General features: G+C 45.8%; 1 long non-coding RNA gene across 1 annotated transcript; it reads right to left on the bottom strand.

Annotated features, from left to right (window-relative positions):
• Window positions 1–50,680: 50,680 nt before the first annotated feature.
• LOC149365699 (uncharacterized) lies at window positions 50,681–124,429 on the bottom strand. Its single transcript, XR_016282727.1, has 4 exons — window positions 124,139–124,429; window positions 82,859–82,921; window positions 61,640–61,702; window positions 50,681–51,065 (listed from the first exon to the last, which is right to left on the bottom strand). It is a non-coding gene; the product is annotated as an uncharacterized LOC149365699 (long non-coding RNA).
• Between the last annotated feature and the right edge of the window lie 19,750 nt (window positions 124,430–144,179).

Here is a 144,179-nt window from a genome sequence, read left to right as displayed (position 1 = left end):
AACAGGTGTTCAGTTAGCTTTAGGAATTGCACCGAAAATTGTATGAAGTGGGCCCATCTAGGAGGTTCCCACATCGTGAAGTGACGCCTTACTAATCACTTTTCTACAGTGCACGTTATACACTGTGGCCTGCGGTCATGTCCGGACCTGTTCTGCGTGAAAGTTTACTCGAATGGCAGCACAGAACACATTCGTAAGGAAGAAAATACCGTAGCAACCACAAAATTTCAGAGGCGCACCTACTCCAGCGAATGAATACAGCTAAATTAGCCGGCATTGTTCGGCGGATTACATGGATTAGGAGGTTGAATGAGTATAACCCCATATGATTGCCTACTCGAAGGTACTCAAACATTCTAGTCCTACATTTCTCAAATTTGGTTGTGCTGATGGCATCACGAACCTCCGGACCAAGCACAGAATTCCGTAATGGAGAAGGTGTAATTTTTTTGTGACACGACAATCTAAATGATATCGCATTAAAAGGCAATGATGTAGTAATGCGCAAACACAAGAAGGGTATGTCGCTACCATAACGCCAACTTGTCTACAGCGCAAACCTTCCTCCCTCACAAAAATTTCTCAATAGAACTCTGGGCTTACTGAACGGTTCTTTATTGAAGGCAAGATATCACATGGTAAGACAAGTAAGCAAGGTACACACCCAACACGGCAAGACAGGACATAACCTTAATTTGACCGGCAAACGGACAATCTATAGATTGCCAGTTTCGTAATGAAAGGCACAAGATATTTTAATACCAAAATTAGGATCCAGTAACATGTATACTGGACGATGCATACGAAGTGCTGATATTCGTGCCGTGCCGGGTTTCCGGAAAAGGCACATTTGCACACTGTTTCCTTGTTGCCGAAGTACTTTGCAAAACTGACTCACCATCCTCAGCTTGACTATGCCCACTGCAGGGAAAAGTCCTCTCCGATGTCTACAATTAATCCTGTCCTTTTCCAGCGGCGAACAACTTATCTCAGCAAACTTCTTAATCTTACTGCCCCCTGCTATGCTTGCCTTCTCTTCGAACCACCAGTTTTTTGTCTTCGCATTACATGCCCTGCCCAAGTGCATTTTTCCGTCGTGGTTTCGACTAGGATATCATTACCTCGCGTTTGTTCGGGTGTCTTACACCTATTTTTCTTTCCATAGCTCGCTGCGTCGTCCTTAAGCTGAACCCTTTTCGTTAGCCTCCACGTTTCTGCCCCATAGGTGAGTACCAGTAAGATACAGCTGTTTTATACTTTTCTCTTGAAGGATATTGGCAAATTCCCAATCATGATCTTAGGGAAGCAAGCAAGGGAAAACTTTATTTTAACTAGCGCGTGACGACCTATCCTACCATTCATGTAATTTCGGCAGGCTGTTTGAGAGTCCGTGAGTATTGTTAGTGACCGCCCGGTTCTATATCCCTCCGCCACCGCTAGAGCAACGGCTACTTCCTCGGATTCTGCAGCTGTGCAGCCTTGGAGAGACGCGCTGGTCATTTCGCGTAAAGACGAAGGGAACCTGCCGTATGCGCTCCACCCCATTCTTATTTTGACAACTTCCGCATAATTCGCACCCACTGGCATTTCTACAAATGATCTGTCTGCTTCGTATGTTGTGCTCCTTGCCTCACCTCAAAGTAACCTCAGCCGTGTAGCACGTACGCTCCATGCCTTCGATCAGCGACTACTCAGGTGGTGGTAAAAACTTTTCTAGTGCAATGATTTTTTACAGAGAAGTGATTGGGGTAGGCCCTATTGGCCCTTTCCCCTAACAATACTAGGTGGAGCCCCTATTCCGGGACCCCATTGGCAAGCAACGCCGCCCGCGTCCGGTGAACCAAGGCCTTTTGGGTCTATAGGTCCTGACAGCAGAGCAGGGCCGCCTCCCAGTCCTCTCTGGTGGGGTTGGGGTTGGGGGGGGGGGGGGATAGATGGGTTTGATTGACACGCCCAAACCATGTGGAAGGTGTCAGCCACCTCCCTACAAAACTGGCACGCGCCATCAACGGATGTATTGAAATGTTTCAGCACCGCCGAGCACAGTACAGTGTTAGTAAGAATTTTGATGAGGAGGCGCTCGTCAGCGCGATCCAGTCCCTTACAAGGGGCCGGGTTGTGCCGGTGCTCCTCTTTGTAGTAATCGGTGATGTGTTTGAATGTAAGGGCCAGATTGTCTGATTGGGAGTAGGCTTCCAAGGACAGGGGATAGCCCGGGGAGAGAGTGCGCGGGCGGCCTGATCGTTTCCTTGGAGTCCCTGGTGACCGGGGGCCCAAATCAGGTTACGTGAAGTTGGATCTTCGCATCGGCAGCTATATTCTAGTATGCGCAAGGCAAGCGGGGGAGCCCAGCCCAACTCATAGTTCCGACAGGCCCCTCGCGAGTCGGTGATGATGTGTTTCGACTTGGGAGTAGTGAGCGCCAGAGTAATGGCAATCTCCTCCGCGTGTGTTGCGCTGTAGGCTTTGAAAGTGAGCCCGTTAACTGTGTTTGTGTTGCGTACGACTGCGGCCGTGTACCCCCCCCCCCCCGTGGTGTGGGCCGGCAACGTCCACGTAATGCACATGTTGTTGGTTACCATAGTATCGCGCAAACACTTCCGCGCGCGCCTGGCGACGACCGCTATGGTCTTCTCTGGACATGTTGGGGGGAGGGGTCGGACCAGGAGGGCGCGTCTCCAGGGTTCTGGCACTCTATCCCTTTCCTCAGTATGGTAGTCATGTTTGATGTGTAGCCGGTGCAAGACGCGTGTATTGGTTGACTAAGTGGGCTTCTCGAAGCTCCCGGAATGTGTTTACGACGCCCAAGGCCAGAAGTCGCTGGTTGGACGTGGTGACCGGGAGGTCGAGAGCCCGCTTGATGACTTTCCGGTGGATGACCTCGAGTTGGTCATCATCATGTTTGCGCAGGTGCAAGCAGGGGTTGAGTAGAGGATTCTACTCGTTACGAAAGCATGGGCAAGCCGCAGTGCATCCTTGCTTCGTAATCCGCCCCGCTTGTTGGAGACCCAGGGGACCATGCGGCCCACCTGGGCTCCCACTGTGCGAAGTTTGGCTAGGGTAGTGTCGACCCTGCGTTGATGGTGTATGAAGAGACCAAGGACGCGGATCTCCTTGGACTCCCGGATCGGTCCCGAGGGTAGGCGTGACACCTGCTGCTGCTGGTCAGTAGTTTTAATCTTCATTTTCTGTACGTGGTGCAGCCGTTTGCCGCTCGACCCACTCCAAACTTACAGTGCGCATTGGTGGGTAGGTCGGCAGGATTATGAATGTGTCTGCTTTACCCTCACTCGCTTCTGATTGGCTATTCATGGGGTAGTGAGGACTTTTCTGTGCTTTGCACGGCCTCGGTTCCAGCGGCACAGTTTATTTCAACAGCTGCCGGATGTACTACCCTGACCCGGCTCTCACCTGTGATCGGCTGCAGCATGGGCGTAGTCCCTGTATTATTTCTTGCGAGCGCAGTGAATGGCGCTGGTCCAGTCTTGGCGCTGGTCCTGTCGTGTTTGTCTCTTTTGTCCACGTCTTTTGCGCCATTTTCCTGTTGAATCATGAACCAACTAGCCCAAACTAGAGTTCTTCTTGAGCAGTGAATAGTTTGCGCCTAGTGTGACTCAGTTACACCGGGACATACAGCCCTGCCACTTTAATATGTACCTCGTTGGACAGTTCCAGGTAGCAATTTTTCTGAGGACTACACTTTTTCATGTATTTTCAGACCCGTTAATATGGAAACTCGCTGTTCGGAAAATGGACAGGGCAAAAATGTGCAAAGCCAATTGAAGTTCCGTATAATCCTGTCGCTTTAACATGGACAGCCTTGAGCAATAAATCTCACCTTCCCAACCAGGCATTTCCGCTCTTGTATTTGGTTTGCTGGATGCCAGTGAAAAGGAGTGAAGATTTGGAATTGCTTTGTTTTGTCGCCTATTGATTTCGAATGTCATGGTGCTCCGCCGACGGGCCTTACTCTTTTTATCATTTTGTTTTTATTTAATTTCGACTTCACTGCTCACCGCTTTCCACAAATGCAGGCGTTACATCACAAACCTTTTTTCCTCTGGGTATAATCTCTCCCTTCAAGATTCGTTCAAGATTCTATGCTTAAGGAACAGAGCAGCTGGCTTTTTTGAAGATGTTCATTCATACTGTTGTTTTGTCTACAAAGAAATGCGAAGTGAAAGCTCCATGCATAAGGATAGAAGATAACTTTCAGCACGCTCTTCACGTCTAGCATGCACTGCCATCTGCTCCAAAGCCCAGGCGAAAAATAAGACACAGCTGGTCTCAAAATACGACAAAAATAGAACAAAAATTTGTGCCATCCTGTCGTTTCGATAGATCTTTCTGTATTATTGAGAAGTCGTCTTCTATACCGTTGGAACTGGCTCGGTCGATGGGACTATGGACTGGACAATGCTGGTTTATCGGGAGAAGTCGTCTTCTATACCGTTGGAACTGGCTCGGTCGATGGGACTATGGACTGGACAATGCTGGTTTATCGGGTTTAACGTCCTGAACCAACTCTGGCTATGGAGACGCCGTGATGAAGGGCTCCGGAAATTTCGGCTACCTGGTGTTCTTTAGCGTGCACTGACATCGCACAGTACACGGGCATCTAGAATTAGACAGTCTTGTTGTGAGTACACGATTTTGTTATGATGTCCCAAAATACAACAGATAATTCAGTTGCGAAAAACGAAATTCTAATTTGTGTTTTTTGATTGAAAGCAAAGGCTTTCAAACTCGCTCTGCAGGTTGGGTGGAACAAGTGAGCGAACTGAGGGGAATGAAAAGATTTTGAGGTTACCACCAATGTGTGCACTCTAAGTGGTCTAGTGTGGAGTGGGGATGGTTTGGTTTTGTGTATGGGGTTTAATGTCCCAAAGCGACTTAGGCTATGAGAGCCGCCGTAGTGAATTCCGGAAATTTCGACCATCTGGGGTTCTTTCACGTGCACGGGCCTCTAGAAATTCGACCACCACAGCCGGGAGGACAGTATATCAAGTGGCTGTGACTGTAGTGTTGTACGCCAGTGTGGTAAAGAGGCTCGCTTTGGGTGTGAGTATGTTTGTGGTTAGTTATATGGGGTTTTATGGCGCATAAGCAACTATGGCTATCATGCGCCAAACACAATGAGGCCATCTACCGGTGCCCGGACGTTAAGCTCGCGGGCAAACCCAAAAACGCTCACATCCGGAGATGCCTGGGGCCCCATGTAATGGTGATTTGTTGCTCCAGTGCTGGTCGCATAGATAGTACGTGGGCTTTTGCTGAGGAGTCTGCATGCTACTTAGAAGTCTGTACAGATAGATGGCTGTGTGGCCTGTGAGCAGGGTGCAGATTGTGCTACATGTGTACATATGGCCAGACATTCTGCCTCTGTGGAGTTCATGGTTCTGAGGGTTGCTGCTCCTCAGGTAGTGCCTGTACCCTGGAAAGAGGCTGTGTGATTGCCTGAGAATTGTGGGTGTGATGTTGCTTCTGTGTAAGGGAAGCCTTCCCTTGCGTTGTATAGAGAGAGAGAGAAAGGAATTTTAATGAGGGAAAGGTGGAGAGGTCGGCCGGTGGTAACATGGCCCTGGCCTGCTACTCCACACAGGGGAAAGGGAAGAAGAGGAGGAAAAGGAAAGTGCGAATGAAGGCTGATGATGGCATAATACAATGAGTTTCACGGGTGATGTCTACACACACTCACATCGCGGTTAGTAGACGCACATAAAACTCATAAAACTGGTGCCTGCAACACAAACACCGACACATGTCATTAACCATGTAGGCTGTGCACAGGCGGTCACAGACGAGTATCCAGGCCTGTTTCACACAAAAAGGTGAGCAGGGCCTTTATCACACGCCACCAATCAGAACGTCTCGTCCTGGCACCCAGAAGAGTTTCCTCAGAGAGAGGGCGAGAGTCCAGTTGTTTCACGGTCGCCTCCAATGTTCTTCTTTCAGCAGTATAGTTCGGGCACTCGCAAAGAAGGTGTCCAATAGTCTCTGGAGTGTGGCACTGTGCGCAATTTGGGTTACTTTCAATGCCGATCTTGTGAAGATAGTGTTTGGTGTAGGCAACGCCAAGCCGCCGCCGGTGGAGTAAAGTCCCATGACGTCGCACCACCATAGATGGCAAATGTAATCGTGAGCCAGCGTCAAGCTTACAGACGCGGTCCTGTTGATGACTCGAATCATGCCAGTGCGACTGCATTGCCGCTTGCATTAAATGCGCCAACAAGGCTCCAATGTCTGATCTAGAAAAGGCTATCTCAATGAAAGCACCATCACTATGTGCCATCCGAGCCTCGGCGTCAGCACGCTCGTTTCCCGCTATGCCGCAATGGCTCGGTATCCATTGAAACTTTATGATATGGCCGCGGTGGAAAGCTTCGGCTAACAAAAGCACAATCTGTTGAACCAGCTGCTCGCATGCCCTTGGTTTTAGATAAGTTTGTACGACCTGCAATGCCGATCTCGAGTCGCAGAATTAAGTCCATTGCTGCGCTGGCTGGTGACCAATATAAAGGACGGCTTCTCGTATGGCTGCCAATTCGGTTGCCGTAGAGGACGTTTTGTGCATGAGCCTCAAACGGTGACATGAGGCATTTCCTGGCACTATCACCGCTGCAGCTGAAGAAGTGGTCGTCACGGATCCGTTCACGAAAACATGCTGGGTGTTAGTATACATAGATGTAATGTATGACAGCGCCAGCTGTTTCAGTCCGACTGTTGGAATGTGCGCCTTCTTTGTTATCCCTGGGATTGTTGTCCGTATAGATGGTTTTGGTACTGCCCAAAGTGGCACCTCCGCAATCTGGTGTGGCGCGTAGTTCGAAGGCACCGCATTGCGCTGCATCCAAAGGGCTCTGGAAAAGGCTGCATCTGGACGCACCCCACTAATGTTGGTCAGGGGGTGATGACGATGCCTGGTCAGATACCGCAAATGCACACGAAGTGGCTCCTGTTGAAAATAAATTCGTGCTGGGCAGGCGCGGGCCTCATAAAATGTGCCCCATGTAGAAGTTTTACATGGCAAACCCAAGCATACTCTTAAAGCACGAGCCTGCGCGCTTTCAAGCACACGCAAGCCTGATAGTCTGACCCACGAGAGAACGGGTGCACTGTATCTGAGAAGACCGACTACCAGCGCCTGGTACACGTGTAGTAAAGATCGCTCAGAGGGACCCCAACATTTTCCTGCCATACACCGCACAATGCTTGCAAAGCTGTCGAGCTTTTTCTTGGGCACAGAAATGTGCTTCGTCCAGGACAGGTCACGGTCTATCGTAACACCTAAGAATTTGTGATGTGTTACGTATGGAACAATTTGCCCGTCGATTGTGACCGGATACCACGCCATTAACTTGCGTGTGAAAGCCAATGTTACGCTTTTAGTTGGTGAAAGTTCTAGCCCCTGACGGCGCAAGTACGCAGACGTAATGGAAGCCGAACGCTCCAATCTTGCTTGCACTTGGGGACGCGTGACACTTGATGTCCATAAGCAGATATCGTCTGCGTAGGCGGATATCGAAAGAGTCTTCGGTAGTTGTTTGAAAAGGCCAATGAGCACGAGATTGAACAACGTTGCACTGAGCACTCCTCCCTGAGGAACACCACAAGCAACATGATGATCTGCTGTGTCTCCTTCAAGAGTCTCCATGTAGACTGTCCGGTTTGTCAAATAGCTTCCAATCCAATTGTGTAGACGTCCGCCTATACTACATTCATCGAGTGCATTTAGTACTGCATCATGCTGACTTGCGTTGTATAGTTCTGTGAAGTGGTATGTGTGTGCTTTCGTGCAATCTTTGCGGCGATGGGGGTGCATGTTATGAGGGAGTATTTTCGGATGCAGCTGTCTTTGGAGGTGAGGAGTGAGGGTCGTTAGCTTAGGGGCGCGCCGGTACTTCACCCAGTGAGCATCATTTGAGTCTCCGTTGCTGACTGGAATTGTGGGCTTCAAATATTACCTCTACGTTTGTATGTAACCCCTGCTGTAGGAGTTCAATGGTGTTAGCGTGTAGCGCTACCTTGACAGCTGTTCAATGTATTGTGTTAAGTCAGTTGGACATTAGTGTGGTTGTGATATCGTAGGTCAATAATGATTAGAGCGTCAATAACGCACGAGGTGTAATTTATCTTGAGTCCTTTATTGTGTTCGGATACGCATCTGAAGCGATATGTTATTTGGCTCATTTGAGTCTGTCGGAGATGTATGGTGTGCATCTGCTTGGTGTCATGCTCTATTTCATCATCATCAGCCTGACTGCGCCCACTGCAGGGCAAAGGCCTCTCCCATGTCGTTCCAATTAAGCCTGTCCTTTGCCAGTTGCGGCCACCGTATCCCCGCAAGCTTCTTAATCTCATCCACCCACCTGGCTTTCTGCCGCCCCCTGCTACGCTTGCCTTCTCTTAGAATCCACTCCGTTACCCTTAAGAACCAGCGGTTACCTCGCCTTCGCATTACATGCCCTGCCCAAGCCCATTTCTTCCTCTTGTTTTCGACTAGGATGTCATTAACCTGCGTTTGTTCCCTCAACCACTCCGCCACTTCTGATCTCTTAATGTTAAACCTATCATTTTTCTTTTCACAGCTTTCTCCGCGTTGTCCTTAACTTCAGCTGAACCCTCATCGTTAGCCTCCATGTTTCCGCCCCATAGGTGGGTATCGGTAAGGTACAGCTGTTTTATACTTTTCTATTGAGGGATATTGGTAAGCTGCCATTTATGATCTGAGAGAGCCTGCCTTATGTGGTCCACCCCATTCTTATTCTTCTAGTTATTTCCCTCTCAAGAACTGGATCAGCAGAAACTACCTTCTACCTGCCGTAAGCTGTATGTATAGGCCAAGTAATGGGAGTTTTTTTACTCTAGGTGTGTGTTGTCAAGGCTTATTATATTGTCAGGGCGTGAATGGACGGTTTAATGATAAGTAGTTCGGGTTTAGTTGGCACGCATCTAAGAACAAGAGTGTGCATTTTGTATGGGTGTTGTGTTGTGTTGGGTTTATTGGCGCATAAGCAGCTAAGGCTATCATGCGCCAAGAACAAGGTATGGAAAAAATATGCTTGAGCAGAGTTTGAAAACAAAGTGGGTAAAAACGTTGGTGTAAAGGGCCTAAAAGTTATTTTTAGTAACTAGCTGATAAAAGACAAGAATTTTTAAAATGTCTGATAGCCGAAACTTTTAAAGGTTGGGTTACCTCCGCAGACATCCTTGGCTCGGCAAGGATTTCGAGGCTCCCAACAACTCAGATAAAGACCTCAGCCTCCTTCTCATGATTGAGAAAGTGGCTGAGGTGTATAACTGTATGCAGCGAAGCATAGGGTGAGTAGATTAAAGTTGATGAAGAATACTGGCTTCCCTTAAAAAGCTAAAAACACAGGGTATACTGACAAGTGCATCTTCGCCTAAAATCAATGCTGGATGAAAAGGAATGTGTTCTTTGTAAAAGGTAGTAAAATGTTTTTTCTTTAGTGATTCAAGTTCTGTACATGAGAATATGTGGTTTACTGTTAGTTCATCTCCGCACTTTTCACAAACAGGTTTGTCTTCTTTTGTAAGTAGGAAGTTGTGTGTGAGATGTGTGTGTCTAATACGGAGACGGCATAAAATAACTTCGATGAATCGTTTTTGGTGTGAGCATGATTACCATTCGCCTAGGATGGGTTTTACTAAATGTAGCTTATTGTTTCTTTCAATATTCCATTGCGACTGCCATTTATTTCTTAGCTTGCACTGTACCAACTTCATACAATCATTGTAGGGGATGTTCACTTTCTTTATTTCTTTGTTCCGAGCTTTTCCAGCACATTCATCTGCTTTCTCATTGCCAGCGATTCCATTGTGGCTGGGAACCCAGCAAAATTTTATGTCTTGTCCCTGTATTGTGGCGCTTGTTATGTTGTATTGTGGCGCTTGTTATGTTGTGTATGATATCACCAATTAGTGGTGTCACTGCATGGCTATGGTGAAGTGAGGTTAGTATGCTCAGAGAATCAGTGTAAATGATGCTGTTCTGAATGTTCTCATTTATTATTTTTTTCTACAGCCACCGAGACTGCGTAACACTCGGCAGTGAAAATGGATGCACACTCAGGTAGCCGTACTATTTTTTCCCAATTATTTTGAACTACAGCACTTCCGACGTAGTGTGCTGATTTTGATCCATCAGTATAAAATGCTTCATATTTTCCGTATTTTTCATTTAGTGCTAAATATTCTTGTAATATCTGCTCATGCGGTGTGTGTTTTTTCTGAAATTGTGTTAATGTGAAGTCGCACACAGATGGTAGGCAGTACCAAGGCGGGAGTGGATCAGGTTTGCGGGCAATATTAGGTACTATGTTCATTATGTCTAGTTCTTGGCATTTCTCTTCAAAGCGGAGAAGAAGTGGTCTGATTGATAGAGGTTTGTTGGTAAATAGTGTTCGAGATGGACACTTTGTAACGAGTGGGTAACAGATGTGTTTAGGCTGGGAACAGATCTTTAAAATGTATGAGCATGTGAGCATTGTTCGTCTGTCTGCAAGTGGTGGTTCATTGGTTTCTACGTAAAGGCTTTTTATGGGTGATGTCCTGTAAGCACCAGTTGAAAGACTCAAACCCATATTGTGCACAGGGTCCAGTCGCTTCAAGTACGACGACCTTGCTGATCCATACACTATGCAGCCTTAATCTAAAACGGAACGTACTGCAGAGCGATAAATCTGTAGAAGGCATACCCGATCAGAACCCCAGTGTTTGCGTGAAAGGACTTTAAGTATGTTCAGTGATAGCGACGCTTTCTTCTTTAGTGCGTTTATGTGAGGCAGGAAAGTAAGCTTTTTATCGAAGGTGATGCCTAGAAATTTGTGTTCCTTTTTTAAAGGCACTTTGGTTTGGTTTAGGTGTAATGTGGGATCTGTGTGCAAGCCTCGTTTGAGTGAAAAAAGTAAGGCCACTGTTTTCTGTGGTGAGAACTGGAAACCATTCTTCTCTGCCCATGTTGCCAGTTTGTTGATTGTAAGTTGTACTTGTCTTTCACTTGTAGATATATTGGAAGATGTGCACGCTATCTGAAGATCGTCAACATAGACTGAATATGTTATGGACCTTGGTATTATTTTGTTAAGAGAATTCATTTTTACAATAAAAAGGGTTGTGCTTAAAATACACCCTTGAGGCACTCCATTCTCCTGAATAAAATCCCTCGAAAGGGTTGAGCCTAGACGGACATTAAATGAACGGTTAGTCAAAAAGTCTTTAATTGAGTTCAGTATTCTGCCACGGATGCCAAGCTCAGCTAAGTCGTGGAGAATCCCGAACCTCCAGGTAGTATCATATGCTTTTTCTAAATCAAAAAAGACGCTAAGACAGTTTGCTTGTGTATAAAAGCTTCTCTGACAGTATTTTCAAGGCGGACTAGGTGGTCTGTAGTGCAGCACCCCTCTTTAAATCCACACTGATGGATATCAAGAAGTTCGCAAGATTGAAGAACAAAGGTTAGTCTTATATTTAGGACACTTTCGAAGGATTTTGCAAGGCAACTGCTCAGGGCTATGGGTCTATAACTGCTAGGAGAAGTTGGGGGTTTACTAGGCTTAAGAAGCGGTACAATAATAGCTTTCTTCCAGGCTTCCGGTATTTTCCCAGATATCCAAACTGTGTTAAAGAATCTTAAAAGTGCGTCCACGGCTGGCTCGGAAAGATGTGCAAGCATTTCATAATGTATTTCGTCGGGTCCTGGAGCAGTTTTTTTGCCGGCAGATAGTACTTTATTGATTTCTTGGAGGGTAATTAGACTATTGTATTCTTCATTTGCGCCTCCACTTGTTGGGAGCCTCTGTTTTTCAGTTGTGTTTTTGTATTTTAAAAAAAAGACTGTGTATAGTGAGATGAACTTGAAACTGCAGCGAAATATTCCCCCAATATGTCTGCCTATTCCTCTATGCTTGTTTGTGTGCCGGGTGTTGTTAAAAAAGGAATTGTGAATGGTGAAAAGGTGCCATTTAATTTTCGAACCTGCTCCCACATTTTTTTAGATGGGATCTGACTGTTGATAGATGAAACATAATTTTGCCATGAAGCTTTCTCGGCACTGCGACGGACGTACCGAGCGTTAACTTTTGCCTTTTTAAAATTTAAGAAATTTTCATGTGTCCGATACGTGCGGAATTTACCCCACGCTCTATTTTGCTGTTTTTTTTTGCTTCTTTACAGTCCTTTGTCCACCATACTTTATGATTTTGTCGCGCTACTCCTGACGACGGAGGAATAGCTGTGAGTGCGGCAGTTATGATACAATTAGTGAACTTTTCGTTTATCTGGTCGACGGTGAGATTATCTAAAAGTATATTTTCTAAATTTGCATTTGCTCTAAAAAGTGACCAGTCGGCGAGGTGAAGCTTCCAGCGCCGTGGCCTTGTGGGGATTATTTCCGGTGTGGATGTTAAAGTGATTAGTACAGGGAGGTGATCGCTGCCATATGGGTTGTCAATGACGTCCCAGTTAAAATCGTTAAAAACAGAAGGTGAACTAAAAGACAAATCTAAACAGGTCATTTTCCCTGAGGCAGGGGAGCAGTATGTGGCTTTTTCTGTGTTTAAAAGGCATACACTATTTGTGAGGACAAAATCTTCAATTATTTGACCCCTAGAGTCACAGCGCTCACTTCCCCAAAAAGGGGAGTGAGCGTTAAAATCTCCGACTACTAGATATGGTTCTGGCAGTTCATTGATGAGTTCCTGTAGGTCACGAACTGTTAATGTTATATGTGGAGAAAGATATACAGAACAGATAGTTATAGTTTTGTAGCTGACAATGCTGACCGCAACTGCCTCCAGTTTTGTTTTGAGTCTGATCTCTTGAGCACGGACGCCGCTTTGTACGACAATCGCGACGCCTCCCGAGAGTCTATCTGCCTGCTCACGATCTCGTCTAAAAGTTTTATAATGCTTCAGAATGTTCATATGTTGTGGACCTAGTTTGGTTTCCTGGAGACATAAGGCTACGGGTGACATTGACCCTAAAATGTTTTTTATGTCATCGTAATTTCTCAACAATCCTCTACAGTTCCACTGAACTAGAAAAGCCATGTTTATGTTTGGGGTAGGGACAATAAAGTGTTTACTTATTTTCTGGGCCCGTTATGAGGGCCCTATCCTTCTTTCGCTCAAGAGAGCTGTTCCGTCGCTGTAAAGCAGGCGGGCTGGGGGTTAGATCCATCACCTCATCAGAGGTGCTGGACGACCGCGAAGAAGCCGCGGGTGTGTGGGTTTCAGGCCTCCCCCGACGGGGGGAAGTCCTGCGGGATGCTGGCCCATGGGCCGGCATTCCCTGTTTTGGAGTTCGCAGAGCAGCCTTCGCTGTCCCTGCCTGGGGCGTGGATGGCCCTGCCACAGGCGCGGTGGAAGTGGCCGCGGCAGGTGCCGGAGTGCTGCGTGGTGCTACGCCCCTGCGCACCACATCAGCGAAGTTTGGTTTCGCTGTGAAAGAGAAAGTGTTCGTGACTGCGAATCGCTTTCTTGCTTCTCGAAATGATATATTTTCCTTTGTTTTTATGGTGATTATTTCTTTCTCCTTCTTCCAGGACGGACATGCCCTGGAGTACGCAGCATGGTCTCCTTCACAGTTAGCGCAGCGTAGAGCTGCGTCACATTCCTCAGAATGGTGGTCTTTTGATGCACATTTCGCGCAAGTTTTGCGGCCGCGGCAACTCTGTGAGCCGTGGCCAAACCTCTGACAGTTAAAGCATCTTCGGGGGTTAGGGATATAGTGTCTAACATTTACTTTGAGGTATCCAACGTCGATGGTTTCTGGCAATGTGCATGTGTTGAAAGTCAGGACCAGGTGTTTGATATCTATATCTTTTTTGTCCTTGCCTATTTTGATTCGGTACACATGAATGACGTTTTGATCGGAAAGGCCTTCCAGCATTTCTTTATCTGTGAGATGTAGAAAATCATTTTCTGAGATGACGCCACGGACGGTGTTAAGGGATCGGTGTGCTGTGATGGAGACAGGTGTCTCCCCCATACACACTATGTTTGCGAGTTTGGAAGTTTGAACATTATCTCGGAGTTCCAGCAATAGATCGCCGCTGGCCATTTTTGATACTTTGTAGCCGGGGCCCAAAGCCTCTGTCAAGCATTTCGATACGATGAAGGGGGATAGAATTCTGGCCTCTTTATCTTGCACTTCACTGTGGACGACATGGAATTTGGCGAATGTTGATTTCTTTTTGGAAAAAAAGTACTCTGCTTCGTTCCGCCCTCTCTTGAGAGAGCGATCAGGTTTCGAAAGGGGGGGGGGCGGGAGCCATAAAAATTTAAGGTTTTTCGGTCATGGTGCCAGCCACCCACCATGGAGCCCAACAAGGGGACGCGACAGGAACTTGAAAGAAAGTCCTGACCACGCCAGCTGTACACCTTAACTATAACCTAATATGACTCAACTCAGGGTAGTTGGTCACACACGGTTAACTCTCGCCGCCAGGAAGAAGTGGAAAAAACGAAGAAGAGAGGAGGATACAGGAAAGTTGTAAGAAAGGAAATAGGAAAGTGAAAGATAGAGGGGAGGACAGGAAAAGGCGACTGCCGATTTCCCCCGGTCGGGTCAGGCCGGAGGTGCCGTCTACAGGAAGCTGGGGCCAAAGTGGTGTGTTGCCTCCGCCGAGGGGCCTTAAGGGTCCAAACGCTCGGCATCGGCTCAACCACCAGGATCCCCTTTTCCCCGGACACGGCGATGCCACGCACGGCTAGGCGCGGATGCTCGGGTCCGTGGTGACGCATTGCTCACCATCATCCCCCTGCGGGGATGTCCCTGCGGATGCTCGGAATACCCCGTGGTGTCCTGACGCTCCAGTAATAGTTCAGCCAGCGGACTGAGTGAGAAGTTAAATAGCAGCGATGATAAAAGTGATCCACGTGGAGCGCCACGGTTGGTTACAAGGATGGTTGCTGATGTAAGGGGTCGAAGCGTTATAGTTCCCGTGCGCTCTGAGAGGAATGCTTGATATATTTCTATGTACGCGTGCCGAAGTTTTTTTGCTAATGTGGACAAAATGTGGTCGTGGCTGACACTGTCGAAGGCTTTGTCTATGTCTAGCGCTGGTATTGGTCGGATGGAACGTTTGTGAGTGCGAGTTTTTAGCACAGTTACTTTAAATTGGAGTAGTATGTCGTGTGTGCAAAAAAGTTGCTGGTTTCCAGACGTGGTTGGAGCCTTCGTAGCAAGATATTCTCGAACAATTTGCCTACGCAGCTAGTTAGGGATATAAGCGGAGGTTGTCTAGTGATATCACTTTTCCAGGTTGATGTATAAATCTGATGTTGGCGTGTTTCCGCTGTTGTGGCATGGTGCCTGCCTCCCAGTGTTGGTTGCAGTACCGCATGAGTGCATCCGTAGATGTTTCATCTATGTTGTGCAGAAGCTGATAGGTGATTTGTTCAGGTTGAGTGGTCGTGTATACTTCCAGTGTTTTCAAAGGGCATAAAAAATCATCGACAGAGTGACTATTTTTGTCACAAACATAATATACACACAAGTTCTCAATTTGTATTCTGTAAAGGTCGCTCGGCAGAGTTTGCACTTTTAACCCAAAAATAACCAATCCTGAACAGTGTAGCAAAAAGTTTAGCCCTAGGTATTTTCGTTGATGTTCTAAACCACTCAAAAGCGTTGATAATGAAACATTAATAAAGAAACTTGAACTGTATGGCTATAGAGGAATATTTCTTGATTTACTTGAAACGTGTCTACAATATCGCCTCCAGAGGGTTCTCATCAATGCTCTTACCTCTAACATCATGGAAGTTAATTTTGGGATTCAACGAGGAATTATACTTGCAACCAGGCCCTTACTGTTTAATCATTATGTCGATGACATCACTAGCATTAACAGTACCGTTTAGTTCCTTACTTATGCTGATGATGCTAGCCTGTTTATTACATCATACTAATGAGCTGGTAGCACGCTGCGATCATGTCCTAAGTAAATTACACAGACGGAGCACATTAAACTCATTTACCAGTAATAGCACTGACACTAAAGCTGAGTTAAGCAAAAAATGAGAACGCCAAAATTAATGGTGACCTCATCATTGGTACTTCAAATATCGAACTTGCTCCCTGCACAAAGAGCCTTGGAGTTCTAATTCATGAACTAGTAGCATGGAATAATCATGTCGAATTCATTGCCAAAAACGTTGCGAGCGGTGTTAGCATACTAAAGAGATTATGGTGTTTGTGGCAACTCACTAAGGTGCTAATGTACGATTCACTATTTTTATCGCATATGAACTATTTCCACCTGGTTTGGGGCAGTGCCACCACAACATCACTAAGCTGTTGCTACTGCAAAAGAAGACTGTTCATGCAATTGTTAACGTGCCGCGCCTAGCTCACACAGAACCACTTTTTAGCAGCCTTCACATAACCACCATGAATTCTATTTACAAATATTTACTACTTAAGCGATACCTAGGAATGCAAAAAGAGGGCAGCAGTTTGATTCAAGAAATATCTAACCTCACGAGAAACTCTGATGTCCAATAATGAAACATCGTTGTTTGTGAAAACATTAAATAACTACGGAAGCCAGTCACTCAGCTACAGACTACCATCATTACTGAACTCACTTGACGATGGTATTGTGATTTTTTAGTTTAGGATTTATATCTTAATGTGGAAAAACTTGGACGTTGTTTGCTCTGTACTCTCGTTACTTTTTATACCATTTTTGGTGAACTCTTATGTTTCGTATTCCTATTTCATATTACTCTGTTAATTTGAATCGTGACCTATGCTTATGTGTGTTATCGTGATGATGTGTGTTGATCGTTGTAATGCGAAATCGGCAATGTTCAATCTAAGTACAGGCTACTGAATTGGTACTGGTCTGTTAAGACCAGTACAAATTCAGTAGCCTGTACTTAGATTGAACATTGCCTTCGTGAAGTCCCGCTTCTTCGACTTTTTGCCCAAGTTCCTGTCATTGTGTACATATGATATCAAATCAATCTGTCGGTCTTTCTGTTGGGGGTAATATGGGCCAGGACAGCCTTTACCTCGGCTACAGTGATATCATCGTCAAAGTGTGGGTGGGCTAATGGTGTGGATGGTGGTGGTGCAGTAGCTTGCCATGTATTTCTGTTGTAGTCGTAATAAAACCGTTCCTTGCTCGGTGGCAGTGTGTATTAGTTCCTGCTTGGGGTCAACAGTTGTCGTTTGGTGGCAGTGGGGTCAACAAGGGTGCGTTTGCTTCTTTGTTTTGTTGGTGCTTAATGTGTTTTGTAGTGGGCCGCAAGGCCCTCTCCATGTGATATTCGTTAACGTTCATGCATAATCAGCTGCTTGTGTCGTGACCTGTTCTGTGCAATTCCACCGCTTTTTATTGGGTTGTTGACGCTTCCACCATTTCAACAAGCTCCTTCTGGCTTCCAATAGGTGTAGGAGGCAAGGGTCTATTTGAAGGGCTTGAGCTGTAGTTTGCATATGTCTGACGTTGTGTTTTAGCGTGTTTTGGATTTGGTTAATCCACACATCCAGAGGGCAGTCTTCTGTGCTCCATTCGTCCTGGGCTAGCTGTTCTCAAAATGCGTCCCATTTGAGTGTTGTGTTCTGGGTTTGCAGTACTTTGTGTAACGTTGTATTTGCGTCTGCATGATGTGCTGATCCCTGGCCAGGGTGCTGGTAGAACCTCGTGAGATGAAATAGTGAGCGCTGCTAAGTGTGAGATCTGGTGTGGTGCGTCTTGCTACGCTATTCCCCATCCTCGTAAGCGTATGGGGTTCAGTCATGAGTGTGAGGGAGTGTTGCATGCATGCATTGCATAAGCGAGTGCTACGGCATGTTCTGGGGATACCCCCATGCAGTGCGTCCTGGACTGAACTCTCCTCCGGGTACGAGGTAAGCCCCAGCTGTGCGTTTGAAACCTGCAAGTACCTGTTGGAACTCGTAATCTATGTCTCTGGGGGAAGAGTATATATTAGCATGAACAGGTTAGATGTGTGTGGTGTTGTAGTGAGGATCTCTATGAATTTGCATTATATTACTTGATTACTGAGCGTACGTTTGATAGTTGTAAGTGCATTTTTCACCAGGTATGCCGTACGTGTCGAGTGTGTGGCTTTGGCGTAACCTTTTAATACAGTCGTAGTACCTGTTTCCCGTAGGGCAATAATGCATGGTGGTGTTGTGTGGTTCTGCTTGAATGCGTGCAGGGATGCTCGTTGTCGCATATAACTACGGCAGTTCCACTGTGATATTGTGATAGTTGGCACGTTTTCTCTGGGCGTGTTATTAGGGGGTATGGCCGGGCCCTACCGGTCTTTCGGGGTGTATCCGGGATTACGACGACTGGTTGGGCGATGAAAGCTCTACTGAGGCTATTTATGGTTGGAGTTCAATTTTTATTGCATTCAGCTGCATTTATTGCTCGAGCTGAGCGGTTGGATTCCCTGCCTGTGCTGGTGAGGTTCGTGCTATACCTCTTCGTTGATCATTAGGAGTCCTGTGTCTACGTGTGGTTTAAATGAATGTATAACCTCATTGAAGATTGATGCTTTCAATTATTCCGATTGGTTGTTAAATTTTCTCTCGAATTCCTCAAAGGTAAGAAATTCCTTTCCTTGTGGGGGGTTGTGTTGCTGCTCGTTTGCTTCGCGGTTCGTCTGTTTTTGTGGTGTGCTGCCAAATTGGTTTCCCACTAGTTGGTGAAGAGGGGAGTTGTACTGGGAGATCGCTCGTCTGGCTCATCTGAATGATAGGTGGAAGGTGCGGGGAAGCCAGGGTGGATATATCAAACAATTGTTATGGTGCCATGGAAAGCAAATTGGCTTTGGTTGAGCCGAAGTACAGAAGCAATAACCTGCACCACTTTATACAAGAATCAAGGTGTATGGAACTATTAAAAAACAAATGTTGAAGCCATCGCCGGAAACTTCCTGAGAGATTGCCACTGGATGAATAAGTGAAAAGGCAGGGGAAAGTTCTGCTGTCAGAGGAGATGTCGAACTGTTATTCGAAATTAATGTTCATTTTCCTGGATTGGCATCCATCGCGAAAGGTATGAAACAGCTCCTGAAGGCGGCAGGATTCATATAGGTAGTTAACCATCTACAGATGCATGTTAGCCATGTCACGAGCGACTTCATATGTTATGAGAACGCTCCGACCCGACGACACAGCCTTGCAGGACGACTGAAGTTTTATCATAAGCAGCAAGGTCAATCGAGTTCTAAGAGACGCATTAAGGACGATCAGAGAAAAAGCAAGCAGTCCTCATAACTAGGTGAAGGTGCAGTGTGGTGTCAGAAGCGTCCCAAAAATCTATAATAATGCATCAATCCTGTACTTACCTAATATAGCTAGCGTGCAAAATCCATGTCTAAAGCCGCGTCACATATAAGAAAATAGAGTATTCAGTATTATGTGATTGACATTCTTTAACATCGTGCAAGGTGGGGTGATAATAAAATCGGCAGTTTGAGAAATGTCTCCAACCACCACATTTGTTTAGTGAAAGAATAGTGGATAATGATGATAGAGGAAGGACACTATCACGAGATATGGTCTGTGACTGGCACACATTTCGTAGACGACATGGAAAAACGAGCCATTAACGGATTGTTACTAGCTTTCGGTATGGTGCATTTGTTAGTAATGTAAGTTCAATAAAAGGTTTAGAAATCCACTTTTACTACAACAGCATCAGGATATGATTTGGAAGAAACAATTTCGTGAAGAGGTGGAAGAAGGTTGTCATCAGAAAAAATCTGAAACTACTTTTGAAAGCACCTGAGACTATCACCAGGCGTCTAATGACGACATTGCGTATGCTGAAGAGGATGAAGAAATGCAGGGTAAAATAGGGGACCGAGATATAAGGATCTTAGCAAGTTCTACAAATAACTGCAAAATTTTTGCCGGACTGCAAATAGATAAATCTATATGTCATTTGACTTTATTCTATATCAAAACTATATAAGGGAAAGACAAAGACGGAATAATGTAAGCTTTACACAGCGCAAAGTTTGCATAAAGTACATAAGGTTTAATGGCAAAAAAAGGATAAAGCGAGTTAATATTGCGTAGGCTTTACATTTTTTTCAGTAAAACTAACGCCACAGGTAAGCTGAAAACCGCAGATCGAATCACATAAGCCATGCCACGCCATTTCAGTGACCAGACTTCGTGCTCAGCATTGAGACAGAAGGAGTGAACCCAGAAGTCAACTTTCATTGATGGGATTTCGTGGCCCTTCTATAAAGCTGTTCATTATCTTTTTAGAGAATAAAACTAAATTTGTCTTCATAGTTAAGTACCGGTGTATTATAACTAAGATAAAAGCTGGAGTACCCAAGGGAAAAATTTTAAGTCAACTTATTTTTAATTACTACGTCAATGATCTCGCTGCTGCTATAATTACCTATACGTTTCAATACGCAGATGATCATCCTCATCATCATCAGCCTGCCGATGCCCACTGCAGGGCAAAGGCCTCTCAAATTAACCCTGTTTTTCGCCAGTTGCGGCCACCGTATTCCCCAAAACTTCTTAATCTCATCCACCCACCTAACTTTCTGCCGCCCCCTGCTACGCTTGCCTTCTCTTGGAATCCACACCATTACCCTTAAGGACCAGCGGTTATCTTGGCTTCGCATTACATGCCCTGCCCAAGCCCACATCTTCCTCTTGATTTCGACTAGGATGTCATTAACCAGCGTTTGTTCTCGCACCCACTCCGCCCGCTTCCGATCTCCTTACGTTACACCTATCATTTCTATTTCCATAGCTCGCTGCGTTGTCCTTAACTTAAGTTTAACCCTCTTTTTTAGCCTCCACGTTTCTGCCCCATAGGTGAGTACCAGTAAGATAAAGCTGTTGTGTACTTTTCTCTTCAGGGATATTGGTACACTGCCTCTCATGATCTGAGAGAACCTGCCATTAGCGTTCCACCCCATTCTTATTGTTCTAGTTATTTCCCCCTCATGATCCAGATCAGCTGTCACTACCTGCCCTAAAGAGACATATTTTCTTACTACATCCAGCACCTCGCCAACAATTCCGAACTGCTGTTCTCTTGTTAGACTGTTGAATATTATTCAGGTTTTCTGCATGTCAGTTTTTAGCCCCACCGTTCTGCTCTGCCTGTCTAATTCATTGATAATGCTTTGCAGTTCATGTCCTGAGTGACTTAGAAAGGCAATGTCATCAGCAAATCGCAGATTACTTAGGTATTCTTCGTTAACTCTTATCCCCAACTCTTCCCATTTCAGGCCCCGGAATACCTCCTGCAAACAGAGAGTGAATAGCATAGCCGAGATCGTGTCTCTCCGCCCGACACCTTTCCTCATTGCAATTTTATTGCTGACTTTATGGAGAACAATGGTAGCTGTGCAATCGTTATAAATATCTTCCAATATTTTCACATAGCCCTCTTCTACACCCTGATTCCGCAATGCCTGCATGACTGCATGCTAAGGTTAGTACTGAGTCGAATGCTTTCTCGTAAACAATGAACGCTATATATAGGAGCTGGTATAGTCTGCGCACTTCTCTATCACCTGATTGAAGTCTAAGGTTGTCCTGACTATTAGCGATTACCTTAGTAGATACCTTGCAGGCAACGCACAGTAAGCTGATCGGTGTGTAATTTTTCAATTCCTTGACATCTCCTTTCTTACGAATTAAGATAATGTTAGCGTTCTTCCAAGCTTTTGGTACTCTCGAGGTCTCAAGGCATTGCATATACAGGGTGGCTAGTTTTTCTAGCATAATCTCTCCTCCGTCCTTGTCACAAATCTGCTGTTACTTGATCCTCACCAGCTGCTTTCCCCCTTTGCATTGTTCCCAAGGCTTTCTTTACTTCATCCTTCGTTACTGGCGGGATGTCCCATTGCTGTGCTCGACTGCCTCTCTCAGTAACTTGATGATTACATTCGCTACTGTATAGATTTGCGTAAAACTCTTTGGCTACTTTAACTATCTTACCCATATTGCTAATGACATTGCCCTCTCTATCTCTTATCGCATACATCTGGTTTTTACCTATGCCTAGTTTCCTCTTCACTGCTTTTAGGCTACCTCTGCTCTTTACAGCATGCTCGCTTTTCTCCATGTTAAACTTCCTGATGTTGGCTATTTTAACTTCGACAGCTCTACTAGTTCTATTCTCTCTATGGAGTTAGACGTCCTCATGCTTTGCCGTTTCTTAATCAGATCTTTAGCCTCCTGCGACAGCTTCCCGATATCCTGGCGAACCATCCTACCGCCTACTTCTACGGCGCACTCCATAATGATATTTGTGAGATGATCATTAATTGTTTCAACATTATGATCGTCATCTTCAGTTAAAGCGGAAAATCTCTTCTGCAGCAAAATCCTGAGTTCCTCTACTTTCCGTCTTTATGCTAACTCGTTAATAGACTTCCGCTTCACTAATTCCCTCCGATCTCTTTTCATATCTAAGCTAATACGAGACCTTACCATTCTGTGGTCGCTACAACGGACCTGTAGGAGGACCTCCACATCCTCTACGATGCCAGGGAGAGCGCACAGTATGAAGTCTATTTCATTTTCAGTCTCAGCAATGGGGCTCTTCCATGCCCACTTCGTGTTGGCTCATTTGCGGAAGAAGGTATTCATGATCCGTAAATAATTTGTATCTGCGAACTCTACTAATATCTCTCCCCTGCTATTCCTAGAACCTATGCCATAGTCAACTACTGCCTGGTTTCCAGCTTGCTTCTTGCCTACCTTCGCATTGAAATTGCCCATCAGTACAGTGTACTGCGATTTTAATTTGGCCATCATCGATTTCACGTCTTCATAGAAGGTTTCAACGATCTGGTCATCATGGCTCGATGTGGGCGCGTAGGGCTGAACCACCTTCAGGTTTGGTTTATGGGGTTTTAACGTCCCAAAGCGACTAAGGTTATGAGAGACGCCGTAGTGGAGGGCTCCGGAAATTTCGACCACTGGGGTTCTTTAACGTGCACTCACATCGCACAGTACACGGGCCTCGAATTTCTCCTCCAAAGAAATTCAACCGCCGCGGCCGGGATCGAACCCGCGTCTTTCGGGTCAGCAGCCGAGCACCATAACCACTGAGCCACCGCGGCGCCGCTGAACCACCTTCAGCTTATACCTCTTATTAAGCCTAATTACGATAGCTGCCACTCTCTAGTTAATACTAAGAAACTCCTTTATTGGTCGAATGTTTAGGGGTGAGTAATTACTCCCTTATTATAAAACTCCGTTATGTTTCCAGCTACATCCTGATTGATGAGGAATCCCACACAACTGTTCTGGTCTGTCTACTAATCCACGATAGCACAGTATGTGCCCGCCCTTTAGTACTGTATACGCCTCACCTGTCCCCCTAACCTCACTAAGCCCTACGACATCCCAAGTAATACCCGCTAATTCCTCCAGCAGCACTGCAAAACTAGCCTGACTTAATAAGGTTCTTGCGTTAAACGCTGCTAGGTTCAGTTTCCAATGGCGGCCTGTCCGGAGCCAATGATTCTTAGCACACTCCGCTGCGTCACTGGTCTGACCGCCACCTTGGTCAGTTGCTCCGCAGCCACTAGGGACCGAGGGTTAATTGGGTTGTTCATAGAAGGTTGCGGCCAAGTACTACACCAGGGTGGCCAAATCCTGCTATGGTGAGGAAGTGCGTTGTCGGTTCTAGTGACCGAGATCAGGCCGCACCCCAGGCCTGTTCGTACAGTTCCATCGACACAAGGAGAGTCCTCTTTCTAAAAAGTCCGGTGGAGAATTCCGAACACCGGGGACCCGGGGAGAGCTAAGCCTCAGCGTGTGGCCTAGAGACCCAGCGTCGCGAAACATGCGGCCAAAAAAGCCAGTGCCCCAGAAAACGGAGCCGGCGAGGACCACGACTGAGTGCGGGAGGGTGATGAAACGGCCCACCTGAGTCTCCCAGCGCCACAGATGGTACAGTTATCCAATTTCAAGGTTCCCGTATCTCAGATGCTATTACTCTCCTCCAAATGCAGCGCTTACTGTTATGAATTGGTTAATATCTAATTATTGTAAGCATCTCCAAAATACCCATTGTTTGTTTCCCCAAAACCTTGCAGAAAGTTAAACTCTTCCACTACTGGTGCGCCCTTCATCGTCTTCTCATGTCACTAATGGGGAGGTGTCAGAACCGGGCACACAAGCGTGGCTGCAGAGTGCGCTGATGCGCAGCTGGAGTGAGCGCATTGCTGCACCCGAATATCTCTTCCCGGTAGCAGAATAATCTATTTTTGAATTCGTAGCATTTTTCTCTTGCTAATATGCACCAATGAACGCGTCATGAGTCCATATCATTACTCTAGTTAAAATTTTTGAAAGCCCACTCAGCATCGCATACCGGACGCGCTTTGGAAATTAATTCACACTATATTTCCCAGACAATCATTGATTAAAGGGACCCTGAAATTACTACACCGTATATTTTTCCTGCACTTTTAGCAAGGTCGAATTATGCGTTCTAAAGGGCCGGTAAACTGCAAGATGGTCGCATAAACTAGATTAACGAATGTCAACGTATTTCGGAGCAAAAGTTTACGGTGCACGGGTGACCACAAAAAAGAAAAAAAGGATAACAGGCACAGTCATGAAAGTCAATCACATGCAATGTCTGGTGGTGTGAGGGCCGTTAAAACTCAAACCGCTGGTGTCAAAGCCAAGTCATTCGTTCATGATGAACCGCTACAATTTTTTGTTTCTAAGAACAGTGGTTTCCATATCTTGGCAATGCTTGCATAGTTGAAACATGTGCATGGTTCGAATTTCGAAGCTTGTGTAAGCTATGTTCTGTAATGCTGAAAACAACACTAATGTAAACCATCTCATCTTAAATTACTGGGACTAAATAAAGAGGTGAAATGCTGAGAACTCTTAAAACACAAGTGTGAACCTGTGACCATAGGCATGCATGTTCCTATTATTCCAGCTGAAATGGTACAAACGTTTGAATCATGTTAAAGAGATGTATAGCATATTACTACCCACAGATTTTACAGGTATAAAAAAATTTATCTTATTCAGTAACTCCGGGAGTTGGTTATATTGTGTGTAAAATACAATGGCCAATTTGTCTGCCAATGGTTGAGCAGCACATAATGCGATGCTGATGTAATTAAGATCACAGTGGTGATGTATAACGTCAACCAACTGGGAATACGCCGGGTGCTCATGATGTCGACTTATGGGAAGAGGTCAAGGGAAAGTGGTGTAAAAAAATTCTTCAATCGCTTTTGCATGTTTTCTTTAAAATCATCATCACCAGCCTGACAACGTCCACTCCAGGGCAAAAGGGTCTTCTGTGTTTCTTCATTTAACCCTGTAATTTGCCAGCTGCGGCCACCGTATCTCCGCAAACTTCAGAATCTCATCCGGCCATCTAACTTTCTGCCGGCCGCCCCTGCTAGGCTTGCCTTCGATTGGAATCCATTCGGGTACCCTTAAGGACCAATGGTTATATTGCCTTCGTATTAAGGCCATTTTGTTCTCTTGATTTCAACTAGGATGTCATTGACCCTAGGATGTCATTAACCTGTCATAGCGCATATAATTGCGCTGCAGTATGTATAAATAAATGAACCCTAATCTATTCTCTCACCCACTTCGCCCGCTTCCGATCTCTTAATGTTACACCTATGATTTTTCTTTCCATAGCTCGCTGCGTTGTCCTTAACTTAGGCTGAACCCTTTGTTAGCCTCCACGTTTCTGCCCCATAGGTGAGTACCGGTAAGATACAGCTCTTGTACACTTTTCTCTTGAGGGATATTGGTAAACTGCCATTCATAATCTGAGAGAACTTGCCATATGCTCTCCAGCACATTCATGTCATTCTAGTTATTTTCTTTTCATGATCCGGATCAGCAGTCACTACCTGCCCGTTGCGAACGCACGCAATGCGAATGAGCCAATGCACTGCTCGCTAATTCTAAATCTATTAGGTCATATTCAATCCACATTGATAAGCTTGAAACCATCTGGGTATGTGTCAAAATCCATTACTGTATAATAGTCCTTGCTCTATGTTATCGCTGCCCGGATTTCACATCAGCCTTCTGCGAAGAGTTGCCAAATGATATTAACAGAGCCTACTTCCGACATCCTACTGCTGATACATTTTCTTACTCAATGATATTTTCTTACTTCACGAGCATTCCTTGGTCTCCCAATCTGCCCATTTTATTCTGTTCTCTTCAGTTGGCAATGTTTTATTTATCTTGGTGCAGATTTTCGTTCTCTCAGTTAGTCACGCCACCTCCTATGTTAACCGAGGCTACCGCTAACGCCTCGGACTTAATACTAACATCACGCTCCGATATTGTTCCGCATGTAATGTACACATCTGGGATAAATGGCCATTTAGCTATACATTTCTATATTGGTGCCCCATCCCTTGAAACTAACAAGTTAAATAAAGCAGTCAGGGGCTAAAACAAATATAATTTCGAGTCTATTAACAATGAGCTGTCTCTATTACTGGATGGGTTCGAAAAGCGGTGAGCAGAAAATAATTGGAACGTCTTCAATACCAAATTCCAAGAACTAGTCGATAAGCATATTTTCCTACGAACGATTTCTTCCAACTCGAGCGCACCGGCTATAACCTTCACCTGAAAGGGTTATCTAAAAAAAAAAACGACTGTTTAATAACGGTTCACGTTCCGCTTCAGAAACTAAGTGTGGAGCCTATAAGGCAGCCAATAACTCATATGAGACTGCATTCAAAAACACCAAAGTGGTTTTACACCTTACCCTCCATGCTTACTAATGATCCGCGAAAATTCTCGCACATAATTAGCGTAAGGAAAGTCCTCTCAATTCACCTAACAGATCCGGACGGACTACCTCTGCCGGATATAGAATGCCCTGAGGTCTTAAACAAAACTTTCAATAAAAATTTTGTTCTTTGTTCTATACGAGCATTACCACGTTCTCAATTTTATGTGCACCCGTTGACGGACCCCATCTGCGGTGACACTAGTGGTATTGCGAAATTATTTGACAACTTTAAAACATCATCTAGCCCCTGCATTGACCTAATAATCAGCAAATTTTGAAAAGTGCCTGAACCTACTCATCACTCATTCTTCCTAAGAATTTTCAGCAGTCCATCGACTCCTGCACTATTCTTGCTGACTGGAAAATCGGGACGGTGGTTCCGGTCCACAATTCAGTTAGTGAAAATTCATCCCTTAACTACCACCAAATTTCATTAACCAGTATCCTCTGCAAATTACGAGAATACATTCTGTACTCTCAAGTCACTAACTTTCTGGAAACTAACCCGTTCGTCAACAACGCCCAGCATGGTTTCCGAAAATTTCTTTCATCTGAAACACAACTAGCAAGCTTTTAAAAAGTTTGTAATCGACCACTCCTCCTCAAACTAGCCAAACTAAACTTTGAACCTAACCTTCTACTTTGGCTTGAAAAAATTCTTTTAAACCATTCCCAGTCTGTATCAGCCAACATTCACGACTCCTCATTATTTTCCATTGGCTCTCGGGTGCTTCAGAGGTTTGTGTTAGTTCCCTTGTTGTTCTTAATTTACATGAATGACCTACCTGACTGTGCATCTTCTAACATCCGTTTATTCGCTGATCATAGTGTTGTGTTTCGTTAAATTAACAGTTCGGATGATACTAATGCCTTGCAACATGATATGGATGATATTGCTAATTTCTATGATTTGTGAAGAATGGATCTTAAAACATCTAATTGTAAAGCCTCACGTGTCCCTAGAAATTATTACAACCCTGGCCACCCTAGCCTCTATTAACTAAATAATAGTGCTCTCAAATCTGTCACTTCCTATCGTTACAATGGCATTAAAATCTCTTCGGACCTTACTTGGTCCCTTCACATTAACGCCTTAATCAACAATGCTAATCGCATGCGTGCTTATCTTCATCGTAATTCTTCTTCTAGCCTCATCCCACTTAAAGTCCTCCTGTACAAGACACTCATCCATAGCAAAATAGAATATGCTGCACCCATTTGGGACCGTAATTGTGCTAACCTAACTTACACCCTTGAGCTTGTTCAGAATAACTCCGTTTCATTCTGCTGAACTATCATCATACTGCTATCATATCATCAATGAGACTCATGTTAAACCTACCATCATTAGCTTAACGTGGGAAATTTTCTTGCATTTGCTTATTCCATAAAATGTTTTTTATTTGTCCGAAGACTCTTATCACACTCATCCCTTCGTCTTCCGACATCTTATCTCAACTGGACTACGCACACAAGGTTGGAATTGCACAATTCAGGACAAAAACGTGCAGTGACTCCTTAACTCCCCGAACTTCCGAAGACTTGAACCACCTTCCCGGATCGAATCCCAGCATTGAAGACATTCCTCATTTTCGAACCACAATGGCCAACATCGCATGTGTAGGTTGGCCATAAGGTCACTGGCTTGTCTGCTTCGTGTTCTCTTTTTTATTGTATTTGTTCTAGTCATCCACTCCCTTCTGTAATGCCCCAGGCCTTGAGGGTAAAATAAATAAACAATGTTATATTCTGCGTATTTTTCTATCACCTGGTTGATGGTGTGAATATGGACTATTGTCGAGCATCCTTTATGAAAGCCCGCCTGATCATTTGGCTTGACTGAAGTCAAGGGTTGTCTTTTGTCCTGATCCTATTTGTGATTGCCTAAATAAATAGCTTTTAGGCAACAGACAGTAAGCTCATAGGTATGAAATTTTTCAAGTGCTTGACGCCTACTTTGTTACAAATTAAGATAAAGTTAGCATTCTTCTGAGGTTCTGGTACGCTCGAGGTCATAAGGTCATTGTTGTTTTTGTCACCCTCCAACAGCCCCCATCGTCCCACCGTGCCCCCCCCCCCCCCCAAGCTTGAACAAAAAAAAGCTCATTCCCCTATACTCAGTATACCCACAGTTCAGTCGGTTCAGTCGTTCAGTGCGAGCAAGTACTACGTGACTCAGTTTATGTCGTCACGAACCGCGAGCGTTCAAGTGCTGCCTGACTTTCATAAAGTTCAGAACATTTAAAAATTAAAATACAAATTACTCGCTGCACCAAACGAGCGCGTATTTTGTCCAGTGGTTCCGAGATGGATAACAAACAACATGCAATGAACAGCTTTAATGTGAAAAATGGTTTCATGATCCCCTTTAAGGATATTTCGTAGGATAAATTTTGCATAGCACGGCGCCTCAATATTCCTCTACCAGCACCGACAGCAGCAGAAAGGCACTGTATAAGGCAGATTTGTCCTGAGCTTCTTTTAATTGTGGTGTCAAGGAACAAAACAATGGCTGATTGAAATTTCCAGAGCTATTTAGAGCAGCTGATGCATACCCCAACCACAGCTACAGGGCACAAACTACCATTTACTTCGTATAGTCACCTCGCTGAATGCAGAGTCTGACTCGCACAGCTGCGAAAATCTCTAACGTCGGTAACAGCATGCCAGCAATGCTGCTCCTTCAATGCGTGTCTAACAGCTCAATGCACTGAACAGCACAGCCGTGAGATCCGAAAAGACGTTGATAGAAACGTCTTCGCATTCTCATCGGGACCGGCAACGCGGAGTTGGCATTGCGTTACTTCCAACAGCAGCCAGGAACAACATGCAAATATCGGACTTTTATTTTAAGGCGTAAGCCTTTCTTCGCTCATGAGTGGTGTGGACGGAACAGAAAATTTATCTGCATGAACTGTCAACCATAAGTTATGTGGTAATTAGAACAGAATGCAAAAGTTGATTAGGCAACAGTGATAAGCAATACATATCTAATGAAGTAATGTAAACAAGAATACAAATAAAAACAAAAGGGTGAACTAAAATAAAAAGAAAGTAAAACTAAAAGTTCAAACTAAAAATCTGGGGGAGAAATAAAGGAATGCGAAAGACTTTTACATTTCCGCTCTTAAGCTGACCTAAGTGCGATCCTGTAAGTTTTCTTCTTTCAATCGCACCTTCCTCATTTCTCTCTCCGGGAAATGGCAGGTGCCTATCCAGAAGTGAGACAGTTACAGCGTCTTTCCTTTCCTAAAAAAAAAAACAATTACATCGGACTGGTGGTGTTTCTCTCTCCCAGGTTCTAGCCTCAGCAGCATTGAAGGGGCGTGTGTACTTGTATGTGCCTCAACACTTCATGATAGACAGGTCTGTCTCCGTAAGCGGGATCTGTGGATGCATAGTCGCACAGGAGCGACGCTGTGGCCATTCTACTCACAGTGCCAGTCAGTCTACAGCGGTCTGCAGAGTATCATACGATAACGCATCTGTCGCAGTTTCCATCACAAGTCAACAATGATCCACGAACAGAAGAACGTGCACACTCTCTCAACAAGGGTCAAAGACCGAAGAGCCTGAACAGAGGAAATTAAATGCAATGGACGACTAACCTCGGTCTTACATATTACCCTCTTGTGCAGTGCTTGTGCACTGGTTTTAAGCAGTCGTAGATAGCTTTAGTGGTTTGGTTTGGTTTATTGGAGTTTAATATCCCGTCCCAAAGCAACTCAGGCTATGAGGGGCTCCGGAAATTTCGACCACCTGGGGTTCTTTAACGTGCGCTGACATCGCACAGTACACGGGCCTCTAGAATTTCGCCTCCATAGAAATTCGGCTGCCGCGGCCTGGATCGAACCCGCGTCTTTCGGGCCAGCAGCCGAGCGCTGTAACCACTGAGCCACCGCGGCGGGGCTATAGCTTTAGTGCAATCAGTAGTAAATGACTTTTGCTCAACATGTGGATGTGAGTTAGGCTTCGGATAAAATTCTTCGCGAAGAGGGCTACGGTTTCGTGCGATTGTTCATTATTCCACTCGTGCCGATAAATCCACGATACCAAAGTGCATCGTTATACTCCCCAGTACACTCGCTGTTCAATTTTCAAAGATGGGCGTTGGGGAGTCCTACCTGATTGTTGCTTGCTCCATGATTTCGGAATCTGCGGCTGCTTTTAGCATGACCCCCACACCACGTAGACTCCCGTCGGATCGTACCACGTCTGGAAAGCGTACCAGATCATGAGTTCCAATTTCAATTGTAGCATGGGTCAGTATAAAGAAACACCAACACGTATTACCAAAGCTAAAGACGCTTCTTTTTTACTCTGCCGCAGCCAGAATGATGTGTGAAGCCATAAATAGTTGCACTTCGTTGCGAAAAAAATCATCGCAAGACCTCGCACAATAAAGCACTGCGGTCCTGTTTGGACCGAACGAAACTTTTCAAGGCACTTCCTTTTCTAAGAAAACACAACACAGTAGAGCAATTGATTGTTTCACCTCAGTCAATAGGCAAGTGCCCTCATCATCATCATAATGATGCTGATGATGCTGATGATGAGTGCCCTAAAGTCTGCATTTCAAAAGCCAGAGGTGACGCTTTTTATGCTACACCACATCCTGGAGTCCTCATCATAATGAACGAATTTGGCTTTACCGCAGGATCTTCAATTATTCTTGATTTGCACTAGGTGCAGACACCTTATTTGAGGCTATTAAAAAATTTGCTCATACAGTACTGCACTGCAGTTGGTTCATAAATAAACGAATAAGCAATTAAGCTCTGCACACAAGAAACCTTCGTTGATTTCCAAGTCGGATCAGAGTATGCATATATCTGAGCTGCACTTACGAAACGTCACACACGCTTGGCTGGCTGGTATATTAGGAGAGTGACCATTCAAAGCGCACTTTAAAGCCAAAAGCAAAAGCATGGGTGATCCTCGAACAGCATTTAATGTAAGAGTAGTTCTCCCAGGATTGCGTCTACATCTGTGTTCGAAACAGTGACCTACTGCATTATTTGCCCTATAGTGTCCTCTGTGATGACTTGAAAGTTATTTTTTATAGAGGCCATTATTATCACGGTGTGCATTTTATATTTGAAAAACCTTGAAACGTGTCCTACGCATCTGCAAACAAGTATTGTTCGCAGGCAGTACAATATAACGATGTCATGCACGTGAGCAGCAAGTCGCATAGCGCCAAGGCGTTGAAGCGAAGACATGGTTAGTGCATAACTTCTCATGTTACAGCACCAGGTATTTTTTTCCAAACGGTCAACACTTTTGCCATACCAATCGTAGGGTCAATTTTTTGCGAGCTAATCACTTGAGATTCGGACAAAATGGGGGCAATTTAATTCTTTTGCACCTACACTTAATTGCATGTTTGATTAGTGCGCACTGCTCAGACCCTCCTGACACAAAAGGCACAACAGAAACTGCACACGCAAAATGCTTTGTTTGCGCGAGTGCCTTTTTGTTGTAGAACCAAGCACACGCAGTAATCAGAGATGCAGAACCAACTGCTCCCTGCGTTAACACAACTTAAATGCGCACGCCAAAGTGCGCAAACACATCATTCTGTATTGTATTCCTATTAACACGCTACCGTGATCAAATTCGCGATCGCGCTGAGCAAATTGCTGCAACGCACTGTTACTTAGCTAGAAACAGACTAACACCGTGTTTTATTTATAGGCCTTAAAGCACACTAAAGTCGTTCGCAATGTGTTAGTCCTCTTAAAATCCATGTTAAACTGCTCCAGCGGAAAGAGCTCTATCCGCTCTGGGCAGAAAATAGCAGCCGTGCCGGCGCTCACCGATGGTCACGGTACTTTTCTCGTTCGAGTGTCCTTAGTCACTCCTACGCTTCGCTAATAAGGCTTCTGAAGTGAACATGCGCCTTCGCGATGGAAAGCTGAAAGCATGGGCGTTCCTATTGCAAGAGCATAATTCACTACCACGCCTTTCAGGATTCTGCGCATACCGTTCACCCTCTATCCCACTCGACCTTCCACGGTGGTGCAATAACCCACGTCAAGAGGGCGTCGCTCTCTTGGTTAAGTCTGCACACACACCCCTGATTATAGTTTCTTTTTATGGCCGCCCTGATTACGCATCTCGAAATGTTGGATGGGTTGGTTTTCTGAGTTGTACCAACTCTGGTATCCTTATTCTAGGAGGTGAAGACTTAACAGCGCACATAATTCGTAGGGTTACCGATTGGCTTCCTCAAATGGTGCACACATTTAAGCAAGCTTTTCAGATCATTCCTTACGTCTTTGAACCAACGCGCATACGTCTACTACCCACGTGGCCCATATTCCCCTGACTTGACTTGGTGGTTAGGCCCCGGTAAACCTCGTTGGGTTGTTGAATCAGACAATTGGGGTAGTGATCACAGCCCTATTTTTATCTGCCTCACTTCTCCACGTCTACGGAAAATACGCATAACATCATGGGACTCCGTACGCACAGACAATCGTTTATCTACATTGAACCCGTCTTCAGCACTGTCTACTCTCTCTGCTGTTCTCGCAACTCTCACTATTGCCACTACTGTAAATGAAGATTAGCCAAACCGAGACATACACCTATTGAATCTCTGGACTATTCATCGCCAGACGAATCATTGTGCTTCTAGTCATTCGGATGACCCCTAAGCTCTTCCCGCTTTTCACCGGCTACCGCACATGAGCGGCGCTGTAAAAAGCAACTAGGCAAGCAACTCTGGGCTACATGGTGTGCCCGCCTGTCCTCTACGCAGAGCAATCGACATCTTTGGAAAGTATTTCAGAGCAATGGAACGCTCTTCTAGGGTTGCAGATTACACAGAGCATTTGCCTCGCGCTTAATGTGGATAAGCTAGGACACATTAGCGCAACAAGCGGCCCGTCAGTTTTCATCACACCATGACTGAACCTCTACATGTTCTCCTGGCTTATCGGTTACAGAACCCTCCGATAAGATTAATGACACAATGACACAGCTTCTGGCCTCCTCCATCGAACGCCTCAAAATTACCACTACTCTCGGGCACGATGACATATTCCGTAACTTGGAAGGGAGTGCTTTGCAAACCCAACTTGATACTTTCAACCAAGTGTGGCATTCGGGAGTCATGCCGGGAGAGTGTAAGAAATCTACTGTGGTTCCAATACCCAAGTCAAGTCACACTCCAGTATCTTTCTTGGCCCTTCGTCTAATTTCTCACACGCCTACAATCTGCAAGCTTTACAAAAATATTCTCGTCACATGCTCGTCATGGTGGCTGGCATCCCTTCATTGTTACCCAGATTTACAAGTCGGTTTCCGCCCACAAACTGGAATGGAGGACGGTCTTGCTACTTTGGCTGCTGACGTGCTTCACCACTCTCTGCAGAGCCACCTTTCTCGAACCGTGATCGCTACAGACATAAAAAAAGGCATATGATAACATCCTTCACTCTGCCATTCTTCCCTTCCTTCAAACTCTTGGTCTCCACCACCGGTTTCTCCTCTACATTCACGCCTTTTTAATAAATCAAACCTTCAGTGTACGTGTCCACGGAAAGCCCTTTTTAACTCCACTTCTAACAAAGGAGTGTCCTAGGACTCCGTTTTCCCCCCAGGTTATTTAACTAGGCTTTTATTTCTCTGGTTCCAGCCCTAGAGACCATCCTTTTATCTGTGTGCTTGCGTACGCCAATGATATAACCTAGTGGTGCTGTCACCCAGATGCGCGTCTATCCATCAGTCGGTCCTCCAGCATACCCTGGATGTCTCGAAATTTTGCCTCCCACCTCTGGATCTAACTCTCTTGCCTGATAAATCATGTTTCATTCGCTTTGGAAACAAAGCCGGCTTACGGAAAGCTCCCCCTTTAAATTTTACGATAGTTCTCCGATTCCTCAGGCAGAAACTGTTCGTATTCTTAGCCATCTCCTTCATACATCTGGGACTGGCACACCGTGGCTGAGAGCCACCCGTAAATAGCCTCACGCTACTCTAGGTCTGGTTCGTCGCTAGCTATGCTCTATATCAGGCACAATTTCAACGTCTCACCCGCATACAGTGAAACGCCCTTGAAGCTATACAAATCGTGAGACTATGCGGGCCATAACATACCCCGTGACATATCTTCCGCTTGTACTGAGGAGAGCGACACATGCCAGAGTCACTATAAAGCTTCGGCAGGGGCACCGTGAGCATGTCAGGTGCGTGACGTGCAGGAGAGCATCTTGCAGAGCTACCACGACCTTCGACACAGTGGGCCCTTCTCAATAGCCTGTCCACCCGCGAATAATCCTGCCGGTAATGGGTTACGCGACAATAAGCACAGTTGCCTGTGATGTGTCCCCCTAGAAGAAAAAAAAACACGCAGATGCAGCCACGCGCTGAAGCTGCCTGTCCCATCGCGGGGTCACTCTACGCGGACTGATCGCTGTGAACGCTTCACGCAAAGCTCCACACACAAAAAGACCTCAACTGTCGAAAAGTTATTTATGGAATTAGAATTGGAAATAGAAGCCTTTGCCTTATGTTCCTTATTTTAGCGGAGGCGCTTTCGGCAATAGTTGCACGCATCTCATACGCGAGAAAATCGAAGGGATCTTGTCGTCGGTAAGCAGTGTCTTTTTGACTGAAAGCCCAAGCTCTGCATGTATATCCGCTCTGACGAAAGTGCTTCGAGCAGAGTACGCTTGCTTTGATTGGCTTGAAATCCTGTCCCTCTGCGCGACCCTCTGCGCTAAGAGCTTTTCATTTTTCGGGGACCGGTAGAAGACGACACAGCCGCGGTTAATGTTCGTGCGCCCGAACACACAGCAGTACGATCGCGTTGAACTTGGTGCTCAAAATCAGCTGCCACGTTTTGAACGGCCGCAACGCACGCAGCAAGATAAACAACGCTCGCTGACAGCTCATTCGGGTGGCTCGAAGTACCCCCGGCTCTTCAGCGCGCGCTGTGTTCATATCTTCCAAACGAGGGCAGGAGAGGAGAACAGCGGATAGGGAAACCTCGTCCATGTCGGCCAACGTGCCGTCACGTTGGCCGACATGGACAAAGTTTCCCTCTCCGCTGTTCTCCTCTCCTGCGCTCGCGCGGGAGACTTGAACACAGTGCTTTCAATTGGTGATTGAGTCATTGCTTTATCCAAAAAAAAAAAAAAAATCACAGGTGTTCGAGTCTACATCTAAGGGTTAGCATATTCGAAAAGCACCTCAGTACCCCTTTAAGTGAAGCGCCCGGTATTTTTGACCAACGCAATCCATACATCTTCGCCAACAGTTTTCAAACATCGCGAAATCATCCGCTAAATACTGCGATAATCTCCCAGCCTTCTATCACTTCTGGCGCATGTACCAAAAACGTGGAAGAAAGACACTGCTAAGGTCCCGCGTCGGCGGTGAAGAAGAACGCTGGGGGTGAAGATAACCGCAGAAAAGCGCCTAGATAGCCGAATGAATCTGGATAGCGTCGGAACTCGGCAGCACGTCGCGTCTGCGACAGCTTGCATGAGCGTGGTTCTCTGCTTGATGTGGCCGACCAAAAGGGACCAAAATAAAAACGCAACAATGTTTTCTAACGCGACAAGTTGCACGACGCGTGATGTGGTCATGTCGACCAGCGCTGAGAGTTCAGAATTTCACGCCAAGGGCTTATTGTGCTGACATGTGGAAGGCTCTCAGCTCCTGTGAACCAGTTGTCGCTTACTAAAGTGGTGCGTGCTTAGTGGTGCGAACGTAGAATGACTCATCATGCAGAGGCAGGCAGCCGGCAGTAAAATGCCGGCTTCCTGTAGAAGTGTTAGTGCATGGAACTTGAGTAGGCTGCACGCTAGGTAAAACTTGGGGACTCCTGCTCAACATATGCGTGCCAGAGCAATCGACGGAGCACACGAACGCATGCCGATGCGAGCCAATCGCGTGCCTTGTGCAAACCCGATCACTGAAGGCTTCTGGCGTGTTATGAAGGTTTAGTTTAGTTTAGTTTATGGGGTTTAACGTCCCAAAGCGACTAAGGCTATGAGAGACGCCGTAGTGGAGGGCTCCGGAAATTTCGACCACCTGGGGTTCTTTAACGTGCACTGACATCGCACAGTACACGGGCCTCGAATTTCTCCTCCAAAGAAATTCAACCGCCGCGGCTGGGATCGAACCCGCGTCTTTCGGGCCAGCAGCCGAGCACCATAGCCACTGAGCCACCGCGGCGGCTTTACGTTATGAAGGAGAGCGGCCTTTAATTCTTAAGAAAACGGCGCTCTACTGTTTCACATACATCTTCGCATTCCCTCATCCATTTCCTCCAGTGCAGGGCATCAAACCGGCATCCTCTCCAATCTAACCTCCCCACATTTCCTTTTCTCTCTCTCTTAAGGGAGAATACTTTAACCCACTAGAACGAAGGTTCAATCCCTGCGGTACCGGGAAGAACAGCGCATCTAACTGCTAAACCTGCAGTACTCGCTGAGCGTCAACTTCGGTGCTTACTTCCCTCTCTGCTTTCTGGAACAGACGTTCGTCTCAGGGCGTGCCTTTGACTTCTAGATCAGCGATCACCCCTCAGCTACACACCACTGCGAGTTGCCTACCATCGCTTGCAACTGTGCCTCCGCGACTGGCGCGAGAAATATCCTGGGGTAAGTCTAGTTCATTACGGTATCTTCGTATGCGCGTTCAACGGGCTTTGCACGCTAACAAAAGTTCTAGTATTGCAAAATTCGCGAACTGAGCAGTGCGAGTTGGAGAACTGACAGATTGTAATCGCACTTACTTTCCTCGCTGTCCCAGGTGAAGCTTTGGGAAGGCTTCGTCCACGCACGCCGAGTTTACCCTTTGAAGAGGCGACTCCGAAAACACCGCACTTCGATGACAGGCTGGCAGCCGTGGCACTTCGGCAGTTCTGTTGCGAACGGCGTGAAGAAGAATCAAGAAAATTACGCCCGAGCACCACTGAACGGGCGGCCATGCTGCCGCCGCCTCGCTACTGCGGCGGTAGGCTTAGGGCAAGTCGCGCCAATTCTCGGCGCCGTGCCGGGAAGGAGCGGGTGGCCTTATCTTCAATCGTAGTTCGCACGTGTCAAACTGTGGCCATGGCGTCAGCTTTTTTGTTTTTTGTTTTTAGGCGGCGGAGCGCACTGTTTCACCTAGGTTTTAGCCTCTCGTCTTATCGCATTCGGCTGCCTGGCTTCTTTCAGGCTGCTGCATGCAAGTGCTACATCACCTTGAAACCGATAGGAGAGACGGCAACAGAGAACGGTTGGCTATCGCCGAAACTGTGTTCACTTGAATGGTGTCCCGGAACGTTACCATAATATCGCTAGAGCAGAAACACCTAAAGATTGCCCGTAGCGAATACCTGTTTCGTCCCTCGAATTGTGTCTTGCCGGCCACTATAGTAGTAGAACAACCCTTTTCTAGAGCTTCACGCTGACTTTCCCAAAAGCGTACACCAAATGTCCGGCCCAAGAAGTAAGCTGTACTTGTTTTTTTCGGCCTTCTGGCAAAAAATAATTTCGGCTTACTTTACTCCAGTAAGTTAACCTCGATATAGAACTTAACTGTGACGGGAGGAAGAGTGGTATTTGGATTGCTTTATGGCAGCGAGAGGCGAGAGTCCGCGAAAATTCCGCGGTCGGAATAGACAATGGACGCGCTCGGTAAGGTGGCTGCTAAAGCATTGTGCGACAAGATCGCTGAAATGCAGAGATTAAAATGCGAGGAGCACAGAAAAGATTTTAGAACGCGGAAATCACGAAAAGTCTAAATTATTCGTCAACTGAAGTGCACAAACATGACGCGTAACCGCGTACTGTAAAATCACATCATGGTATTTTTCGCGCTCCGTTAAAGCCTCAAATAACTCCAGCATTCAGTAATGGTATAACTTGATTACAAGTAAAAGCTGTAGATGCTTCAATGCGTGTAAATGTGCTTACGCTTGCTTAATTGCAATCGAAAAAGCTCTGCGAGGTTTTACGGAGTCATTACACGCAGAAATGCATGAGCACATGCCGACCAAGTCATCAAACAGGGCAAGCGACTCTGAGAACCACACTATTAAAACGATTAGCTCTTCCCCAGTGGCGTCGTCAAAAACTGCGCGCCGATGTGAACTTCCCATACCGGCTGTCACCCGAAATATGAACATGCAGACAAGTAGGCAAACATTGCAGCGGACTCTTATGCAACGAGCCGCGACGCGAGAGCCTGATTACGAAAAACATTTCCCAGCAGCTAATGCCTCCAAAGAGGTCTCTGCGTTGTGGCGTTGGAAAGACTTCGAGAAGAACAGTGAATACGAAAGTCTTCACGTGTAGGTGGTGGGTTCAGTGAATTGGAAAGACGGATCCTTGTGTCAAAAAGGGTGTAGTTTTCAGATTACAAGAGCATTATATATGTTTCGTGTCCCCTTTAACCATTTGCGGCTTTATGCTGTGCTTTTTGAATGATGATTGTTCCAGTCAACTTCCCTTCGTTCCCCTGCTTTTGATCGTGTTTTTGAAAGCACACATCGAAGCATGTGGACCCAACAGGAGTCAATTTCTGACAGTTCGAAAAGTTCGGATTAAAAGTTGATTCTGATGTCAACAAAAAATTGGACTTTCTTTGCTCGTGGCAAGAGTACCGTACCTAAAGCTGACCGAAAAAATGATGTATTTAGCTTCACTTTATTGATTTTTTTTCTGGTACAGACAAAGCACTGCGTAATCAGAAAAAGGCTGGTGTCAGAGGAAAAGAAAAAAAATAACTGATGAATGAGAAGCTCGAGCAATGTTTGTTTGAGAAAAATAAAGCTAGAAGGTGTTTCAAAGAAGAAAAGTAAGGATAACAAAAATACATGTGCTGATTAATGAAACCGCTCCGCGTATGAAATAGAGCAAACCGCAGGTATTGAGAAATCCGCAGCAAGATACGTGTGATATTAAAGCTCAGAGTAACGTGCATATAATTTAGGTTAAATAAGCGAACGCTTTTTTTTTCTGTCCGAATGCAATATTGTTACCGGATTGGAAGGAGAAAGTTTAATAGGCAAAATCCTGAAACGATCGATGAGGTCAGCGGGTCATCACATTGAGATGAAAGGCAGTGCCACCTTGAACATCATTCGAGCCACCTTACACGTTGTCTTACGCGGAACTTGGCGCGCAGGAATGGATCCGAAGAGTAACATCATCATATATCGCGTAATCATGACATAATACTACAGCCGACGTTGGCTCGGCTCTCCTATTCTATGACTTCCGTTGGAACGAGAGGGACAGAGCAGGCTATAACTAGCTACGTGCCCCCAGAAATAGGCGAACACATTCTCGTTCACTTTTTTCTTTTCTTCCCGAGGTGACGCTGTAAAGAGGCGTATTCGATAGTCACGCCAGCAGACCGCGCTATGATGTTAGCCGCCGTTCCACTTAACTGCCGCCACCTAGCGGCGACTAAACGAATCGAGGCGTCCAAAGAGGTCCCACTACGAAGTGAGCGATATGACTGGCATTGAAGTAACGGAGGTGCTGGCAGACGACGCTCTCCGAGGTGCAAGCCTGGAGAGAAAGAGGACAGAATCCGATTTGAAGGGATAAAAAAATGTTACACTGAAATATTGCGTATCTAATTTTTTCGCTCCTGTTTCGGGTTCACAAAAATATCTGGGTGGCGGCATCGCTCGTAAAGGGCTCTGCCGAGATGTTTCTAGTTTCGAGGAGATGTTTCAAGGTCTTCGCTGCATGTTATCAGCAGCCAGCGACTTTCCCATCTAGCACCCATCGCTATGTTCAGGAAAATGTTCCCATCAAGTAAGGTCTCTGACTGAGGCCAGCAATGTACGACGTAGCCGCATTCTACGTTTTCACTACAGCTTCGGTATGCAGAGGGGCTGGTAATCTTCAATCCCGAAGCCTGACCTACTTCTTAGACGCTGATGGCTGCACCCGGTAGAATGACTTGAATTAGACGCGGCCAAAGGTCTTCCCTCTAATTGCTTATCGATTTTCGCCGCGGCCATGTAATCCCGCAGGGACCATGTTTCTCGGCCTGTTCTGCTCTCCTGGGGATTTCTTCCCCGCGTGGAGTCTGATACAGTGTTGTCAAGCTGAGATTAAAGGCAGAGTCGCTTCCGTACTGCGAGTCAGAATTTAACCCGGTTCAATATCGAGCTGGGAGCAGATTTCAGCAAGTGTTCGAGCGGCTACTTGGGGCTAGTTGGTATAGATTCAGTGCTACGAGCCAGCGCGCAGAGACGACGGACAAGAGAAGACACACAGCAAGGCACTCAAGCATGTGGTCGTATTGATCCGAGAAAAAAAAACAAACAGAAAAGCGTTTCAAGCAGTTACGAAAGAAATGTAGATGCAAATACACTGCAAAGCTCATTTTCTGTGTTACTAGAGCACTTCCTTGGTGATCGTGTCGCTAGTACTCCCCCACGTTTTCGCGTTTTTCGTATGACGTTTTCGCAATCTGGCCAAATTTGAGAAACACTTAGAGTAAGTTTTCTCTAATGAAAGCGTGACTCAGTGACGTAATTCATGGGCGCTATACAGTGGGGTGCACACCGACTGAGCTTCTCGGCTTCGTAGCGTAGGAGACTGCGAAGCGCTGATGCAGTGAGTACGAGACTAAAGAAAGGTGTATATGGGCGGGTCTTTGCTCAGTTTAGTGATTTACGCAGCGATTGCGCAAACACTGCGTGGTAGACGGAGTGAAGCCAGAGGGTGAGGAGGAGAAGAAGGAAGTGGGGACAGGAGAGGAAGATAATGTGCTTCTTTTTTTTTTTTTGGCGCCCTGCATGTATTGGGAAGACTGCTGTGGAAGGGGGAGAGGTGGTGTGAGTAGCGTATGCGCTACCGCTCTCTGTACCAATAAGCGTGCACAGAGGTTGTATCAAAGTCCTACCTTGAAATGGAGACCTCGAATCAGTTTCCATAGACTGGTCTACAAAAGCTGGTGCATGAACCCAACAGTGTAGATAGGGCAGAGTAATGACGTCACCACACGGACATAAGGAGTTGATTGGTTTGGTTTTATGGGGTTTAACGTCCCAAAGCGACTAAGGCTATGAGAGACGCCGTAGTGGAGGGCTCCGGAAATTTCGACCACCTGGGGTTCTTTAACGTGCACTGACATCGCACAGTACACGGGCCTCGAATTTCTCCTCCAAAGAAATTCAACCGCCGCGGCCGGGATCGAAATAAGGAGTTGAGAGAGGCATTATAGACGCCACGGGATGCTTCCCACTAATGATTTTAGTACGCCGTTATCACACAGTTTGACGATTTACTCAGCGGCAGAGTCGAAATTACGTGACTTTTTTTTTGTTTCAGACAGTTTTTCAAAGCACGAAGCCGCAGGTAAGCCAATAGTTATTTGGCACCAGTGATCACTCGTGCAGAGTATCTAATTAAAGAAGAGTGGTCCCTTATTCTCCTTATCGGTTCGAACCGGTAGTGATTCTCGAGCTTATCGCATGGTGTTGTGCTCTGAGGCTTCCCTGTTTTTTTTTTTTTTATTGCCTGGACATTTCTCCTAGACGTGTTTTTTCGTCTTTGTCTTGGCAGTTGGTTTGCCATGCCGCTCAACGACTACTTAAACGCTTTTTAATGATCACCCCCACCGAATTTAAGGTCTTCTTCCAGCTTTCCTTGCACCTAAGCGCAGTTTTTCGCACGAAAAAGGTCTCCCACTGAGCTGCGATCAGCCCTATCTTGCACCAGTGGTGCCAACGTGTCCGAGCACATTGCACCGAACCTCAACTCCCCATGTAACCATCTGCAACCACTGGTTATGCTTCACTTGCACTAAGACAACCTCTTTACAAATTATGGTGCTTTATTCCGGCATAGTGGGAGGCTATGACACAGCCTCTACGGCATATTCCGACATAGCTAGCTATGACATATTCCAACATAGTTGTGGGAAGAAGCGGAGGTCTAAGGTCACTGGCGCTGTACTCTTCGTACGGGCCACAGCAGCCTAAACGCACCCCCGTAGGGCGTCTTGAATAGTAAATAAAGAAATGGTGCCCTCCACTGAAATAATACCAAAAGTTTGGTAGCGAACAATCCTGGTCATAATTCATATGACCCGAGGAGTTTTTGCTTCTTCAATTTTCTCACAGCTGTCATCTGTATACAAAAGCCACAGCAAGCACCACGAGTCAAAACATGGCCTCCATAAATATGAATCTTACTTTTAGCAGCGCAGTTGCTTCACTACTGGGCCAGTGTGGTTGGTAATCATGAGAAATTTCTTCTCTGAAATTTCGTCTCAGGCGTACATAAAAACACACTGCTTTTTTTTTCCACATCCTTCTTTATCTTATACTTTCCGCTCCTTTCAGGATACGGCCTTCCTAACTGAAAAATTCTTCTGAGCAGAAGACTAGCTTCACCGCAAAGATAGTGTGTCTTTCACGCATGAGAAAGGGCTTTTAGAATATCATCTGAAAATGACAGACCATATTTCTCTTCCTTCTTTCTTTGATCACTGCTTTTTAAGGCTATGTCCTTTTATTGTTATGCACGACTCTATAGTTAGCAGTGACAGCATCTTGTTCGTCCGCCTAGTTCAGTTTCCGATGTCATGTAGAAGCTGTAAAGCAGCTTCTACCGGGTTATGAATACGTGAATACGGTAACGAGTACGACACTTTGCGGTGACACTCTACTGCACCTGGAGCCCACGGTGTTCCGCAGAACGGACGGCAATTCACCGGAAGCGCCGCTACCGACTTCTTCCGGTTGAATCGTCAATGATGTCCTCCTGAAGGACCGAACCACGGAAAAGGGGACAGTAGATCGGGAAAGCGAAAACTGAATTTTCGAAAATTCCAACTACTTCCGCAGTAATGCAGTTACGCATATGCCAATTTTCATATGCATGTCGACATTTACTTTAGCGAAAAGCAAGAATATGGGAGTGAACACTACCCGTCGGGGCGAGGAGCGAACCAGGTAATGTTCCACAGAAGTACAGTCTTTGCCAAAAGTAACCAGGCTGCACTGTTTGCTTCTCAGTCGTATACTAAAGTTACTAGCCAGCCCTCAAGCTCTAAATCTCTGTATGGCAAGGAGAACCCCTGTCCTCACCTTCAAAGAACTTTTTAATCTTTAGGGAATCTGTGAGGGCTCTACTATACGAATGAGAAGCAAACCATGCAGCCTGGTTACTTTTGGCAAAGACTTTACATTCGTGAGCAATATGAGAGGAAATAAAGTCTGAGCATTCGTTTTTGGAATACCCATTAAATAAAATGTGACAAGCCCCGTTTTCTCTCCCTTCAAACTAGTTTTTCTCTTGGCGTGTAATATCCAAAAGTCATTCTCAAATAAAAGCAGAAATAACCGTAATTTTCGCAATTTTGTGCGGGAAGTTTTTTTCCCCCTCATAATGCTTACGGCTGTGCCTATAGAGACGCATTGCACAGTACACAGGGTGGAGTGAAACAAAAACTTCACGCGCTTGCCCTTGGATCGCGAAGCTCTCTCTATAAGGTGTGTCTAGACTTGATTATTATTTGTCTTTCGTGGACACGAGATCGCGTCAGCATACGCATGCTCTTAGTCAAGTGTGACAGTATTTCACCGCGCTAAAAATGAAATTTCCGCTGTAGCGTACGTTATCTAAATGGGTGAAAGGCTAAAGAATTAACACCACAGAGAACCGATGCTTGATAACTTTCACACACACAACGTTTTTAGGTTGAGCAGCGCCTGTAAGCAGATAAGTTTTGTGTGGTTCGAAAGGAGAATGGAACGTTTTTATCACGAAGATCCGGTGACAAAAAGAGGCTTTAGAAGAAAATGAGGTTAAACTATAAATTTATCTAAAGAGGAGCTTAGATGTATAGTTATTATCGATAAACATACTTATCCAAGATTTAAATATATATATTTTTTTTCAGAAATCCACCAATTCTCTTAACACATGTTCGATACGAAGCAAAATGTCCCACAAGCCTCATTAAACAAAAGACAACTTCGTCACAGACTGCGCATTATATTTCAATCGTGCTTACGAACCAAAAATGAGTTCACCGAACGTGACTGAAGCTAAAGATTACCGCTTTTATTAGATTATGTAAGTGTTTATATGCAAGGCTTTAGTACCAATACACCTGCACCCTTTATAAGTGCCGCGAATGCGCACTCCATAACTGTTTTTCATAGCCATTGAATGACTACAGCGGGTGCAGGATGCTAATAAAGAGCGAGAAGTCGCAAGACGTGATTCTTGTTTTTCCCCACACTTTCATTTTGCTAGAAAAGAAAGGCAAGAGCGGGTAAGCGACCACACTATCACTTTGCTTTTATGAGAACGCCTATAGCTTTTTGTTTCTGTTCGAAAGAGCTATGACGCACTCGCCTACCGCAGCCGCCTCGCCAGCACTGTGATGCAGAGCCTTTGCTTTTCCCAGGGGTAATCTAACTTCCTGCTCGCCGTATACGGAATGAATCTGTACCGTGGAGATCATAAGGAATGTTTGCCCATATCTTAGTCTTTTTTATATTAGTAATGCTGTAAATAGAAAAAAATTTGCATATAAACAGTTCCGAGTTTTGATACTTTGGCGGGCAGCATGACAGGCATCTGCCCTATGACGATGCGTCATTCCAATTACTTGCAGGTTGGTATGTTTAAGGCTGTCGATAAAAACTTCATGCGCTTACTCGTCAGGCGGATGCATTTGCGTCTCAGGCTGTTACTGCAGTTCACTGCTCTCCTGTCTTTATTTGCATTATTTTGCGGATGAAGTCACGAAATTGACCTGCACTTTCTTTTTTCCACCTTGATGCGTCTCCCGGGGACTACGCATTTCGTGTACGTCTGCTTTCTACGTTGGCTGCTATGTCGACTGATGCATACAGGTTGTCCCAGCTAACTTGGACCAAGATTTAAAAAAAAAGAAGCTAAGCGTTCTTCAGAACTGAAATCGCGTGGATGTTGTTAGGGTTTATCGAAAGTTCGAGTACCATTTTTTTCGCTCGTCCTATCTGAATAATTAGTCAAGATTAACAAATTAACTTTTTAAATATAGCTTGAAACGTTCAGGCGTCAATAGGAAAGTTGTCATCATCATCATCATCATCAGCCTGACTACGCCTACTGCCGGGCAAAGGCCTCTCCATGTCTCTCCAATGAACCCTGTTTTTCGCCAGTTGCGACCACCGTACCCCCGCAAATTTCTTAATCTCATCCGCCCACCTAACTTTCTGCCGCCCCCTGCTACGCTTGCCTCCCCATGGAAATCACTCCGTTACCCTTAAGGACCAGCGGTTATCTTGCCTTCGCATTACATATGTCCTGCCCAAGCCCACTTCTTCCTCTTTATTTCAACTAGGATGTCATTAACCCGCGTTTGTTCTCTCACCCACTCCGCCCGCTTCCTGGGTTGGACAAATATTGTCCAACCCAGGCACTTGCAAGGAGATAGATTTAGCGTGGCCGTTTTTATTCGGGATAAATGAAACCCCGCGGAGTTTGAAAAACACCACGTGAAAGCGCGCTCCGAGTGCCCGAATGCGCCGCCATTGCAGCGCTCTCATTCGTGATTTGTAAAGCATCATTCGCTTTGCACCTTTCGTGCTGCCCAAGACAGAGCTTCGCGTTGTGCTTGGTCCCAGGATAAGCGCCAGCGGGTTCGGGCGGCAGTTGAAAGCGCGGCTCCCGTTTCTGCGGCGATAATTGCGCTCTCACGTTGGCAGAATGCATGCGGAGGAACGATGACAATCTTATGAGTACGAATTTGGGAGCAAGATCCCAACGAGCAATGACGCATATAACAAGCTTGATAATGTCGCGTGAATTACGATGAAAAACGGGAGCCGCGCTTTCTTTCAACTGCCGCCCCAACTCACTGAACCAAGCACAACGCGAAGCTCTGTCTTGGGCAGCACGAAAGGCGCGAAACGAGTTATTTTTTTTACAAAGCACGGATGAGAGCGCTGTAATCGCGGCGCATTCAGGCGCACGTAGCGCGCTGTCACGTGGTATATTTCAAACTCCACGGGCTTCCGTTTTTCCCGAATAAAAACGGCCACGCTGAGTCTATCTCGTTGGAAGTGCCTGGGTTGGACAATATTTGTGGAGCTCCACAACTTTCCTATTGACGACTGAACGTTTCAAGCTATATTTAAAAAGTTAATTTATCCATCTCGACTAGTTATTCCAGCAGGACGAGCGAAAAATGGTACTGTAACTTTAGATAAACCGCAGCAACATCCACGCGATTTCAGTTTTGAAGAACGGTTAGATTTTTTTCAAAATCTTTGTCCAAGTAAGCTGGGACTCCCTGTATATGACTGCCGGATGCTCAATTAAATATGATTCAATTCAATATGCTTAACTTTGCCAGCTTCTACAACCAGGCGTCCGCCATTCCGGAATGATGGAGAGCACAAGTATGCATCAGATTTTTATTTATTGATTTATTTATAGATGTGCAGAGAGTGGCGCGAGAGGTTTACTAGCGTCTAGTCCTTATGTCCCTGAAGATTTGTATTCATCAGTCGCGTTGATTGAATTTTTATCACGGGAGCCTGGAGATAAAGAGGGGGCACAACATATGTAAATGTGGTGTGTTGCTCAAAAGTCCTCGAGCCACAGAGTATGCTTCTGAGCCTTGTAGAGAAATATTTACTACACCCTTGAGGGTTAAAATGTGTGGAGAGTACGAAATATTGTCATCCTCATCCCTAAAAAGCTCCGAAACTTCGTATGCGCAATAAGTGCTGGATCTCTGTTCAAGGAGCCGACCATGTGGTTTAGGGTCTTTTTACCAACCCTGTAAGTATAGAGCGAGCAAAAACAAAATTCCTCAGTCATTGATATTTTATCCTTTTAGTGTCAATGTGTTTCGTGTATGGAATCACTCCCCATATCAAGAATATATCTCTCTCCACAATCCTTTCAAATCATCCCCCCTTTATTTAGTTCACCTTTTCAATCCTTCTACTATATCCCTATTAACTACACCGGCAGCAGATCAGGTATGTATGAATATACGGTAGTTTCCGCAGCCGGCTCACATTTTTCAATCGTTTTAATTAAGCTTTTTCAATAAACCACAGAAACATGCTTCATTCTTAGCACAAATCAACCTGATTGAGTAGTAATGACTGATGAAACTGACGTTAAGTAAAGACGTTTAGCCCACGGCATACGTAAATCAACGTAAAAGCTTGGCGACCTCACTGATGTTTTCCCAGTGGATGGCACTGAATCGCGTGCAAAGCAGAGCGGAGATACAGTAGCAATGCAAGCCTGCTGGCTCGAATCCAGTGGACACTTCGGCGAAGCTACAGACGAGCGTCGGGAAACCCGGACATTCACGACGATATTGTATTTCCTGGCGCCTAATGCAAGCCGGAGTGCAGGCAAGAACCGCCGTCCTCCCTGTACCCGTTGACAACAGGCTTCGCAGGATACAAATAGTATACGTAGTATACAAATGGCGAGGGCACATCAGCTCAGCGTCGACTGTAATTAGCCGAGGCCTCTTCGCTACGCTAATGAGAAACAGATGAGAAACGAGCGTGCGAGAATCGGGCTTCGTTTCCCGGACGACTCCTCCTTTTGCTTCCGGGCAGCAGCCGCAGCAACAGTGACATCAACAAAAACATCCGGGTAGGCAGAAGAGGAACGAAGAGCTGCGACATGCCATTAGGCGATGCCTCTTCGCATATACTTCCCTAGCAGCACAAGTAATAGACGGTAATCACCGCTGAAATATAGAAGAGCCGTCACTAATAATAGATTTAACCTGCCGCCATGTCACAACACTTATGGTTGAAGGCTAATAGAATACAATGGTGCCCAAATACAAAATGAAGTTCCCGATGATATCAAACCTTAACATAATTTTTCGGTCTTGTTGAAAAATATTTTCTTGCCTGTCCAAATCTGTGGGACTAAACACGTTTTTTTGGTTTTGTTCATCAGTAAACTTGTTTCCGCGTTTTCTCTTGCGCGAGCCATATATTTTTCATAGCAGCGAGCTCGCGGCCCAAAGGGCCTTAGTGCGGCACGCTACTGATGCAGCGCGACTCTGTGGAGCCCTGGACTAGGGGCCCAACCTTGCTGAAGAGAAGCCTCAAGTCGCCGGCGCCACGAAAGACGACGGAGGCTTCGAATCCGCGAATTTCTTAAAAGATCTAAATAAAAGTTTTCTACTACTACTACTACTCATAGTTTCTTTTTTTTTTCAGAATATTTCTGTGCTTTACATATTTGAAATGCCGTGATTGTAGTATTTAGCGCCTTTGTACTTGTTGTCTGAATGCCTACCATTTCTTTTGTGAATATTGTATTTGGACCTTTTAATAGCCGAGTTAGCTATGGATCCAATGATGTTTGTATGTATCGATTTCACAAAATGAAAATGAGCGAGAGAGAAAAAATTATTGCAAATGGATGGTTTAACCTGGTCCTCTGTAGGACCGGCTCTTGACAATATGTTTACAATACTTGGCCGCTTACCTGCCCTGTGTGTGTTGAGTAAACGTACAGTCTTTGTCAAAAGTAACCAGGCTGCATAGTTTGCTTCTGGCTTGGATAGTGGAGCCTTTGTGGCTTTCCCAAAGATCAGAAGGTGTTGAAAAGTAAGAAGACCCACAGTCCTTACCTTTAACGACCATATCAGCTTCAGGAAAGCTGTAAGGGCGCCACTGCACGAGCTAGAACTAAACCATGCAGCCTGGTTACTTTTGACAAAGACTGTACATGAGGAAGCGGCACATGTCACCCCCTAGGGGCACATTGTGTGGAAAAGAGCAAGGCTAGAACAGGGGCCTGTTGGTTCTGCGTCATGGTTTTACTTTGCGCTGCTACACAAGAGTATAAACGATGAAGCAAAAAGAAACATACAAGTACATACGAGGTGCGCCTCATATGTACTTGTTTATTTATTGTTTGTTTTCTCTAATGTAATGTTTTCATCAATAAACCGTAGGAATAACCGAGACCCCAGTAATTATTACTGGGGTGTTCGGGAAGTGACTGGAACATTGACCGAAGAAAACCCGTTCAGAACAACCTACTGCTGACGGAGAGAACGGTATTCAGCAATCACTTCAACACATTTTCATCCAGATTATAAGCTTGGAGTTTGTTATAAGTAGGCCATGCGGAAAGACATAAAACGCCTCGCGAAAATTCAAGAAAACGCAGTCAATAACTATCTGCTTATCAATAGCCAGAGCAGAATCATGTGTGAATGCTACCAGCTGCGTAGGGCGTGAAAATCGGCGACTAAATCCGTGCTGTGTGCCGTTGAGAAGAATACGCTTTTGAAGATGTTAAAGTATAGAAGAATAAATTACACGCAGAATTACTTTGCTCGGGATAGTTGCTAGCGACACCGGTCTGTGGTTTTGAACGTTGTTGCATGGTCCACTGTTATGTACAGGCACTACATATGCCAACTTTCTGTGATGGGGTGAAGAAGCATGGTTCAGAGATTGTTTAAATCGCCTAAAAAGATACAAACTTTACACCCCTGAACAGTTCTCGAGAACTGCAGCCAGGATATCATCAGAGCCATCGGCTATGCCCTCTTTTATATCATTTAGCAATCGACCAACAAAAGTTATCGAAAAATATCGCACGCATGCTATCTATTTGGATCAGATACAAAACTTCAATCTATTGTGCATTAGTAGGGACAAATACGGACAAAGCCAACAGGCCACCGGAAGAAAATCAAGCAATTCATTCGCTGAACATTTCGAATACCTTTTGCCCGTACACTTTGAACGCCGCTATTGAGATCGAAACACGCATTGCATTCCCCTTTCCAGTCGTACAACATATAAGCGCAAAAAACCGTACGTTTTTTTTTTTTTTTCATATAGACGGTCAGGCCGGCTGGCAAAGGTGATTATATTCAAGAGAAACTGAAAGGTTAACTTGCCTTCGGAGAAGAAACACCACGCCGATCACCGAATCCTTTCAGACTTGAGGTAATCCTTTGTCACCTCAGAGTACTTTCATCTCCGCTTCCACGAAAGGATGGCTTCAGGGGCAAATGTTTTACCTAGTTTCCGCGAGGTGCCGCTCCGAAATACTTCAACTCAACGAAGAGACGCATCCGACGACTTGCAGCACCTGAAGGAGCACCTCAAATTGTTTACACTTTCACTGCTCACCCGATGAGCGCAGCAGTCGGATAAGCTACCGAAGTAGTTGACTCGTTCTTTCGACTTCGCTATGAAGAAGCGAAGCGAGTCCAGCGGCGAAGAGAGAACCTCTGCTTCATAATCAGCCGTAACACTGGCTTGCGTCTGGTGTCGCGTGCATTCGACCTGCAGCACAAGGAAAACAAAAAGACCAAACACACATTACTCATTTATTCGTAATTATGGACACCAGTTTCTGTTACATACAGTGCAGGAACAGCCCCCTCCCAATGGTCCCCTATGAGCCCTATCCTGCGACACTCGCTCCCATAACATACACTAATTTCTTGCTTGCAATTTCTTTGATATAAGTTTTTTTCCCATTTTGGGGAACATCGGTTATCTCTTGCTTGAATTACATACCTTACCCACTACGATATCCGTTCTGCTAACAATACAGCCGCGCATTACTGGCCACGGCCAAGCCTCAGACCCCACTCCATATCATTCCTGGCAGTGAGGCTGCATTGACTTAACTGGACAGAAGGAAGGAGAAGGGTAAATAAAAAAAAAAACACAAAAAGGATTAAGTAAAGATGGCTCCTGCTTCTAGTATGAGCGAACGTCTCCCACCCGGCGGCCGCTTTTGTGAGAAAGCTGGAGCTCTTCGGTTAAACAAAACCTAACAAGAAAATACAGGCGTCGAGGAGTACGAACAAGGACTTCAGAATGAACTGCAGAGGAGTTTACTTTGACTAGCACGCCAGAATGGTCAACTTTGATTACCGGTGTCGACTCCAAATATTGCAACAAAATTGCCGTAACAAAAATTGGCTGCGGTTTAGCTCAGGTTAAACCTGGAGTGACACGATAGCTACAGCTGGCCGAGTGAACTCGCTCAGTCGAATTGTGAAGTTATTCTTTCGCCGCTCCATTTCGATGGGCGTACCTTCATCTTCGTCCCTCGAAGTGGATTCACTATCTCTGCCCCATCTCCCCTTTTCATTCCTCCCCCACTCGGTTTCGCGGGCGCGCCGCGCCGCCAGCAGCTGCTTCGCACCATGTGACCAACCACGTGACCAGCCACGGCGTCGCCACAGTGAAGGCTCGAAATGATAACGTAACGTAACGTAACGTAACCAGCTGCGGGCTATGACGTCACTCCGCGCATGCGCACAGCTGGCGGAGCGCTGGTGCCACGGCTCAGCGCGCAGCCACGCTGACCTTGCGAAGCGGCTGGCGTAGTGTAGCTATCGCTACAATAATGTTTTATTGCGAAAGCAATACTACTTGCACTTGCCTGGGTGACCACCATCGTGCCGCGGCGGTGACCACCATTGACATTCATTTGACCTTGATTGCATTAGTTGGATTAGATTGAATTACATTGGATTACGTTAGATTGGACTGGACTGAATTGGATTAGATTACATTAGATTAGAGTAGATTACATTGTATTGTATTCAATTACATTGGATTAGATTAGATTAGAGTAGATTACATTGGATTGGATTCGATTGCATTGGATTGGATTGTATAACCGATGCATCACCACAAGTCTAACCACAAGCACCACCACTAGCTACGCTACCAGCTGTACCATGGCGTAGGTACGGATATTGCTTTCGCAATTACCGGGCTTAACCAAGCTAAGCCACAGCGAATTTTTCAGCCAGGTGATCAATTTTGTCGAGACGGCTGCGTGTTTATGTAGTCGCCGTGATCGCGCTGCGGTAGAGGACACGTCGGCAGGTGTTAATGACATTTTTACCACCTTCTGGAGTGAAAAGTCTTATTTCTCATATTTCACTCGGAGCGCTAAGGTACCTGCTGATGTTTAATAGCCTGCAGTTGTCCCGGGAGCACAGTGGCCACCTGATCCAAGTTCCAAGCCTCGGGACCTGTGTTTAATACCCGACCACGACGGCCAATTGCGAGAAAGAAAAACTTTATTAATGCGAAAGTATTTCTAGGCTATGGTTGGTTTATGGGATTTAACGTCCCAAAGCGACTCAGGCTATGAGAGACGCCGTAGTGAAGGGCTCCGGAAATTTCGACCAGCTGGAGTTCTTTAACGTGCACTGACATCGCACAGTGCCCGGGCCTCTAGAATTTCTCCCCCAAAGAAATTCAACCGCCACGGCCGGGATCGAACCCGCGTCTTTCGGGTCAGCAGCCGAGCACCATAACTACTGAGCCACCGCGGCGGCGCATTTCTAGGCTATGTCGGCGGGGTCGTGTCACCAAAATGTGCCCGCAAAACACGTCCCCAGAGGTTGTGGCATTCACAGAAGAGGTAGGTAGCATCAAACGAATGGCTGTGAACGATAGAGGATGGTGTGAGGATGCTGCGCAAAAAAATTATTTCGATAGGGTGGTTAGTTAAATAATTAGAGACAAAAATGTAAAAAAAAAGTGAAAATAGCGCGGACGTCGATATAGTGAGTGGACAGGAAAACAGCTGTGGACGACAGAATAGTGGAAAAATAGGCAAAGGAGTGAAAATAAAGTTTGAAATGAATTGAAATGTATTTGTTGAGTGATAACTACTTTAATAAAACATTTCTTTGACACAGAATAATTAATTGTGAGCAAAAAGACATTATATGGTTGAATAGGCTGGACGGGGATATAGTAAGCGGACGGAAAAGGAACCACGGCGCTAAATTTTAAAATCCAAAATGGTTGGTTGAGATTAAAGAAAGTATAATCGGAGTAAACAAATCGATCTTTAATTAAAGCATAATATAATTACGCTAATTCAGTTGTTAAATTTATTAACAAAAAAAATTAAAAAGAGACAAAGGGTGACGAGTGCCGAGGACGCGTCAATGCTTTCGCATTCTCCCAATGCGGGTCGCCGCAGTAACCTCTAATTTTTACTACGAAGGAATACGGGGCACGGCCCTGTATTCCTACTGCGCTCTAGTGTTTATGTTCCTAGGATCCGTAACACTTGCCGCGCGGCCGGTGGAGATGGCTTTTCCGTGGAGGCTGTGGCTAGGTAGCCTTGTCATCCTGATAGCCATCCAACTCGTCGCAGGTGACGTTTACGTCACGTACCTTGAAGTGTATTTATACAGCTCCCTTCTATCGATAGACGCTTTTCGTTACCGGACTGCCGGCCTGCCTGCATGGTGGGAGCGGTGCGCAGCCGAGATGGCCACGGCACCGCCCCCGTCAACGTCGCTACCAGTTCCGTATACTCTACTGCCGGCCCCGAAGGCCCTGGATACGACAGAAGACGCCTCTCTAGTGAAGCAGCGCAACGGCACAAGGCCAAGGGAAGAAGAGGACAAACACAGCGCTGTGTTTGTCCTCTTCTTCCCTTGGCCTTGTGCCGTTGCGCTGCTTCACTAGACATGTCAGACCAACTCGCCCACCAGTTCATGTTGTACAGAAGACGCCTGGCTCGGCTGGAAAACGTGGAAGGGCGAGTTTGAACTATTTTCCACTACTACTCAACTGACCAGACCAGGTAGCAACGTTTCTGGTGAGCATAGGCGAAGAAGGCAGAAAAGCGAACAGCACTTTCTAATTTGAGGAGCAGCATCGGGGTTTTTGTCGAATTAACGGAGGAAAGTTCTGAGCTCTGGGCTAGTAATACGCCATACGGGCGATATTGCTTTCTTCGAATGCCCTCTGCAATTTCTTCGCAGCCAGAAATTTTTCAAGCGGCAATGCATCGTTTGCTAGAAGGCCTGCGCGGTGTGTCCTGTCGAAATGACTTTTGCTAACACGCTGCCGTGACCACAACTTGCGACTTGCGCTGGAGAACCGCACCTTTCTGCAGTCCCAGGTTCGCTACTTAGGACAGAGGCCTGCGGATACAGCCACAGTGTGCAGGACATCCTGAAAGTACCGGAGCCTTATAGTAAGCAACTGCAGATCTTTCGCGAGACAACGAACTTGGGTACAGCGTTTCATTCCGAATGTGTCTGTCTTGACCCAGCCACTTCAAGAACTACTGCGAAAAGAAAGCGCAAGGATTTGGACAGAAAAGCAACAAGCCAGTTTTGAAGCACTTAGAAGGCGTTAATGTCCGCCAGTTGTTTCCTACTTCTACCCGAATAAAGCAGTCACGCTTTTTGTTTATGCCAGCCAATCGGGCGTAGGAGCTATTTTGATAAAAGATCACCATCCTGTAGCATTCCCATCCCGATCTCTAGCAGAAGCGCAGCAAAGCTATGCGCAGACATGCACAAAGTTAAAAGATTACATTTTCGGCCAGAAGTGATCGTCGAAACAAACCAACGACCTTTGATACCGATATTCCACGTGCCGCTTTATCAGTCGCTTCTCTTATAGCGCATGCGACTCAGCTCGGAGCGTTACGCAATAACATGTTCGTATAAACCGGGCAAATAACTTTCTAGCAGGCTGTTTGTCGTGGTTTCCTAGTGAGCCTACAATGAAAGAAACTGACCGGTTCCTAATGACTATTCTTCAATGTATTTTGCGTCAGATCAACGCCTGAAAGACCTGCTTACAGCTACTAACGGTGCTCACGCACTTGTCATCCGCAGTGATGCAGAAACAGCCTGGCCAGACGGCAAGCGTGGCATTCCAGAGCCGGCAAGAACATACTGGGCATACAGGGAAGCAGTTCACGAACAAGATGGGCTAGTCTTCCGTAGCAACCAGGTAACTGTACCAAAGTCGGAACGAGCAGAGCTAATCTACCTCCTTCACGCAGCGCATGCCGGAGTAGAAAAGATGGAAGCAAGAGCCAGCAGTTTTGCCGAATATGTCCGCAGATATCAAGCAGTTTAGCAAGGCCTGAAACGTATGCAATATGCATCTGCTGTAAAACCCAAATGCATCTTTTGAGCCATGACGTTAGGACCCTATCTTAGGAAAATTAACGTAACGTAACGCGCTGAAGGCGTTCAGCGACAATGGCCCACTGTTCATTAGCACAGAGTTCACTTTTTTAAGCGTGCTAGACATAATCGATTACACGTCCAGCCCGTACTATCCGCGCTCTAATGACATGTCGAAAAGAGTCGTTCGGGAAGCAAAGAAACTGCCTAAGTGCGCCCTCCAAACGCTAGGGATCGAAATGGCCTTGCTTGAATGGCGTAATAACCCCGGGATGCTGTTCTCGATCTCCTGTGCAGAGGCTGATGGGACGGCAGGCGCCGACCATCTTTGCTGTACCCACAAGACACCTGGAACCGGAAGCCATACCCCACGACGAGGTTCACGATCGTCTTCAGGCAATCCGTCGTAAGCAAGAGTTTACTACGACCGCGGTGCCAGGAACCTGTCGCCGGTGAGGTTCGGACATGCACCGACGTACGACTCTCCAGAGGACTTGGGCCGAGGACGGCCGTGAGAACCGTCGCACACGGGAGCATCTGCGGGAGGCAGCACCTCTCCTCAAGCTTCCGAAGACTATTACATCGAGTCTGGACCATGGTTAAGCTGGACTACACGACCCCGCCGCGAACCCTGTCGACACCCCCTGCCAGTAGTAACTTCCAGACACCTTGCTTAATAAACAGGAGCTGTGGCTAGGTAGCCTTGTAATCCTAATCGCCATCAAACTCTTCACACGTGACGTTTACGTCACTTATCTTCGAGTGTACTTCTACCGCTCCCTTCTATCAATAAACCCTTTTCGTCGCCCGACTATTTGCTTGCCTGCAGAGGCGAAACGCGGAAGTCGCCCGTGTGCAGACTGTTCTTTCGGTGCAAAAGCACTTCTAGTCGCACTCCCCGGGTTTCATCAGCGCTTTGTGAGTCCTCTGATTAGATAAGCAGTTATTAAAAATAGTACTGGCTCCTTACTAATCGAATAACAAAGGAAGGAACAGATGTTGCTAGCCGCAGCATCTGCCTTCAAAACCTGAAGCACCCAACCTGCGGCTAGCGTGAGAAAAAGGACATGGAGAGGGGAAAAAAAGGAACAAGAAAGGGTAGGACTAGGGCGGCAATGTACCTTACATACAAATAGTAATATAAGAGTTGCAATAACAAGTGCAACGGGTTTACTGGACAACACCGCGCTGTGATTCGGTGGTGGCATCCGCCTACAAACTAAGGCAGTTATGCACCTTTCCTTTCCACAAAACCTGTGGGTTTAGACTCCGTTTATTTTGAGGGAAGAAAAGAGACAGCATTGGTTCAGAAGGTCGGTGGACACCTCGATGTGCTTTCTCGGTGCCTTCATGCTAAGGAACTTCCTGTGTATGCTCTTAATAACGCACCATCAAATCCGGTAACTGCTTAGAAGTATCTTGGCCTGCACATCGCCTCTGATCTAACTTGAACCATTCACATCGCGCATACAAATATCCAATGCTAACCGAATGCTTGGCTACTTACGACGCAATTTTTCTAAAGCACCGTCCTCTTTAAAATTACTCCTTTACACTAGATCACATTACACTACACTAGATCACTTTACACTAGATCACTTTAGACTAATCGCATTCATAAGGTTGGCATCCCTTTCTGCAAATCACTTTTTTCCAGTCATTCATACCACGCACATCGAATGAGTGGAATCACCTTCCTTCTTCGACGGCCACCACCGCAGATCATCATTTATTCAAGAATGTTATAGCTAACATTGTTTAACTAGGATGTATTTTATACTGTGTTATTGTTTTTTCTTTTGTCTTTTTCCTCCTTTTTTTCTATTCCCTGAACGCCTTAGCTAATAATGTATGTGTAGGAGTCATGTTTGTAGCTTGTCTGTTTTAATTAACTCCTGTTTGTTAAATTGATTTCATTTTTTAACCACTCCCCTTTGTAATGCCGTAATGGCCCTGAGGGTATAATAAATAAATCAAAATAAATGTCTTTCCCTCTCCTCTCGCACTCTGGTTCACGGCAAAAGGCCAGTGCTCCTCGCAGTCCCTTTAAATCTGGCGCCACGGCTGGTCTTCAAGAGCGCGGGGAAATTCCCTGGCTGGCGGAGCGTCCCGATTTACCAGCTCGGCGCAGTACACTTGCTACCGTTACGTAAGCTGCGTGTCGTCCGGAGGAATCTGACCCGTAGCAATTTCTAAACTTATATACGCTCATGATCATCCCCTTAGGATGAAAGCGCGAGTGTGTGCGAACGACCGTGCCTAAAAGCAAGAGAGACCTCTCTTCGGTGTGCGGCTGCGTCGGAGGCACCAACTTCTTTACTACGCGTTTGGTCCTTTCGAACGGCATGAAAGCCAGTATGCGTGGTTTATCACGTGGCTCACAGCTTCAGCCTGCTTATCTTACTGAATGAGCTCGCCGCTAGTCTTGGCTGCGTCCTTCAGCTCGCGTCATCTAGTATAGTTACCGAGGAGGCCTAGTGACGCGCTTCAACCAGAGCCCTTGCAGCGCTCTGCGCTTCTTTAATTAGCCGTGCGCGCCAGCTTGCGACAGGGGCGCACGTGTCGAAAATTTCCAAAGATTGCCGCTTACTTTCCACACGTGGCAAAGCTGGGATCGAAGGTAAGTGATCACGCGATCCCAAATTAGTTTTCGCATGTGATATGCTGGCGACCTGCGGCTTCTAAGTATGCAATGCTAGGCTCCTTCGGAAGTCATTAATTATAGCACGATGGACTTGGCACTCCCGGTAGAGTGTGCGGGGTGTGAAAAATCTGGGGGTTTGAAAATGGGGACAGACTTAGGCTGCAGCCGCAGGAGTTCTTCCTGAAACTAAGATTGTAGGCGAACAGTGATTTGAATTTTCGCTTTTGCAAAAATGCTTATGTAAACGCGGAGGCTGCAGTCGGAGAATCTTGAGCGCCACTTGACTCTTGTGAACGAGCAATAATAAGAGCGAACTGCATACCAGAAAGCGTGCAGCCCCTGCTTTAATATGTATTCCCGCGTATGTCGTTTGTATACTGAGCATAACTAAATGCAGTATATTTTATTTCGTTGGAACACAGTGCGATTGCGACTAGTCACTCAAACTCTCTAAGTCGGTGCTCTTTGTGTGCTAGAGACCACCAACTCCTAAAGAGCCTCAGCTACCACTATAATAATGTTACCAGCATAAGAGAGGAAATCATGTGGAGGAAATTGCAAGCCGGGATGTTTCCAAACCCTCAATTGTACAGTAAGTGGCATCCGGAAGTCTAATTCTGGATGTACGCACTGCAATAGCACTGCAGATATAGTCCACAAGGTCTGGACCGAACTGCCCTTCCTATAACGACCCGAATAGAAATGTACAATCCTGGGAGACTTTATTACTCAACCACAAAGCAGGAGAGCAACGCAACGTCATCGGTCTCGACCTGACCGCCGCTGAGTCCCAAGGGATTCCGGCTGACCGTTGGGGGAATGAATGGGGGTTTAGGCTAAAGCCTTCTCCCCCTTCACTTCTGACGGGTGCGAATAAAAATTCTTTTTCGCTCTCTGTCTCAGCACACTGTCTGATTACAATAAGAAAAAACAAAAGAGTCGCAAAGAAGTTACAAATTTTCATATACAGCTCTACTTAAGAGGGGGAGAACATGTTTTCGCGGGCATTGGTCACTGTTCACAATGTTTCCGCGACCACTGTGTATTCCTTCCGCTTATAGAAAACCTAGTTTTAGCTACTTAAAAAGTTACATATTTTACATATCAACAGTATGCTTTGTTGAAAGTTATTATTGTTGCTACGAGGGCAGTGAGCGAAAAATGTAGTCCTTAACTGGTATTTTTGTCCTGCTTTTGTTCTCCTTTTGTTGCAGTAACCAGTCTTTTTTTGGCACAGTAGATTTTTTCAAATACTAATGTGCCAAAAAAAGGGTGGCTACTGCAGCGACCAAATAAAAATTTGAAATAGCCCACATCACACAAGAGAAAGTAGCGCACAAGTGAAAGCAGCCCACATCGGCATCTCATATGAGAATGATGTAAAAAATAGCGCACAGGGAACACACGGGACGGAAAGTAAACGACGAAGACAAGCGCTAACTCGCAACTGAGGTTTATTGCTGACGCGCGCAATATAAGGTAGTCACTTTAAAAACATAAAACAAAAACAACCACAAACAGTCCCTCCTGGAAAGACCAAGTCAGAGGAAAAAATTGAAATTGAAGCATCAGGCGTCACTCATCGCTGCGAAAGATCAGTTAAAAAACCGTTATCAAAAAAGGAATTCAATGCAACGCTGAGGCTAAAAAATCGATTTCACAGTCTGCCAAGTTAACAGAGGGCTCACTGATACACGGATTCTGACATTTCCTAATATGGTATGCCTCCATTATCTCGCGTACACGCTGATCTCGATGTCTGAAAAGTATGACGGTACTAGAAAAAATCGGTTTACAAGTTTTCCCCTTCTGCTCTTCTTTTTTGCTACATTCCCGGCAATGTTCAGGAAGATTGTCATAATGATCTTTTAGGAAGTTACGGTGCTCACCAAGCCTAACGTTGAGGCATCGCCCCGTTTGTCCTACATAGATAGCTCCGCAGGACAACGGTAGTTTGTACACTACACCCAAGCTGCAGGGAACAAACGGGGCGCGGTGCCTAACGGTGCATCCGCGCTTTTTTCGCTTATCTCCAACACCTTCTTGCCTGTTCCGTATCTGAGAGCATAAACTGCTCAGCTTGCTTGGCCCGGAAAAAACCACCTGGACGCCGTAGCGGCTCCCTACCTTCTTTAACCCATGTGCCATTCTATGCACGTAGGGCACCACGCCGACTTTTTGCCGCTCCCTTCCAACGTCTTGGGATTTTTGTGCCCTTTTAATCCAGCGCACTAGTTTGCCGCACGTCATCGAGATGACATGCATGGGATACCCTGATTCCTTGAGCCTGTTCACCTGTGCAGAGACGCTCTTTTGGAAGGAGTGAATGCACGATTTGGTGATGGCTGCCTTAATGCAGGACGTCGCGATACCATTCTTCACGATTTTTGAGTGTCCCGAAGCAAAATTAAGAAGGGCCTTGGCGGAACGGGGGCTGTAAGTCCAGCAAATGTGATCCTTGCACATGGACAACGACAAGTCAGAACTGTAGCACCCCTTCTTTGGGTGACTCAACGGTGAAATTCAAACCTGAGCTGCATTCTTTAAAAACGTTCAAAATGACAGGTATGCTATGAGTTAGATCACACTGATATGAAAACACTAGGTAGTCGTCAACATATCTGCAAATTTTTTTAACCAAACATGGTGAATTAAGTTCAATGTTTCGGTCCACCTGTGCGAGGAAAATGTTACTAAGAATGGGGGCTACGCACGAACCGATGCAAACCCCTGTACGTTGAATGAACAAGCCTTCTTCCCATCCGATGACGGTTGAGGAAAGATAGAAAGAAAGAATTTCCATGAAGGACTCTACTGAAACACCGCATCTGCCCATAAAGGCGACTTCATCATTGTCATCCGTGATACACACTTTAACACTTTCCATTAATCCTTCATGAGGCATCGAATAATACAAATCTTCAACGTCTATGCTAAAAACACCACACTGACCAAGGTTCATGGTTCTCAGAAGGTTGACCACAGCGTCCGAATTAGGTATCACGAAGGGATCCTGGACAACCAACGACGTGAGATGTTCTTGCAGGTATAGGGCGACCAAGCGCTTGTCTGCGTCGTTTACTTTCCGTCCCGTGTGTTCCCTGTGAGCTATTTTTTACATAGTGAACGTTATCCAACTTGCCCAACTTTCCGCTTTGCTGAATGTTCACCATATGAGAAGCATCAACCTCGTCATTAATTTCGCCTGTCGAAAGCGCCCTTGGACGAAAACTGAATAAAGGTTACTGATCGGCTACGGGTAACAAAAAAAAAAAGGTTCGTGAGGCACTTACTACTTCTTAGAAAGCCGTTATGGAATCCAGAGGTCCCCTGCAGCTTACCAAGAGCAAAATGACCTGAAAGAAGCCAGGACAGGGCAGGTTATGACATCTCCCTATTCTTTTCTGCTTAATCGATTGTCACCTTCACGCGAATGATACTTCTCACGCTTTGCTTTGCGTACTCTGAGTAGCATGCGTGTGCAATGTCAAAGATGGTAGGTTTATGTGCCATGTTCTTTCGTACATGACGTAGCATACGCACCAAATAACTATTAATTTTTTATGTTTGCGAAAGCAATAAAGAATAAAAAATAGTACTGGAGGCAAATGACAGCGTGTGCCGCGAAAGGCCAATCCTGCGCCTTTACGAGACAGCGCCTTCACAACGCGGCGTTGTGGGTGGCAGTGCACAGTGCCTTCGTTGAGATAATCTGCACAGACATCGAGGGAAGCAATGAAAGGCCAACTGGCTCTTCTTCACAAGCGAGAGAAGCTGTTTGGCGCGTGCAATACTGCCTTTCTCGTTCAAATTTGTACGCCGTCTGATGTCAAATTGACAGAGAAAAGGCAGAGTACTAAGGCACACAGAGAGCAGTAAACAGAGCTTAACTGTCACGTGGAAAATTTATGCAAGCGCATGCTAATGCATCTCGAAAAAGTGAGCGTCGACTGTAAAATACACCAAGCTTGTTTGCAATAGATTTAGTTTGAGGAGCAATGCCACGAGAATAAAGACATATTTGATGACGAACACAAAGGAAGTAAAAATTTGTTGCGTGAGTTAGTCACAGTACTGTGCTGTCTTTTGCTCATGTGCGTACGTTATTGAGCAGTGTACTGGGAAGTCCGCTGCTCAGTAACGAAATGGAACTGTAACGAATCGCAAGGGGCATGTAAACATATGGTACGTGAATATCTACGGAGAAAGACTAACTGTAGTTTTGTGAAGCGCTTGTATAATGTAAAAATAAGACATACTCATTGTGAACTGCACTGACAACGTATAATCCTCCATCTATTTTTAAGTAACTTTTCCTCCCTGCTTTGAATATCAGTGACCGTCTATTTTTGTACCGTCGGAAGCAGCAGCGTACTGGCTCGACTTCGTGATCAGTTACCACGAATATCGGTGTGCGCATAGGCTTTGAGTATCTACTCGTATTTCATGCCTGAATATAGGCGATCCTGAATGCGTCTTCGTGCCGAATGCGATTTGCACGCGGATGTTAGAAAGCACTCTATAGCTGCGAAGCCGGTTTCGAAATTCATCTTTCCCGTTCAATAGGGGCATGTTATTTCTGTTTCTTCCTTAAAAGAAGATGCACAGGAAACTCTAACGTATAAAGCAAAAGCTGGTACCTTTCACGCGGAATTTTTGTGTCTTGGTTAGTTTCCCCTCCAAACGGTCAACCTTGATCTTATATTTTATTGGAGCAGTATTAGCAAAACGCCTTTGAATGAACCTATTATGCAAACATCGAATCGTATCTTGTGAATGCGCTATTCAGGCGTGCTGGCTGCCGCCTTGAGCTTAATGCATCGAAGCGGCCTTTCAACGCTATTCCAAAGAGCGATATGCGGAGTTCTGCCTCCGGAGCGAGACTGTATAAACCGATACGAAGAGATTCAATTTCGTTTTAGGCAGACTGTTCGCACTCGAAAAACGTTGTAAGTAGGCTGTTTACTGTATTGACGTTTGTATTATTAAATCTTTGTACTCCTATATAGGAAGCAGTGCGAAATTCAGTCTGCCCATCTTCCTGTTTTTATGTACAAAATGAATCTCTCCCTTAGGCTATAAAATTATGAGAAAGTGAATATTTTAGTTTTGGTCTATAAATTCCGCGAGAAGCTGAAAGAAAAGGATTTCCACAAACCGCGACAATTATTAACGGTGTTCAAACATTTAACGGTGTTGAACCAAATGCGTTCAACCATTTAAGAAATCCATTCAACTCGCCCAATTTTGAACCCTTTTGAACATTTAAGAAAACCGCTGCAGTGCACCAGCCTGCACCTACCAACATGGATCCGGATGAAAAAAAAACACGCAAAAATGACGCCTTTTTCCACGGGTTTTTCTTTTCTGCAGCGATTAAAAAATGTGGCTAAAGCGACCAGATGTATTTATGCGCAGACGAAGCTGACCACAGACACATTTGAACGCTAATACGACTAACTCTCAGAGAATTCGCGAGAGAAACAAAATCTTTTTCTCGCATGGGTTTCTACAATCAGAAAGAATACTCTTCATTATGCGCAACGCATTTGTAGTTACCAAACGGTTGCATATTGAGTATGCGAGGAAACAACATGCAATCCGGCAGTATTGAACCACAGCTATGTAGCTTGAGTACTGCAGACACACTACAGAAAACTCAGTTGTCGATTTCCTGAAAAGGACATCACATATTTTCCTTATTATTAGCAGCACTATTGAAAGAGACTCTGATTATGAACTTGAATCACGCACCTTTTAGATAACGAATGAGCGCTAATACAAGAAAAATTCTTGTTGGCAGAAATTGACCTCACGACAGTCTGAAATGAGGAAGTCTGCAGAGGTTCCCTTCCGAGCCGTTTATCATGCTAATGGTCCTACGCGAGCATACGCAACGTTGATTCCCAAAACACGAAAGGAAGTTGGTAAGAACGTTGCATGATCAATGGCGTGATGGCTAGCGAAAATTGCGAATTCGAAATGCGAGTCGTTTAAATACTGCAATGGCTTGCCATTTTTTGCTTCCTTGTGTTCTCAGAAAAAAACGCGGAGGATAAGGGGCTTTTTGTAGCCGATGCTGTCGTGGAGCGTTATCTGATCGGACATTCGTGACTCAGCAGCTACCTGGAAATACCGGAAGAGCCCTGAAGACAATTGCACATAGTTTCTGTGCGTAGCAAAATTTGACTGCTGTTTTTTTTCCCCACTGTTCAATCTAAAATTCTGGCGTTGATCGTGACATTGAGACAACTATGGACTCCAGGACTGCCTGGAAGTGAATTATGCCTAGTATGACCTCAGAGATTCGCATACAAAAAAAAAATGTTGACGTTATCGCACGGCTAAAGGTGGTTGGCCTCAAGTAGAATGGCACATACCCACTACGGGGGAGTGGCCAAGACACAGGCGGTCAACTGTTGGAATGATTAGCAGTTCTAGAGGAAAAGGAGTATTGATAGGGTATAGGCTGACAGATTGGACGACGCAACGAAAGGGGTCCTGTTAGCTGGGAGATCGAAGATGGGACGACGGCTTTATGTGCAAATTTGAATGCAACATATGGAATGGTTCAATTTTGTATTGACTGAAAGAGAGACAAAAAGTAATAATAATAATAATAAAGTATAGGGAAGCACGCGCGCGCGCTCTGCATCATCTAGCTCTTTGTAGGGCGTTGGCGCAAATGTCTATCACGGCAAACGGACAATTGTGCACCTATGTAAAGCCTTCTCGCATGCATGCTAAAGCAAACTATTCAGTATCGATCTATACTTCACTACCGTAGGCGTCCTTGGCGTTCTCTCTGCCTTTGCAATCTGCATGTGTACAGTCTGACGCGGTCGTCCTTGACACACACACACACACACACACACACACACACACACACACACACACACACACACACACACACACACACACACACACACACACACACACACACACACACACACACACACACACACACACACACACACACACACACACACAACTGGAAAACTTCTCGATCTTTTCAAAATTTCTCATCAGTCAACTCCGTCATAGTAATTACAGAAATAGTGCTGAGTTTGACTGCAATTTTTTTCATACCTCAAGGACAGCGTTTTAATACAAACCACATTTGCGGTCTCCTTATGAAGCGAGTGTTGCAATTGTATACCACCTTTTTATATAAAAACAGCGGCCGAATTAGGGTAAAAGTGATGCCCTTTAATTTTCAGATTTGTTATTAACGCACTTTTACCTTTTGTATGGATGTGATGTAAAATAAAATTTCATGCCTCAGCAACTGCTGGGTGGTCGGAGTCGTACTATTACTTTTTCGTAAAAACAGTCGATTGTTCCGACACCTGCATTTTATTTGTGGCCTTTTGAAGCTTATAAGTGCCCACCTTTCAGTGGATGTAGCTTGCCCTCAGATTATCAAGTTGATACAGGCCTACTTCAAATCATCCCTGGTACTATATTAGCAACACCCCATTTGCTGTTCGCGTTGTTCCACTGCACTCACGGAGGCCTTCTTTCCTTTGTTGATGTTCTCAATCTTCACCTTAGCTTTAAATTTGTAGTGAAATAATAATAGAAACGACCCCTCGCGTATAAATCGTAGTACAGATTACCGGCGCCTGGCGGTTGTGTCAAGAAAATTCAAAGTTCACTTTGGGGGAGTGAAGACTGCAAGTGGAAGATGTTTGTAAGTTCTTTTTATTTTACCATTTAACACGACTCGTTCCATTTAAGTTGCAACGAGGCGACGCCTTCTGCGCTGGGATTGTTACCAGGTGTGCAAATATTTATGCTGGTGCAACTATGCTTATATCCTTTCTTCGAATTAGTATTTCTTGGCGTTATCAAACCTAAACGGGGAAAATGGAACTAATTCCACAGCTAGGCTTTCTCGAAAGAGAGTTAGTCCGTAGGCTAGTGACTATGCCTGATGGTCCTTTTCCATTCAATCTGTTACGGAATAATGATTAGTCTTTGAAAGACTAATAGTTGTGGCAACACAGTTACTCCCCGAAAGGGCCAACTCCCATTCAATTTTTACTCCCTTCGTAATTAGAGCGCCTTGTCTTTGCAAAAAGCGCTTCACTCACTCTCCGACGTCTTTTACGTACGATGATTCGTTTTTAGCGTCACTCAGCACGTTTCTATTGTTCCTCGTTTACGTAGTTTCCTTCCCGTCTGGCTTTTACCCACGTTCTGTTCCCAACGACAGCGCGTTATTCCCGGGAGAGCCGTTTGCTGAACGACATGTGGACAGGCGGCGCGCAGGGGCGAATTGTTTACCGGTGGTTGGTAGGGCAGCCTCTCGCTCTGCCCCACAGATTTACGCACCCGAGAACCTCTGGGGGCTCATTTACTGTGCGAAGACAAATGCTCTCTTTGGATCCGTGACAGCCGAATCAGCTCATTGCAGGAAGAGATTCAGGTCCCATTTCGTCCGCTTCAGTGGTTGGGCGCGTGTAAAAGTTGAGGCCCATCCTCATCCAAGCTCAGGTCATCCTTCCATTTTTAGTGTGCGGAATTTGCTTTCAAAGAAGATGTAAGAGCACGTTTATATACCTCCATGTATACGATCGAAAGTAACTTGACTACTTGTTGCAATCAATCGCTGCGCAGCGCTCCTGTAGAGTCGAGAGAAGAGGAACGGTGTCTCCGGAAACACAAATGAGCCCATAACTTTTTATCGCGACAGCAATACTACTCGCACTTTCAAGCCTTCGCGTAACCCGGCCAGAGTTACGTTTGACCTTTAGCGGAGTGAATTTGGGCGACCAACTCGCTCCTTCAGATAGCCCGGCTGCAGTTACGCCGCGCCGCGAACCTGTGGCGCTACTGCCGCTGTGACGTCATACCAGCTGTAGATTATGGGCGACCAACTCGCTCCTTCAGAGAGCCCGGCTGCAGTTACGGTGTGTGTTTGCCGCGCTGCGCACCTGTGGCGCTACTGCCGCTGTGACGTCATACCAACTGTAGATTACGTTTCCTTTCTCTCAGTGGCAACAACATCAAAAACAAAATACAAAAAAATTACCGAAGACGTTTTGAGTCGTCGCGCAGCGGCAGCCGGTAGCCACGCGTGACCTGTAGACGCGGCGCACTGCGTTCCTTCAGTTGGAGGCGCTGTGCTTTTGCTTTCGCAACCTACCAGGCTTATCCAAAGCTAAGCCCCCGCCAATTTTTATAAGTTGGTAGCTGTATGTGGCACTTTGTGAGAATTAAAAGGCGCCCATGTACAACAATTACGTAAAAGGAAGTTATTCAGCGCACCTGCTCACTAATATGAATGCCTATTCAGTAATCACCATTGAAAATGTGTCTTTTGTGGTCACGAGACACAGGTTGGAGGTGCCAATGTGTTCCTTACACAGGGTGCGGGTGGCGACGCCGTAGACCCGTTGCTCTCCCTTTTTCAAACAAGTCAAGGCCTAAATGTCTGCCTTGAACCCATAGCACCAAACTCTGCAAAAATGATAAATTTTTGCTTATCCTTACATTGAGAAGATCTCTGACGTCAGTTCCGGTTTCAGCACAGTCAAAAGTAACTGTTAGCAGTTCTGTTGAATGTATGAAATTTGTTTTGCTGAGAGCATACTTCATTTCATAAACTTTCAAACAGAAATCCCGATTTGCTGGCAGAGCTCGAAATTCCCCGTTGATTGCGTCAAAACGGTGTCTGGCGTCACAAAAACGACTTACTACTTTTTCCTTTATAAAACTTTTTTTTTGCGACAGTACGTTTTTTCATGGCAGTATCTTTGAGATTTCATTTTCTAGGGTAAAAAGGTACGCTGCATCTTACGCAAAAGCCAGTAATTTTTTTTGGTAAGTAGTTACTTGGAAACGGAACCATTGCGTTGCATTCGTAAAAATACCCCGACCCGACGCCAAAGTATTTTGTATCTTTCATGCAGCTCACAGCGGATACCGATTTAATTAGTGAAGTTTCAGCAACCTATACAACTGTGACACCCTGTTTACACTGAGCATTAAGGGCAATGTTTTATCACGAGCATACTGAGCGTCGTCTTGATGAAACAAGTGATATACGGGCACGGTTCATGGAGCAAGCTGAAAGCCAGGATGTGCCAGCATCGTGGGTGGAAGGGGGATTAAGAGAGTGGGTGGCGAAACTCGAGGCATCCGGATAATTGTGCGATTAGTTTTCCACAAGAAGAGAGGCTTAATACAGACGGCTGTCTCATCATGGCAGTGTTCCGTCGTATGTGGGAACCATACACGATTCCTCATCTCCGCTACTATCATATTCTCCATAACCATGAAAACCGACAACGCCGTACAAAAAAAAAACAAAAAAAAAACATTGTTTGAAATGAGTGTTTTCCTCACTCTCCGTCAGGAGGCGCTTAGTCGTTGTTGAGGACCGGAAAACAAAACGGGGCAGGAACATAAGGGAATGGTGGACAGCCTTGACAATTAGATGCATTACGAAGGTGAGCAAGCTATTGAGTCTGCTCGAGCTACCTTGGGAAATACCTGGGCTAAATGTATGAGGTTCTGCCCTTGCTAATAATTTATAATTGCGCGACAGTGCAAGTCTTACAACTGCGCCAGGCAGACGTCCCTCTCTAGCTGCGTAGTTGTCCCTTAATTAATACTTTGCGTTCAGAAGCTGAAATTGAAACAAAGTTTGTCTTCGCCTGTAACCTTCGAAAGCTAAGACTGACAACTTCGTCGGGCAGACGTCCCTCTCCACCTGCGGAGTTGTTCCTGAATAAATGCTTTGTGTTCAGAAGCTGAAATTGAAACAAAGCTTGCATTCGCCTGTAACCTTCGCAAGACAAATTTGATTTCATTTATTTATAGACAATCTGAGATCATTGTCAAATAACGAGGGCTGCTGTTTTCTGCTAGCGCACCTCTGTAACTTAAGCTTAGCTGACAGAAATATGAGAGCAATACAGGTATGATCAAGAAGGCTTCATTGACTTTGCAAGATGATTAACTTTCAGGCAGTCACCTTATGAGATAATTAGCCTTCACTAGGCCTTGCGAGATAACTCACGGCCGCCAACCGTCTGCACAACCATATCTTTTGCAAGCTAACCCGCAAATCTGTACAGCTTTCCTTTGTAGCCAAGTGGTTGCTCTTGAGTTGATGCTAATGATAATTACTTCCTGAACAGGGGGAGGTGCTATAAGAGTTTCCTTCTTTGAACACTACAGTGTGTTCATTTGTAATGAAGTTTGCTAATCCAAGTCTGTCAATACGGGACTTGCCATATCCCTCTTTGTCATTGACTCGCGCACATGAGAGTAAGACGTAAGCATTGCTCACAGATTAGCGCAGTGTCGGAAATGTCAGCGAGAAGTGGCCGGGAAGACAGAGGCAATTAGGACTTCTCTGGGTAGAGATTATCTAGAGGATAAACACTGGCCATCGACGTGAATTAGTCGCGTGTGTGGAAGACACAGACGGCGTACGGTCATCGAAGGATACAGAGGCGGCGGCTTCGTAGTGTGTATTATCTGACGCAAATAACCATGCACTGATTCTTCGAAGAGTCTATATTCAGAAAGAAGCATCGTTTTTTCACTCGCCTTATGTAAGACAGGACTTATTCTGAGCGAAGTAAACTACAAAGATGTGTAAGTGTGTAAGCATCCTTAGCTTAGTCTTTGTCTTTTAATATGCAGAGTAAAGGAAGTAAGGCTTTTACAACATCAAACAGAAACAATGATTAGTATATAAAATCCGAGTGCGTAGGTTATGTGACCAGGCCGTGACAGTCCTGGGATCACTGTCGCCATCAATCTAATAATGAACCTTCGAGTTCTCGTGTACGCTTATATGGGAAATTAAAAGAATGTATAGGGTACGATTACCTGTGCGGTTTCAGTAGAAACATGCGTGTGAAAAACAGTGAACAAAAAGTTTATAAAATAGCGTTCGCTTATACAGGCGACTGACATCGACAGTATTCCTATACTTAGATTCTCTTAAAGCTTTCTAGAATCACAGTTAGGGCTATTTCTTCGGATCATTATGCAAGCAAGACAGCAAATCACCAGGACATTTCAAGGACTGCCTACCTATCACAGAGGTGACCGGAAACAAAGTAGCGAGCCTTCAAACCATCTGGAAACTGACTCCTTCAAATGAACCAAGACATATTCAAGTCATATCCCTTCGATAACTATTGTATATGATCCACAGCCGAAACTCTGTATAAACAAAAAAATTCGCCAATGCTCCAACACAAAGAACAGCTATTTTGTAATGCGGAAAAAAGTTATTGTAATGCCTGTCACATCTTTCAATGCCCATGACTATTCTAAATCAAGTAGTCACCGTCAATACACGGCATTTCTCATTTCTTATCATTTTCCGTGATTTTCCGTGAAGTTCTTATAATCTTCAATCACATTTAGAGAAATCCATTTTTTAATTATCGTGACCTTCTAACTATTGTGTAATCAAGTAATCAAACAGGCAAAGTCTGCACGTCTTGCATTTTTCTCAGCATTTAATTTTTCTTGTTCCTACTTTCTGTATAGTTTTATATGCTTTTAAAATAGTGCTTTATATATACCTAGTTTTACGTCTTGCAAAAACGAGACTACGAGTACAGGTTTAAGAATGCTGTAAACGCTCCCGCGCCTGGCCTTCCCTCGGCGGCTAGCGCTGCTGTAGATTAACTTTTTCTTTTTATTTTTCTGCTTTGCAAAACAAATTTTTGCTTATTGCCTCGTGCCTCATTCTTAATTTCGAATTGGTACAAGCCCGTTATGCCATAGGCGAGCGGGCGGGGCAATTTTTATTTTTATTTTGGCTGCCTGCCATCCAAGGAACGGTTACACACCTCTATGTCCCCCTTGTTGCACGAAATACCGGCAAAAAGCCTCATCGCTTTCGTTTATTCCTAAATGTGTCTGCTTAAATTATTGGGAACAGCTAATTTTGAAAACCGTATATAATATTCGGCTCGTTTGATAAGTAAAGGGAAATTTCAACACTAATATAACTTTGAAAGCGCAGCTCTGAGCTATGCACTACTGCAATTCCTGAAATTTCACCACGTTCGATGACACGACTTTAACAACAGTTCTGTGATACAGGAAACGAATGTCGTGCAAAAAGCCATAAAATGAATCTGTAACAGAACGTAAGCAGTCTTCAAAGCATTGGAAAGTGTTCCAACAAGCCTAATACACAAATTCTACTGTACAAACGCAGCATATAATTTTGTAGTCCAGATGAGGGAAAAATCCTGGTTAAATGAAGACAAAATCTAGGCTTCGTAGTTGCGAACAGTTTCGTTTTAATCTGTTGCAGCTCGCTGTTGTCGAAGTGAGCATCTAGAAGAAGAATTGTGCATCATCCCGCATCGCTGATTGCCTTCAAGTGGAGATTTCATTTTACCGGGCGAATTATTTTTTTAAATATTTCATTCAATAAATAGCAACACTCTGAAAGTAAATGGACCACAAGATATGGTAGGCAAGTGAGAGGTATTATATTCCTTTGTACTAGAACAGGCTATCTCCAAGTGTTCTTCGCGCCCAAGATAAATGGAAACTAAAATTGATGCTGAGATGCACTGGTAAGTAATCGCTTGATGACTCCGGGTTCATAATGGTACCGTAAAATCTTATGGTTCAAGAATTTTCTTAATGACTCTTTTTTTTCTTAATTCTGGAATGCATAATGATTTCAATGGAGATCGTAACGGCGATTTTATTTCGTTATTATTATCTGTTATTTCGTTAATCTGTTATCGTCCATATTACGTTGATGCAACCTTTATATTATGTGGAAGGACAGGTGGGTTAATACTAACGTGCTCTCTCAATTCGAGGCCTTGATGCTAGTTATCACAAATTCATGCAAAAGCGTGTTTCAAATATCTTTCGAAATGTTTCAGCTGTGTTGCTTTGACAAGTAATAGATGAACAAGGCTCAACCTTGAGGTGAACGTAAAAGGTTCCTTCAGGACAACGAAAGCAGCTCTGAGAAGGCCGAAGCCAGGTTACTCTTTAGTACTCGTTCAACTGTGTTGCTGTCGCAGCTTACCAGCCAGGCTGTGCTGCTGTGTTGAAAGACGACGACGACGCAGAGGATTGAAGCTAGCTAGCATACAGAACGAGTGGATTGGACCTTTGTTTGACGTCGTAATTAATCAAGATCCAACTTGCCCCAGCCCACTATAGAATTTAGTGCAAGTACTGGGTAAAAAGAGGAGCCGCGTGCTTTTATTACGCGCCATTTCACGGCGCTGCGTGAATGACGGAAGCGCAGCAACGAAAGGTCAGCATTTAATTTCTGCGGATAAAAGTACTCGAGTAAAAAGGTACCAAATACCGGAAAGCACTTTAAAGGCTGGGTGCTCAGAAATGAGCACCACATCATACGCGCCAGAGCGCGGTCACTGGCTCTGGTGCGACCGTTATTGGGCGAAGCTGACGCGGCGCGGGGGCAGTTCGTCAACGGCCCCCCTGCGCCTCTGAGGGGCGTCGTCGAGCGGGTGCGCGGCCACCCCCTCACCGATGGGGAACGAGTGAAACGACGACGACTCCTCGCTGCGGGCGAACGGTGGCGAGAAGGGTGCGGGTGACGCCGGCCTTTCAGCGTGAAGCGGCGCCACGCTGCACTTCCGCTTAGGCCCTTCGGGCCGCATCTTCCGCAGCAGCTTTCCCTGGTAGAGGGGCGACGGTAGCTGCCGAAAGGCCCGCTTGGCCCAGAAGACAGGCGTAGTGGTCGGAGCCGCCGGAAAGCGTGCACGATTCTCGCGAGCCCACTCGCGCATACGCCGATAGACGTCAGGAGGAACGCGGAGCCGAGCCATGGTGGCCCGGCCGCACACCGGGGGCTCGGCCCCGGGGCGTTCCGATGCTGCCGCCACAATGGGGCAAGGCCTGGCGGGTGGGTGGCTGCTGTTCCGAGATTCGGCAGTTTGGTGGCGCCTGTAGAGGAAGATGCCCACCGAAGTCGCCGCAACGGCGAACAGAACCGTGATCGGGACGAACCATGCAACCCACTGCCGAAAATCGCTGGCGGGCCGGCACTCGTCCCTGTTGTTCAGCACGTAGGGCGAAGTGCACACGCACAGGTGGTTGACGCAGCGCAGGTACGGGTTCACCGCAACGCACTCCGCCGTCACGTGGCACTCGTCGAACAGGTCCTTGGCGGGGACGCACAGCGGGACGGCGTCGACGGTGATCTCAACGGGACGGTAGAAGGGGCACTGGCATCGGCCGAAGGGCTCGTGCGCCCGCTTCACGCACACCTGGCTGGGCGAGATTCGGCAGTCGAGGTCGTCGTCGCATTTCTGGTGGCGCTCGGGATGGAACCGATGCTGACTGTCCTTCGTGCCCTGCGCGGGCCTCCGGTCGAAGAGTCGCCTGTATAAAGAGTCGTCCTCCTCCGTGCCCCACCACTGGCGCTGTAGTCGCCTAGGCCTCGGCATCCGCTGATTATCACCCGCCTCCCGAGGCTGCCGTGGCTTTTCCAAGGCTGTCGACGATGCCTCTTCGTCGGAGAAAAGCCGGCTATCTCTGGTCGGCAGGGCTTCGAGAAGTGGGTCGCCGGCGTTCTGCGCCTCGTACTGGTCGCAGCTCAGGGCCAGCAGAACGGTCGCCAGCAGCAGCATGTCGGGTAGCCGGTCCAACTTTTGCTGGCGTCGCTAGAAGTGAGAGTCAGCAGCCCCCACGGACGACGGATGTCCTCCGCAACCGCTGGGCGAAAGCAATCGGGCTGCACTTCGTCTTCTCTGGACTATGGCTCGCTCGTGGGACCAGCGCTCCACCTACTGGCAGGCACCCATGGCTGCTGCTGACTGGCAGAAAACGGCCTCTGTTATTCGCGACGGCCTCCACGAATTTAACGTCATGCCATCGATCTCGTGCTACGCTCTGGTGACATTTGAGCGCATGATGGACACAATTTTTTGCCGACTCAAGTGGCACACATGTGTGTGCCTGGACGGTGTCGTCGTCTTCTCTAGAGACATTTTCGTCCCATCTGATTAGCCTGGAGCGTATCCTGTAATGTCTCACCGATGCCGGCCTGCAGCTGAACCTAAAGAAGTGTTGCTCCGTTGCCGATCGGCTTACCATCGTATGGAACATCGTCTCCAAAGACGGCGGTCTTCCCGATCCAGCCAAACTACGTGCAGTTGCCGAGTTCCTTCGACCACCTTCATTGAAAGAGCTGCGTAGCTTTAGGGCTGTAATCTTATTTGCGCAGCTTCGTTTGCAATTGCGCTACAATCCTGTCTCCTCTGGCTGAGCTACTTGCCGGCGGCCATAACCTCTCCTCTTCGACACGAACCTGTGACGCGGTCTTCTCCGCACTTCGGTTACTTCGGTGCCTTCTCGTGTCCTGTCCGAGCCTCCGCCATTTTGACTCCAGTCAAAGTACTGAAATTCACAATGATGCCAGCGGCATGGGTCTCGGTGCAGTTCTTGTCCAACGGAAACCTGACTTCGCTGAACATGTCGCGTATGCCTGCCGCACTCTGACAAAAGCTGAAAAGAATTATTCCTTAGCAGAAATTGGAAGCTTGGTGATCATCTGAGCCATTGGCAAGTTCCCACCTTCCATATATGGTAACCCATTCTCTGCCGTTACTGATCATCATGCACTCTGCTGACTGCACCTCAAAGGCTCCTCTGACTGTCTTGGTCGAGGCACGCTACATTTAGAAGAATACGAAATTCAAGACATTATTAATCAGGCCGATGCCGATACACTCTCCCGCTCACCACTACCCTGTGTCTCCGACTCCACATCAGTGATTTGTCTTCGCTTGACACTGCCGACATACCATGTAAACAACATCAGGAGCCCTGGATCGCTTCTCTCAGCGTTTTACTATCTACACCATCTACTCGTCCTCAGGTCCATACTCTCCGCCACCAAGCCCGCCACTTCGAAATACGGCACGGTCTCCTTTACCGCTGCTGATATCTTCCCGACGGGCGCAAATGGCTCCTAGTAATTCCTAGGCAAATATGTTGCGCCATATTCGCCTCTTTTTACGCCGACCCCCGGTGTGCCCACGTCGGTGTGGGGAAGACTTACACACGCCTTAGACTTCGCTTATACTGACTGGGAGTGCACCACTTTATCCTACAGTACGTTCGCTCCTTCCCGGAATGCCAATGCCACAAAAGCTCTCCTTGCAGTTTCATCGCTGCAATGAAGCCCTTGCCCTTCCCAGTGCACCTATTCGACCACGCAGGCATCGATCTCCACAGGCCCCTTCCCATCCCTCCGGCTGTACACCGCTGGGTCATAGCGGAGCGCGCTTGGACCGCGTTCTGTCGCTTTTATTGTTATCTTATGCAGAGACAGCTGGGATCCTGAAGAAGCACGGACGCCATTCCTGCGGTGTGTTTTATTGTATGTTGTCATAATACGTAGTGCCCTTCTATGTTATTTATTCAAACTAAATTTTTGTAGCTCAATATTCGCACTGCAGGGGGCGGCACAAGTTAGGTGGGCGGATGAGATTAAGAGGTTTCCAGGAATACGGTGGCCGGAGCTGGCAAAGGACCGGGTTAACTGGAGAGACATGGGAGAGGCATGCCTTTGCCTTGCAGTGGGCGTACTCAGGCTGGCGATGATGTCCGCCCTGCTGTCGTAGAAATCAACGAATAAAATAATATTCTTCTATTCCTTCCCATTCACTATTTAATCCTGGAGGCATGGAGCTTTCTGCCCTAGAAACCCACCGCGCTTGAAAAGCATGCATCCGTACCGCCAGCATTCACTATCATGGACACTGCTCGCGCCCGATTCTTCAGCGTGCAACGGTGCAAGTTCGGCGGCACGGTCACACGCGGCCAGGTTTCGCATGAAAAAGCGTTCCATGCGAGCCACGCTTCACTTCCTTGAAAAGCAGCGCCCGCTTATCTTCCATGCGGCGTAGGCTGTTCCTGGCATATATCTCGTCACCGTGGCAAAGCGCCGAACCCCGTTTGGGCCAGGGCGGCAGAGATAAGCGAATGTTGCTGCTTGACCGATCGCCTTTGGGCGCTGCAATTGCTGCATTATCAGGTGGTTGTTTCTGTATTTCGCAGGCTTCTTTTAAAGCAATTAAAAGAAGCTGTATCTATAGTAGTTGGTAGCAAGCTTCACAACCGGTTATTTTCAGTGTGATCTACAACTTCTGCGCTGACACTTTCTTCCGGAAGCTAATAACTATATAGTTAGCTAAACAGTACCTGATAATTACCTTAAAAGAATGAAAAAAATTGGTAGAGTTTTAACGTAGTTACACCGAGTAGGCGCGCGAAAGCATGTGTTCATTCGCTGCCTTTCATTTCTGGCGTCTGAAAGTACACGGAACCGCGTTTCTGGCTTTTCATTGTCACAATATCTCTCCACTCAGTGGCAGCTCAAACGACACTCCTCCGAACTTTTCCGAGGTTCCTCCCACTGGCTACAGCTGGCGCGACATTCCTCCGAAATTACCCGAGCTTCATTCAATTGGCTACAGCTTGCGCGGCTCTCCTTCGAATTAACCCGAGTTACTCTGATGCTTCACACAAGACGAGATTCTTGCTCCGGGTTGGCACGTAGGGAGTAGTGATTACGTATTAAAATACTGCAGACTAGAAGGCGTGACCCTTAACAACCCTAAGCTCGTTTCAATATGCTAGGGCACTTCGTCTTTTTTTAAAAAGCTTGGTTACATTTAGCTGGGACACCATGTATGTCCGTCTCATGAGCCCGCAGTCATTCTCTCTTCTTCATTTTTCTTCGTAAGCCACGGTACATTTAATCCTGTCCTACGCATTTATTTCATCTTTCACATTTATACTTCACATTTTACTTCAGGACTGCCGCCTTCCGCACGCAAAGCAAGGTCAGTGAAAAGGAGAGCATCGAAGAAATTTATTTTGGAGAACCTACACTGCTCAGATTGCATGAGTTTAGCAATGCTTGCTATACTCGGAGTGTTGTCCTGAAGAAAAAGAACTACTGGCAAGTGCATGATCGACTCACCCAACGACTGAAAGTGATGTTCGAGCAGTTTCCAGTTTCTTTCAACGAAGACGATAATCCGTTTCGGTTTTCTTTTAAGTCAGTCACCACTCGGACTCTCGTAACAAACTTCAACACAATAACAAACTCTCACTGCACAAACTATCCCCTACGCACTGAACTTGAAGCTTTAACCCAGGGCTCTCGAACAACTGGTGATGTTCGTAATACAGATTGCTGCTGGAATTCCTTTCGAACGAGGAGTTGAAGAGAGGTCTCGTCACTTCCTTGTGCTTGCACGTTGTACGCAGGACACCCAAAATGTCAGAAAAGCGATCTGTTTGTCTTTTCACTGTTGAAGCTGCCTTATCCACGCCGTGGTCTTCAGCTTCTCACAGCGACCGAAACCAAAACAAGGTAGACACCATCCTCGAAAGCACAATCCACCTTGCGAAGAAAAAAGGCGAAACAAGTAGGCACCTCTATTATACAAACGTCGATGACCGTAAGCGGTTTTCCCGGAAGTAAGAGCATCAAATTTTAGACGTGTCCGTATCACGGATGTCTCGCAGTAGCGTCGCTCGTTGCATTTTTTCCCTCGGATGAACAGACGTTGAGTGCTTGTGCGCGTGCGATGCCTTGGGAAGCGAAGAGGTCAAAACAGAAGAGATGAGAAAGCAGATTCCTTATTATCCTTTCACTTGTGCAACGGGAGCACGGTGAGCCGGTGGCAGAAGGAGTGCCTTTCCCGTTGCGCCACGGCGACGATGCGGCGTGCCGTGCCGCCGGAGAAGGAATGAGGAGGCCGCGCTGAGCGCCACGTGGTCGGCTTCTCAAGGGAGTGGGGAGGAAACGGAGAAGAACGAACGATGGCCGAGGAGGACTCCAAACGGATCTGTGTGGCGGTGCGCGTGAGGGAGCAGGCGTATGCAGCAATTCACATTTCCCCGCCGCGCAGGTAGCGACAGTAACCGACGAATTTCTGATCCTCAATAAAGGGAAGGGAAGTCGAGGGGGATAGGGGTGCGAATGTACAAGTGGGATTAACGTTTAAGTGGCCATTCGGCAATCGCCCCGCCTGAGTCAGTTTTTTCATAATAATTGGTAATAATTTGATAATATCGAAAAAAAGTTATCCATTGTCTTTAAACCAAAGTTCACTCGTGCCATCCTCAATTCTTGTTATGCAGAAAGAGTAGCAGTATTCTTTTTTTTGCTATGCTACACCATGGCGTAAAGCTATATTCTTGAGCAGTATGTTCAATTTACTCATGAGCGGGCATAGCGGGTTTGATTATTCTTCTTAGTGAACCAGCTCAACGCTTAAAGTATGTCAGACCAACTCGTCCATTAGTTCATGTTCTCTTTCTTATTTTCCTTTCCGATTACACTACACACGCAAGAAAATGATTTTTATGGTGACTATGTAAAATATTGTCGTCGCCACAACCAATGACCCGACGAGAGAAATTTTTTGGTGCTTTGAATTAACCACACCATAGCGGCAAAATGATGCGGCAACGCTTTCAACATGATGGCTGTTTTTATTTGATGACTGTGAGTTCTTTATGGCGTAAGGGCATCTGTGGTCAAAGATCGCCATGGTGCAAGGTATTTTCATTTACTCAAGGTGTGGTCAAGAACCCATCTTCCAAGCATTTCACCCTGAATAAGCAGAGCACCAGAGCAGGGGAAAACTTGTACCCATTGCATCACCGCTGGGTACCCGGCGGCAAAGGGTATCGAACCCCGAACCTCTGGCATACGAGGCGAATGCTTAAACTACTAGACCATGGCTGCCGTCCGCTTTTTATATACAGAATAGTGTCCCATTAACCAGATTATGTGGCCCGTTAATTACTTGAGTCAATTTTTATTTTGAGGAAAAAAAGAGCTACAAGCGAACCACAAATCGATACGGATTAAATATCACTGTCTTATAAAACTGCCACATCGCAGAAGCACTTTCCTATTTGAGCAGGAGATTGCACCTTATTTATTTGCATAGTTAACACACTTTTTTCTGATACAAAGGTAATAGGCAATATTTTGGAGTGTGAATATACGGATGAGCCAAGCTTCTTTTGAAGACGCGGTAAGTGCTTCCTTCCATCGTCGTCATCCCCAAACTTTTGCGGGAATGAATACAGCATTCACCACATCAAATCATGAGCGAACAAAATCATTAAAGAAAGCAGCCAATGGTTAAGTATAAAAGATAAGCAACAAATCAGCACGCAAAGCTAAAATGCTTAGGACCTCCGTCACAGTGAACTTGAACATCGCCACCTGGGTATGCGCCGTATGCCTTTGAAGTTGGCGAATGAAATACCTGTCCGCTCTAGACAGCCAGCTTCTTTCTGTCGACCGTCTCTTTGGCGAAACTCCTGAAGCACAGTTACTTGGAATACAAATCAACTCCTCAATGGAGAGACTAAAAGGAAGCTTTTGAGATTCGGCGCTTATTTTGCATGCACGGCCGAGTCCTCAACTCAAATGTAGTGTCCTCATTCGCATGGCCATGCCTGTGAGTGAACGAAAAGGCCGCTCGGTAACAAAGTTTTCCGGGGAGTTCGCCTGTTGAAGCACGGGTATTTCTCCTGAAATGTCCGTCTTTTTCAGAGAAAATGTCTCCTAAAAAATTAGGAGGACGCTTAAGCATAACCTCAAGAGTAGGTGCGATAGCGTCTTCTCCTTTTTTGTCTTTTTATTCCTTTTCTTTCTCATTTCTCACCGATTACGCATACACAATTACTTTACCGATTACAGTAATTGATTGCAATCATAATTACCGATCACAACTGCTAATTACCAATGACCAATCAATTATCGATTATAGATCATTATCTAGGTTACACTGCACGACCTACTACGCCACTATATACTCATACGTATGCACTACATTTGTTTCAGCATATGAAGCACGATAACACTGACGTTTCATTCCGCGGAATTTCTTACGCCTTAATGGTATATTTATATTTGCTTTTATTTTTTAATAACTGTTACAGCAGCACACATCACAAATGCTAAGTCTTACACACCACAACTCGTTAACTAGGCGCCCGTCTAACACGCATAATCCAACGGATAATTCCACAGAGTTTTCGCAACTTTTCTGTGGGGTTTATTCTTTTGAATCAACGACGCGTGACAACCTTTTCCGGCCTGTAAGGGCTGGTGGCCTCGGATTAAAGCACCTGTATGTTCGACAGCTGGTTTCACGTTTCATGTTTTTCCGGGACACTACAAACACAATAATGCAGGCATTCCTGCTTTACCGACCGGTTTATCTGCTTTTACCGGTTCACGCTTTACCGATCATCACTGTGTCCTCTAATGCTTCTGATCATCCGTGTTTGTGGGGATTCATGCATGAGATGTATTTGTCTGTTCGTTTCCTATTTGTTCGTTTTTTTCCCTGAGTTCCTTTTTTCGATGTCGAGCAAAAAGTTTTACACGGACTTAATCTGTATGCTCTTTCCTCCGCCGCTGTATCGCTCTATGTATTTTGGTTTACCGGGACATGACGTACTCAAGAGAGTACGTAAAATGCCCCTCTCGCAGTGTACAAAAACGTTTTACTTTAGTCTACACACTGAGACATTACCAGTTAAAACATGGCTAGAGAAAAAGGGTATTTTCTTGTCAACGTTGAACTGTCGCCTTTGTGATGCCCCTGAAAACATTCAGTATTGCTTCGTCCATTGTAAAGATGCAATACTCTTCTGGGACATCGTGCAACAGACACTGAAAAAAAGACAATTTGGGACCGCATTCTGTACGATTTCTCACTGCACTACCATTTGTTGATGAGCCCATAGATACGTTATTTTTACTTGGATTACACAGCCTGTGGATTACACGCATGATGGACCGACATTGTGAATTTGTTGTTTCTGCGAAAGATCATTTCTGTAAAATGATTGTACACCTAAAAGAATTGCATACCCAGACAGCGTATGAACCGGAGTGGTACTCACTCTTAGTGCTCTGTTGTCCAATGCCTTTTTTCTAGTTCTTTGTTTCTTAGATGTGTCGTGTTATGATGTAATCGCTATGTGCTCCGAACTGACTCCTTTCTCGTTGCTTGTGTGTTGACGTGCCATTGTTTGAAGATAGCTCATGTACATAAAACATCGCATCATTGTAATAAATATCATGTTGAAAAAAGAAACTCTTTGTGGCATATGAATTGCATGCTCACCTGGAACGCCGAGGACGTGGGTTGGAACCACATTACCGGCTAATGTACTTTTTTATATGAAACTCTTGTAATTTTTTCGTGGACCCAGGGCTAAGGTCGACGCCGTGTTTTGAGCATAACGAGAGCTATACGCTATCACGTGAAACGTGGCTTCCTAGCATGGAGAAAAACAACCTTCACTTACATAGCCAACATAGATGCTTTCAGAACTGGATAATAATAAATTTCCAACGTGCCTTCAGACCATCCTGTGAGTTCTTTAATGAGAGATTTGATTTGGCTACTATAAACAACTTGGAGAAACACAGTAAAAAGCACCAAACTCTACGCCTTTGGACAATTTTTCTAAGCCCTCAAATTGTTTTGTACGTACGGCTAAACATTGTCGACAGCGGACAAGATGCTGCGTGTAAACTTCAAAAACCGGCAAGGTTGGTGGAAGTCGACATGTATAGTTATATTTCACTTAAGAAAACAAAAACAAGCACAGGATTGAGCTTTAAGGTGTACCGTATTCAGTAATTATCAAATTGCTTCCTTTTCTGCAGGAGTGGCCCGACCGAAGAGCGCAGCTTACAGAATTGCTTCACGCCAATTTTGCGCACTTTGCTACGTATTAGTGAACATTCGTAATTATATGCAGCTGCTCTTCCTTCTCGAATTGCCTTGCTGGATCTCATTACGGGCTTCGCTTTCAAATAATTCACAGGTGCAGTTATTACATTATGAGTTCGAAATACAACAGAAGCTGGTTATACCATAGCCGGAAGTGACGTAACGTCCTGTTTGGTGAGACCACTTCACTACAGCCAATGGACGAACTTTATGACCAACTTCACACTTTCTTCCCCGATGAGGCTTTTAACGCTCTTGCATTAAAATGTTTTCTTCTTGAGTTAAACAATTTACTCAGAATACTTCGCTTCATCTATTTTTATTGGTTTAATGCCTATTCCAGCTCAATTTGAAATAACTGACCGCGCTCTGACTCCTGCTCTCGACAGCAACTCCCAGTGCAACCTGGTCCCCAAACTAGTTTTGGTTATTTACGCTACAAACAAAGAACCAAAATAAGACACACACCTTTTCCGATATTTTAGAATACATTTCGGAGCGGAATTTTCCCAAAACTAAAATGAAAGCCTAAGGATCATCTCTCTTCTGTCAATCAGTCGTATAGTGAAACGGGAGTGGCCGTTGCCCGTCGCGACATCACATCAGAGAAACGTGCGCCTCCTTGTTGATTCCGCATGTCGAAAGTACTCGTAACAAGAAACGGACTGAAAGATATTGAGTTCCTGTGGATATCATTCAATCTCCTTGTTTGCGAAACGTTTTCGAAACACTCACCACTGTTTAGACGGCCGTATTGGGCGCCTGAGGTCCTTTGCAGCTCACCAAGACGAAGTAGCCCTGGAACAAGCCAGGGAGAACCCCCAGTCACATCTGCATGTATTTTTCCTTTGAGCGCTTGTCACTAGACGCGAATGATACTGTTCTAGCTTTTCTTTGCTTGCTCTAAGTGGAATGCTTGTATAACATTGAAGGTATTGTTTTGTGCGCTATTTTCTTTCGCACATCACATAGAATACACGTAAAACTAACACGGTTTCACTTGTAAACCAATGGACAATAAGGCCTAAAAACTTAGAGGATACCTAATTAGCAATAGGTGCGGTCATGCGATAGAATACGAATCTCGTAGTGAGTCGGCTTGCACGACCCCACGCAGCATCAAGCGAGGTAGGATATTTCCCTCTCTGCAATTTGGCACCTGCCGAACGTGGCACCCAAGAGTGGGTACCCAAACGTGGCAGGCGGCAGCTGGGTCACTACTGGCTCTTCCGAGCATCGTACATGGCACGTCACAGGGTTGTTCCTGTGGCAGCCACTTTACCGGCATCTACCTTCTCTCCTCTAGAAGAGGGGAGAGAGATTTGTCTATCTCTACTACATGAAAATCTCCTATATGCTTTGAACCAACGTTTCTAGATAAAGACAGTTGGAAAACTCTGTCCGGGTATGCGGCCCCTTTCTGTCGCCGATTTCATCTCAAAGAGATGCGAGCGCCATCTCTTGGGTGGTGGGAGTACCGCGTTTGTTTTCTATGGCCTCCGTGACCACCTCAAGCATCGGTACTTTAACATCGCGCTTGATCTCAGAGGCCACGATTTCTCTTCACCGCCGCGGCGCCCATTGGCTCATTGCATTGCGCCCATTGCGCTCTACGTCTGGGGTACGTGAGGTAAGGATGCTCGAGGTTGAGCTTTTGGCTGTAAATATCGGAAAAAATTGGAAGCCCTTCTTTCCGCGGTTTAGAGAAACATGACGTACCGATTGCCTCCTCGTAGTTTATGTTGATTATATTATCTAAAAACGTTGAACTGAGAGTAGCAGACGACGCGCTCATCCTAAAGCGACCGCAGCGCCACCGCCTAGACGGCGATCGCGTGGGGCCGCTCTGCTCAATGGCTCGCCGGCGAAGTTTCCCAACTGTCTTTATCTAGAAACGTTGCTTTGAACATCGCTGACAGTTTTATTTTTTTTTTTTTATGACGACGGAACCAGTACCAGGCTGCTTCAGCTTTCATGACCACAGTACCGCGAATAGCGTCACGCAAGTGCACTTTAAACAGACAGGAGTAAAAAGGGAGTAAACTGTCATCTAGCGCACCCCCCCCCCCCTCCAACTCCAACAACAACAAAAAAAAAAGCGGTTCTGAACGCGCCTTCCTGACGAATGCTATTTCCGCACAAATGCTTGAAAATACCCTATACCGGTGGGAAACAAGGGAAGAGGATGAAGGGCTCGTTATAAATATGACAGAAGCCAACAGCCACAGAAACCAAGGGGCACAGGGGATTTTTTTTTTAAAGTTATTTATTTTGTGCTGTTGATCAATTTAGAATATTACTGAATATGTTATCGTTTTAAAGATAACTGATTAGAAAAGCAGAAGAAAAAACAACCACCTGCCGCCGGTGGGATCCGAACCCACGACCTCCGAATTACGCGTCCGGTGCTCTACCTCTGAGCTACGGCGACGGCTGTCAATTCTTCTGCTTTCGGGGGTATTTATGTTTACAAGTAACCTAACCTTGAGAGTGTTCATCAGCGCCACCCACGTTCATAAGCGGCGGACGTAGAACGTCCTGAGTTACCGCAGGTGTGACGTAGAACGTCATCGAACGGAGAGGGTGGAAGCTGCGTGAGAACCCTCTTATGCTTCCTAAGGCGTCAAGGCTGCCAGAATCGAGGCCCTCGCTAAGCAATTAAGCAAACAAGGGAAGAGGATGAGGGGCTCGTTATAAATATGACAGAAGCCAACAGCCACAGAAACCAAGGGGCACAGGTGATTTTTTTTTAAGTTATTTATTTTGTGGTGTTGATCAATTTAGAATATTACTGAATATGTTATCGTTTTAAAGATAACTGATTAGAAAAGCAGAAGAAAAAACAACCACCTGCCGCCGGTGGGATCCGAACCCACGACCTCCGAATTACGCGTCCGGTGCTCTACCTCTGAGCTACGGCGACGGCTGTCAATTCTTCTGCTTTCGGGGGTATTTATGTTTACAAGTAACCTAACCTTGAGAGTGTTCATCAGCGCCACCCACGTTCATAAGTGGCGGACGTAGAACGTCCTGAGTTACCGCAGGTGTGACGTAGAACGTCATCGAACGGAGAGGGTGGAAGCTGCGTGAGAACCCTCTTATGCTTCCTAAGGCGTCAAGGCTGCCAGAATCGAGGCCCTCGCTAAGCAATTAAGCAAACAAGGGAAGAGGATGAGGGGCTCGTTATAAATATGACAGAAGCCAACAGCCACAGAAACCAAGCGGTGGGGCCGCTTTAGAAATTCATCTTTCCCTCTGAGAAGGAGGATGTCACTAGTTTTTTTTTCCTCTATAAGAGATTTTGGTTGATCAGCTTCATTGTACAGAGCATACGCTTGAATCTCTCCTGCTGATTTATGTATGTTTATTACGTTTACCTTATTTTCATCCGAACAGCAAAGCTTGATGTTATACTTTCTTGGAATGTACCTACTATGCAAACTGCGAGCCCTATCGCGTGAATGAGCTATTCAGGCGTACTGTCTGCCGCCTTCAGCTGAACGCACTGAAGCGTCCTTCCAACGAATTTCCAAAGGACGAGATGCGCAGTTTTTCCTTTACAGCGAGCCGCTATGGAAGCAGGCGGAAAGGCTCCGTTCCGTTTCAGTGTGACTGCTCGCATTCGAAAAATGTGGCACGTCGGCTCTTTTATGTGCTGACATTTTCATGGTTAAATCGCTTCAGTTCTATACAGGATGCTCTGCTGGGTTCAACATGTCAGTGCTCAGGTTCATATGTACTGAGTAAATCATCGTATTGCGCTGCAAAAACACAAGAAGGAAATGTTTAACTTTTTTGTCAAAAAGCAGGAAGGAGAAAAAATTTCCCCAAAGCGCTACAATCACTCAGCATCACGAAGCATGTGACTTCCGTTTATTCACGGAATTATAACATCCGTAACAGTAAATATAGTAGGAGCAATAAGGTCTATACAACATCCGAAATATTTAGGTGAACCGTGTACAAATACCGGAATATTTTGTGGATTTATGTGCGCGCGGAAACAGCTCTCATAGATTGCATGACAAAGAAATCATACTTTGTTCTTTCTTATTAATTATAATGGTTAAAAAGTTAAGCGACCCTCAAAATATTCATCGTTGGTTAAGCACAGGCGAAGAGGAAATCTTTGGGCTCACGATGCTTATTGATCCTGGAAAGGCTGCACTGTGGAATGTTTTATTTACTGAAGCCTTACAGACTTCCTGGTTAGCTTCTTTTTTTTAACCGGCGGAAAAAGTTCCGAAACATTTTGCTTTCTGATAAGCAACGAAACCAGCAAGTAGTGAATAACGTAAAAGAACTAGTGAATTGTGAACTAAAGAATCTGTGTTATAGCCGCCTTTCTTTCATGCTCAAAGTTTGGAAGCAAACACTCCTGGGTTTAAAGTATAAACGCTGAGTAATGATGCTTCCTGCACCAAAGTCGTGTTAACTGAAAGTTCATGAGGTTTTACATTAAAGAAAATATAATTTGCTGTCTCGCTTTGAACCCACGAGGCGTGCGAAGGGGCAGTCAGATTCGGAAACCGCACGTGGTAGAGTCACTTGATGGGGGCGATAGCGACTACATTTACCCGAGGTAGCTACTTTTGTGCATTGATTATTGTTTAACATTGTCCGCATTGCTGCCAGCAAACCGCTTTTTTTTATAGTTGCAGACTGCGATACGAACTTATGAAGGTGCTTAGGTTACGTTAGTACATTTTAAGGTGGCAACAGAAACCCTCTGCTTATGATGTACGCCTTAAGTCCTTGGTTTTCGATTAAATTGTACTGCGCGAGATTATTTAAAGTTCACTGTAATGTCGGTGCAGAGGCGTTTTTGCCTTTTCACCATAATTTAAATGCAGACGCTCCAAACTGAGCCAGAGAACTGGGTGCTCAGTTCCTCGCAAACTGTGGTCAGAACTTCATATCAGTTTCAGTTTTAATCTCATTTTCTTCTCCTTCACTTCCATATCCCCTCATCCCTGTCCCCAGTGCTAAGTAGTAAACTGGTTTCATCTATCGGTTAGCCTCCCCGCCTTTTCTCCTCTTCTGGAAAGCGAGATCCTTCATCTGCATTAACTCGTGCCGTGAAACAATAGATGGTGTTCGTGGCGTATTAAGTGCCCATCAAACTAAAAAGAAAGCAGTTGACAACAAAGTGCTAAGACAGTTCAAAAGTCTTTGAAAAATCACTTGCATCGTGTACGGTTCATTTGAATTTTACCCTTTCCTGTCGCTTTTCTCTTGAGATGCCGTGGCATCCGTCATTGGTTAGTCTTAAAAACGATGCATCTTTTTCATGGCAGGTATTGCTGGTTTTACTTGTTGAGTTACCCCTGTATTTTTATGTTTAGTGTTAATATGCAAACCCCCACTTAGTTAATGCATTACCGGTCGGTAAGGAAAACAAATTATAGAAAAGACAGTTATTAAAAAAAAAGATCACTGCGCGTGCGAAACGTGCGTAGCATCCACACTGACATAACAGTTTGAAGTTCAGGGGAGAGGAGTCAGCTGACATTGAAGTCCACACAATTTTGGATTAGACTCAAAAGCACTGCTTATCGTAACGTCCATGCCAACTGCAATTGTTTACGATGAAGCGAAATGGGAAGTAAAAGTCGTCGCACTCGTAAGAGTCATCCGAAATTTCGTGAGGCGGAGAGAACAAGATGTTGTAATTGAAGGCTGTGGTTCGCTATAGACCCGCTAAGGTGTTTGCAATTTGCCTCTCCATAAATGCGCCGCGGCGGTCCCACGACTTTGCGTCCAGCAGCTGAATAGCATAAGCCCTGACCTGACGCTACGGGTCATCCGAGCTTACTATCTACAACAATGGTGGATGCCGATACATTTTCAGACAAGTAAGAAAAAGAAACTGCAGCTAAAAAAAAATAACAGACCTTCAACCAAGTTCAGTGCTAGATCTAACGAAACCCTGTGGTCCAGCGGGGATGGACCTGGCTCTAAATTATTTTTGTTCTTAGAATATCCCAAGCTTTGTCCCAAAACAAATCAACAAGAGCAACACAGACAGGAGAACATTTTGCGAGGGTGAATCTGGGGTAAACTGGCTGACCGATTCGCACATGTACTGCAATAACAGATGAGCCAGATACGATTCCTGGCATTCTTATTCTGCACTGCGCGTGCCTGAAATCGCGAAACGAGTTGTCTACGCGAACAATGAGGCCGCAACCACGGGCCGCGACGACAAGTTAACATCGTTCTCCCAACCATCTCCCCACTGTGGCAGTCCGGGTAAAAGTACGGCGCCCAACTTCCGCTCTAGGTCGTCCAAACGAACTATACGAAAAATAAGAAGGTGTCCTAAGTTTTCTGGGGTTATAAGCTTCGTTTTTATTCTTTAATAAGACGTGGACTAAGCCGCATTGCCGCATGGCCGAATTGTCTTTTATTTTGAAACTTTTTGCCCGCTTCAAGAACCAACAATGAACTGGTTCGGATGCCTTGGTCTATTATTTGAACCTTGGTAAGCCTAATCCGCTTACGTTGAAAGCATGGCTCTGGGCACGCAGAGAGCAGTAAAAACATTTTATTTCGTTCCATTTAATTTTTTTTTGCTGTCGGCCTAAACTTTATAGTAGGATACAACTTAAAAACAAACAGCAGTTGCTAACATTGGGCCATGGTCCGCTGCGTACAGTATTACTCCGCTGGCCAAACGCAATAGTAAATGAAATCAACTTCTTAATGTTTGACTTTATTAAACAAGCCACGTTTCAATATTCTAGAGCTTATAATTTTTCTTGTGATTTGTTTTTGTTTAGATAATGACAAAAGTTTTACCAACAGACTACTTTTTTTGTGGTGAAGGAAATCTGTGCGGCGGTTGTGAATGTGCGCGGAGCTTCACTGCAGACTTAAGCTGCACCCTACTATAGGGTGCTTTTTTCTCACTTCACGTACGCATCGCCATCGGCACTGAAATAGTTTTTTTTTAACGGCCAATGTTTGCTGAAAAGTTTTAGTAACAAACCCCGAAGAACGTGATTCGAAATCGCTACATGACGCCACAATATGCCTGCAAGAAAACAGGCTGAAAGGCAACGTTCTCTTTGGTAGCATTTTCCTAGATTTAAGAACAGTTCAAGGCGAGACCACTGCGGGATAACTCTTAGTGCGGTTTAAGGCTGTGTGCTGTACCTGCTATTTTTAGTGAATTGTCTTGGATTTCCATTGCCTCTAGCCGTCATTATACCGCGCCCATTTTATAGACTACTTTTGTTCTAGTCTTTGCTTGTTGCATTCAGTGTCTAATCAAATGCATCGGTACAGGAAGCTCCCTGTTTCCGTCCCCAAGGAGCTTTCAGTTCAAGCGTTGAAACCACTTTAGAGCCGCCGTTGAACACATCTTTCAAGGCGAAAGCCTCCAATGCCTCATCGTTGTCGACAGAAGGTCGTCAGCAGAGGTGTCGCGCTTTTTCTAGTCAGACCAGGAAAAAAATCTCTGTGCACGATGGGATTCGAACTACCATCCTTCCGTTCCGCAGCCCAGCGTGCTAATGGCTATGCTAATTCGCCTTGTCTAGGACGCTGGAGAGTGTTTGCAGAAAGGCGTCGAATCAGACGGATGCCTCCCAAACGCCCTCGAGTGTCTCCAGCATTTAAGATACTCAAACAATTGTGTACTTAATTAACATCTTAACCACACATCAGTGACACAAGCCGCAACACCGCGCTAAAGGTTTTCGCCTCACCGCACTTTAGGTCAACAAAGTGCCCCCTGAATTTTTTTTTTTTTTTAGCAGGGCGGTATTGAGTGCTGACGGCACCTAAAAGAGAAGTCTTTTTTACCCACACGATAGCTCCTGCTTTTAATCAACCATGCCGTATTGCAGCTGCGCAGCATACAGTGGTTCTAAGCTGAGTAGTCTAAGCGTTCAGGCAAAATGGAACTAAAATGAAAGTCGAACTCCGGTCTTAGTGACTAAAATACGTAATTTTGATTTATTTTTTGCTTCTTAAAATTTCATTAACAGCGCACAAACACAGTGCGTATAGCGTGGCCATGGTTTCAGTGCCCATTTTTTCAACTGGAGACTATGTGGAGGGCAATGAGTTTTTTTAGAACAAAAAGCAAGCAAAAGCAAAACGAAGTCCGGATTTTTGTTTCGTTTTTTTTTTATTTTGACAGTATGCGTAAATGCCAGGCCAAGACGCTGAGTTGTTTTGAGATGATAAATTCAGTATGTCGTGTTTTTTTATTGTTACCATGAGAAAAGTGTATTAAACTAAATTTAGCGCAGGGTTTCGAACAATTGGAATTCTTGTAACTGCTCCACATTATAACATGTTCCGTTCAGTCTAATCTCAGTGTTTAACATAATCTGCATCAAATCTCTACTCATACTGTCAAACGAAGTCGCACTTTTTCCGCGGCATTTTATTGTTTAAAGCCCAAAAGCAGCAGTTTTATTTCATTAAAAAAGCCCGCCACCGTCTGGAAGACGTTGAAGTAACACGCGTTAGTAGTAGCAAACCCCACGAAATCTCTAAACATGATGAGTAGTTGCTGCCACAGATGGTGCTGTGATCTCAGGGTGGTAGCAGACCCTACGAAATCTCGAAACGTGATGGTTAAGAGCAGCGATCTCGAAATTAGACAGCCGAGTTTTAATGAATAAACCTGCGGACGCTTGCAGATGAAGTATCCCAAAGGCGATTCTCTAAAGGGGCTCCCGTAAAGAAGGATGGGTCACAAGCGCTTCGTTAAAACAAGCATTAGGTGAATAACATTCCGCCCTTACCGCTAAGAAGCTCACACCCTGAAACAATGGCCTATACGTCGGCTATTACGCTGCAGTAATGCAGTCCTAGGGAGAGATGGACATTTTAGATAACACCCCAAGGCCTCTCACATAATTGTCAGTGTTGCTGTCTTTTCACAATCCGGTCTGAAATTTTATACTCCGGTATGTTATTTCGTTATCGAAGACGTGCCACTTTAAGGCCCGCGGACAAAAATGGCTCACATGTGCACTGTTATGCAATCTAAGCGTGTTACTGAATTCAACATTTTCACGTGTTATTAAACGGCTAAAGCAGTCTTCAAATGTTTGCAATAAATAATAATGCCAATTTACTCAATCCCGGGATGACGACTGTTAATTGCGCTACGCGCTGCGACAATGGATTTCAGTAAGTCGGAAAAAAACACGAGATGCTCCTACACAAGGCTCACTCATCGATATCGCGCTGGTATCTCTCTTGGATAAAGCACAAGATCATTTTTTTTCATCTCAAATATCTGGCACGTGGCAACCAGAATGTAGCTTTGATTAAGGACTGAGAGGAAGTCTCTGCTGACCAGCTTAGAAGCTCAAAGAGCTTATGAGTTAAGCAACAAAGGCAATATAGACCATGAGTCTTCCGCTTTGATGTCTATAAATGGAAACGCGCCACACCATCTGTTACCGTCACCACGGGGATTTACGCACCCTCAGATCTCTCATTTTTGTGAGTTTTAATTAAAGCACTACTTTGCGAAGGTACTCAATTTGTCTAGCCGTTGGTGGCTCGTATTAAAAATTCCCAAAAATAGAGCAGGAGAACAAAAACGTTCAGCCTTCTAAAAGCCCTCAGCAGCACAAAAAAAAAAAAGAAATAGAAGAGAAGAGCAAATGTCGTGGTGTCGGCATTACAGGTTCTGAAATGAAAAATAGACTCTGGCCGCTTCTATAGAGCCGCATTATGTGAAACGTTCCAAAAATACCCATTCGTAATGGGCTTATAAAGGGGCCGAACGAAATACTCCTCAACCGCCAAAAATAAAGGCCAGTTTCGCATTTCTCTGCAGCAAATAGGCTATAGCCTCATTTTTGACGATTTTTTCCTAGTCGGAGAGAGGGAATGTAGCAGGAAGCTATATAAGGATTCATGATGAAGTTGAGCGCCAAAAACGAGGACAAAGAAGGAGTGAAGACACAACACGAGCACAAAGCGCTCGTGTTGTGTCTTCACTCCTTCTTTGTCCTCGTTTTTGGCGCTAAACTTCATCATGAATAAGATTCAACTCGCCCAACTTTCCACCTTACTACTATATAAGGAACTGACTGCGTATTTTTGAGAACGCTCTTGTGCCGAGAGCATCACTGGTCGGATGAGCTAGTGCCGTCTCAGAGGTCAGTTTGGGCGTCTCACAGGCGACTGCCCGTTTGGGCATCTGCTCTTGCCGGTCATTAAATAGAAAACATAGCCATACTTTGTCTTCAATTTTCAACCCAAGATTGCAAAAATGGTGGACTAAACTGATGACCCCAAAACGGGCACGTGTGAGATATGTGTAAACACAAAATAAGTAGACCTGGGTGGATGTTGCGCAACCGTGTTCGACGAAGAGACGAAGCCAACGTCTTTATTGACGCAAATCGGTTTATATGGAGTCTAACTTAAAAGCGGTAACTGGGTGCCGATGAAATCTATAGCTTCGTGCTTGTTCCCAGCGTAGGTGTGCAATATTTTAATTTCTGGTATATCTGGACTACCCGTTGATTATTCGATAGGGACACTCAAACGACACCCATCGGCATCATAATTACACCAAGTGAAGCTGCAGAGTAAATGCAAAATGGCTTTTCTAAGAGAACGGGACATTTCAGGGCTAAATTAGGTTCGACCCAAAGGCAAACTAAACTTGCTTCGAATATTTCTGTGCTTCTTTTTGGTCTTGTGTCTTTAACTGCGTTCCAATACTTCTTGAATGCGCTAGCGCCTTTTTGATCGCGTCTAGAGAGTTACGGTGTTCGGATCCTGCTAGTTAACTTGAGGGCTGAAATTTCGTGAACACTCCTGCCCGTTTCCTTTCCGGCGAGTCGCAGGCTGCGATATGCATGCACTTCGAACATAATTGGCACCTTCATAGAAATCCTTCCGAAACCGGGAACAGCGCCGTGATGGCGACGGGATTCGTGTTTTGAAATGTATTGAAAATACAGTACAGCAAGCTTTTTGGATGACACTTAGTAAACGTTCCTAGTCACTGCACTTGACATGTTTCCGAGGATGCTTTCGAGCACACAGAGAAATGCGAGTGACTGGCATGAACCACTAACATGTGATTACAGAATGAGCCATCCGTGAAGCACGTCTCGTCACCCAGCGGTCCCCAGCTTTGGTGAGACGCATACATATAGCCTGTGTGCCTCGAGAGGAAGACTCAAAGTTTCCCAATAAGCACATGAGGCAGATCATTTCTTTCGCGCCTCCGCGCATAGTTATAACAACATCACGCAGGCGAATCTGGGCACGTTAAGCAAACGCGTAGCCCGCAAACATGGTGGCTGCGAAAGTTATTAACAGTACATGAGCCGCTTCCGTGGTGGAGATATTAGCATCGCGAGCTCATAACTTACTCGCTGCGACAATACACGAAAGAGACGCGACGGGCACTGCACCATTCGGAGCGAAACCACAGCAAGGCCACTGCATTGTTTACATGCTCCGAGATTGGCGCAAGGAAAACTTCACTACATGCTACAGCGACGTCAGCTGTGAACCCTGGCGTGTGATGAATATGCAGCGCCTGCCGTTGTTGTTGTGGAAGTTTACGACAGTTGGTTGTCTCGACTGTGAAAGCGCTGTACCTCGTGACGTGATACACAGCTATTAAGAGGCGATAATGAAGCATAGTACACAGCCCATACAACGAGAAACTATCTCATAACTACTCAGATAGAGAATAAAAAACAAAGTAGGGAAGGTTAGAGTACGCGCTCGGTGTAAAAATGGAGAATGAACAAAAATTATAACTAAGACCATTGCTCGTTCTAACTAATTGCCACACCCGCTCACCGGATAGAGGGCGGACGTTTAAATAAGGTGCCTAATTTCTGGTTCAAGAGGGGATGCGTTGCATCCAATGGCAGGCGTTGGGGATGCGGTTTGTAGCCTTTAAACTTCGGCGTCAAGATTGTTTGTGTAATAGAAAGCGCCCATACAAAGATATTCCTTCAGCACTTGTGAACGGAGGTAGATCAACATGATATCGAGACGTGGTTCAACATCCAGAATCAGTATTCAAAACATACAATGGCTATCGTTACATGAATGACCAGTCGTCAAGGGAGCATTTACGGGTTAATGTAAAGTACCATGTATTGTAAGCACTATGTTAATGTAAAGAACCATTTCCATTACCATTTCAACCCATATGTATCAGCAGCGCGAACACCACACAGGAAGAAGAAGGAGAAGAAGGAAAGAGCGCTGAACTTCCAACTTTTATTTGAGCAAAAATTGAACCCGCACTTTTATACACATACCAGGTAAAATCCCACCAGGGGGTAATCAAGGCGTTCTATCGAATTGGGACCAACACGATGTCCAGGGCATCAAAATGATAACTACTATCACACTATTCAAAGACTTCCATGAAAAGCACGAATGACATGCGGAAAAAACAAGACAATGTAAAAATTTCCATTTTTCCATTCGCGCACACTCAGCCCTGTTTTTACATTGTCTTGTTTTTTCCGCATGTCATTCGTGCTTTTCATGGAAGTCTTTGAATAGTGTGATAGTAGTTATCATTTTGATGCCCTGGACATCGTGTTGGTCCCAATTCGATAGAACGCCTTGATTACCCCCTGGTGGGATTTTACCTGGTATGTGTATAAAAGTGCGGGTTCAATTTTTGCTCAAATAAAAGTTGGAAGTTCAGCGCTCTTTACCTTCTTCTCCTTCTTCTTCCTGTGTGGTGTTCGCGCTGCTGATACATATGGATCGCAACCAACTAGCCCGACAGATGGTGTTATTCATTTCAACCCACCGCCTTACGCGGTGGGTTGCAATCAGGTTTCTAACCACTGGCAGTTGCGCAGTGATGATTCTATCCTTCCCTATGTGATGAGTATTGATGCATGTGTCTTCTTTCATATGCGGGGGAGTCAATATCAATTTTGGGGAGTCAGTGTTCGGATTTTAAGCCCTAAAGGGGTAGAACGCGACTAATTACCCCTCAGTCCACGCGACGAACTTTTAGTCCAGGAGGAGAGCAAGTAAATGGATCTCTCTTTGGATTCAGTCTCTCACGAAGTATTCTAAGGACTAACGGTTGTGAAAACACGGTGAGTTCCTCGGAATTATTGGCCCCATCTTCTTTATGTTGACTTCACAGCGCGAAACACACAAGGACGATAGCCATAAAAACGACAGGGCTAGGCAGGACCGTCCATGGTTTTTGTTTTGTCTGCTGTCCTTGTGTGTTTCGAGCTGTGGATTCAACATGAACGGTCACTAACCTGCGGAAGCGAGAATTCTGGTTTTTAGCCCCTTTATAATCCATTAGCAGCACGGCTAATTGGCCCAATATTGCAAATGTGTTGGCAAATGGACCCTACAAGAGAAACCGAGTGAAACCATCCACTTCCAATAATTCGCCGATGACCTGTGGTGCCTGGGTCCCTTTAGGTTCAGTTTTAACCTGTTTTCTGTTTACTCTGGAGCACCCGACATTCTTTCTGTCATCCGTTACGCAATATGCCTCCTCGTGAACATGACGTTGCCGCATTCGATTCTTCCTTCGCCTAATGGCCACCTTTGTGTCTCTTTTTTAGCGGTTCTCCGTTCCAAACGACAGCGCCAAATTCCCCAGGAGAGCCCTTTGCAGAACGACGTGTCAACAGGCGGACCGCAATGGCGAACTGTTTGTCCCCGCCACGGTCACGCTGTTTCTACGTTTACCATAGAGATTTACTTGCCAGGGCATCCCCGGGAACCAACCTTCTAACTGGAGGTATATGTTTCCTTGGGAGCCATCCCTACCGAGTTTGATGACTGCAGGATGCGATTTAGGTGTGGATTTGGTCGGCTTTCCGCAGGTGAGAGCGAGCAGGCAATGCGGCTGTTCTCAGGGTGATTCACTGCATCCTTTCACATTTGGTGACTGCACTTTTGTATTACGGCCTTTGTTAAATGTATACAGCCCAAGGGATCTAAGTATGGGCCATTGGGCGGTCCATTAACATCTTCAGCGTTCCAAATCTCCTGAAGATAAGAGGAACTACCATTTTCACCGCTCTGAAGCTTCGGACTTTCATGGTCCTCTTTGCGACAGTGCGCTTATGCATGTCAACATTCATATCTCGTTGTTTACTGCACGGTAAAATAAAGCAAAACTACGTTGCATTTCGCATTGCTGCAAATAACAAAATTTCAGGTATAACCTGGAAATATAACCAATGCGGTCAATTCTTTACAATATCGCGATGATCATACAGACGAGTTTGCAAATTTCTTGGTGCTAACAGCAGCCAGCAATTTAATTACTCAAGATTTAGGAACCTAAACAACTGATGCTCTTCATAACGCGGTGAGCACTAAAGACAAGGATTTATCATCGATATCCTAAGCGTGACCTTGATGAAAAAAATGCACACGTGGGTATGGTTCATGGAGCAAGCTAAGACCCAGGGCAAAAGCGGCATCGTGGGCGGACATGGATTAAGGGGATGGTCGGCGAAGCTCAGAGCATCCGGATAATTGCGTGATTAGTTCCCCAGACGTAGGAAGGATTAATAGCCTGGGTGGCAGATGGCTTCCGCTCTATGGAAAAGTTCCCTGGGAGACTAGATGCGTGCACTAGCTTGTCCCTCCGCCGCTGTATTTTGGCCTTCTGCCATAGCCGGGGTTGCCATGGATACCGGCGACAGTGCGTAGAAGGTGTCAGTGGAACTGGGCGCTTTCCTCTGTCCCTCTTTTTTTATACGCTTACTTGTGGGAAGAGGAAGGAAAATAAATCGAAAAAAGAAGAACGTGAAGATTGGTTTATTGGTTTATTGGGGTTTAACGTCCCAAAGCAACTCACGCTATGAGGGACGCCGTAGGGAAGGGCTCCGGAAATTTCGACCACCTGGGGTTCTTTAACGTGCACTGACATCGCACAGCACACGGCGCTCTAGAAGTTCTCCTCCATCGAAATTCAGCCGCCGCGGCCGGGATCGAACCCGCGTCTTTCGGGTCAGCTGCCGAGCGCCGTAACCCCTGAGCCACCGCGGCGGGGAGAGTTGGGAGCCTTATTAAGAGAATGAAATGCAAATTTAAGTAAGCCAATACTGTGTTTGCTTGAGTTAAACTGGTAAATGACTAGGCTGAATGTTTTCTTTAGCTAGTTAATGATTAACTGTTTGGTGACTTCATAGAACAAACAACTGCACTGGGAAGGTGTCTTCGTCTAACTACGCAGTTGTGTCCTGATTAACGTAATTTAGCTCGACAGACTAGGCGCGAAATATAACCTTCACGTGCGTATCATCCCAGCAAGCCTGAAGGTGCACGCAATCTTGATCAACTAGCGCCAATTGCTGTACCTAGCTACGTGCTAAGAATACAATGTAGGCTAAAGTGCTTTATTACGTTCAAAAGAATAAAATCGAAACAAGCAAAGGCAGGAACCAGGACAGACCTTGCAAAACCACATTCGATGCTACGAATGCGAGTAATGAGTCCCATGTATTGGTTGTGGGATATTACCGTTATTGCGTGCGCTACCGGCCGTCAAAGAGTCGCCTTGAGAGATAATTGCTCCTCGATGAGATCTGCGCAGGTATTTCTTATCTTTTGTTAGCTAACTCACGATAGAGGCACTCTGGTGTGCGACCAGTGTTCTGGTGGGCTCAGGGATCGATACGCATGGAAAGTGATCTGAGGTTGTCGAAGGGACTCTGTAGCCTTCCGAGACGACCTACCTTGCTGGCCTCATTGAAACTTTGTACCGTAGAAGAGGGGAGGGGGTGCCGGCTCACCCCTGACCTCAGCTAGAAAGCAGTGGACGGACGTTTCTGCGCACGGGTAGAGGAAGAATATAAGGGAGCTATTTTTCTGTCACTAAATATCTTGATCATTTTCTTCCTCTAAAAAGGTGTCGCTGAAAGGCAAGCCTCGATCATAATGCTTTTACTTCGCAAGAAGATATGTAAAGGAAGGTTCTATAAGAGTGTCTCTCAGCAGAAGAAATTGCTAAATCCTTAAAAAAACTTATCTAATATTAGCCTAACATTGTTGGCAACTGGATTTGCCTTATACCACTCCAGCATCGACTCTTGCGGCATAGACTTGAACGTTGCTCACAGAATAGTCCAGCGTTAGGAATATTGGGGAGAAGCGGCCAGGTGGATGGAGTCAATTAGGACTTCCCTGGAGAAAATTACCTCAACGACAAACGGAGGCTGCGGGCGTTAGTTGGTAGCGTGGGAGGACGGAAGGGCCGGGTATACGACATGTAGGAAAGCGCAGAAAAAAGGCACGTTGCACACGAAGAAAACACTCCGCATTCATGGTACCACTACAGCATGCAGGGTGTTCTGGCCAAAGCTTCAAACTCGCCCGAAGCTTCGCCAATTCGCCACTTCGTTAATGTAGTTTTCTTTATCTGCAGCCCCCAGAGTTGGAGCTTCGATACGGTGCAGTAGGATGGTTCTCCTGGGAGAACTCCTTTCGGAGCTCAGGCGCCGCTATGCGTGCCAGTACTTTAGCTGGTGGTAAATTAATTATCTTGGCTTCCAGGCTGAAAGCCCTTGGCCGCTTACGTTATGCCTGTTTGAAAACCTACCATTGTTTTCAAAACAAGTACCTAGGTAGAGCAGCCTGTTAGAGCGATCGACCTTTTTTTTGCCCGTTGTGTACATTAGAGAATAACTGCGAGCAGACAAGTGTCAACATAATGACACCTTAAGCACTAGTATAACACAAGGCTCATGAAAAAGTGATCATGATTGTGAGATTTTATTGGCGCAAAGCGAGCTGTGCAAAACAGCATAGGACTAATGTATTTGGTCTTCTCGAGGATGCCTCTGAATTCTATTTACCCAAACATTTATCCGCGCTGAAAACGAAGACCAGGCCAAAAGAAAGCTTGTACCTACTGGAGAGCCAGTGGGTAGCCGGCAGCACTGGAGTTTGAACGCCGACCTCCCACATATGTTCAAACAGGCATGTGCTCAAATCACCGGGGCAATTATGCGGTATGAATAGAGAGTGAGGACAAAGCGTTATATTGGAAGGAACACACTTTAGGACTGTACTATAATTACCCATACTGGCTCGCCTGTAAAGAGTGCTTTGTGTCAATAGCCTGCTATTGAGGTGAACCAAACTTCATCGATGTCTTGGGGAAAACAGGGAAGTGCACGGAATAGAATGTTATGCTCAGCGTCACTGCGGTATTCTGGTTGAAATAAAAAGTAAGGCGCTAATATATAGTAAAAAGAATATCCCCCTGTAAAATTTCCCCTACGTTGCTTCCTCGGAAATTTGGGAAAATTAAGTGCTTCTTGAACAGAATATTTCCGTTCTCTTTGTCCCGATATCGAATAATTTGAAAAGCAAGGTCCACAATTATGGACAAAAGTTTTCTCTTTGTAGCGCTGTCCAGATGCGCCGCCTGTTTCTGTACCTTCAAAATTATGGAGTCCAGAAACCATCTTACAAGCAAGACAACGCAGCGTGAGAGTACTAGGCGATCACAAACAAAAGGTTTGCGTAGTACCACATGGTATTTTGCACGTTTGTCATAATCACAATTCAAAATGGGTTAGGCTATGCTCGCCAATGGAAGCCAATAGATGGCGTCAGAAGGTAATAAAGATTAAAGGGCCTGGCCTCAAGTATCTATCTACCTATTTATATGTAAACTGGAGCTTGCTCATCAACGAAGCGCTGCTAATCAAGGCAGCCGTGCTTGCAATTCTGAAGAAAGCTTTCAGTTTAGCAGGGAGTGCGACAAACTTTTGCACGACGTCATCGGAAAATCCTTACTGCTCCTTCAAGGAAACGAAAACAGCAAGCAGTTCCTTTCATAAAACTGAATACTCAAACTACTTAATATTAAATAAATTTTGATGTGAACCTTTCAAATGGTCGGCGCAGGAGAGAAAAAGCCCCATGATGACTACCGAAGCAATGGCTCATCTTTACGTATAAAATGACTCTGCGAGGTTGATGGGCGTTAAGCTTCTGCCGCTTTACATGAAGTAGCCTTATTACTTCCAGTCCCGTCGTTCTTGAGCTGGATTCATCACACTTTCTTTATATGATTCAAGTGTCTCGCACACTCTGTGACTTTCCTTCTGATGGCAGCGCTCCAAAGCATGCGCGTGCTATCAAACAAGCAAGCTTGAACTTGGTTTCTGGAGCATCCACTTTGAGCGTTTGTTCGAGGTAATTTTCTTGCTCGCAGTGAGATCGCTATTTTACATATAAGATGTTGCGCCCAGCAGGGATAGGAGAAAATCATCTTGAGAGTAGCTGAAAGAAAAAATATTATTTTTTTTTTTTACGAAAGAAAGCAAGGGCGCCCCGCTTCTTCCTGTAGGAGTATTCTCGCTTTTCCTGGGCTGGTTTTTACTGGAACTCCGATTCACTCAGCATTTCTAATTCTGAGAAATCCTGAGCCTATCTTCGTAACGTGCCTTCACCCTTGCTTTATTGTATCCAAGAGAGAGGTCACGTACTAATCACGGTCGTCCCCGCCCTTGTTTGCCGAGGTGCGATGTGATAGCAAAGGGTGTTTGCGAAACAACCCTTGTCTTAGCTGTGCCCCTCGACCGTAGCTGCCGTCACGTCACTATGTGGGTCACCTCGGGCCCACTATCAACACAAGCTTGACCCTCCCAGTCACTTTGTCTTCATTGCCAGCTCGGGTGGAGTCGAGTAAGCGTTACCGCCCATCTACCAGTTTTGGCTCGGTCGATAGACACTGCTCGCATAGCTATTGGATAACTGCTACCCCCGAGCACCATTCATTTTAATCCGTCGGCAACTAACGCGGTGGTTCAAGTGCAAAATTAACGTTCAAAAACATTACATAGTATGCTAACCAAGATCTAAAAAAAAACACTGAACGAGATCACAAGTGCGCAAGGAATTTAGACAGGTTCGCGATCCAAGAAGCAAGCTCGTGTGTGAGGAGCGCTTTCGTGGCTTTTACTAAGCGAAATGAAGGAAATTTGGAACGGGATGAATGTCTGTAGGTGTTTACGAATTAGCGAATAAGTTGTCGTTTTAATATTTTTTCAAATTTTTTGAAGATGAGACGAGCTTGTCCCGCGGTGTTTAGATATTTAACTGTGTTCTTTTTTCGATTAAACAGTCAGTCGTAAGTTCGTCGCTCCCACAGTCTTTGCCGAAAATATACAGCCCAAGGGGTTAGCTTCCGAGTAGCGTAGCGGGGCTCTTAAGACAGTCCTAAGCTCAGGAGTGTTGAGGACTTTAGTTCCTCCCGCCTTCGTGAGATTAGGGTCCCTGAGTGTTCAAGAGGCGCGAGCCACACTGCAGGGCTCAGAAGTAGACTTCTTGGGCTGTATACTTTTGACAAAGACTGTATGTGTCTTTCCTTTGCCCGGTCTTTCGTTTCAGGTGCGCTGCTTCGTCCTTCCAGAATGCAATACGAACTCGCCCACTATGCTATGTTGGTACAGTGAATCGTGATTCTCGAACAAAGTGTACCATCGCATTCATACGTCACGGTTTCTAAACAGTTACTCGCATGTGGGCTTAGTAGCTGTTCCAGCCCCACCCGGGAAGACTGGGAGGCGACACTGCTCGGCTGCTCTGACCTACAGGCCGAAAAGGTCCTGGTTCAGCGCCGGACAGCGGCTGACGCCACTGGGGTCTTGTCCTAGGAACCCCACCTTGTGCTGGTGAGGGCTGCTTATAGCCACGGGGGTGCTTTGCGGACCTTGTGTCGGGTTGTCCACATGAAGAAAGTTTAGTAGAGTCAGTTCAAAAAGCTTTGCAGTCACCATGTTTAGATGCTTTTCGTTTCGTTGGCGAATATAACTGCAGGCGTTGTTAGGCGGCTTCCCTTTCTCGGTGAAACGCTAAGCGAGTAAATTGTTGTGCCACCAGCAATGACAAAACAAAAGAACCAAAACAGTTTGCAGATGTTCGCGGAGCTGCTTTGGGGGTGCTTCGAAGCTTCAGTTGCGAAATCTAAAAACAAAAGTCCTTCGATCGCGCCAAGACCAGAAAGGCAAGTCAGCTGATAACAAAACATGGCGTTTGAAGTGAGTTAGGAATGTTTGAACTAAAGGAAAACTAAAGGCCACTAAGGTTAGTTTTTTTTTTTTTTGCAGCCTTTCCCTTGGGAACTGTGGATTTTGCGTTTAGAATAACCGAGGAGTGGTGTAGCGTGCTAGGAGACCGTGTTGCAAGTAAAGGGGCCAAATAAAAAAGCTTAGATACTCAGCGGGCTTGTTTTGCCAGAAGCTCTCGGTGTCTCGTGCGCTTCCGAGACCGAAGAGTGCGTCTACACACGGAATTACGTGTGTACGTGTTTCGCTTAGGTCGTGAGAAATGCGGCATCGTAAAGTGACAGTTCTATAATGTCAAGCCCACTTCAATAATCGAGTTGACTACTCAAAGAGTGCAAACAATATCAAAGAACAGCCTGAGTAGAAGTAAACGTACACATTTCATCATCGCCTAGGCCGATTAAGTGAGAGATATAAGTCAATGTCCTCCCTCCCTCCCTCCCTGCCTCCTTCCCTCTCTCTTTCTCTTCCTCGCTCCCTGCTTTATATCTCTTTATCTATAAATAACTGCAAGACTGCGGAGCGAAGGCCCTATATAATCCCTGCCGATGATGAACGCTTTGCCCAGACGAAGACAAGTCCCCTTGTCGAAACGTTGGCTCTAGCAACCTGAGGTTTTCCCCTCCCTTGTTCATTTTGTGATCGCCAAGGACCATCTACCGCACCCTCTCTCTACCATGCAAGACTTAAAGCAAGACCTAAAAATATAAGTAGGGTAAAAGTCAGGATATTTTCTAAAAAAAACAGCCAAAAGCAACTGCAGTACAAGATTACAAGGTAACATCTCGCGGAAGGGTATCAAGAAGATGAATAGCAAATAATGCTGCCAATAGCATGCATTTAGAGCTATCTGTGCATTAGCAAAACGCATTACTGTTCACGAAAATAAAGCTTTTAAAAGTCAGCAAACGTTACAGAGTCAAAAACAAGTATTGACATCAACGACCGCTTTCACAAGCACTGCACCGTGACACCAAGAAAGCTTCTGTACCATCTTCGAGTACATACATACACGCCGGCGGCTTTTCTCGTAATGGGACAGGTAATTATCTCGCACTGAAAATGTATTCTTCAAAATAATCACCATAACTTTGAAAAGTGTTGTTGTGTTGGGTTTAATGGCACATAGGCAGCTAAGGCCATCATACGCCAAACAAGGTATAGGAACTGTTTTCTGTGGGATTTAATAAAAATGTGGAAGCTCTCAGTGGTGTCAAGGACCTAAAAATTTAACTACCTAGTAATAACGGGGAAAACGAGATTTAGGAATGGCTAATGGTAAAAGCTTTAAAAAGGTCAGGTGGCCTCAGCGGCCATCCTTGGCTGGCCAAGGATGTTGAGGATCCCGACCAGTCAAATAAAAGCCTCAGCCTTTTCCTCACGAATGAGGAAGTGGCTGAGGGACATCATGCGAAGCTATGGGTCATGTTTATATTTTGTTGAGGAAACCTGCTTCAGTTAAAAACTCAAAAGCACAAGATATGTCCACAATTGCATTATCGCCTATGAGTAGCGCTGGGTGAAAAGGAATGGTTTGCTTATAAAACAGCGAAAAGCACTTTTTCCTTAGTTTCTCGAGTTCCGAACATGAAAATAAAATGCGGCTAACTGTAAATTTACCTCCACATGTGCAAACTGGTTTATCTTGTTTGGTGAGCAGAAAGTTTTAAGGTGCGTGTGACCTATACGGAGACGGCAGATAATGACTTCTTTAAAACGTTCCTGGTGTACACATGACTTCCATTCTCCTAAAACTGGTTTTACCAAATGTAGTTTATTCTTTATTTCACTGTTCCAAGGAGATTGCCATCTTTTCCTTGCTTTAAAATTTACGAAATTTATGCAGTCCCGATAAGGCACATTGACATTTTTAATTTGCTTGTCAGGAGCTTGGGCTGCGCATAAATCTGCTCTCTCGTTGCCTTTTATCCTGACATGACTCGGGACCCAACATAGTTTTATATTTTGTCCTTTAGCTGTGGATATTACTAAGTTGTGTATGATGTCTTCAAGTAGAGGAGTGATAGCATTTCGAGAGTGGAGGGCCGTAAGTACACTTAAGGAGTCTGTGTAAATAATACTGTGTGTGTGGTTCTCGTTTACTATTTTTTCTATGGCAACACATCCGGCGTAACATTCGGCAGTGAAAACAGATGCACACTGTGGAAGTCTTACTATTTCTTCCCAATTCTCTTGTACCACTGCGCTTCCTATATAAACATCTGAAATAATACTCGAAATAGATTTCACTTTCCACAGTAGGCAGATGAAAAGAGTGTACAATGTGAACGAAGGCTTTGAAAGCAAGGACGTGTCAAAACCCGCAAACCGCATCATCAGTCTCCAACAGCAGCATTCGTTTTAGTTCGCGATATCATATAAATCCCGTCGGCTGTGCAAAACCCGAGAACACTGCCATACGCACACATGACGTCATACACACACAAAAAACCACCGAGCAAAAAAGCAACGAGCGATAAGCAGAGATGAGCGAACTTTCCTGGCATTCGGCCCGATCGAAGGTGCCTGACAATGACATTAGGCAAGCACGTCTCCCTAACGAAGAACTAAGCATGAAAGCAAAAAGCACGTCCTAAAGCAAACAGCCGAACTTCGGTGGCCCCTACTGGCAATCTAGCGAACGCTCCGCAGAAGCCAGAGCGAGTGACGGCAAACACTCCCACGTCAGAAGCACTCCGTCAAGGCACGGTGACAATAATACACGCTGGATTGGGAAATCATACGATCCTCCTAACTTGGACGAAGATTATAGCGGCGCTGCACCGCGACAAGTAGCATTCGTTATTGTCGTCTTGTTTTTTTTTTCTTGCTACACGTAGTGTTAGTAGAGAATGCTGGAACACAAACCGAGAAGTAGGTTTCTGAATGCAGAGTAGGTTGCCATGGGTGGCTGCCAATATGGCCGTTGCAATCCGCTATTACCACGACAGCGTCAGAGAGGATGTTCGGAGGAAAAGCCTTGCGCCGTTGCCACACTAATTCAGAATTTATTTAGAGGATTGTGACGTAACACGTTGAGCTGCGGAACGAAATTGATTAAAACAGACGTTGAATTATGACTATGAGGTTGTCGCATGACATAAATGTTATTATGACATATTCATAAGAATGTGCGCACCAACGTTTCAAGAAAAAACATGGCATGTATTTCATTTGCATTTTCAAGAATATACCAACATTGTGGGTGCCATACTGGGGCGCCACAGGCGATCACGTCATCCGGCTAAAGGCTGGAAGAAGCGACGTGTGCATGTTAGCCACGAAGTTCGTGTAGCCTGTTGATAGACGGGATTCTTTTACCAGAAAAAGCCGCGCCTAAATGTCGATCTCTGCGGTGTCTCATAACAGAGCGATATCTCAACGACCTTCATGGTTTCTGGCATTATTTCACCTTTTTTTTTTTTAAGCGACAAGAAACCTGTCCGGGTTAACACTACTCGTCAGCAATGTCCTGGCGCCCGCCGGCTTCGCCTTCGTATGGGGAATTACCCTCTCCTAACTGCTGCGGCCGGAACGCGCAAAGGGTTAACGGGGAACACCGTTCCCGGCTTCCTCTTGCCGAAGCCTACTATAAGGGGAAGAGCGTGTCCAGCAGTGCGGAGAAGAGCTTTAAACTCTAAATTGATGAAGAGGAGTGACAGGGCCGGCGTTCCGCTTTGATAACCAGCGCAGTCATGCGTTCATGTTTTCTACATACCCGAGAGCGTGCGACAAGGACTTAATAAATGGCGCACCGACCGCTCGCTCCGCAGATTATCGCCTTCGCCTACATGGTGCAGGAGGACACCAGGAAGGTGCGCGTGGTAAACTGATTAATTTCCTCCCATAACTTCCACCCAACTATAAAATCAGTTTTAGGCTCTTGGCTACTATGCATACCCTCGTCGAAGCGAAAGGCAGACACCCCAGTATAGAATGCAGAAGTTCAAGACATGAAATGAAGGCAGAGAGAGGAATTGAAGTTAAAAACCTTTTTGAGCGTATAGCCTCCTAGAAAATTGTAATGGCAAGAATAAAATCGGCCAGTGTTTAAGGTATAGCAAGAGATCGGTTCAGTTTACATTTTCTGGTGAACAGCAAAGGAAGTTTTTTTGTGCCTTAAGTCTGGACGGTCCTAATTCAAAGCGTTCACTTTACCTAAAACTTCTTGCACTCACTGAAATTCAACAGGCATCCGAGGACTTTAACATCAAGGTTCATTCGATAATAGGAAAGCATTTTAGTTCATCTGATGGCTCAGTAGTTTTCCAAACTGCACCTGAGGTGGCATCGGTCCTCACCTTCCTAATTTGTCCACTTTCACACACATTGCACTCATGTGTTTTCGAAGTCCTGCAGCTTTAGCAGTAGGTTATTGAAAGTAGAAAGTTTGGACTTTGATATAGCGTTTCGTCTTCGCAATTTATGGAGTGGCTTGGAGTGATCGGGCGTAGTTTTATTCCTTCTTTTGTCTGTCTTGCTTCACTGAGCTAGGAAACATCGGAGTAGGCTATAGAACCCCACACTGTAGCAAACAGGGATCTTTATAGTTAATGGAAGACAAGCAATTTCGAGCTTCACTTTTAGGCTATATAATGGGGATAAGTTTTTACGAGGTAGAAAATTCGCCTAAAAAGTTCATTTGAGGCAATGTTTGTACTGAAATATGAATAAAAAAAATGGCATGACGCGTACTCTTCTTGCTTCGCTCAAAAAAACGCAATTGGTCTAAGGTCCTTCACGTGTCTTGACGCGAGGATCATTGCCAAGGCCTCACTGACTGCAGCACCCAGCCGGTTTTGGCTTGCGATTGTAGGGAAGCTGTCACCCAGTGCTTGCGCGAGGTCCTGCGATCACGATCAGCGGATTCAACCGCACGTGTTCGTGCGCATTTTGTGCTCAGTTTGTCAGCACCGCTCCTATAACTGCAGTTCGAGGTACACTTACACCGGACAATGGCATTTCAGACGATCCTCTGCTTATTTTCACCCCATTTCATAAAAAGCCGAGTGCTATAATTTTGTGCTGCCACTAGCAATCCCACAGTTACCGTGCCTCATTAGCGAAACATCAATGTGCCGCCGTGGTACAATGCTAGCAACAAATTTCTTGTGAGTTTAAAGGACGTGCTTTGAGTCAAAAAAAAAAAAAACGGTTGAATTTGCCGTCTTCACATAACATTTTCAGGCAAGGCAAATAGCTCTCCCTGTGGAGTGCTTTCTGGTGCTACTTTATATACGGCAAGAACGCATCGAAATTTCTATTTAATTAAGTGCTTCGGTCAGTGAGACAACTATTCATGGTGGCGTATGCATCCCTGACATTCGGTCACTGCATTGCAGACTTACTTCGCACATTTAAAATCGCGCCATCTCTGACCACTGCTCAGGGAGACGGAAACTGATGAACATATATCCTAGTCCTCTGTAAATGCACTGACCATTGTAATTCGTCTAATGTGTCCCTTCGCAGTTTCCTAGATCAAACTAAACCAACAATCACAAGTGCGCACTTTAATTCCGTTGGGTTACCTGCTCGAAAACATGCAGTCCATCCAGTCTTCTTCCCTATAAGAACTAAACCTTTGCAAATCAGGTTAAACTTTGCGATCCACTTTTACCTTCGTTGCTCGGGATTGTCATTTCCGCTGCCGCGTCCGCTGTGGCAAACCCTTTAACACGCAAGGCCGCTTCTTGAGCGAAGCCCAGTGCATCGCAGTGCGAGTTCACGACCAACTCACGAGCTCTGTAAAAGTCTTGTAACTAAACGCAGAGTAAATGCGCGTACCGCTAGCACAGTGCTTTTCGCACACACAGTTGCCTTACAGGAAAGAGGGCGTTCAAGTGAAAGCTCTTTAGTCGTTGCAAGCTTCGCAATCTAGGCGCCCCGTTAATGTTTAGTTTTATTCTGCCTACAGAGCTGGAGTTCTACTGTCGGGGTGTGCGATTGTTCTTTCAGGGCAAGCTGAGCAGCGCCTCCATTAGGCTCCTCTCATGAGTCTAAGAATGTCCAAGAAGTTAATGTCTAAGAAGCTAACAGCCTGAGAAGGTATTCACGGCTCGATAGTGTAAAAACTGAGCATCAAAAAGGAAAGTTTTCTTTTTTCATAGAAATAGTGTTTGTTTTCTTGCTGCCTCAAATAACCTTGTTCAAGCCAAGCATGATGTTCAAGAAACACTGAGGTAATATCCGATATATAGAAAACTACTCTACCGGGAAAAAATATTTCCCGACATTACGCTGCCTATAAAGCGTGCTCTTTTGCAAACAGAGTCATTTTGAGACAAAGCCTCATTAAAAATTGAAGGAAAAAATGATTTTTCAGCACTTGGGAGCAAAAAAAAAAGTTAATTTCAGGTTTCTTGAAACACCGCCCTCAAGAAGCGTCGCCTTCAATGCAAACGCCTACCTGCACCTTCTACATTGCCTCTATTCGCTAGAAGGTCATGTAGCAATAAAAAAAAAATGCGACGGAGAAATTGAACTGTAAGGCGCTCTGGGATATTCGGCGTCACCACCAGCGCCTGCGTGCGCTGCGTTCTCTGCATAGTGATGTGACCTAGTTATGCTTGGGATATCGAGTCTCTAAAGATTACCTGGTGATAAAGAGTCGGAGTGTCTATAGGAGCTTCTTAACTCCTGATGCACCATGGGAATGACGGTAAGCTTAAAACTTCCCGTTTGGCCAGGCTAGGGTCTGATCGATAACGTCGATTTTACTGCGGAAACACATCTAACATGTCAATTGAGATTTGTTAATTCCGCGCCACTATATATTTTTGGAAGTGTTGAATAAAATGCGAAAGCAGCATCTCTGCAATTAATAAAACCTCCTCAGCACTTGCCAACCTCTTCAGTTTGAAGCAAATCAGACGCAGATGTTCCACTGTGCACGAATTACATTCCTTAAAATTGTACATACTTCGCTTCTCTGTCAATTTTGCTGCCAGAAACACTTGGTTTCGGGGGCGTCATGAAACAAATTGAGCTCTTCTCAGACTTAAGTAAAAATGAAAAAAAAAAGAAGCGCCATTCTGTAGGACAGTCTTTCAGGCCAAGCAAGAGCTAGCCCAAATACGACGTCTACCAACTGAGGGATTTCCACGTCCATTTAGCAATTTCTGCGCCAATTTCTCACTAGCTGGCTGTAGGAAACTATTCTGGGTGTTTTTGCCAACGTTCGGAATGTACTAGACTTAGCAACGTGATAAGTTTAAGAGAAGAGTACTTCCTCGATGCCTGCTTATTCCGCTCGTCAAGAAATGAACGAAAATATCCGGCCTCTTACGCCTCATATAACAAATAGTCTGAGCGCGGAGCGTTCGTAAAGTACACTTGCGCTGATGCGGTTTACCCTTGGATGTGCTTTTAACGCTATTATAGCTCATTTACTTTTGTTCACTTGTGCGGCAAACATACAACGAGATTGAAAAAGCTGTCCGAATCAACCTCCAGCCTTTCGTTCTACGATTAATTGAATGTGCCAGCTTAATTTTACACGGAAGAAACATTACAGGTCTTTCTTACTAAAACTAGCTACAAAACATGATGCAGGGTGTTAATTCGGTTCTAAGAAAACAGACATTACCTCAGGCCACAAATATGCAAGGCATTTAGTCACGTTTGTGGTCACAGTATTAGTTATCATAGAACAAATTACACTGCAGCAGTCATACACGAAAGCTTGTAAACAGTGGCCCCTTCTTTTTGCTAGGACGCTAACACTGTACTGAAAGAAATAATAGCTCTCCAGTAAATTTATTTCGTGTAAAACCACTGAAACTTGCACTATAGAGCCCTATTGTCCAAGCCATCCTTAAATTTGGACACAGGGAATGAACGCACCTTCACCGTGTTGCCGGAGCATTATTCTTCACTAGGGTTGTACCCCTAACCTCTACGCGGAAACACTGGCGGCGACAGAACAACGTTCTTAACGCCCATTCTATATTTCTTCTTTCACGTCGGCTTCCCTCCGCTAAGCTCCTATCGCACCATTACTTTCCAGCGACCTCCCCGAATGCCACAAGAGCGCAGAGCAGTGAGCAAGGGCTTTACGAGCGCTGGCCGCTGCTCCTAAGACTTACGCCTCATAAACGTTCACCCATCCAAAGCCGTGTCCAATGAAGATAACAGCCGCTGCAAAGCGAGCTGCAATGTGCTTATTGGAGTAGGAGCAGTTACTCCTCGCGAAGGCGAGGAATAGTTTTTGTATTGTTTTTTGGTGCAGTCAGTCTCAAATGTATTTTGTTAATACGGAAGACGAGACGACAAAGTGTGCAGTACTGCAGGTAGAAGCGCTCGCGCTAGGCTCAGTTCCCATTTATACTGTCACGACCAGAGGAGCCGTGAAGGTAGACGTCGGGAAGAACCCAAGACCGGGAGCCTTCTTTTAATTACGGAGCCAGCTTCCACGACACAGAACAGAACAGCGCGCCACAAGAGCCCACCGCCGCTTCGTCGTCGTCTTCGACTCAGCGCGGAGGCCGCGCGGCGCGTTGGGCGCGTGGCATTATTCCCCCCCGCGAAAGCAAACATCGTCTCGATGTGGAATGGAGTATGTACAGTGAGGGGAGGAGGAACAAAAAAAAAAAAGACTGGGGGTGAGGTGAACTATACAGCGCGCGCTAGATGAACATGCAGGGAGAGTCAAGTTCACACGTGGGGTAAGGGGAAAAGGTACGAAACAGCGTGAACACAGCGCTCAGTCACGCGAAAAGTACGGCTTTAAGCGCACTACATGCACGATTTCAGGCCGTTGACGCTGAGGGCCGGCGACCACAGTTCCATGGGGGACAACTTCGTAGTTGACGCTGTTCAGGCGGCGCAGGACTCTGTACGGGCCAAAATATCTATTTAAAAGCTTTTCGCACAATCCCTTGCGGCGCACTGGTGTCCACACCCACACGTGGTCGCCCGGCTCGTAGTGCACGTCCCTGTGCCGAAGGTTATAGTGTCGGGCATCGGCGGATTGCTGGACCTTGATGTGCAAGCGGGCCAGCTGACGGGCCTGCTCTGCTTGCTCCACGAAGTGGCCAGCTTCAGGGGGAAGCTCTGCGTCGCCGTACGGCAGCATGGCGTCTAGCATCATGCGGACCTCTCTGCCATACACGAGACGGAACGGGGTGAACTGGGTGGTTTCCTGCGTCGCGGTATTATATGCGAAGGTGACGTACGGCATGACCTCATCCCAGGTTTTGTGTTCAACGTCGACGTACATCGAGATCATGTCCGCCAATGTTTTGTTGAGCCGTTCCGTTAGACCATTGGTTTGGGAATGATACGCTGTTGTTGGTCGATGAGCAGTATGGCTAAGCTCTAAGATGTCACGTAGGAGTCGGGCTGTAAACGCCTTGCCTCGGTCAGTAATGATGGCCGATGGGGCGCCGTGTCTAAGCACGATGTCGTGCATAAAGAAGTGGGCAACTTCGGCGGCAGTACCTCGCGCAAGGGCCTTCGTTTCAGCGTAGCGGGTCAAGTAGTCTGTGGCGACTACGATCCACTTGTGGCCGGACGACGAGAGAGGAAATGGCCCGAGAAGGTCCATGCCGACTTTGTCGAATGGTATTTGTGGCGGCTCGATGCACTGAAGCAGTCCAGGAGGCTTGAGCGCGGGTTTTTTCCGCCGCTGGCATTGCCGGCATGTCCGGACATAATGCCTGACACTTGAAGTTAGGTTGGGCCAGTAATAGTTCTGCCGGATTCGGGATAAGGTGCGGGTAACTCCAAGGTGGCCGGAAGTCGGTTCATCATGGCAGGCAAGGAGGACTTCATCCCGCAGATCAGACGGTATGACGAGCAGGTAAGTTGTCGGACTTGAAGTAGAGTTCTTTTTATAAAGCACCCCTCTCCGCAGGCAGAACGACGATAGTCCACGAGCTAGGTTGCGTGGTATTTTAGGGCACCCACCTTCGAGATGTTCGATGAGCAGACGGAGCTCGGCGTCGGCACGCTGTCTGGAAACGAGCTCAGATGTGCTGACCGCTCCAAGGAAGCTATCATCGTCGGTGGTGTCTTGCGGAGGAGGTTCGACGGGAGCGCGTGACAAGGTATCAGCGTCGGTGTGTTTCCGGCCTGACTTGTAGGTGACGGTGAAATCGAATTCCTGCAGGCGTAATGCCCAACGTGCTAGGCGGCCGCAAGGGTCCTTTAAATTTTTCAGCCAGCACAGGGAGTGGTGGTCGGTGACGATACGAAACGGTCTGCCATAGAGGTATGGGCGGAACTTGGCGGCGGCCCAGACTACCGCTAAACATTCTTTTTCCGTGGTAGAGTAGTTCAACTCAGCACGCGACAGTGCGCGGCTGGCGTAGGCAATTACTTTGTCGACACCGTTTTGCCGCTGAACTAGAACGGCGCCAAGACCGACGTTGCTCGCATCCGTGTGCACCTCCGTATTGGCATCTTCGTCGAAATGTGCCAGGATGGGCGGTGATTGGAGTAGGCGTCGTAACTCGTCGAAGGCACTCTGTTGTTCGTTGCCCCAGGAAAATGACGTGTCATCACGGGGTAGGAGCGTCAGAGGGCTGGCGAGCTGGGCGAAGTTTCTAATGAAGCGGCGATAATAGGAGCACAGGCCCAGAAAACGTCGGACTGCTTTTTTGTGGGAGGGGACCGGAAAGGCAGCAACGGCAGCAAGCTTCTCTGGGTCAGCGCGGATTCCGTCAGCACTAATGACGTGCCCGAGGAACTTCAATTCGGTGAACCCAAAGTGGCATTTTTCTGGTTTGAGGGAGAGGTTGGCGGATCGAACGGCTTTGAGGACAGTCCTGAGGCGGTGCAGATGTTCCGTGAACGTTGCGGAAAAAATGATGACATCGTCAAGATAAACAAGACAGGTCTGCCACTTCAAACCGGTGAGAACGGTGTCCATCATTCTTTGGAACGTGGCAGGAGCACAGCAGAGCCCGAATGGGAGGACGCGAAATTCATACAGCCCGTCTGGTGTAATGAAGGCGGTTTTCTCACGGTCCCTCTCATCAACTTCTATCTGCCAATAACCACTTCTGAGGTCGACCGAAGAGAAGTACTTGGCTTGACGAAGTCGGTCGAGGGAGTCGTCGATACGCGGGAGCGGGTACACGTCTTTCTTGGTCACACTGTTCAGCTTCCTGTAGTCGACGCAGAACCGTAGTGTCCCGTCTTTCTTTTTCACGAGGACGACAGGAGACGACCACGGACTGCTTGACGGTTGGATGACGCCGTCTGTGAGCATCTCTTCGACCTGTGTTTGAATAGCATCTCGCTCACGAGGGGACACACGATAGGGCTGCTGATGGATTGGTCGGGCTCCGTCATGCGTGATAATGCGGTGTTTAACTATCGACGTTTGGCGCACTTTGGACGACGACGTGAAACACGCACCAAACTCCCGCAAGAGGTCCTGGAGTTGCCTCTTTTCAGTGGGTGGAAGGCCAGGATTTATGTCTACGCTGGTGACCGCTTCGGCGTCAGCTCCAGGTGTGTCCTCCGCACAAGCAAAGCATTCGGCCACTTCCTGAACATGGTCGACGTAAGCGATGGCTGTGCCACGGAACAGATGTCGATGTTCGTTGCAGAAGTTGGTGACAAGGACCTCTGTACAAACGTCATGAAAGGATCCAAGGCCCCGTGCCACCGCAACCCCCTTAGTGAGTACGAGGGAGACATTAGGCTCGACAACCCGGAGTCCCCTATGTGGCTCGTCGCAGGTAACTCTCGTGAGAATGCTGGCACGTGGTGGCACCGTAACGTTATCGTCGGCGACTCGCAGGGCGGACCGAGAACCCTGGTGCGCAGGCTCTTCTGTGGCCATTGTGGTAGAAAACGTCACCAAGCGGTTCGGGAGGTCTATGATCGCACCGTGCTCGCGAAGAAAGTCGATGCCAAGGATGACATCGCGAGAACATTCGCGGAGCACGAGAAAAGTGGCAACGAATGTGCAGCCTCGAACCGTAACCCGGGCCGCACACATGCCGAGTGGTGCGACAAGATGTCCGCCTGCCGTGCGTATGTCGGGACCGTCCCAGGGTGTCGTCACTTTTTTCAGGGCCGTCGCAAGCCGTCCGCTAAGGATAGAGTAATCTGCGCCCGTATCAACCAACGCGCTGACCTCCTTTGTGTCGACGAGAACAGGGATATCCAAAGAGACCCTGCCTTCAGCACGGCCCGTCGATGGCTGTTGTGGAGGATTCAGTCGGTGCGGCGGCGGAACCTGGTCGGCGACTGGGGTTGCGCTGTCGGAGCGATTCAAGCGGCGCGTTGGGGAAAACTCTTCGGCGATGCGGCGTTCGGCGTCGGGGCGATTGGGTCGGTGCGGCGGCAGAAGCGGGTCGGCGATTGGGGTTGCGGCATCACGGCGATACGAAAGGCGCGTCGGGGAAAACTGTGCAGCGATGCGGCGTGCGACGTCGGGGCGATTCAGTTGCTGCGGCGGTGGAAGCTTTGCGTCGGAACGGCGTTCGGCGGCCTCGCCTCCAAAGGCCGCCGGAGCTAGTTTTCCCGACGAGGGCTCGAGGAACCACGTTGTCCCGAGGCGAAACGGGACCCAGAGGGCGAAGACCGGCGTGGAGAGGGCGATCGCGACTCGCGGCGCGGAGGAGATGGTGAACTACGCTGGCGGGTGACATACTCGGCGATGTCTTGAGGGCGCTCTCCAGGGCGTGGACGGGGGCTGTCGATAGGAAAACCGCGTAGTCCCATTTCGCGATAGGGGCACCGCCGGTAGAGATGGCCGGCCTCACCACAGTGGTAGCAGAGCGGGCGTTGATCCGGAGTGCGCCAGAGGTCAGTCTTCCGCGGTGCCTGGCGCCTATCCGCCCAGTAAGGAGTCGGCTGGGCAGAGTGCACCGCGACCAATGGTGCGGTGTAAGGCGAAGGCCCAGGCGATGGGGCCGCGCGGCGCACGACGTCCGCGTACGTGACTGGCTGGACAGGAGTCGGGTACGGCGCGGGATCGTATGGGGTCGGTTGCGGCGCCGGCACAGCTGCGGCGTCTTGTGCCCTGAGCGCCTGTCGGACTTCCTCGCGGATGACGCTGGTGACGGAATCGACGCGAGGGGCAAAGGTGGCTTGAAGGTGCTGCAGCTCCTCGCGGACCACGGAACGAATGAGTTCGCGAAGGGAGTCCGGATTCGTCCTGGGATCATGGTCGAACCGGTCCAACGTTGATAGAGTCGACGTTTGGCGCAGTTCCCGGTCGTACTGATGGGATCTTTGCCGCAGCAATTTCTCCATGTGCACGGCGTCGGCCAGGAACTCCGCGACGGTGTTGGGCGTGTTCCGCACGAGGCCGGAAAAGAGCTGGTCTTTTACGCCGCGCATCAGGTGCCGCAGCTTTTTTTCTTCAGGCATGGCCGGATCGGCGCGATCGCAAAGACGCTTCACATCCTCGACGTACATGGCAACACCCTCATTGGGAAGCTGAATTCGAGAGGACAGTGCACGCTCTGCGCTCTCCCGGCGGTCGCTGTTGGCGTACGTACTCAGGAGCTGACGTCGAAAGTCCGGCCACGTAGAGAAAGTAGTCTCATGGTTTTCGAACCACGTTCGTGCAGAGTCTTCAAGGCTGAAGTAAACGTTACGCAGCTTTGTAGCGTCGTCCCAGCAGTTAAAGGTCGCGACCCGTTCGTATTGAGCCAACCAGTCTTCGGCATCTTCAAACAGGTCGCCGTGAAAGGGCTTAGGCGTGCGTGGAGTCTGAAGGGTGAGATAGGTGGGGCTGGCTGCAGGGACAGTCGTAGGCAGGGCGGGCAGTGGCGTCGCCATGAGTGGAGCGGTAGTTGAAGGCGCGTTGACAATAGGAAGGGCCTCGGGGGACAGGCCGCGGATCCTCCGGCTGGCACGATGGACAGGGGTGGTCACAAGAGGCGGACGCGTCGAGTCGTCCTCAGGAGTAGGGAGCATACCCAGCACCTCCACCAGTGTCACGACCAGAGGAGCCGTGAAGGTAGACGTCGGGAAGAACCCAAGACCGGGAGCCTTCTTTTAATTACGGAGCCAGCTTCCACGACACAGAACAGAACAGCGCGCCACAAGAGCCCACCGCCGCTTCGTCGTCGTCTTCGACTCAGCGCGGAGGCCGCGCGGCGCGTTGGGCGCGTGGCAATACACGTCCTTCCCTCTAACACGGTCGTCTTTATACAGTGCTGGTATATATTTCGGTTGCCATTACAAAATGTTGTGAACCAGCAATTACAGTGAGTAAATTCGAAAAAGTGACCGTGTTCTTGGTATATAAGAGTTTTTGTTTAAGGTTGCAAATGTTTTTTCTTACATAGCAATAAGAACAGACAATCGAACAGAAAAAAAAATGTGCAGTGTCAGTGCCGTTCGTGCTTCATTTCATAGAAGTAGTAAAGTCTTTCGCATATTACGTGCAGTACTGTTCCGAATTTGGTACATAAGGCGCTCAGTGCTATCGTTTTGCGGCGACATACAGGTAAGGACATAATTCTCTTTTCGCAAGTTGTCCTCACTGGCGTTATTCAGGCGTGTCTTTCTATTCTGAGAGAAAGAAAAAACACTGATAAAATTTGGGAGAAATCTCACTATCTAACCATCTGCGAATGAAGATCCCTCTTTTGGCCTATTTTACTAATTCCCTGATCACAGCAATGATATAGTAGTCTCTGTACTAGAGGGTTTAGGTGGAAACCGAGTTCCCTAATCTTTATCAACGGGTCCGAACATAAAAATCTCAGCAGGATCACTCCAGCAACAAAGACTGAACTTCAAATAATTCCTTGAAATAATGAGCAGCCTTCTAAGTAAAGAACGTTTTGCAAAACCTCTGTTAATCTGTACCCATCTGGAGGCTTTTCAGCAATTCCACCTGACCCTCAAGATGTATTTGATGTCAGTAAAGGGTTTCATACTTTGATTGCATAGGGCTTAATGAGCACAGCACTCTTCACCTGAGCTCACTTCCACTGAGACGTCATTAGTTTCTCCTCATCGCGTTTATAGGGAGGATAACTTGTTAAACATAAAATGATGAAAAGAAAATCCAGGATTTCACACCTCTCTTTAGCTCCTTTTGGGCTCCAGTTACAGTAGTTGCTATGCAACGTCTTGGTCTCGGTTTTAAAATGATTGCCCAGGAAGCTCTTTCGCTGTCGCTAACGACAAGAAGGAACATAACCAAAATTCGCTCGCGGCGTTTGTTTTGATGATGTTTCTAAGTTTTCGGAGCAAAACAAATCGACAAAATTAATTTGCTGGCGCCGACAAGAGAACATAAACCGGAGGTGTTTACAGGGCCTTTTGTTGTAAACCCGCCGCGCTGGCTCAGTGGTTAGAGCGCTGAGGTGGAACTCCCAGGTTCATACCTTGCCGCAGCGGACGCGTTTTGGTAGAGGCGAAAGGCAAAGGCGCCCATGTGCTGTGCGACATAGTGCGCGTTAAAGATCCCCGCGATACGGCGCGATTCAGGTGTCCACCGAGATATGTGAGCCAGCTACTGCGTCATTTCCTGCCCTCAGAAACCAGTTTAATTTTTACGTGAAGCCGCTGAGAATCATGAAAGGAACGGGAAAGCACATAATTTGCTCCCTAGGTCAGTGGACACCTAGCCCTTGGCCAGCGCAGCCTTGCCCAACTTCCACCTCTGGGAGTGTCGCGCCAGCGCCTTCTCCATTTTTACGAAAGCTACATTGCTCTTTTCGCGATAGAACCCGCTTGGGCGCTTCGGCTTGTTTTATCGTCGAGATGTCACGCCCAAGCAGGTTCCATCGCCAAAATAGAAATGTAGCTTGCATAGAAAAAAAAGAAGTGCTGGCGAGACACTCCCAGAGATGCAAGGCTTGCGGATGGTAGATTTAATTTTCCCTCTTCCCTTGCGCTTGCTGTAATATTATCTTCCGAAGCACTTTTGTCGCAATGCATCCTGCGCATTTTAAGATGCATCTAGTGATGGGCCTCCATCATGGCCCACTTTCTTCCTTTCTCTCTTTCCTGCCCTAGTCAAGAGTAGCGGCCGCGATGACTATCTGTAAGGCCGACCTCCCTTCCCCCCTCTAAATATGAACCGCCTTTCTCTCTAGTGAGGTAGCAAGGAGACGTTCGGGGCTCCTCATATATTGTGAGATACGAACGGTGTTTCTATATGGCATGGCCCACTCTTTCAATTAAAACTGAAGTTCACAAAATGCTGCCAACGTCTCCAATACACTCAAAAAGTGCTTGAGCGTTAGCACGCTTAGCTCTTTGCTGAAGCTTCGTAACACGGCGATGGAGAAATTCTTCAACCGTGAAGCTAGAACTACTTCTGAGACCCTTGATGCCCATCCTCGTAGAGTGACTGAATGAGACGTGACCTACGGTCTGCCCTCTAATTACTTATCGATTTTACACGGTGGTTATAAATGATTCCGATGTTCCGGCGGTTCACTGCCTCTCCTCTCTCCTGGTCATTTCATCCCGCTTAGCCTCTTCTACCCCGTCATTAAGCTGATTTCCCTCCTTCAGGTCTCCCCTTTTGGATGCTAAAGGTGCATTAAAGGCATTGCCAGCGCCACCGTCATGCTTGAGAACTTTGTCACAACGAAGTAGCTTACGCAAACAAACGCCTTTTGAAACATTGACGGCAGTCAACTGTATCCTAACCTCGCCTCTCCACCTGACTCTGTCACCACCGGCTATGCTTGACTTGCGTTGATCACCTCTACACAAATCACGTTGCCTTCAATTTTCAAGCTGTTCAAGATGGTTCAAGGAATCAACTTTGGGATCACTGCGGCGATCCGCATTGGAGCATTGTGAAAGCAAAACGTCCGCATACTATATCGACGCCCGTGGCTGTTCGCATGTCCATGTATTATATCGATGTCCATGGCTATTTTAGCGCCTAAGTGTATTTTTCGGATTTTGCGCGTGTAATTATTTACACCTCATGAACCAAATTTCTCATACGGACACATTTTATCACACACTATCTGTCACAATCACACCTGCACACATTTTCTTCAGAAAACGACATAATCGTGCGGACAAATTGGCGGACACTTTTTGATGACGCGACAGAGCAATATAATCCTCTCGCAGTAAAAAAGCTAAGAGATCAGAGATGCTGTTTTGTCCGTATCTTTCGAGCGTCCCCGTATGAAACCTATCCGGTTTACGTATTTCGAAATAGTCCTAAAATTCAAGCATCAAGTCAGCAAGTCAGCCCAAATAAAGAGCTTCGTTTGCAAGTCTTGCTGCTGTCTCCCTGACCGCTGGACTGCCCAGATATTACAACCTATTATCAAGACAGTCATCGCCTTTACCCTCGCCCATGTAAAGGCCTGAAGAAGGCGGATGAGCGGCTCCTTCTCCGCCCTCTCACCAATACATTTCTGTGCCCAGCAGCACTAAAACATATGGACCCCTCCTTTAACGGCAGCTGCCCACACTGTAGTGCGGTGTCTTCTGACACCTATCATATAGTGTGGGACTGCCCCTCCAACCCGGCCATTCCCCCCATCCCCAACCCAACCCGGGAGCACTGGGAGGCGACCCTGCTCGGCTGCCACAACTTACACGCCCAACAAGTCTTAGTCGGGCGCGCCCGGGCGGCGGCTACCGCCACTGGGGTCCCATACTAGGGACCTCCACTTAGTGCTTGTAAGGATCGGTCCCTTACGGGCTGATCCAAGCATACCTCCTGTCCCTTTTTAATAAATGTTTTCACCACCACCACCACCATTACAACGCCACAACATAGTCATGTTTCTTCAGACAACAAACAGTTGTTAGAAGCGCTTCGTCCTGTGCCCAAATGAAAATTGGAGGCCGGTAAGATGGTGAAACTTTATGGCCTAAGAAAAAAGGGCGATAAGAAAAGATCGGGAAATAAAAGTGTTAAAATATCAATTTCAGGTGAAATTTAAGGAGCCCTCCGTGTACAAGCCACAGTATATAAGTGCCGAAGCTACCCTTGCAGTCCAGGCAAGGTTTTGATTTACAGAAGCCGCATTTGAAATAGCCAGAATATGTAGCATAATTAAGAAAAGGGAAGTGTGTATTCATACTGGTGAACAGCGCAAAAAAGGCAGGACAACAACAAGACAAGCGCTGTTTCAACAATGGTTTTTCAGACCTCGGGCAAAAATACCAGCAAACATGTCCACGTTCATTAAATAAAGCCAAATCCAAAAACTGAAGCTGATTGCCGCTTGGAACCTCAGTTGTAAACTTGAGGCCGTGTCCGTATTCATTGAAGACCTTCAAGACATCAGCGAGCTTTCTTGGCAAACTGCCTTCATGAGCAATAACCAGGAAGTCACCTACGTACCTAAAGATACGAGTGACCATGCCTTCTGACGCTTTGCTAATATCAGAGTCAACATTGCCAAGAAAGATATTGGCCAAGACTGGAGCAACCCTTGATCCTATGCAAACACCTGCCGCTTGCACGAATGCCTTCCCTTGCCAATCAATCACAGTCGCGGACAGGTAAAACGACAGAATTTCTAAGAAGCTCTCAACAGACACTCCGCATTTGTCAATAAAGGCGCGCTCTTCATTATCCTCGCAAATGCACTTTTTCACAGCGATCATCAATTCACAATGTGGCAAGGAATAATATAGATCAACCACGTCAATACTGAACATCATGCAAGTCCCTGGATTTTTCACATTAAGATAGTCCACAAGCGCTTGAGAGTTCAGCACTAAGAATGGGTCGTGCACGCTCAGGGACGTCAGGTGTTCTTTGAGGTATCCCGACACAGCGCTTGTCTTGTTGTTGTCCCGCCTTTTTTGCGCTGTTCACCAGTATGAATGCATACCAACTCGCCCAGATCTCAGCCTTACTAAATAGGAAGTGTGTATGCCTGATAACCTGAGTAAGAAATGAAAAAAATGCAGTTTCTCATGGTTACCAACTCCAGTATCCCATTAGTGTAGCGGTATTGCTGCACAGATCAAGAATCGCGTTTACGGAGGACCTGATTTGACAAGCGGGGGTGCAAAAGCGCCTGTATACAGAAGACAGCGATCATAACAAAAAAAAAAAGAAACTACAGTGGAACATGAATCACGGCAAAGCCGTTTACTACTAGACCTATCTTGGTACTTAATTGGATAGAGACATGCCGTTATATAGATTCATATCGATTTTTGGCCTTGTCAGTTGTCCATCTTTAAACTTTAAAAACCACAAAAAAGGCCAAGATGACGAAGAAACATACAGACGATAAGTGTTGTTTTTAAAGTAGTGTCGTTAATGGTCAGTTCCGCGAAAAACCCGGTGGCGCCGATTGTTGCTTTGCGCGACAATTTTGGATTGGTCGAAAAGGTGGCTACGTCGCACATGAAGAGGTGGATTAGAAAACGGAATGAAACATTAAAACACTGGTGATTGGAAAGTTGTCACATAACTGAAAAATAATCAGAACATGTAAATACATAAGTAAATGAATTGCGCTGAAAGAAAATTCGGGTAATTAGTCGGAAAATCGAAACCCTGAGCCTTAGTTTGTGATTCTGGCACGCTGCCTACAGGGCACGCAGGAACATCCCTACAGCTTAGTTAAAGTGGGACTTTATATGTATGTTGTGTGGTCTTCCACATCATATGAGTGCACTGTCCGTGTCTGCGTGGGCAACAGGAGCCGCTGCTGGGGCCCATTAACGCCCTTGAGGGCAGTGGTGAGCGCTAACAATATACGGATAGGGACGAGCATGCCATGCAAATGCGGTCTCAATATGCCAGTAAGCAAAGATTGAGGTTTGTTCCGCCGTCTACTTGAATACTGGAGGCGGAGGAAAAGGTACTTCGAGATAGCGTCCCTGTCCAAGCTTCGTACTTGTATATTGACTTTAATCTCGCGCAAGCCGCGTTTCTACCTACAGTTGTCTACCGTATATGTGTCAGAGATCAAATTTGGCGCCCTGTTTGTCCTCTAACTTATATCATGCGCCATCGCTTCTTTCTAAAGAATAATTATTTTCAAAGCAACGCTAGTCCGCCTGCCCCGAGGCAACGGCGTAATGAATTCGGAACCTCGTGGTGGCAGAACCGTGGCTGCACTGAACGCTGTTTACCAGAACGGAAGAGCATTCACCGGAACAGCCGCTGCCGTCAACTCTCGTTGGCGTCGTTAATAACGTCCGCCAGAATGACCAACCCACCGAGGCGGATGGTAGATACAAGTAGCTTAGACTTCAGTTCCGTATATTTGATTTGCTTCCGTTTTACTCCCAGTTACGCGGATGCCAATATATATGTGAACTGTAGCATTTCATTTACATTAGCTAGAAACGGAAGGCAGGAATATTACAGACGACACCGTCCATCGAAGCGAGAACCAAACCTGGCAAGCAACAAATAAATTTGATTTGATTTTATTCGGGTTTAACGTCCTAAAGCAAATCAGGCTATGAGGAACGCCGAAATGAAGGGCTCCGGAAATTTCAACGGCGACGCATGCGAGGACCGCACGTAACGGTGGGAAATACTACTCTCGCTGTCAAAGTTTTTTCATGGGGACTACAGGAAAAGGGTCTACATAGGGCGACTTACAGTGTTTGTGCTTGAATAAAAACGTTACTTAAACTACTCACTTAAAAAAAATACGTGAAAAACGCGTGGAGCTTTCAGCATCAATTAGCTCACATATGTAAGAAAAATGAGCCCTTCGGATGAGAAGTTTCACGAAGGTTCACGCAAAGCTGAGGTAATGCTATAAATTCATCGCAGGCAAAAAGCAAAGAAATGAGTCAAGAGCCTGATTAGACAAAATGCAAATTCATCGAAAATCGTCGAATATGTTTCAAACGCGCTTAAAAAGCCGAAAGTATGTTCTCTAAACGATATGCAGACCCGAGGTCACCACTTTTATTAAATTTTGAACGGGCTTTTTGTGCGTGCATTTTCTAGTCTCCATTACCTTGCACCCTCAGTTTGGTCCGCTAATTCTTGCTTTAACATCAGATTGCAAGATTCGCCTAAAGACCGCGGCGGTAGCAGTGTCCAGACAGCTGGTGAAGTTGGGCGACAAGATAAGATGAGATATGTGATTTTTTTTTTAAGAAAGGAAAGCGCAGTACCTGTCTCTTTCCTCAGTGGACACTTCAACCGCGCCATGAGCGAAGCTATGAAAGACGCAGCCGTGAAAAACGCAGAACGTCACGATTGTTGACCGATTCTACAGAAAACAATAACAAGCGGCGGAAGGAGCGATCATGAAAGAAAGATGGAAACATGGTCGCTCCTTCTCTGGCTCTCTCGTGTGCAAGCTAACATTAGGGCAAAGAAGCAGTGAGCTCACTCAAGACACAGACCGCGTTTTTTTCATCATAATTTTTTCTCGCACTTCATGGAGGGACAGAAGGAGCTGCCATGCTTACATCTTTCTTTCATGAACACGCCTTCCGCCCTTTGACTTTGTTGATCAAGAATCATGATGCACCGCGTCTTCCACGGCTGCCGCAGCCTCACTGATGGAGCCCCTTTGGGTTTCCCCTGGGTAATCTCGCGGACGGCACGGCGTTTCCGAAATAAAGCCGTGGCACGGAGCTCATAATAGACGCAGCAAATCTTAGTCTGTTTTGTTGGATAAAAAAGACTCCATGCACTCGGTACCTGCCCTTGACATTTTCACTGGAGGCACACTGAGCATCTGCACATTTATGTGGCCACCTTCTACTAAGCTTCATGTCGGAACGTTTTCATGTTGCGGACCACAGGTACACGGAATACTGGTTAGGCGGAAGCGTTCGCATCGCAGGCTGTTCGGGGTCCGATGCTTCTACTCGATATTTTTCGCAACTCCACTAAATTATGAAGCTGTCAGCCATGTTCTGTAGATAATGCGCATTTCTAGAACTACCCATTTCTGGAACTGCCCTTTGCAGATCACTAGAGGCGACTTTCACGTCTATAGACTACGTGCATTCGTTGCCGCTGTGTGCCGGCATACAAACGCGAACTACTACAGGTCATTATGGTTTATATAAATAGGGCAGGCCAGAAAACCTGTTTCGGGAGAGACAGAGAGACCTGACTCACCTTCGGAAGAAAAGAAACTGCGTGGATTCCACGATCCCCTCAGACTTCGGGTAATCCTCTCCACGCTGAAGACGAGTTTGATCTCCGCTTCAACGAACACAAGGCTTTGCCGCCCCTGGCAGTCGCAGTTCCAGTTAGCGATCAGAACATGGCACAGCAGTGTCAGCCAATGTATCACACACGCACACCCGAAGACATAGAACACTGGAACGGGCCACCGAAGATTGTCTCACTTTCACTGATGACCCGATAACTACAGCAGTCAGAGAAGCTTTTGTAGTAGTGGTTGGTTATCCCGGCTTCGTTACCAGGAAGGGATGCTGGGGCTAATGCAAAGAGGCAACCTCTGCTTGATAGTGTCCAGAGGTATCCACCTGTAATACAAAATAAAAAAAAACCTTGAGCGACAACTTTTTTCTTCGTTACAATCACTGGTCTGTGATCACATCAGTAGTGAAGCACACAATTATAACCAGGTTATATGGCACAAAAGTCATTAGTTTTAAAACTGTCGCGCCCCCATGTGACTGTCGAACAAACTAGTTATGTCTCCTTGAATACTGTAAGGCGCTGCTGATAATTAACAAAGAATGTAGAGGGCCAGTCGAACAGACATGCACTGGTACAAATGCGCACTCAGTGTGACAGTTCTTGATCTTTTAGGATACAGTGCGTAAGTCTCAAAAAGTGCCAGTTCAATAAAATGAATCAAACTTCCTACGTAAGCGTAGTTTCACTTTATATCTCAAAGGAAGCATGAAAACATCTTCTGTCACAGTCCTTGTGTCATCATGTTCGGTGCCTTTCTTTGCCTGTCTTTTATGACGTTACGCAGGGTACAGACGTTCAACTTGTTAATATGGTAGGGAGGACTGCGTGGCAGACCCTCATTAAAGCCGCGGCTCAATTTCAAGCGGTTTTTCTTTGTTTCACAAAAGCAGAAAAAATTAAGTAAAGCTTACATACGCTTTTATTCTGACGAACCAGTCTGCTCATTAAGAAAGCTTGCACGCGGTGTTTCTGTGTCGCACCTAGCTTCTTTATTGATGTAGCGGTTTTCAGCTGAGCATTGAATACCTGGAAACAACTAAGCAACAATTTGCAAAGCTATTAGCTAAGCATTTTTAAACGTGGACTATCAGCAATATTACGCAACCAATTTTTTTTTTCCCGAAAAGCTTATCTCCTCATGGGGGATAATACTCTTACTTCGAGCTCACAATTTATTTATGTTCGGGCTGAGATAACGACCCGTCGCAATGTTCACATTGTATCCTGGGACATAAATACTGATAGGTTCTTCAAGAGCGACACAAACCCAGAAAACAAAAACAAGCATTAACCGAGTGTACTAATAACGGACGAAATCCTAATCCTTGAGTTCCAAGCGGGACTCGGTATTAAAGTTTTCGTAACTCTCTGAAATTTCTGATGATCCGCTGTCTGTTGCAAGAGCAGTGCCGTTTCAACAGCTTTGAAAAAAGTGCCAAAAAAGGATTTATTTAAAACCGTGGCATGCGTTCGTATTCTAGGCCTGCATTAACGCAAATTTTTCTGTGCGATGTAGCAGATTATGTTACGAAATGACCATTTCACTTCATTTCTTCAATGTGACGGTATCCTGGGGTATGTTTAACACTTAAATGAAGCCGACGAGATTTAAATAGTGACACGTTTCTGCGCTACTCGGAAGAAGGAACCTGATTCACGCTTAAGCACATTAGGCGATAAGTACCTCCGGCTATCCGCAATCTCCTTGGCACTTCGTAGCTGGAACAGCATTTTGACGGAGCCTTGGCGAAATTTCATCAAAAACCACTAACTGGTAACAGCCTGCAGCAGGTTTAATGTTGTGGTGCAGGTTGGCGCAATTGTCGCACAATTCCCATCCCTGAATGAAAAACTATGAGATCACTGCGGGCACCCCCACTGGAGCATTGCCTAAGTAAAACGTCCGCATACTCTATCGACGTCCGTGGCTGTTGTGATGCCCATGTACTATAGCGACGTCTATGCCTATTCTGACGTCCAAGTGCATTTTTTTCGCGTTAATTAACTCTTACACCTCATGAACCAAATTTTTCCCCCGGCAACATTTTATCACAGACTACTATCCCAATCACTTTCCCACATTTATCTCCAGAGAATCACGTAATAGCCGCCGCGGTGGCTCAGTGGCTATGGTGCTCGGCTGCTGGCCCGAAAGACGTGGGTTCGATCCCGGCCGCGGCGGCTGAATTTCTTTGGAGGAGAAATTCGAGGCCCGTGTACTGTGCGATGTCAGTGCACGTTAAAGAACCCCAGGTGGTCGAAATTATCGGAGCCCTCCACCACGGCGTCTCTCATAGCCTCAGTCGCTTTGGGACGTTAAACCCCATAAACCAACCAACCAGAATCACGTAATCGTGCGGACAAAATTTGTGGACACGTTTTGCGGACACTTTTTGCTGATGCGACAGAGCCTTATTGACGTGTACAACAATGGCTCTCGGAGCAAAACCACTCATTTGTTGGTGTATAAATTAGTGTTTGCAGCATGAAAAAAATGGGTATCTTGAGACAACGAATGCAAACATGCGTACAAACATTTTTCTGCGACAAAGAAAGTTAAGCTTTTGTTACATAACTGGAGTGCGCAATATTACATGTCAAGACAATAACGAACTAAAAATTCTCAGCAGAGGGCAGATCACTTCATTCAGAAAATTTATGCCTGAAAAAAAAAAATACCAACGATTATAACGGAAAAAGTTCCAGTCGAAAAAAGCAGACTCCTAATCCTGCCGAAAAAAATATGAGAGACTGCGAATGGCGTCAAACGTCGCGCTCGCTTTGAGTACGCAATAGAAGTAGACACAATATAATAGCAAAAAAAGTACTACTCATATACAAGGCCGCCTTGCATAGCAGTCGCGACTAAATGCACTTGCAAATGCAGGGGTAAAAACATGAATAGTGCTGAAAACGGTAGAGCGCTCGATCGAAATTGGAAGGATATACAACCGGATATATACTCTACTCTATGCGCCTCTCTCGACGCGGTGAGCTTGTTTATATATCCGTTACTCAGGATAGGACACCGATCTAGGCCGCTTTTATGATGCCTCCTAGAATAAGATATCAGTTTGCTTCAAGTTATTCGTTCAGCAAAAAAAGGATTGGGACCTTTTTTTGAAATCCCCGTGGGCACCGCTTCAAGGGTGCCTTACTGCCGACGGACGCCAATATCTCGCTCGAGATGCGAATAGTGAAAGCTGTGCTTTCTTTGAAAAGGCGCTTTTCACTCCAGCGCATGTATACTTTTGCTGCCGGTTAGTTTGATATTTGAAAAGAGGGATATCTGAATACGTTTCATTGAATTTAGGCTGTAGATTGTACTTGGCTTGTTTTTAATATGTTTGCCATTTCATTTTGCATGAGGCCCAATAAAGCGTATACAGGATTTATGTAAGGAGAGTAATGCGTCAGTTTTGCTATGGGCGAACGCATATTCGACGGAATAAGATACATTTCAGCGTGACCAGTGGTCAGGCAGTGTCACAGTCGGGCTGGTACATCGTAAAGCGCTAAGTACACACGCAAGTACCGGTCGGAAAGTCGTAGAACAAGGAAAATAAAATAGTTAGCCATAGAAAAAAAGGGTATTTTTTAAGGAATGAAAGATAGGGTGGCAGGAATCATATCATCAGCGCTGCCCTTTGAACTTCCAACAACCCAAAAAGTGGCTGACACGTTTATGAATTCGACAGAATCTTGCGCAGTAAAGACCGTTAAGCTTAACCAGTCAAGCCGCTTCCCAAATGGATAGCAGAGTCAACTGATGGCTACAGAATTATTATTATGAATAACCAATAACCAACAGAAAAAATTATTATGAATAACCAACTAGCCCGTGAGCTCAGCCTCTACAGAATTTTTTCGTGGTGACGTCACTTCGAAGATCTTGAATGGCAGTGCGGACTGTTTTTAAAGCCTCTGCCGCAACTTCTCGCTCGTTACTGAGGTGTAAATGAACGCAATACCGTGGTTTGGCATGAGACATGGAGTAATCTATCTCGGTATACAAATAAATAAGGAAAAATAAAACCTTTGACCAAGTCCTTGAAGAGCGGTAGAGTCATAATAACACATCGCAATGCGCGCAAATAGTGTCTATCAACAATAGATTTCAAAAAATTTTTAAAAAGCAACCTGGCGATGCGAAGCATTCAGGGAATTAGGAACGCCTGCACAGATTCTGCTGCAGCTTATAAACATCATCGTCGTTACCAGTTGAGCCAGTGGCGGTGTGGGCCTCTCAACAGTTTCCGGAATCGGCCTTGCCGCGAACCGTAAATAACGAATCGTTCGCCTTTTAGCTGCGGAATCATCTTAATCATCAGCCTGACTACGCCCGCTGAAAGGCAAAAGCTTCTCTCACATCTTTTCTATTCACTCTGTCCTGGGCCAGCCGCGCCCACCGTATCCCCGTAAACTTCTTAATGTCATCAGCCAAACTAATTTCCTGCCGCCCCCTGCTACACTTGCCTTCCCTTGGAATCCACTTCGTTACCGTTAACGACCATCCGTTATCTTGGCTTCTCATTGCATGCCCTGCCCAAGCCCGTTTCTTCTTGATTTCGACTAGGATGGTACAACTCGCGTTTGCTCCTTTACCCACTCTACTCATAATCGTGGTCTCTGGTAACTACCACCATTAAGACCCTCGCACTGATGAGAACGAATGGTCGCAAACAAGGACCACGTTTGTTGCACCCATCTTTTCTCGGTCGCATCCCACCGCGAATAGAAAAGGGAACAATGATCACGTCTCACAAAGCGGCGGCTAGAACAGAAGGCCACCGTCACAGACAGCCCTGCAACTATTTCGCCGGAGGGACTGTGGTATAGTACGGGGGGTGACTAGAGGTGACACTCGCTCTTTGCCCTCATCCCCTATCCCCATCGTCCTCACACTCGCACACAGGCACATGAAGCGCGCAGTAACACACGGTTGCTCGACAAGCAAGGCTGGAAACTCAATTCCAATCCCCCTTCTTCTTTCCCATCTCCTCTTATTTGCCCACGGCCTTTGGGAAAACAAAGGCCTCAGGCGACACGTCTGACGTCAAAGGGTGAACACACGGCAGTGGGCAGCTCTGCGTGTTTTCTGAAAAGAGCTGGGTGACCAAAGAAGGAATAATGCGCAGATTTAATGTTTTTTTTTTCCTCACGGGAGGACGAGAGCAGAAAGGTGATTGTTAAGGAGGAAAAAAGAAGGGTCAGCGCAACAGCTAACTTTTTAAAATACGAGCTCGAAAGTTCAGGCTTTTGCATTTCTAAGGCAGAGTAAGTTTTAACGTCGCCGCTGTTTTCATCTTTAGATGCCCGTTTTTTTTTTTAGTCTTGGAGAGCGTAGCTTCTTGGCTATCATTCGAAGGCTTCAAGACACTTCATAGTGAAAGTTAATTAGCCAAGCGGTATAATAAATTGCTTCCGCGTCTCCTTCGTGGTACTGCGACATTATAGTAGATGATGCGTTTCCACAGGTGGCGTAAAAGGGCGTTAAGAAAGTCAGTGGGAAGCTACGCAAATGCAAATGCGGCAGCACACACTGGGTGGCCTAAGTTACGCCCGGAAATTTCGAATATTGACAGTTTTATTACGTCACTAGTGCCACCTAGCGGTCGAAGCTGTTTAGAGGGCACCGAGCAAGCCTTTTTCATGCCTGGGGCCCGTCCTCTTCTTGAGTGCCCAACGTTAGCTGCAGACCATTTGGTCACAAGAACCCCCCTTTTGACTGAAGTACCGCCTTTAATTGTAGTTGGAGTCAATCAATAACCAGGTGCGGATATGCAGAATCGCGAAACAACTTTTTCATATTTAGTGTTAATGTGCCCCTAATGTACCTGGTTTAATGTGCTACAATGCAAAGTTATTTGATGCTAATCGTTCGAGGAGTAATTCAGTGAGTAAATGCATTCAAGGAACAGTTCAATCAACCATTAGTCGTTCATTGAACCAATCATTTTATCAATTAATTTGCCAATCAAACAAAGAAAAACAAACAATGCCTGAATCAATCAGTCAGTCAGTAAGTTGCTTAATAATAAATTAGCCAGCAATAAAATCAGAAAGTAATCACCCAATCAATAAAACCAATCCAAGGTTGCTACTTCGTTTTGAGAACTTACTCCGCTCTATGATTGAGGAGTATGAGTAAAAATTCTACGTACAAAAGTGATGGCACCGAATCGCTCTCGCCCGCGTAATGTTCTTAAAACATACACGCAGGAATTATTTCATGGTCTTATTTGCTCGTATCGTCAATCGATATGCAGCTCCTGCTGAATGCATCTAGTCTTTGAGATCGTGCTCAGTAAGCGAACGCCGCAGGTACTGAATAAGGGCCTCGGGTAAAATAAAATAGGGTTCTTGGGCTCCGAGCAGAGCGAATGACGCAGACAGAGAAATAGCAATAAATTCAAGTTGAGCTTTTCAAGCCGGAGGATAGGGAAAATAAGGCAACATCACTCGTAAACAGCAAAAACATGCAAGAGCTCAGAGTGTCAATCCAGCAGTGCCTTGAGGGTTTTTCGTGACCCCTCAAACGTGATGCTCACATGTTCAGGCTGTTGAGACAGGACAGGGCTAAGCTGGCCATCCGTCATGCCGGTCGGAAAAGCCGCTCCGCGCGGTCATCTTCCTCCAAACAGCTTCCGGAGACATCGATTGAAAAGCCGCTCTACATGAATCGAATGCTATAGCATCCTATTCATGTGGTCTCTATGGTGACTGATTGAGGCTCTTCGGATGGGTTCTAACGGTCTATCGCTTTCCTTCATACAACTATGATTCGCGACGTGAATGCGGAACAAACCTGATTTCCTGGGAGATAGCATTGCTTAGTCGACCTGACCAGTGGAGTATGTGCAAAGTTATTGTGATAAAGAGGCCTTGAGGAGTACTTAAATGCGCTTAGAAAGTAATTGAAGCGCTACGTGCATGTAAAAGCTGCCGCCGTCTACGGGCCCGAGTATTCATTGAACAACATCCTGCGTGTGTCATGATCGAACGTGTTATAAATAACACAATACCAAAACGCCTCTCAAGTTGGAACATAGAGATGTGACACCCGTAAGCGTGAAACTGGTTACAATGAAAGCATCATTGAACTAAGATAAAAAAAAGGACAAAACAAATCCTGCTGCGAGTTCGCTAAATCAACGTACTGCGTCGCATGCCTTGAAACAGTGGACGTGCCAGGAATAAGTTATGGACTGTTGAACGCAAAGGTCATGTCTCTGCTGGCCCAGACGGAAACGACCCGGTCGTCTTCTTTTTGATCTGCAACTTTGAAGTCGCAGAGCGACGGTAGCTGCATACCTAAGCCGCTTATTTCCTTGAGTGAATCCTTTTCAGCTCTTCTCAGCTCTTTTTTGTGTTATTGCCTAAGGACACAATTCTACTTTCTTTCTACTTAATAACTGTAAGCTTAATTCCAATTAGTTTTAAGTAGCCCAAGATAAGCCAACATCAAAAAGGTTTACTAGAACTAAAGAAATGACATCGTCGGAGCAAACTACCAAGCGGCTTTCTTTCGAAGTCTCACTGCAGGGACTTCCGGTGCTCCTCTGGTCATCGGTAACAACAATGTTGTCCAGTGCAATGTGAAAACATTCCACTTCATTGCACACAAAAGCATGATCTAGTTGTCTCACACATGCTCGGTATTGTGATGAGGCTGGGTACTCAATCATTTTGTTCCCAAACGATTTCTGCAGGGTCAACGTTGGGGTTAGCTCTTTTTAGTGTGACGTTTGACTGAAGCAAAGTTTGCCCTTTCCGAAAAAGCGCCATTCTTCGTTACTCAGAAAGGCAAGCAGAACGAAAAGGCGGCTATGTAGGATACCATGTAGAATAACATGTAGGATAACGGGCCAATGTTGGCCCGTGGCACGTTGAGCCAGTGCCTCTTATACAGCGTTCTGTTCAACTGATAGGCGTTAATCCAGGGTAGGCCCGAACTGCGCGTACACAAAGGCTCATTTGGATAGAGTAGCAGAATGAACTCTGAACGCTTCCTCACTTCCGAGCTTCACGTAGACTTTACACCGATCGCAAAGATACGGTGCCAGCTTTCATCTATGTTTTTTTCTGCGTCAGCGGTAAAGGCTGCTGTTTTGTTCTTTATAAGGCGATGCACGACCGTAACTGTCTGTTCAGTTTTCAAGCTGAAGTCGGATTTTTCGGGTAAAAGCGGCAAGTTTCTAGAACCTAGAAAGGCAGGCCCCGAATTATATCTATACAGAGGTTACAAGAATGAAAGTCTGAGCTGCTACAAATCGGTTTAAATCTACGTGCGGCTTCTTTCTCCTCAACAAAATATTGGTGTATTTAGCTTCGTGTTTTTGTCCAGCTACCGAAAGTAAAAACAATGGTGGGTGGAGGAATGAGTTCTCTTTTTCGAATACCAAATGTTTGGTGAAACCTGTACTTTCTCGTCAACAAGGTAAGAAACGAGAAGATGGGCAAGACGCGTGATCGAAATTGGAGAAAGACATCAAGGCAGAACACAGCCTCTTTAAAGAAACCTCTCCCATGGTAGGCCGCCTATGAACGGCGGTAAACATTGCGACGCTTTGTCGGCGTTGAATTGAGCTTTCGGTTGCCCTCATCTCAGCCGCTTAGCACGCGTACGCGACCGCTATTCTCGGTTGAGGTAAAAAGGCGTGTTTAGCCACGAGAGGTATGCTTTCGAAAGGAAGTTGTAATCGGAACCCCTTCCATGGCGTGGTATCGGCAGAATCGTCGGGTCAAAATAAAGACAACCCATGGAAAAATTTTCCCTTGGTATCTTTTTTTGTTTCGTTCGAAAAATGGGCACGACTTTGTTTTTACACTTTTTCATGGTTATCGATTGGCCTGTGCTGAACACCATCTAGTAAATATTCACGTTGGTGTTACCATTAAAATTGTTCAGAAAGCTACCGAGCGTAACAAGCTGTGTCAATGTCTACGCATAAGGAATAAAAGATTTTAGTTATTAAAAGTATGAAGAGGAGTGCACACGTTGAATATTGAAGGTGTTCTGAAGTGAAAGAATATATGTATATTGAACAATGTGCAAGAAATTACAAGGACAGCACACCTTTTCAACAATGTGTAAGAAATTACAAGGAAACCACATTTTCTCGCAAGTGGCTCGAGAATTTGCAAATCAGGAACGGGGCCAGACAAAAGAAATCCTTCCTTTTTTGTTCATTTCATGTCCCACAAAGCTATTTTTCAGGAAGCTGATTTCAACAACAGCTCACCGTACTACACACGGAAGAGCTCAACAACCTCTTATTTGCTTGATAACTTTCTATATTAACCAGATCCTAATTCTCAGTAAGCCATAAGTTTCGAGCGTTTGTAGTGCAGGAAACGGAACACTTACTTCGACTACAAAATTTATTTATCTTTCTACGCCGGCTGCGTTACAATTCAAACTGCTGCTTAGTAAAACAGGAACTGAAATGAAAGAATTTGTACTCAAAAATTTTATGTTATGCATTTCTTCACTTCGGTGATTAAAAGGAAGTAGCCTTTACAGTTTTCGCACGATGTCCTTGTTTTTGATGCAGAGATCAGAAAAAAATAAAAATTCAGAGTTGTTTTGTAGTTTAAAAGTTTTTGAATTCCGCGATTCTCAAAGGTGTTGACGAAGCACTGAGGCATGTAACTTAAAAAAGCAGTGTAATAAACTGCATGTATCAGAAAAGAAACAAAACAAGGCTCGAGGAACATCCCCTTTCCGCTAACCATGTGATATTTTCTATGCAGATGCTATATACCACTACCAATTACTACAGTGCGGTATTTAACTCCTCATTATATGTAAGTTTTCTTTTCCCGTTTCTATTGTTTGTTTCCATTTCCGTTTTCACTATAAAGATTACGACTAACACCTTCGGAACGCACGAAACATGTAAATAAACATGCATTCACAAATAGGAAGCAACGGGACCGAAAGGTCACATCAAAGAGTTGGGTATTTAGAGTGCCTCCTAAGCACACAGGCAAAGTCTTGAGTTTCCCGAGGGCACAATTACGAACTGAGAAAGTTCAAAGGTAATGGGTGTAGTTTCAGCCTTTTTACGCCCCTTGGATTGAGTCCCAGCGCAAATCTTGTTTTCGTCATTACCGCGTCCTCGATGGTTCCCTAAGACGCCAAGGAGGCAACGAGATTACCCCGAAGAGAACTTCGCTCCATCAGTGCTCGATCAAAGACAAGGCGGCGAAGGGGAATCAAATGTGCCACGTGTCAAGGGCAGTAGTATATCACGCACTACAAAGGGACGCCGGAAATGAGATGTATCGACAGTGGGCCTTAGCAAGTAGCTTTTCCTAGTCGGGCTCCTGGAATTTACGGAATACAGACGTAGTCTTCGTACAGACCCTGTAATTTAGTGCACGGCGAACATGTAAGGAGCGGTTGTTGCGGAACCCTGAACGACGGACCGGGAAAATGCTAAAATTTATAGGGCAACAATAAATTTGGCGTCACTGGAGCGGTCAGATTGGCGTTTCTATAAACATACCACGTAAGTGCATGCTTTCAGCGGGCCGCTTATTTGCATTCATAGGAAACAATTCTGGATGAAAGCATTTTTGAAAAGGAAAGAATTTGTGAGCACAACGTTTTCAAATATTGTAAAATTTCACTATAACAACTGATATACCTGCAGATCTCCTTTCGAAAGACTTGCATTATTTTTTACTGATGTTTTTGCTATCATCAAAGCCGTTTCTCATTGGTTTTCTGGGGTAGTGTTAACTGCTCGACGCGAGTGATAAACTTTAAAAGATTTTGCTGCTCATCGGAAGATTGAACCATTCATTATCTTCAATTGTTCCTCAACAGTACCTTGAAATTTTCCAGTATTCAAGGTATTTGTCCAAGAATGCTGGACATGCTTCACTACGGCTCGTGCGAAAGTTGGTGCGTATTCTTTGCTCATGTGTTTGTCTTTTAGCACATGTAGTAGGTATGATGAGTTGCCTTTTACCAGCTGTTTGACAGCAACAAATCGCTCAAATACAGCAGCCTCTGAAAACTTTTAACCCTACTTCACCTTGAATCAGTGTGAAGTTAGTGCTCGTGGCAGCGATGATGCTTGGAGAGAAAAAGAAAAAACTCACATGACATACACATTAACTAAGAGTGAGGTTGAAGCGGAAAGGTTATTTTCGGTGTGAGAAGCCTACCAACTCTGTCATTCATCCAGATGACGCTTTCACTCTGCGAGAGAAAACAGCAAGCTGGTACAAAACATGTTGAAAGTTGACAGAGAAGAAGGCACAATTAAGATAGAGCGCCTGAAAAGCTGAAGGTTTTTTTTATGCTACACCGAACCGAGGAAAGAAAAAAGTTGTTTTAATTAAAGAACGAAGTCCACAAATAGTTTTTGATTGCAAGCTGCGTTTCAACGGACCTACAAGTGTTAAGGGAGATCTGAAAAGTGCTCGAAGTGGATCAATTACAGCATTAGCGGAAAAAAGCATCGAACTAGCGAGATGTGCAAGAGGAACCATGGAATATCTGTGTCAAGAACCATGAATCGGAAGTCGGTGGTATTTTATAATTGAACCAGGACAGCAGTGGGGTGTGTTGTGCTTTTATGGATGCATGTTGAGCTAAAAGCAGTAGAGATTTAACGCATCCGGAATAGACCATCAGCTTACGCACATTGGGAAGGAAAATCAGAAAACGTCCTTGGTGGATGAGCCGCTACAAGAAACAACAGCGTAAGAAGAACCGAGTTATATAAAAGGAAATATTCATAATAAGAATATGGGTTAGCGCTTTGGATATACTACATCTGAAGACTGTGACAAGGAGCACGCGTTGCAGCGAGACAAAACATCGACGCTGGCCCCCAGGCGACATCAACAAATTACCTCTCAGTAGAGGAAATTCCCGACTCACAGCAACACGCAGATGCTTTTGTCGTGTATTTCATTTCTCTCGCACGATTGTCTAATCGAGAATGATCCCATGAATTTACGTTCTTGTAATGGAACTGTTGGTTTAGTAGGCTGAACGTCCCAAAGCGACTCAAGCTGTGATGGACACTGTAGAGGAAGACTCCGGATAACTTCGGCCACCTGAGGTTCTTTAACGTGCACTGACATCGTACAGTACACGGTCCCCTAGCATTTCGCTTTCATCGAAATGCGACCGCCGCGGCCTTGATCGAACTCGCGTTATTCGGGTCAGCAGCCGAGCTCCATAACCCCTACCGATGCGGCGTGACGTAAAGGTGGCCATCATAACTTGTACTGAATCTGGAGAAAATAGAAGGGCCTGGAGCGGGTTTGAGAGCCTTGCAACTCGTCGGGTCGTGTCCAGCGGCAAGGGCGCAAGCTATAGAAATCACAAGATTTCCGGCAATTGTTCATATGTTCTTACAACTTAATTGCGCTGGTTCTGGACACGCACAAACAAACGTATCAACTTCATAAGCGCGCCTTTCGTGGTCATTGTACAAGCATGGTTATCATCTTCATTAAAATGTGTTACCTGAGCAGCTGTTGTAGCCATATGTAAACGTTCCGAATCAGTCCTAGGGGTCCTATATGACGAAGTGCATTTCTAGGATCAAGTATATCAGGGCTAACCAAAAGTTTTTAATAACGATGCCTGCAAAGAAGTTAGGCGCATTGAAGTTTCATCAAAACGCAGGCTAAATAGAACCTATGTGATCACCGAATAAAGCCTGCAGACAGGAACCCTTCTCTGTCCTGCAATAGTAAAACACTTCGATCCGAACACAGATGGGCGCTGCCCGCACTGTGGAGAGATCTGCGATATCTTTCACATGGTGTGGGCATGTACTCAGAATCCTCACCTTCCCCCCTCCCCCACCCCCACCCGAGAGGCATGGGAGACTGCCCTCCTCAACTGCTCCACACTGGAGTCCCAAAGGGCTCTGGTCAAGCGGGCGCGAGACGGGGCCTCGTCATGCGGTGTCCCGGACTAAGGATACCGACCATGCAGCAGGGTTTTTTTTTTTTTAACCCTCAAGCTCTCTTTGATTAAAGTTTTTCACCACCACCACCACCACCACCACCACCACCACCGAATAAAAGGCTTGTGAACCTTTACAACGCTTGCTGGGAACGGTGCTAAGCGCAGTGACAGACATCTATAATAACATTACTCTTATGCCGAAATGGTCTCAGATAGGCTGCGGTATGCGTAGCCGTGCCTAGTCGTGTTGCTTCCGCTGGCTTGTGCGCGCGGACTTCTATCAACCAGCAAGGTGATCTCAATCCTTAAATTTTACCCAACTTTAATGGTAGTGCACATATCGTGAGATCCTATGTTAGCTTAAAACTAAATATGGAGGTGGAGGAAAGTCTCTATAACTGTTATCCGGGTAAACATTGCTGCCCGACGTTCAATGCGGCGGTTCGGGCTCATCGCACCGTGCTTTGCCTTCTTAATTGGTACCCATCTTGCGCCGGGTACACCCCGTCAGTAAGGAGGAGGAGAAACAAACTTTAATTCGCGATAAAACTGAGGGCAGGGGTGAGATGCGACATAATCTCGATACACAATGTGCGTCACTTCCGGAAGAGAACATGGTCTGAAAATCCACGCGGTGAGGAAAGCAGCTGGTGACGACATCCGCACGCAGCAGAGGATTGTACGGCGCCTTTGCTCGCCGCTCTGTTTTCACGCATGTCTAGCCAGGCAAGCTAAGAACTTTTGATGAAGTGTTAGACACTGAGTCGAAAGAATATAGAGGCCGAAGACTGCCTGCAAAATTATTTAGCGTTTTCTGAAGCCTAACGTGACGAAAGAACAAGGCGGGTTTCGGGAACGAGCGTATGGAAACCCACTCACGAGCCTCCCGCCATATAACTCTAATTGGTGCCTGGACCTCAGGCCCAGAAATGCAGTCATTAGGAGACAAGGAGGAAAGTGAGTGGTCCAGGGTCATTCGTGCTCCGGCAGACTCAGGCCGGGTGCATTAATTAAGCTGCGCCCGTGACAATTAGCAGGTAATTAGACAGAGAGATTCAATAACTCGCATAGAAGCACGTCCAGGCGTGCTCTCAAGGGCTTCGGACGAGCCGCTGTGGGGATTATGAAATACGGCAGGGAGAAGACAGCGCCATCCTCCTCTCCATTATCCACCGCGTTGTGGAACTTCGGCAGTATGTATTTTCGTAAAATAACGGAGCGGAGACGTGGCTGTGCTGCACGTATTACGGTAGCGAAATACTTCGAGAGGATGTCGAGCGTCTTGTTTACGGAGAGCGCCAATTATCCAAGGTGGGGGTGCTTATTTAAATGCGAACAATAATTCAGAGTTACAGGTGCTCTGTTCAAACGAAGTGGTTGTTTAAAGACGCAAGCGCTGTTTGGACAATCGCCCAACGATAATATTTCCAGTACGCACTCAAATTGCAGGCGTCATGAGGCAGAATGACGGTACGCCGAGCGCACGGCACGGCGAGCTCAGGAGTGGTCTTGGGTTTGAACCCCGGATCAGGACTAAATTTTCTTTAGATAGTTTCAATGAAAGCTGTTTAGCTTTCCTTTGTAGCTGTATGGCTGCTCATAGATGTCAATGAGCAAATACTCCCTTAATACAAATCTACTCCACCTTGGCAGATTCCTCTTAAACATTTGCCCAATACCGCATATGAGGCCATCATTTTGTTTTTTGTTTATTGTATTTGTTTATTGTAATACCCACAGCGCCACAAGTGGCATTACAGTGGGGGGGAATTGCACATCATACAAACGAAAAAATAAAGGTAACAAAGTGCAGCACATACAATGCAACCATGATGCAACATTACTGCAGCCTAAAAACAGCATTCACAGAGATGAAGAGAATAAATCACCTGACGTAATTAATACCACCTCTTCAGAGAGCCGGTTCCAATCTCTAATAGACCTAGGGAAAAAAGCATATTTGTACATCTCTGATTTACAGTTAATTTCCTTAACTTTTAATCGATGGTCACGGCGTAACGAAATATAGTTTGGTGAATAGATGTACAGGTCACGGTTTATGCCAGTATTGGAATAGTAAATACTATGAAAAAATTTTAACCTCAAACAATATCTACGTTTTTCAAGCGTCTTCCATCCCAGCGAGTTTTTTGCACGTGAAAAAGCTCCTGGTATAGTTGTTAAAGACATATCGGATACCCAAGTTTTGTACCCTCTCAAGTTTATCTATATCCGTTTTATGCCAAGGGTACCATAGTGCGCAGGCATATTCGAGAACCGAGCAAACGTTTGGGATCGTCGGGATCGTTGCAGCGTTCGAAATACAGCAAACCACTGTTTTGATCCTGGTTTTACTGCTAACTAGGACTGATATACGGCCTAATGTTTGGTTTTTAGGATAATTCTGAAGATCGTGGTGCTACACATTTTTTTCTTGTTTTCTATTTCCAAGGCATGTCTGAATCTGTATTGCGTGCAAAAACTCCAATCCTTCAGCGCATTACAGCAATTTTTTTTCCAGGCGTGTTCAGCGCCTTTCATCCATCCGTAAAACCTCCATACTACACCATACTGTTGGCACATGCCAGAGCGTTGGAATATTCAAGCTTTCAAGAAGCGGCGTTCAAGCTTAGCTCCACAACAGTGCCTCCTCACCGCTCCCCGACCTCGCAACCTCAGATAGAAAAAACGCGTTTAAATTCTCATCTGTTGAATCTCTATACCGGAGACTCCACTTCGTTCATACTACTCGCCAGCGATTATGAGAGTTATGATAACAACGATCATGACGGATGGGACGATTATGATAGGAGTGCTTATGTAATGAGGGCACAAAACACGGTATTTTGCTGTTAGCATATCGCTTAATTAGCCCGACAAATTTGCTTATTTATAATTATCGACTTAATAGTTTATTATTTACATAGGGATAAAATTTACCTTTTCGAAGGTTATAGTAATAACTACAATGGTGAATTCTTTTTTTTACCAGGAAGAATGAAAAACAGACGTTCTGAATTTTTTCGGCTCGAAAATGACAACTTAGGTTTTTTTATTTGTTTTAAGCGCTGAAGCTGCACACTTCTCGAAGATTTGTTTTACAACTGCAGAACAAAAAAATCTGAGTAGTGTCCTTTAAATGCGTTATTTACTGAAAAATAAGATAACAAAGAAAACGCCAGCATCATTCGGCGACTGTATCACATATATATTTTTTTTTTACTTTAGAACTTCGCACTTGAAACAAACACTGCAGGTGCATTTCTTTTTACCGAATTGTTAGAAGGCAACATTGTATCCATATTTTTTGTCACGCCCGCCTTGATTTGCAAAATCAACGATTCACTAAAGTAAACCAAAAGAATAAAGCAAATATTTATAAAAAAGGCATAAATTTGAAGAGAACAGAGTCCCTGACTTAACATGCGCGCATGCATAATGAAGCAGTTACTCTTTGCCTCTGTCAAAGCCGGGAACGGCTTAGCTAACGATATTGGCAGGAGAGTAAGTGGAGCATACTTTGGTCGCTTCTAACATCTTGGCTTTAAGTTCCGAAGAGAATTTTGAATGATGAGCGCCCTGGTGCATTTGTTTAGACTACGTAGTTAGTGTGTTCAATATATTTCAACTTCTAGCTCTTCTTATTCGTATTAAGTCAAAAGAAAATAATTGATAAGTTTTTGCTGCGCATGTCCCAGAGTAACGACGTGTTAGTACAGCAGCCCACAGGGAAATAAGCAACAAAGTCTAATTGAAACCACAACGTAGACCACGATAACTCAACCCTCCTCACAGCCTCGGCAGAAAAAGGAGCCGCAAGTTCTGCCGCGCCTTTGAGGCAAACTGGCAGTTGGTTCACCATCTAACTTCAAAAACTGCTGCGTATCTGTTTGTGACCTTTATACTCTTAATAAGTAATCTTGTATTCAGTTTTAGCTACTTACGAAAAATACTTCCCGCAGTAGCTGCCGCAGCAGTCGCATTTTGCCGCATCAGTCGCATGCGAATTTTGCTACGGATATTAAGGGAAGTATTGAAAAAAATTCCATGCTTGTAGCTACAGATATTACTTAGTAAAGGTAAGTAATGTATCCAATAATTAAATAAATATCACATACTAAGTTTAAGAGAAGTGAAAATATGATTTTTGGCGAGAACTGAAAGTGGAATATTAAAAAAATTCTGACTTTTCTTGCTTTAACTTTCTCTTTCTAACTATGGGCTCCATGATTCTACATCACACTTGGCTTGTAATTACATTCTAAGGAAGTGCAAACAGACAAATTTGTGGATGATGCATGTCTAAGGTTGAGTTGACACTACTCGTCACAAATCAACTGCCGACAAACACTGAAACTGAGCACTTCTTGCTTCGGCGTTTACCATGAATCTTCGGGGGTCCACCCTATTGAATTTTTTGGTGTAGGAACACCACTTTTTACGCTAAATAATGCAAGCGGGCTGAAAAACGAGTCTTCGTAGTGGAGCGCGTGGAAGGAAACGCAATTACCGTGATTTTCTTCATTGTTGCTTTAGTATTTAGATACTAGGCCATCAACAGCCCTGTGTTCACCTTTATCTCTACCTTTGCTGAGCTATTTTGCCGATATTGCTCAATCTTTTCCTCCTTTTGTTTTTGTTATATTTCATTATATTTCGTAGTTCGCACCACTACTTTTCCGGCCAAGATCGTTCCGTTTTTGGTAGGTGTAGGTATTGTTTACATTTTCGCAAGTCAGCAACCTTGGTCAGAATTAAAAAAAAAAAAAACTTTTCAAAGCACGGTCTTTATATTTCCATAGGCTTCGCATTTCTCTTTAGTTTTTTAGCGGCCTAGCTGAGCATATTTGGTCAATTGAAGATTAGTTTGCGGCTGGAGGAGAGAACATCAGCGCAATATAAGCACAGCCTTCGTCAAATCGAAAGAACCGAGGAAGATTTAAGTGTTTTAGGGGGGTTACAGCAGCATGCGTTTAGGTAAGTCGTAACTTGAATGTGGTGAAGGCGAGAGTTTTCGTTATGTTAGACAGATTTGTAACGCTGGAAATCAGTAACGAACCACACAGCATGGCCCAATAGCAAACTCCCTGGCCTCTAAACTTTCGACAAAGGGTGCACCAACCAGCAATGGGCCCTGCATAGGAAAGTTCACTGACTTTAACAATCCATACTATACTCCTAACATTCACAACGCTAGTTTTCAGCTTACCAGGAAGACAAACTGAACGTCGATGAGGTTCACTTGAATGGTAGTACTTTATTATCAGGCTGCGCTCTTTGACTTGGATATCTTAAATTTACAATAAAATCATCATAATAAACATCATCATGATAAACCTCTATCAAGTATTGACATCACTTTTTTCACAATCATTATCATCTGGTACAATTACTGATGACTGGCGTACAGCGAAAGTAATACCCATTTTCAAATCCGGAGACCGCACCATTCCACTTAACTATCGGCCTATTTCATTAACCAGCAACATCTGTAAACTCCTGGAACACATAATTCATACTCAAGTAATTAATTATCTAGAGGAGCACGATATCATTTTCAAATACCAGCACGGTTTTCGCAGGGGTTATTCATGCGATACACAACTCGCTGGATTTACTAACGACATATTTTCCGCAGTAGACGCTGGCTTTCAGGTTGACGCAGTATTTTTAGACTATTCTAAAGCATTTTATCGCGTTCCCCATCACATGCTCCTAACCAAAATGTCAAACTTATATCTCCATCCCAACGTTATTTCATGGATAAAACAATTCCTCTATAGCAGGAAACAATTCACCTCTGTCAACGGCTTTAACTCGTCTTCTGTCCCCGTAACATCTAGAGTCCCCCAGGGAAGTGTACTTGGCCCTCTGCTTTTTTTAATTGTTATTAACGATCTACCCAAGTGTGTATCGTCTCAAATTAGGTTATTCGCGGATGATTGTGTAATATATCGTAATATTACTAATGAAACCGACCGCCGTTCACTTCAAACTGATCTTGACGCTGTAACGGCATGGTGTTCCTCCTGGCTAATGTCTCTAAATGCATCTAAAACAAAGTTAATGTCGTTTACTAACCGTTCCACTCGAATTCCTACAGGCTACTTCCTCAATAACGACAGAGTAGAACTTACAACAACTTACAAGTACCTAGGAGTTCACTTTCAGTCTGACCTAACTTGGCATTACCATATTAACACAATCTTAGCATCAGCAAATCGCGCACTCAGCCTTCTTAGGCGTAAACTCAAACACGCGCCTTCACACTTAAAAAAACTTGCTTACGTCACGCTAATCCGCCCGAAAGTTGAGTATGCTTCTGTCATATGGGACCCCCAACCAGCTTACATCATAAACAACATTGAATCCCTGCAAAACCGTGCTGTTCGCTTCATCATTTCATATTATTCACGCTTCACCAGCATTCACCGCTTCCGCATCACCGCTTCACTCATCACAGCATTAAAACAACGTGCCGAGTTGGAACCGCTATCATGTCGACGCCATTTCGCTCGCCTAACCTTACTTCACAAAATGTATCACCATCCCACCCTCCACGACGACTTCTTTTTGCCACGCCCTGCAGTCTTTCCTCGCCGCGACCACGATAACAAAATAAAACGCATCACATGCCGTTCATTGCTCTACGCGGAATCATTCATTCCTCGCACTATAATAGATTGGAATAACTTGCCATCACACATAGGTATTGAGGTTAACCTACAATCGTTTCAGCATTCGTTAAAGCAAACCATGGACTAACAAATTTGATATTTTTGTTGTATTATGTGCATTTAGTGAGTATTTTATTCTGCGTTGTTTGTTGTATTATTTGTGTACATTACTAGCTTTAATTCGTTATTACGTGTATTTTGTTTCAAGTGCCTGTGTCATATTGTTATGCTTGTATCGCAACCCCCCCCCCCCCCCTATGTAATACCCTCGCACGAGGGCCCTTGGGGATATTGTAAATAAATAAATAAATATCTGTAGCCATTTTTAAAGGAAAGTTTTCGGTGAAGCTCTTGCTTTCATTGCGAA

This window comes from Amblyomma mixtum, chromosome 1, assembly GCF_055824585.1.
Source record: "Amblyomma mixtum isolate Tamu chromosome 1, ASM5582458v1, whole genome shotgun sequence".
NCBI lineage: Eukaryota > Metazoa > Arthropoda > Arachnida > Ixodida > Ixodidae > Amblyomma > Amblyomma mixtum.
Note: the sequence above shows the minus strand (reverse complement) of the source record. Positions and strands in the feature narration are given on the sequence as shown.